This window comes from Clytia hemisphaerica, unplaced genomic scaffold (assembly GCF_902728285.1).
Source record: "Clytia hemisphaerica strain Z4C2 unplaced genomic scaffold, Clytia hemisphaerica genome assembly, whole genome shotgun sequence".
Taxonomy (NCBI): Eukaryota; Metazoa; Cnidaria; class Hydrozoa; order Leptothecata; family Clytiidae; genus Clytia; species Clytia hemisphaerica.
Genome location: NW_027103721.1, coordinates 33,784 through 176,340, shown reverse-complemented (window position 1 = coordinate 176,340; position 142,557 = coordinate 33,784). Strand labels below are relative to the sequence as shown.

Sequence of the window (142,557 nt, the reverse complement as noted above, 5' to 3'; positions counted from 1 at the left end):
GGGGGTATCATCCCTGTGCCAAAGAAAGGTGATCTCACCCTTGCTTCAAACTATAGGGGTATCACATTAATGCCAATCGCTTCAAAAATCTATAACAAACTGATCCTGAATCGTATAGTCCCATATCTTGATCCTTTGTTGCGAAAAAATCAAAATGGTTTTTCAGGAAAGGTAGAGGTACTCTTTCGCAAATACTTTCAATTCGGCGTATCCTTGAGGAAATGCGTAAATTAGACAAAGAAGTTATTCTCTGTTTCGTTGATTTTAAAAAGGCTTTTGATTCTATTAACAGAGAAAAAATGTTTGAAATCCTTAAACTCTATGACATTCCTGACAAAATTATCCTTGCCATCAGGGCGCTCTACACCTCTACCAAGGCAAAAGTTATCTCTCCTGACGGGGACACTGAAATGTTTGACATCCATGCTGGTGTTCTTCAAGGAGACACCCTTGCACCCTTTCTTTTTATTCTAGTTTTAGACTACGTTCTTCGTATTTCTGTTGATCCTTTAAACTACAAAGGCATCCAACTTACAGCCCAACAAAGTAGAAGAAATCCCGCCACTTTTCTCACCGATCTAGACTTTGCCGATGATCTCGCCCTTGTCTCTGAGACCATTCAGTTCGCAGAAAACCTTCTCCACTCTCTCGAGAATGCCGCTAGTCAGGTCGGCCTTTTTTGTAACGAGGGAAAAACTGAATTTCTGTGCACTTCTGACTCCGTCCGTACTCTGAAATCGCTGAACAGTGTCAATATCAAAAGAGTAAATGATTTTAAATACCTTGGCTCCCACATTAATGATTCTGAACAAGACTTTAATATTAGAAAATCTCTCGCGTGGAGGGCCTGCAACAAACTAAACAAAATTTGGAAGTCTAATCTAGATAATAAGATTAAGGTACAAACCTTCAAAACCTTAATCGAACCCATTCTCCTTTATGGGTCGGAGACCTGGACAATGACGAGAGCCATGGAAAAAAGTATAGACGGGTGTTACACAAACCTCCTTAAAAAGGTTCAAAATTTAAACTGGGCGAACCATCCGAACCTCAATCAAATATACAATAATCTACCACGCATCTCGCGTATACTCACCAATAGAAGACTTCAGTTCGCAGGCCACTGTTTTCGAGCAAAAGAAGAATTAATATCCAGACTTCTTTTCTGGTCACCAACGGGTCTAGTAAGACTAAGGAAGTTAACCTTCCTGGATACTCTGAAGAGGGAAACAGGTCTCGAGATTGAGGAAATAAAGACAGTCATGCAAGATCGGGTATTGTGGAAGGAAGGCTATGCAAATTTTCCGACGTAAGTCGAAAGATGATGATGATGAAACAAAGAGCTCTATTAATCAAATATTTAACGAGATCTCTTTCTCTGTTCTTATTCATCGTTCTTCGGGATCTGTACCAGAGTGTATCTCACATTTATCGCTTCGTATTACATACACTCGTGCGCATTGTCTGTTTGATTAAAAATTCCCGTACGGAGACCTCTGCGATGAAGTATGATCTATAAATAGCAAAATTTCTCTTATCGTCTCCCCTCTCCATTGCAGCGGTCGGTTTGTCAAATCTCAAATGAGAAAAGACGATGACAACAGACCCTCTACGGCAATAAATTTTGAAATTAGCCGTAAATACTCGGTTTGTGTACAGATGTAAGATCTGCCTGGAAGTGTGGTAAAACTCCAGTAGGGGTAAAAAAAAACGGGAATTTGCTGGGAATTATTTGAATTTCACTGTTTCAAAGTCAAGAAAATTCTGTGGGGATGGAAAAATGATATACAGTATTTTACAGTGAGGATTTCTTTATTTTATTATTTTTATAGGGGACGAAAATTTGAGTATAATTTTCCACCGGGGATGGTATTTTGGCAAATTTTTCCAGTGCGAAGGGCGCTCCATCGGGTCCGCTCTTTCTTCGAACATGTCGGAGTATAAAGTTTTAATTTTGAGACACAATGGGTATTTTAAATTTGAAAGGGGAAAACAGACAAAATGACTGACATTATGTGCGTGAAACTAAGGTGTGTTTTTGAGGTGAATAAAATTATTTTCAGGTCTATGAAAAGAAAATTTCCTTATAAGGGTGGATAAAAAAAACTTGAAAATGCGCTAAAGGTAGATATTGTAGTAAATCCAGAAAAAGAGAAATTGCTCATGCATCCTAAGAATAATAATTTGATTGATTTTTGCTCAATAAAGTATTTTAACTGCAGTGACCCCTTTTTTACTTTAAATTATTTCGAGAACGAAGTCTTATTCTCCAATAATCATCTTAACCCTATTCAACCTAGGCTTTTAGGGGCGGTTCAGAACTAAGGGGGCTTTTCGTGTACCACCCTTTAACTTTTGATCTAGTAGGTCTTTTTGGATGAAATTCGGCACACAAGATCCTTGTCACATAAGGTAACTTTTGACAAATTTTTTTTTTGTGTCAAATTTTTTAAAATAAAAGTTAGGAATTTACAGAAAATTTCATGGCAAAAGCTCTATTATTTCAGGAGCTATTACCAATAATTTGACCTCCGAACAGAAACAGCCCCCCCCCTCCTCGGCCGAATAGGGTTAAAATTAGTGAAATTCACAAAAAGGTCACTTCTCAATACACCTTTTCGACTGTAGCCACCAATTACCGCGCGGGCATTTTCTTGTCCGCTTTATCCCACTAAAACCGTCCCAGTCCTTTTTTCACACCAATAGACAATAGAAAAATGCGTCAAAAAAGGATTGGGGTGGTTTTAGTGGGATAAAGCGAACAAAGAAATGCCCGCGCGACTACGGCCGAAAAAGTGTATCGAAAACAATTTTGTTGGATTCCGCGACTGTTTTTGTAACCTTATACTGAATATGTTTATACTTGTCGAAGTTACAACCTTTTCGCACGTACAGACCTGATAGGATTTTTCAGCTTGCGGATACAAAATTAATAAATGGAAACTCGATTGGGATCGATATTTCAATCTTTTTGATTTATTCGATTATTTTCAGCTTGAACAAAATTATAAGCATCCGGAAAAACCAATAAGTTTTGAAATAACTTTGGCGAAATAATTCACAAGCATGGTTTGCACCGATTGTAGCAAATGAGCCTCTGTTTCACCTTAAAGTGTCCCAGGTGACTACACGCTTTTTTTTATAAGAAGTGTGTTTTTTTTTCATTTCATCATGGATTTTCTTAATTTTTTGGGAAAATAATCCTAAAATATTCTTAGGGTATTTTTTTAGGTTAGGGTCGATATTCAACCAAAATCTTACAAGAGATACACACCTGAAGCAAAAAATTGGCATGTGAATATTTTGAGCCTCATTGGGGGAATGGCAATTTACAGTTAAAATAGCATTCTTAGATTCTGTTTCCTAATCCATGATGGTTATATTCTTACGATATCAATAATTCTTTGGCTATTTTCATCATGAATATTCTTATAAAGTGTATTCTTATGAAAGAAGCGTTTAAGTCTGCCCTTTACAGAATTGTTTGGGTTGTCTATGCTTTGAGGAAAGAGAATTTAGACTTTCAAAATTCGATAGTAAAGAACGAATGGGTCAAATTAAAAAAAATAATTTTAAGAATGTCCACTTTCAAAATGTCAAAATATTTACAAGGGGTGGATGAACATTTCCAGGAGGTAATTCGAGCTGAATTTGCGGGGTTAAAGGAATGGCCCATTGGGTTGTTCCATAAAATTTCCATACAGGGGGTGGAAGAACCTTTTCAAGACAAAAAAATATTTTTAGAAATGTCTGAATACCCCCTGGAAAATGTCAAAATTTGCTAAAGAACCCTTGGAAATTTTTTTTTCATATCTTAAAAGTGAGGGTGGACGAACTAAAATCAGTCTTTTACCCCCTCGAAATTTTGAAATAACCTTTTACCCCTTGGAAAAAATGAAAAAATACCCCCTGGAAATTCTTCTCCGATTACCCTTGTTTGAATGTTAAATGGAAATGATCCATTTTTCGTGGTTGGGTCTCAATAGTTTGTTATGGTAACAACATTCTTCGTTTTATGACAAATCAAAAAAAATTTGAATGACCAAGTTTATTCAGTATTATTTCCAATTCGTGAGTTTTCTTCCTTTTTTAGTATTTAGTTTTTCTTCAATTTTTTTCAACTTTATGTTTTATCTTCGTTCATGTCTGAGAAACGGGAACGACAAGGAAGTAGTTCTGAAAAATAAGAAGAATTATTTAAAATTTGGTAAGTACAATATATTTTAAAAATGTCGTTTAGCTTTTAGATTCAACTTACCTTATAACATGAAAATAAATATGGAAGTATTTAACGGCCTTGAAATTAACACGCAAAAAATTAACACGAATTTTATTTGCTTTTTTAAGGACACCACGGCTGGTTTTAATTAAGGGGGTTTTTATTAACACGAAATTTTTCAATTCTTGTTAAATACTTCCATATTTATTTTCATGTAATAAGGTAGCAAGCAAAAGCTAATCGTTGGTTAATCGAAATTTTTATTAATAAAAAGATTCGTAGTCTATTTCCATTGGCAGTTGAGAAAGGGTAAAGAATCGACAGAGTACCATCTTCTGCGACATTAAATGAACCAGTGATCGACTTTTTAGAGGTGCCAAAGCCTTTGATTACAAGTTTCAGTTTTTCAACTTTAGCAAAAAAATTGTAAATTTCTGCCATTGCAAGACTTGAAAATACTTTATCTGTAGAAACTTTCTTTACTATTGAAGCGTCAGAATACTTCCAAGTTTGATGCTGCTTAAAAAATGTGTATTGGCAAAGCTAACACACTGCTGCTAGCTTTGAAAAAAATAACCCTCTCCCCCAAACAAATTCTTGATCCATTTTTAAGTTTGATATTAATTTATCTTTTACAGACCATGTCACCTAAATTGATCTTTGTTATCTTGATTTTGATCCAAGCATCATCCAACAATGGAAGGATTGTTCGTAACAAGATCATTGAATCACCTAATGGATCCAAAATCAAAATCCATTACATTATCATGACCGGGTTTAATAACAAGAAGCTCCAAGGGTCAACATCTATTCAAACAACGATGGTTAAAAGTGTTAGCCATTGCAAAGCAGAATGTATCCGGGTTAACAGATGTATCTCCTTCAATGTCTTTCCGGCTGGGTTACTTTTTGATTGTCAACTTTTTGACACAGATCATTATATTGACCAGCAACTGTTAACAGATCAAACGGGATATCAATACTTCGTTATAAAGGTATTATCCTACAGTATTAAAGTATGATTTCCTAAAGGGTACCGAAATTCTACACATAATCCCTCCCTTGTATATCCTTCCCCGATGCTTACGCTAGAAAAGCAGGTCCTTAAAGAAAAAGAAATTCAAAAAACTTCAGCAAAATTAATATTTTGTGTGGAAACTACAATTCATGATATGCACTACTGGAGAGTCTTCTGGGAATTTTTAAAATTTTCCACCCAATACGTCACTTAAACAATAGAAAAAGTGACGTATCAATTGTAAAAGGGGTTACGCACGATACGAAAATCTCGTGTTCGCAAGCGAAAGGTTTTTTACACCACATACTGTAGGATTGCTAAACTTCCTTATTCCCAGCGAAACGTTCCGATTGCTAGTGTACAACGGAAAAGGACCAAAACGCCACAAAAGTAGATTTAACACCGATTTTAGCCGGAGACGGCTAGAAGCAAAAAGATCCCGGAGACGGAGCAGGCATGTTTTCCCGGGAATGAGAAAGTTAGCCATTTTATGATACAATTTTAAAAAGTTGTACCCAGCCGATTGCGTGATGCGTGATCGGGAAATAATTCGAGGCATGATTTGGGCTATTTTCGCGATATTTGCATTTTGAACAAACCTTTTTTGGTAATTTTCATGATCGTCACGAGAGCAAGGAAAATTTCTATTAATGCATTTTAAACATGTACAAACTCTGGTGAACCAAAAGAAAGTTGATATTCTATTTTCAAAACAAACTGCTTTTTTGAAGTTTTTTTAACTCAAATATCTTAAAATTTCAACCTAAAATACTTTTTCTCTTTTCTCGTTTTCTTAAATCAGGGGGGTAATGTATATCTACAAAAATTGATCTTGTTCATCAAAAATTGAGAATATTTTACAATAAGAAAACCAAAGGAAAATTTATATTTTCAAAATAGATGAAATATTTTGCATATACTTTCATATATAAAATATTGGAAAAAAGGTTTAATATATAAAAATATTGGAGAAGGTAAAATAAAAAAAAATTTGAAAAAAAGGTAAAAAATTATAGCATCCAAAAGTTATATTTTTTGAAATGCATGTCAAAAAGTAAAAAACTTTCAAAACAGGGAAACAATTCATAATTTCAAACATACACTTTTTTAATATAAGAACAATTTTATAAGAACAACGAGGCTCAAAATCGCCAAAAAATAAAAACAATTTAAGAAAAATGCTGAGCCTGAAACTACTCAATTTCAATCAATTTAGGGGTCAAAGTAATAAAAATTGGGTATGATTCCTAAAGTACCTGACTTACATCCTATTAATAAGAACATGATAGAAGCTCAAAGTGCAAAAAAAAAAAAAAAGAACAGTCGAGGCTCAGAAAAATTTTACTGGTTCTTATATAAAAAAAGTGTAATGCAAAAGAAGAAAAAAAATCTCATATATACTGGGAAACATTTTCATAATCTGAAAGAACGCCGAAAGGAAAAAATTCCCCTAGCAGAAGGCATTTTGTAATTTTCAAAAGCATGCTGCAAATGCAAAAAATGTCACATAATTGGCAATCATAATTTCCAAAATTTCCAAAAAGAAAAAAAGTCTTCATGCCAGGATATTGCTTGAAAAAATTTTCAATTGAGGCAAAAATAAAAAAATGTAGCGTTTCTGGAAACCAACCGGGTGAAAAATAATAATTTTCTGATCTGGCCACAGACTATGGGTTTATCTATACAGTATAGTTAATTATAAAAAAAATCAAGTTGGAGCATTTAAGCTATAAAAGTAGTTTGGTTAGATATTCCCACTTGTAGATCAAGAATTGTTTGTTAGTTAGTAGTTGATACATTAGTATATTCAGGGCTTACTTCATACTGTTTGTACATAAAAGTTATTGTTAAAGTTCTATTTCAATGATCTTATATATTACTAAAGTCATCAAAAAAATCAAATAAAAAATTTTTTTCTGGCCGGCCGCATCAAAGCTTTTTTCCTTCACCCGCATTCCGGAAACACTACATTTTTTTTTATTTTTGCCTGACAGCAAAATTTTTCTACATTTTTTAAATGCATGTGGAAGAAAATGTCAAGTTAAAGACAAACATTTTCCATATTTTAAGCGCACGGGGAAAAAAATGTCCAAGTTCACAGCAAAAACTTCCACGTTTTAAAAGCACGTGAAAGAAAATGTCCAATTTCACAGCAAAAATTCCCACGTTTTAAACGCACGTGGAAGAAAATATCCAAATTCACAACCAAAAGTTTTCCACGTTTTAAGCGCACGTGGAGGAAAATGTCCAAATTCACAACCAAAGGTTTTCCACATTTAAAACTCACGTGGAAGAAAATGTCCAAATTCACAGCTAAAGTTTCCACGTTTTAAAAAACACACGTGCAAGAAAATGTCCAAACTCACAACCAAAAGTTTTCCACGTTTTAAATGCACGTGGAAGAAAATGTCCAAATTCATAACCAAAAGTTTTCCACGTTTAAAATGCACGTAGAAGAAAATGTCCAAATTCACAGCAAAAATTTCCACGTTTTTAACGCACGTGCAAGAAAATGTCCAAATTCACAACCAAAAGTTTTCCACGTTGCATTTTTAAAACATCAATCATCAATCAGTAAATTTTGCTCTGGGTTTAAATTTTTACATTAAAGCTAACCAGTTCATATCCAACCACAACCATTTCCTTGGGTGCCACATCTACCATCTGACCATCATAAAAAAGTGAGTTCAAACTTTTTTGATGTTGCAAGTATTTAATTTTTCAAATATAGCATGGTCAGATTTATCCACAAATATTCAGTCAACTGCCTTGTTAGAATTTGTGTAAATATACGGGCAAAATTTTGTTGTGAAAGTTGATAAAATATCGACCGGATAAAATATCCTGTTTTTCAAGAAGAGATTGCATCAATCTCTCAGCAATCTCTCATGCCAAACCAAACGAAACATCAAATTCAGGAAGGAATAATAAGAAAACTTCATCATCAACCATTTCTTGTAACAATCACACAAAAATCATGATCCAATTCAACTCATTAAAGCATAAAAAACAAAGAAAAATAGCGAAAGAGCGGTAGCAACCAGTTGTTTATTTATGCCGCCATCTTTGTTTTGACTGTTAAAAGGCAGTATGGTCCGATCAGCAATACGCTTCCGAACCGAGCGACGTTTCCCGATCGAGAAGGATACTTATATTTTCGCGCGACGTTTCTCGAAGAAATGACGTATTCCTCGTCGTATGAAAAACATCCTACTGTTTTTCACGCCGGAGCTCGATTTGGAAAAAATCCATTACGTAATGCTTCCAACAGTCAGTCGGGTACAGGCGATAATTCTCCATATTGGGACTTAAGACAGTTGCACACGACGACGAAAGTCTGAATGGAAACGAGGCTGAAAAAGGGTAAAAATCGATTTAATCACTCCGCATATCAGCTTTTTTTTCCCGCGCTTTTGCCAAAAGAATCGCACTCGCTCGCTGCGCTCGCTCGTGCGTAATTAGGTGGAACAAAAACAGAAAAGTTGCATAATTTCGTGAAGTCATTGCAGTGGTGCATATCATGAATAGGAAGCTTTTGTTAAACCATGTTTTCACGTGACGGTTTCGTTTCGCTCCGAAATGAAATGAAGCCTTTCTATTGGTTACATTCAAGTGTTACGTCACTTCTAACCAATAGAATGGCTTCATTCTGTGTGGAATCTAAAAGAAGGAGCTTTTTTTCAAGGATATGAAATTTTTCGAAGAGTGAATAAATTTTTCATTGAAAATTTCCTAAGAAGGAACAGAAGAACCAATTCCCCAAAAATAATCAAATCTCAACTTAAAGGTTTTCTTTTTACATAAGTGCTCCCGTTTCATATCAGGCACATATTTCATATCAGGACAGTGTCCCCCTATTGTTATACTGTGCTGATATAAACAAAAAATTGATTTTCTTTTCCTCTTTCTGACCAATCTTTCTTCACATCCGTGTCAATCCAATGTGAAAAAGCTTGTGAATTAAAATTGATGAGTAAGCAAACGATATCACTCTTATTTAAAAACAAAACCTTTCAGTCCGTTACCTAAAATTTTCCTAAAAAGAACAAGAAGAGTCGATTTCCCAGGATCTCAACTTAAGTCTGTTACCGTTCATATTTCCAAGACAATCTGCCAAACTCCTGCCATACAGAATCAGAAACCAGAGTTATTTTGTGATTTATTTCAGAGTAATTGCAGTGTTGGAGATCCAAACCTTAAATGTCCAAATGAATTCACATACTGTAAACCAAACTATGATACAGACACCTCCACGTGTGAATGTCGTTTTCCAGGTTGCTTAGATCCAGTGGTTTATACTTGCACACCAGGTCCAACCATAAACGATACAGATTGTAAGTACAATCGTGGTCGAAATCTATTGAGAATTAAGCTTATTTCCTCGTTTTTTCGAAATTTGGAGTTCGGGCGAGAAAGTCGAGTTTGGGCCATCTTTGAAATTTTAAATTTAATCTCATACTTCAATTTGGATCAGGTTTATAGACTTCCAGGCTATATTATGAGCCGTATTGGACCATTTTTGAGCTTTTGGATCCTCAGATCCTAAGGTCCTAAGTCTTAAGTCTCATGTTAAAACTTTAAAACTCAAAGTTATAATCTACCCTTCCAACCTACTTTATAGCACTTACAAATCGATTGTGGTATCTAAACTTCCCGGTGAATTTCCCTTTTTTCTCAGATATTACGACCATGCAGAGGAATGTAAAGAGATGGAAAAACAGCTTCTTGAAAACAATGGAAAAACGGCTCGTCATATACCAGGTCTCTTTCCCTTAAGGTTCTGTTGTTGTCGCTATAAAAAATCTGCATAATTAGCGTGTTGTGACAAAATTCTTTTGTTTCAAGCCTGATTATGCGCAAACTTTTAGGGCTTACATTTTGGGTACACCTCCCCTATACGAAAAGGTACCTATATCTTCTTGCTCAGAATTTCCCAGCGATTCTACTGATATAACTGCATCATGACTGCACTATGATATGGAAAGCTAGAGCTAGAGGAAATTATAACTTCATCTTGATTTTACTCGACTTCTGACAGTTTTACAAGAACCAATTTAATATCATTGCGTTAAGAATTTTTTTTGCTATACATTGGTAAAAATATTGCTCCTTATTCTTAAAAATTGAACTAGTAATCGGCAAAAAAGGAAAAACAAATTTTCATTTTTATCATCAAATCATGTAGAAACCGTCCGATTTGTATGGCGAGCCGTCTTTTCTGGACTTTTATTTAATGACCTAATCAATGTTTTTACAATAGAATTTTCAATAGAAGTGATCGTTGAACTTTGAGTAATCAGAAAAGCTGTTTTTCTATCTCTTTACATTCCTCTGGACCATGATTGTAAGTAATCTACACAATAGACAGCTCCAGGCTTTTAGGCCTTACTCTTGGTCCTTCGGGTCACCTCCGACTGCAGTCAAGTCACAGACTTACTTTAGACCGACCTTAATCCCTTATTTTTTTTCTAACTTTTCAGCATACAATCTGAATTTAGGGATAACGGAAATTGGCACAACATCATCTGGTTGTCCTCAATACACATTCAAATTCAAATTTATGATGGCCGCCATATATAGTTCTGCGTATAGCAAAGTTCTTTCTGTGGTTGATGCAGGTAGTAATAGCGAATGGATCGGTTTCCGTGTAAACCGTAATTATAAAAGACTTTTAACGGGTCTTCGTGGTGTGAGTGGTGGCGATAAGGTCATTGTTTCGTCTTACCGAGCTAATGTCGAATATGTTATCATAGTTACATCATATAAGGAACCCGATGGTACTTGGTATTATAGAGTTACGTCGAATGGTAATGAGAAGTTGGCCAGGACACATACCAAAAAGACTGGAACAGCAGCTGGCATGATAATCAAGGTTGGCCGATGTGCGGGTTGTGTAGTTAGTGATTTTGAATATACATTTTAAATCTTGATACAGTGGAATCTCTATAACTCGAACATTCACGGGGGAACGCAAATTTATTAGAAAATATTAGTCCCCTCAGGTAGTGAGGGGTATAAATTACTCTCTGTAATTTGAGCCCTTCTCTAATTCGAAGAAAACTTTTTATCCCTTGAATATCGAATTAAAGAGAGTCAACTGTACTTCATCCTGTTGGCGTTATCTGGGTATGCATGGTGGGTCAAAGGTCATCGTTAATTGGGCTGAGATGTAAAAAGGCCCAAAATTTTGGATTTTCCCAGCAAAAAGTGGCTTTAATGTTTGCCTGTTTTACTAAAATCGGATTAAATCGATCGAAAAATATCGCGAAATTTTCTGGATTATCCGCCAAAAATGCAATTTTAAAAATTTTGTGGTGGATTTAATTTCGCGGAAGGATGATTAAAATTTCACACAAACTTGGGATGAAAATTTGACCCAAACCTTGAATAACATTTCTCAGTTGATAACTTATGATATATGGTGGAGGTCCTATAAAATCGTTCGTTCGTTCGTTCGTCCGTCTAAATTTCAGCCAAACTTTTTGGACTTTGTGAAATATTTTATCGTTATTTTTTTCTGATTTTTTGCATGAAAGTAGGGTACCATCATAGGTAATAGATGGTCGACGAAGCAGATTTTAACAAAAAAAAATTTTCACCTCGAAAATTGAATCTTTATCCATAAGAATCACTATTTATAAGCATACATTAATGTTTTTAGTCAAATTACTCAATTTTTTTAATTAGAATGGTGTTTTTTTGCACGTGAAGGATTAATTTTGTAGAATGTGTGTGTTTACACATGAAATTTTGGCTGCTTGACGTGTTTTTGTAGAGAAATGGGCCGAGAATTCGATATTTTTTTATAAGTGCATTTCCAATTACTTAGTTATTTTGCACAAAGGTGCTTAACTTTAAACACTCGAATGCGTCGGAGCCCGATTTTGGGAAAAATTTTCGGGAGGCAAATTCCTGCCCAAAAACGGCTAAAAAACGGGCTTTTGAGACTTGAAAATTTGGATTATTAACTTTTTCAGATTTTTTGTATGAAAGTAGGGTTCATAGGTAAAAGATGGCTCAAGCAGATTTTTGCAAAAACATCTTCTTGTCTCGATAATTGAATCTTTATCCATAAAAATCATTATTTATAAGCATGCATCAATGTTCTTGGCCAAGTTACTAAATTTTATAGAGATAGATGTTTTTTTTCCTTTCAATCCCCCCCCCCTTTAAACCAGCCCAATGGGCACAGGGGGGGCAAGCAGTTAGTACAGAACACTATGTGTACTAACTGATTCTTGGCAAAATCTGTAACCCACCACCACCCCCTGTCACTTAGTACACCGTGTACTAACTGTTTTTGACCTTGCTCAATATATATACCACCCCCAAAAATAAGGATACGTCTCTCTACGGTGCATTCCAGGTGAATTTCACACTCCAGAGAGGTTTTATGAGGTGTGTTTTTACCACTAACTACTTTAAAACAAATGAAAATAATAACAAATTATGGAGGTCAATGATGAATGAGAGTGAGTGCGAATTTACAAGGACTAGCTGGGACCAGGACATTTTAGAGTATCTTTTTTATCCTTTTTCATGGTTCCGACTGGGGTTCTAGCCCCCCCCCCCCGCCAAATTTAGGTCCCCCCTGAAAGCAAAGTCCCCCCAGCACGATAAAAGTCCTAGGTCCCAGTATTGGGGGAAAGAATTTGATGAATAATTTTTTTTTCTAAGTGAATATTTACCAGTTTGTCAATGAAAACTGATGAAAACACTAGTAAATAAAAAGTTAGTAGTAATGTTAATGTATATATTCTTTAAAGTCGAAAAATGTGTACAAATCTGTACTAGCTTTAAGCTAATAGAGTTCGACTGCCTATTTTACAAAATGAATCATTCATCATCATCTGTTAATGCCCAATCGCTGACGATTTCTTCTGTAGAGCATTTTGGTTTACAATTTGAAGATATTTTTGTTCGGTTTTGTAATTTTTTAACGAAGCGTAGTTTTGTTCTTGGGCTTCCTCTTACGCACCAGTTGAATCCTTTATTGTTATTGTCTTTGTTAAGTTTCTTCGCTTGTTCGTGCATCTCCTTGATCTTTTTCCGTTCGTTGATTGTGAAATCTTCCGTTATACTTACCTGAAAGAAACAAGTTTCTTTTAGCATGTGTAAATTCTTCATGATAAGATCTTTGTCATGTTGACTTTGCAGGGTGACTTTCAGAGGACGGCCATTCTTTGTTTTTCTGTTTCCTAATCTGTGGTGAGTAACATTGATTTCTGGAACATTGATGTCATCTAGGAGTTCTCGGAATCGAAATATATATATTTTTTTCCATTTTCTTCTTCTTCCTTATCTGGGCCTGAATATTCGAGAAACCCGTGAACGATCATATTCAGTTTTCTAGATTCTATGTCTCTCTTTTCACTGTCTTCCTTCCGTTTTTGTTCTTCGGCAGATTTTAAGTCTTCTTTGTGCTTCTTGGTAATCTCAGCGTATGTTTTCTTTGATGTTTCAGTCATTATTTCTGCTGTGTGCTTTATTTCTTCCTTAATCATGCTTCTTGTCTTCTCCTCCATCTCTTGTAGTTTTCCTGCCAGAAAGGTTTTGAGGTCATTTTAATGGAATCACGGGTTTTTGTGTTGGTGTTGACCTCGTTGTTCAGTTTTTGTATGACGTCGTCTTTCTTTTTAAGTTCATTTTGCATCATATGTTGAGTGTTTTTTCCCACTTTACTTCTTAGGTTTTTCGTTATTCGTACGCAGTTTGAACATAAGTAATGATCGTTGTAGGATGTCACGAATATTTGTAGTTGATACAGGGGTAGCTGTGTGCACTCATAATGAACTGATCTTTTACATTTTTTGCATGTTAAGCGATCCAGGTCATCGTCTTCAGTACATCTTGACGGCGTGCAAGCTTGAGGTGGTGAGGCTGCTTCGAAAGGCTGATCTTTATCCATTTTGATGTTATTTTCATGAATTTTGATGTTTTTATTGGTTTTCAGCCATTTTTTCGAAGAGCGTTGCAAAAGCGTCTGATCTAGTTGACGTCAAATAAAAACTGTGGAGAAATAGTACTTAGCAAAATTATACGACTTATGGACCCTTGAGTTCTTAATTGCCCTCTGAAATAGTGCCAAGAGGCTTAACTTTTTCCAGGAAGCTTTTTCAAAGGACTATTTCAAATACATATTAAAAGGTATTCCTGTCTGTCCTAGAAATAAGATCCATAAAAAAGATAGAATCATAAAAAAGATAGAATCATAAACCTGTCATAAACTGATAACAGTAAAAATCTGAGAAATCTAGTTTAAAATTCTCAGTTATTACACCTTTTTACTTCCAAAATTCTGTATATACCACCCCTTATGGCATTTAGTACAAAAGTGTACTAACTGTATTTGCAAATATACACCACCCCTTTTGGCAGTTAGTACACAGGTGTACTAACTGTATTTCGCAAATTTGAAAAATGGACCCACCACGGTACTAAGTGTCATGTGGGTGTCGTGTACTAACTGCTTGCCCCCCCCCCCTGATGGGCATTGGGACAATCAATGATGAAAACAAATTTCCAGGGGGTGTTGTTTCATTTCTCCAAGTAGTTAAAAAGTTATTCTATAATTTCCAGGCGGTAAGACTTAAGTTCGTCCACCCTTACTTTAAGGTATGAAAAGAATTTTTCCAAGGGAAATTTTACAAATTTTGACATTTTCCAGGGGGTATCCACACATTTTCATTAATTATTTTTGAATTGAAAAGGTTCGTCCTCCCTGCTGTATGGTTATGAATCAATGTTGATTAGTAGAGATTAGTTTTAAAGGGATAACTAGTAGGATTTTAAGGTATCGTTCCACATAATTCACGTAACATACACGTTTTTTTACAAGAACATCCAGAATTTTTTTAAGCTTTCCGATGTTCTTAACTTTTTGGGTTTTGAGCATAAAAATGTTCTTAAAATGTTCTTATTTTAACCAATTTTTGACCATTATTACCCATTTTAAGAAATCGAGTGTTTTTAAGTCCACAAAGTCTTAAAATGTTCTTAACTTGTTCGTACCACTTTGGCCGCCAAAGCCTTATGTTCTTACATAGTTTGTTCTTATAAAACAACCTGTATCATTGTATGAGATAAGTTGTTTGGTAAGCTTCTCTTTTGAAAAATGTATTATCTTAAAGATCATCAGGTCTAATAGAATTTCCTTTGTATTTTGCTTTGGGCTTTAAAGCCAGAATTATAATTAACAAAGTTCAAATGAATCCAAAAATTGGACGTTCTTATTGAACGTGTATAAGCCGTCACAAAGACGTCCAATATATGATCGATTGGACGCTATTGTATATTATGACGATGTAGAGATGTTTTAAAGACGTCCATATTGTACATGCTTTAGATTGTAAAAGAAATTACAAGGCATGGCGTGCAGGTTTGCACGTAAAAGCTGTTTTATTTAGCAATAGCCCTCTAATGCCCCTTTAATGACGTCTTTTTATCTGAAAGCTTGATTATCTCCACATACCAGACAGAAGATAAGTACCTCTAAGCCTGTTTTTATTTCATCAAAATAATATTTTGGTCTCAGACAACAATGGATTACAAAGCGTCGGGTATTTTACCAAAAGTTACGATTTTCAATGATATGTGAGTTTTGAGCCCGGGAGGGGTACTCTAGGGTTGCGAGATCGTAGAAGATTCGCTTCAGCGTCGGGTATTTTACTAAACTGGGAAAATTCAGGGGGTTGATCAGTTAAATTTGTAGAGAATATAAGTCTGGACAAACTGTAATTTTTCATTTACGAGATTGTATCAGTGCAATCCCCTACTGGCACCCCTGTCTCACAGCCCCGGTGAAACGTGGGGATGAAAATTTCTATTGAAATCCCAAAGGGGTAGAAATTTTATTTTTGGGGGATGGTTTTGGAGTGCAATTTTTGAACATTTAATTTCGAGTCGGGATGAAAAATAAGTCAATTTCCAAGGGGCTAAAATTTCGGGGTATTTTCCTACCGGGGACGCATTTTTTTCCAGATTTTCCAATGGGGCTGGGGTCCAAGCGGGTCTGTGACACAGGGGTGTTTTAATGGGAGTGGAGTGGAGTGGAGTGTTTTCTTTTCAGCTAAAAAATCTAATTCTTCCGGCTAATTTCAATTTGAGGAGAGTCCCACCTTTCTGTTATATTCAGGAAGTATAACGGAGAAATCAGGCTCTATGCTTTAGGATGATAAAAGCGGATAAAGATGTTATTTCGTTTTTCAATTTTTGCTTTTTCCATATTTCAGCGTCAAGCAAGTAATGCTAACCACTACCGTACGCCTATAACTATCTAAAATTTCCTTTAACAAATGGAACGCTTTTTTAGCACTGATTGGTTCATTTAAGGCAATTACTCTTAGGTTCCAAATAAACGGGGGGTTGGTTCGAATAATAGGAGGGGTTGGAAGATTTTCGAGATTTTGATAAACGGAGGGGACCTAATTGCCGGGGGGTTGGAAATTGTACATCTGAAAAACCAAAATAAGGCAAAAATAGGCTAAAATCAGGCTATTTAGAGCAAAATAAGGGGCCTTCTGTTTGACAGCTGAAAATATTCTTAAAAATTGATAAACGGGGGGGGGGGGATTTTGAGTTTCAACCAATCAGATCAATTTGATTGTTAAGAGAACTTTTGGATTGTTGTAGATAAGTACGGTATGTATCTCGCTGCGATGCTATCAAAAACATTTTATTCTTGGTACAAATTCTCTGATCTAATTCTCTGATTTGCACTAATCGGAAATTTTTGTACACCCCATTCGCTAATTTTACTAATCGGAATTTTGGGGGGATTCAAAAAGTACGCTCGGCGCCAAGGGGGGGGATAGGGTGAGCAAAAAAAGCGAAAAAGAACAGGGGGATGGCGGGTCAAGTCAATCCGTTCGCTTTTCAGGGAGGGGGTACTTGTCGTGACTTCTTTAACTCAGTCTATGAAAATCTATTTCTATCTCACATAATCACCTTTTCTTTTGAATGGATAACCGAAAATAATTGTTAATCACCTAAATAATTAGACCAAATATTTTTCTTTTGTTAATTAATTTAGGAAAAAGTCACTTAAAAACAAATTATAAAATTTTTGTTGCATTTGTGACAGTTGATTAGGAGATCAAATATTCGGAGGGGGGGTAAACATTTTAGATAAAAACGAACGTACAAATTTAGGAGGGGGATACTTTAAAACTAACGCTGACGAACAAGAGGGGAGTGTGTCTGAAAATAGGAACTTTGGACGAACGTGTACTTTTTGAATGTTCCCATAGGTGCCTGCAAAAAATAGAACTTGGAAAAAATTTTGGAACTATGAAATTGGATTAAATAATCGGGTATTTTCCAAATTATATAATGATTTTATAATCAAATGTTTGAAATAATAATAGCATAATTTTCAGATAAAGATTGACAAAATGGGTAAATTAATTTTTTTCTTTATTAGAATCCAGTTAGGCTGAAATTCGAAAAATTAAGAACATCGTAAGAACATGCCCAGCCTCAGTTTGGAATAAAATGACAAGAAACACAATTTTTCCTCTTTTCAAGCAGTTTTAACCGAACTTAGGGATGGATTTTCTAAAATCGAGAGTCAAATATTGTCCAAATTTTACAATTTTAAGTCTCTTTATTGTCGATTTAGAGTAGTCTGAAAAATTAAGATTGCATTTAAGAACATTTCAGGCTGAAAATTGCTAAAAAAATAAGCACATCCAAGCACAACCAAATCTTAGGTGTTTTAATAAAAAAAAGGTGTAATCTATTGTTCCATGAAAAATACTAAAGAAAAAAAGACAAATAATCTGTTATTTTTTAACACATTGTATTAATGTTCTACTTGGTAACTTTCGAGACAATTTTTTTATTAAAGTCTGTTCTAAAAAAAGACATGCTCGGAACATTCTCAGTATTGTTCTTGAAAGAACAAATATTGATTGAAAGTAACATCTTGTTGGAAAGTTACTTTTAAGTAGATGAATAAAAGAGACTAAAATATTTTTAAAATTCACTAGTTTTAGATTCAACCAATAATTTTTAATAATTACTAAACATGGACAAAACTGATAATAATAGGACTTAACATGGATTAAACTAAATCGAAATTTTTAAAATTATTTAAAATTACTTGCACAAAAGCACAAAAAATGTTAAGCACATGATAATTTCATTTAGAAATACGTTTATTGTTTCTTTCCAGATGCTTTTTCAAGATAAGCCTTGTGACCACGCCCACGGATAGGAAGATTTCGTTTGTCAGGTGCATCCTTAGCTCCAACTGCAAACGAATTTGGCGTGAAGATGTGATCTTTATCGACATCTTTTTTGATTTCGACCAGATCGTTGTATTTTTGATCAGTATCGAAGTAACACTTGTGAAGAGAATCAAGACTTGTTCCTTCATCGGGGTCAGTGAGTCGAGCATACGATCCCCAAAGTAATCGGCGATCAAACTCAGAGAAGAAGCCTTTATTCCCATCTGTGGTTCCTGCAGTCTTGTCATTTTCAGCTTGCCATTCGAGACCAGTTATCAAGTGTTTATCCTTAGCAGGGTCATGAATGGCTTCTTTATCTGCTGATCGATAGAAGTAATCCAAAACCTGAACCAAGGATATGTCTTGACGCCAGCTGTGGCAACCATGGTCTCCATGCGTTGTTTGATCACTTGGGTCACCATTTTTGTTGAACATTGAATTGTCACCACCAAATGGTTGAATCTGAACAACAAGATTCATCTCTTCATTTCCATCTACCATGATTTCGTCAATCCTCTCTGTCGCCCATTCTGGCCATGTTTTCTTCAAGACGTCATCTTTTTTGCTGAGATTCTTTCGTTCGGTCACATAAACTCTCTTCTCGTATGGTTGAACAAACTCACGGATATTCTTGTAACACCAATACCGTGTCAGCTTTGACATTGCTGTGTGTTCTTTCTCATCCACAAACTGCCAATCTACATTCACTTTTGTTTGTTTGAACTCTGTAAAAAAATACTCCTTTTTTTTGTCTCCATCTGAAACTGGGGTAAGTAATGCAGCTCTGACTTTCGTGAACCAGTCCGCTTCATCATTATCACCGAACTTAGCATTTTTGTCAACGTTGGCCCATTGCAAGTAGACAAGAATAACAGGGAGCATTAAACCAGGATTTCCAGAAGTATCCAAGCCATCCACGCCATCGGCATACTCTTCTTTGTGTTTACTTCGCATGTATTCGTCAAGATAATCTGGGTCTAGTGGTTCTTCTTTCCCTTTCAGCGGTTTTTCTCCCTTTGACCTAGCTTTTAATGTTTCTAACATTTCAAGGAATCCACAATGATTAGCATCAGACATAACAGTACAGCAAATATCGAAGTCACGTGCTAAATCTTTTTTGTCGTTCATTTCTGCAATCACTGCCAGGACTTTTTCCAATCTTTCTTTGGTGTAGAAACAGAAATCCCTCAAACCACGAGAATCAGGATGATCATCATCTTTACGTGGGCGTACCCAGACATGTGTTAAGATTCCAAAGTTGCCAGGACTTCCACCCAGTACTGCCCAGTACAAATCGTCATTACGTTTCTTGGCATCAGCGGATAATGATTCAACTGCTTTCCTTTTTGGTGACCATACTTGTAAGTCAGTTGCATTAGCTAGAACAATGTTGAAGCCTTCAATATGATCACTTAGCAAGCCAAATGATCGACCCAATTGCCCATAGCCACCTGCCAAATGAAAACAAATAAAGGTTAATTCAATCACGTTGCTTAAGTTACTTACAGTTGAAAAAACACCCCTATCTCCAATCTTCCGCTAGATAAACCCGGTCGAAAAAGCCATTAGACTAAAACTAACGAGGTTTTTTTGAGAATTACGCAAAATTTCTTAATAGGAAAACATCTTCCTAGATTGAATCTTATTCTACTTACAGATACCCTTCATTTGAGCCCTAAGTGAGCTTCTAGAAATGATTTGTAACGTTGCAAGCATTTTGACCCCGCCCAACCTCGTCCCCGTGTATCCCAGGCTTTATTTACGTTACTGATTGACGCCAGAGAATTATCTAGCACTATCAGTAAGCATCAAAAAGCTGATAATACGCAGGGAACGAGGTTGGACCCCGCCTTAATCCCCTGGAGTGAAAAAGTGCGATCGATCGAAGCGCGCACAAGTGGAAACCGGCCTTTAAACAAAAACAAAACTACGTAGTTTATTTATCGCTAAGAAATCAACTCACAGTTGATAATAGAACTTAAAGAATACTTGAGTTTTTAGAGAAAATAGAGCAGGTATTTCAGACTAGGTTGATAAAATTTTTTAAAAGAAGTAGTCCGTATCGGTGGATGGGTACATGCCGCTAGAGTAAAAAAACGACCCTGTCAGAGACCAATTTTTATCAAAATTTAACCCTGTCTGTCAGGCAAATGATCGACAAAAAATAGACCCTAACAAATAAAATTTGTACCCTTTCAAATGCAATCTTGAAATTCTGAGACGGGATTGGCCAAAGGTCGACCCTGTCAGAAACAAAAATTTTGCAAATTTGCAACCCTGTCAGATTATTTCAGATTAAAAAAAAATGACCCAAGGCGAAAATAAAGAAATGTGTTTCCGGAATGCGGGTGAAAGAAATAAGCTCTCATGCGGCCAGCTAGCCTATTAAACAAAAACCNTTTTTTTCAACGTACGAGGCCGTAACAAAGTACGCCATTTTTTAAAATACATCTGGCTCATTTTCTGAAAAGCTTGCTTTAACCACCCCTAACATTATCCAGTATTTGTGTCATGCTAAGATAATCTAAAAAGCTTTTTACTTTACGAGTAAGACAAAAGTGTTTAAGTTGAGACCTCGAGTCTTAGTCATCTGTCGCTTATAGTAGGGGGCCGAGCCTGAGATCTTTTTTACAACCTAAAAGCTTTAAGTCTATTCTTCCAAAGAACAGTATATTACAAGATATTTTTGAGAGGAAGGAGGCGGATTAGGCCCGGGAAAACGTTTTGTGACCAAAATAGTGACGCCATAGGCAAAACTGCAAGGGAAAATAAGGGGTAGAGCACAGAGGTATAAAAACATACCTTATACCTCCATGGGTAGAGAAATAGCTTATTTTCAATAGTCAAAATAAACGAAAATGATTGATACCATCTAATAGAGCATGAAATTCTGAGCAAAAAAATTGTGTAACAACAACTCTCTGACTAAAACACACACGCTTTAAGACCAACTAACTGTCAGCTCTACTGTGATTTGACGTCAAATCTTGTCTTGATCGTACTGACTGAATGTCTATGTAGTTCTCTTGAACCATTTTTCTTTTTTAAATTATATTTTAATCCGTATTTATTGCTTATGCTTTTTGGGGCTGGCATGACCCTCTAGGTTGTGCTATTTCGACAGGATTGCGATTCAGTTTTCACTATATTTGTTTGTGTCGTGATTTAATTTTTTATTTAACTTTGAATTCTATTTCCTAGCTCAACGTATTTAAGGCAATTTATATCAATATTATTGAAAATTATACATCTGAGGGAAAAAAAAGTTCTTGAATCATTGGAATGGTTGAAATGTTGCAGATTTGCATGCAATTTAGACGTTTTTTTTATAAGGAACCTTCACTTCAGTAAAATACCTTTATTGAACGTTGTTTCATCAATATTTATTAACTTTTTGTTTAGGTCTTTGTAAATGCGTGCAAGTTTAAGCTTAGTCTTACTGTTCCTCAACTTCTTTTCTTATTCTGCTTAAGCAGTTTCTTAACAATTCCTTATTTTCGAACTATTTTCAGCCTCAAGTTCCTTATAAACGTGTTCGTTATAGAAAAAACGTGTATAAGATATAATAAAAAGTTGAAATTTTTCATGAAATACTATTTTTGTTGAATTTAGAGGGTATTTTAAAGCTCACTCGCTTAAAGAAATGGCTGCAAGCACTAACTTTCAAGAAGCTGCTATGACCAGCTGACAACTTCAGATAAAACAAAAAGAAAAGAAGCCCTGAAAAAGTCATCCTGGTTCCTTGAAAATCAGAGAAAAATTCTTGATGGGAAACTTTTAAAGGAGCTAAAGAAAATAGACCTCAAAAGAAACTAATTTTGGTGAATTCAAACAAAATTTGGCAAAATTAGCGCACGACAACATTATAATTGTCGCCCAGCCAAAATAAATGCTGGTTAAAATTAACTTTTTGTAAATAAATTTGCAAACTTATCCCACTAATTTTTAAGTTTGAACGTTTATTTGGGCATAAAAGAACTGATATATCTGGACATTAACTAAAATGAGTTCCCGGCTAAATTCAAAGTTTCTCGCGATTATTGCTCTATTTTCTTGCCTAAATTAATAAGTTCTCATCAAAATTAACCTTGTGTGCCCCCTTAGCGGTTTGCGTGAAAGCATAAATGGGATTTTTCACTTGCGTGAATGCGTAAATTGGAAAACTTCCCGTGAATAGAAATTGCTTGAATTACGAAAAAAATAGCATGAATGCGTGAATTTGGAAAGAAAATTACGTGAATTGAAGGTCCGCTGAGGGTCTCTCTTATGGTACTCACAAAAATACATAGAGGATCAATTTATAAAATGTCCCAAAGCCTGAGATATCCGAGAACAGGACGTTACCTACTGGAATTTGATCATTCTTAGGTCTGCAGATGACCTTGAACTTTGACAAGGAAAGATACCTACGTGGAGAGAAAAAAAAAAAGTCTCAAAGAAGCCGAGATAAATAGGATCGTAATTAATATCAGACAATATATATATAATATCGTGCAGAAAATACCATAATTTGCACTTGGCATTCGGACTCGTCCAAATTACTATTTTCTCCTTTGTGACTTGCGATTGACCGTTAATTGCACTACAAAAACCATATGATTACTCGTAAAAATTACTTGGATTTCCTGTTATGCCCGAGAAGTCAAAAGCATTGATTAGTTTTCATCGTCATAATAATCTAACTTTAAAGCAAATGGAATTATCAAATTACCAAAGATTAATTACGTCTAGAACCACGGCTATATGAGTGATTATTTTGTCATTTATAGCATTCTTTCTGGTTTGTGATCGTAGGTCTAGACGTAATTACTCTTTGGTAAAGACCGTATGCTTTAAAGTGTTCAATAATTAGTTTTTTCCCCACTCTCTGGTAAAGATCAAAGTCCATATGCTTTAAAGTACTTAGTTTTTTTTCTCCAATTTTTCAACCAAATCTTTCAATTTCAACAAAATTTGGTTTAATTAAAAGAAAATTTCCATGAACTAAAAGTATTACACGATAAACAGCTTAAGGCTATACGGCTTTAGGCCTTAAGAGTAGAAATTTTACGCTCGAAACGAAGGAAGATATGACATAGCCTATAAATATTTTAGAAAACGAAATTTTTAAAAATAACAAAAAATAAAATTTGAATTTGATATCTTTTTGGTACTAGAAACTCCATCACCACAGAGGTACTTGCGAAAGAAAGAAATGAAATTGATTTTCATATCCTAATTGTAAACTGTTGTACTGTAAGCTGACTCTCCGGAGCGGATTCTGATACTCCGCGCATAGCACGCATTGGCACGCATTCACTCTAAAGCCACGACTCTGTAAGAAAATCTACCCAGGGCTGGCAAACCACTGTGATCTTTTTCATCCAGATTTGGAATGAATTTTAAGCGCGGTGATATACTAAAGCAAAACAATTGTACCAAAATTAATTATGCCATTGAAAACCAGTTGCTTTCTCTTTCTTTTCCAAGCAAAAAGCAACGTAGTTTTGATTGTTTCGGCTGAACAACCAGGTCAAAAGATTTTTAAGACTAAAAGTGCACTTCACAAAAAGAATAGAAAATGCTTTCGAATTATATACAGTTGACGCTCTCAAATTCGATCTTCAAGGGGAATTGGATTTTTATCGAATAAGGGAGCGTCGTTTATGAGAGTTTCTTGTTGACGGTGACTTTGAATTTCATCGAATAAGGGAGCTATCGAAAAGTAGAACGTCGAATTAGAGAGCGTCAACTGTAAATGCCTTTTAAAAGCGATTTTTAAGATTTTAATTTCTCAGGAGTTGGAATTTTAGCTATTTATTCACTAGCTTGGCGAAATTTTGACACAACTAAATCTAATCTAGTTATGTATGTTGTTTGACTTTTGAGTAAAGTTTGGAGAAGTGTTTACGCAATTTGAAGAACATCAACTCACATCTAATGGACTTTACAAAAAATCGTGACTTTTTGTAAAATGCGGTGCATAATCTACTTTATTGATGTCTTAGACCGCCGTAAATTGAATTACTATTTTGATAATGCAAAAACAGATTTAGAGGTACTAATGTCTGGTATGTGATAATATTTAATTAAGCTTTCATAAAGACGTCATTAGAGGGACATTATTAAAGAGCTATGTATTACTAAAGCGAACCAGCTCTTACTTTGTGCAAATCTGCATGCATTGCTTCCAAAGATTCACACTAAACTCAAACGTCTTATTAAGAAGTCATGCTACGAATTTACGTCCAAAACTGCTTGTCTGAGACTGCAAGTCCATGTCTAAGACTACCCTAATTCGAATTATTATTTTGATAAAATGAAAACAGATTTAGGGGTGCTTACCTCCTGTCTGGTATGTGGAGATAATCAAGCTTTCAGATAAAAAGACGTTCATTAAAGGGACATTAGAGGGCTATTGCTAAATAAAACAGCTCTTTGTGCAAGTCTGCATGCATTGCTTCCAATGATTATTAAGACGTCATGCTATGAATTCACGTTCCAATGACGGAGATGAGATGTCTATGTGAAAGTTTTTGGACATTTGTTTGAGCTAAATCTAAAACAAAACACAAAGGAAATTCTATAAGACCAATCAACCTCATTAAAACTTAACGTCTTTTTTTTTAAAGAGAAGCTTTATAACGCTCTTTATGTGGCACGATATTTTATCCTAGGTAGCTTTTCCGAACAGCTATTATCCGATTTCTTTACGCCAGCACTAATTTAATAACGACCGCCTGTTTTTTGGTACCTGATATGGAAATTTGATCCGACGACCTTTGCTCTGAAGAGTGACTATCATCCCTTTCCGACGCCCGCTCCTTTAGAGTCTTAGCGTGGGCGGCCGCCAATCCACCATCGGAATATTAGATAATCCGGCCTCCTCTGTCGGACATCTGTCAGTTTTCAATCCTGCACTCTAAATTTATAACACTTAAGGGCTCTGACCATAGTGAATTTTTCATAATTGCCATTTAAAAAATTTAGATTTCTGCCTGATGTAGCTAACAAAACTATGGTATGTTATACATTTTATGTTAGACAAACTATTTTTGAATCTAAAAATTCAAAAACTGCATTGAAAAAATTTGATGAAGAAGAAAATGAAGACATTTGCGAAGACAAGTATTTCAACTTTGAAGAGCTTATTTTCGGCGAAGAAAAAAGATTTTGAAAAAAGTTTTGCACTAGATGGTGTACCTTTAACCAAACTCAAAGTCTTCACGCTAGTGGCCTTTTTTTTCATTTACCTTAACTTTGAAAAAATTTTCACCTTATAATTTGGTATCATGGAAAGATATTAGTGAGTGGAACAATTTGAAAAAAAAACTTAAAAAGTTATAACAAGAAGATGAAAATGAAGAAGATAAAAAAGGAGATCTTGTAAAAGTATATAACTATCATTTTCACTGAAGACTCTAATATCGAACTTCATCACGTGAAAAAAAATCTCAAAATAATCCTCAATCAAAGTACAACAAAGTTATAAGTGATCACGTCTAAAAAGTGTTTTCTGCAGTTTTTGCGTTTTTGGGGTCAATCACTATAACTTTGTATCAAACTTTATATTGACTAATATTTTAATGAAATTTCTTCAATTGATATCTCTAAGATCACAAAATCTTTCCAGTGAAAATGAAAGTTTAGCCTCTACAAGATCTCTTTTTTTCTCTTATCTTCATCTTCATTTAGAATTTTAAAGATTTGTTTATTCAATTGTTTCACTCACTAATATCTTTCCAATGATACCAAATTTATAAAGATTAAAGAATTCCTTCAAAAGTTATAGGTAAAAGAAAAAAGAGTGCACACTTATCGTGAATAGACTTTAACAATGGGTTTTCGGAAATTTTTTGTAAAAGCTTCTTTGTTTCAAAATCTTGACCAATTTTTCATCCCAATTTTTTGCACAAAAAGAGTCATAACTTTTGAAACATCAATTTAGAAAATTTTTCCGAAAAATTTTAGATAGTTCAATTTTTGTATGCATGTATGACCCCTCATGTTTTTACCAAAAAAAGCTACTTGTACTTTTAAAAGATTTCCATTATTTTTACATGAAATATTTTTCAAATTGATTTGAAATTGGTCCTAAAATAGCACTTTGAACCCTTCAAAATTCAAAAAATTTCTCCGTTGCCCAACCATGGTCAATTTACTCAAATATACATCAGCTTACGTCATTTTTTTATCGGAAACATCCCAAAAAACCCCTGTGTATTACTAAAAATAGAAAAACAGTGGTCAAATTCCTTCCAGATTTTTCGGGTATTTCTGATAGTAAAAATGATATAATTATGACTTACGCGCATGAGAATTCCGAAAAGCTGATTGACGACCAAACACACACCTATTTGTGGGCAAAAATTAAGTTTATATAACGGCGTTTTATTCATACCACTGGGTCTAAACATGGTCCAAAACTGAATTTATCCAGAGAATATGAGCGTGAAAATTAAATTTTCTTGGCGTGATGGCGTGAAATCGAAAACAAATTGGCGTGATGGCGTGAATTTTAGGTCTGCTTAGGGGGAGCCCCATTTATAAAGACAATTTTTTGTTACAAGTGTCAAGGAACTCAAAACAAAAGTTTTTATCTCCAAATCTGCGTATTCGATCTTTTGATTATGGTCAGAGCCCTTAAGTTAAATAAGCCTGATGAATAGAAAAAACTTAGGATGTCGGCATTCACTAACAGATTCCTTATACTTCTACAATATACACCTGCAAGGGTTTGTAGAGGCCTGCGACTCAGACTAGGGTGGCTCTAATGTTATTCGAACTCGATTCGAGCTTTTGAATCATCCGATGTTGCAATACGAGTGGTAGCACCTTTATCTATTTTCATAAAATTTTGATTTAAAAAGACGAGCTTCATCTAATTCTAAAAGAACAAAACGGGAAGACCAGAACTTTTCGGGGGGGGGGGCTGTTTTTTATGATTCGTCACTCCCACACAGGCAGCGTTTTTCTGCAACACAGCTTCAACCTCCCGCGCTCTAATATAACAATAGCGTTCAGTTTGAAGTCGCTGTTGTTATTTTCTGCCCGCGCAGTTTGATTATTAGCCCGAGAGTGTCATTTGGGCCCGACGCGAAGCGGAGGGCGCAAATGGCACTAGAGTACCAATAATACCCATTTGTACCTATTTGTGGTTTCTACTTGAACAGCTCATCCAACTCTGCAACTCGTTAACGTTAAGTCCGATGCTTTGACATTTCTTTGAGGCTGTTGGAGTCAGTTTGTGCCCGTTATTAATTCTTTCACGCGCTCTAGACGACGATCCACTTTGGGAAGCCTGAAAAACACACCCTTTTTAGGTCGTTTATGAGTGCCCTGTCCGGCCCACGATTTATAGCCACATAGCCACACTGCTTTTATTTGAAAGTCGAACCTTCAAAGGATGTTGTGTTATTAGGGAATTTCCCGCATGATTTTGGGGTTTTCCCCTTATCCTTTGGATTATCGGATGCCGTATAAATTAAGATAAACAAAATTTTCAAGATGGCGGAAAATTTTTTGGTGGCAAGTCAAGTCAAGTGGAGATAATGAAAGTAGGGTATATCATTCCAATATCATGATTTTCTATCCGTCTATTTTAACAAGGAGCCATCATTTTTTGCTGGGGAAACTTTTTTCTAAAAATCTCGGCAATGACACCTTTCTAGCTATTATTTTTATTATTTGTGCACACATACAGTCAGGGCCAGAGGGGATGTCAATCGAAAATTTCGATTGTCGAACCAATCAAATATAATCGAAACCAATTGAAGTGATTGACCGAATCAATCGAAGCCAATCGAAGTGATTGATCGAAACAATCGAAGTCAATCGAAGATTTACATCATTTTAAGATTGATTTGGTTCGATTGTACTCGATTGGCTTCGATTGATTCGGTCAATCACTTCGATTGGTTTCGATTATATTCGAAATTTTCGATTGACATCCTTGTTTGTTAGTGGACTAAATGAATAGCCCAAACAATAACACCATGTGTGATCAAATCAATCGAAGTAAATCGAAGTGATTGTTCATATCAATCGAACTCAATCGAAGTGATTGATCGAACAATCGAAACCAATCGAAGTGATTGATCGAATAGATCGGATCCAATCGAAGAAGATCGAAGATTTACATCTTTTTCCCATTTTGATTGAATTTGATTGTTCGATCAATCACTTCGATTGAGTTCGATTGATTGGAACAATCACTTCGATTTACTTCGATTGAATTCGATCGATTCGATTGAGTTCGATTGACATCCCCTGGTCAGGGCTCAGGCACATCCTGGCAAATGAACGGGGTGAGCATTTGCATGGGGTATTCGTCACCCAGTGTAAATGAGATAGGACGTCTCAGGCTAAAAGCGTGAAAATGAATAAAAATGAACTTCAAACTGAAAAAGGGAAAAAAGGAAGAAAACTGGGAACTTTATTTTTTCATTAAAAGTTTCTTCAATCTTCGAAGATAAAATTGACCCATGGAATAAAAATTTCATCTATGCAGTTCTTTGAAATGAAGCAAAATATTTCCAACCCGGTTCAATTAAACTGGGTATTCGGCGCTATTACGTCACTTTCGTTTTTGACCCCGTTCATTTGCCAATGGTCACAAGTGAAAAATACCCCGTTCATTTGCCAGGATGTGCCTGACTGACATATATTTTGATATTGATACGACCCTGCTGATTCCCCAGACAATCCGGGGTAAATGTCTGGGGATCGAAAAAAAACTATATTTCCCCGGACATGTAACTTGTGCACCACCACGCGCGTCCGTAGAGGCATGCCGCGCGACCATCTAAATGTTATCTGGCACCCGATGTAGAAATTTTCTTCCGATACGCTAAAGCTCTGAAGGTCGGGAAAATTTTCAACATCTGGAAGAAATACATTACGGAATTTTGCCTGACCGCGTAATTTTTTAGAAAAATGGGCCCGAGTGCAATTTGGACAGGGAAGGTGTCATGGCCGACAAAATTTGGGTCAGAAAAAACTTCAAAAGGTTTCACAAAATAAATTCAAATACAAAACTTTTTGGAGAAGGAATCATGCAAAATATTATCATTCTTTTCACAAGGAGGGCATGTAGAAATACTCAAATAAGTATTTTTCCTTCTTTAAACTGATCACAGAAGCAAAAACAAAATAGAAATAACATTGTACACAAAAAAGCCTGAAAGAAGAGAAAAGTCATAATCAGCATCTATAATAACACTAAAAGAAAAACTAAAGCTAAAGAAAATGAATACTAACCCTCAATGAACACTTTTGTGAAGTTTAATAAAGATTTTATCCAAAAAACTTCAGTTCTGGAACACTGAAGTCGGTTTGTCGGTTGTCGGCCTGTGGACAACTAGTGGACAACCAGTTATATTTGGAGGACGGTCTAAGATAGATAACAACATGAAAGTTACTGATAAAAGCCTAAGCCCATAGGAACATACCTGCTTTATAGTTTCTTTGGTCTTTGAATGGTATAAAATTTGACAAAGTGCAGAAAAAATCAGCCATCAAAACAAACAAAAACAAAAGTTATGATTATCAACTTTTCTGAGGTAGAAACACAATTTTTTGGGTTGGTGCACATATAGAAATTACACTGGATACTAAAACTAATATTCAGGGAGTGATAAGTACAGTTAAACTACAAAAAATCCATCAAAAGAAACCAAAAACAACCATAACAGCACACATTTTTTGAAAATTACATCAGCCATGTTGTTTGTAATTTTTGCCGACATACTCATGACGTGGTAACTAACGACAGTGATTTGATGGTCTTTTTGAGGCGCCAGATCTCAAAAAAATTTTTGAGCGTTCAGCACGGCCCCGAAAATGAGGGCTAAACTTATGTCGGCACATCAATGGATGACTACTATTTCTCTCCGATGGTATATTGGCGTGGGTGGCCGCCAATACACCATCGGAATATCAGATAAATCTAAATGTACCACACGATCAGGTATACACTCCGCGCGGCTGTTAGAGTACATCGCGCGGCCAGTACGGCATGTCACAGCCAGTACGGCACATCACAGTGCCAGTAAGGCATAATTCACTATCTCTACGTGCGTAGCGCGAACAATGCACCAAGTCCGGTGTGTCCAGGGCACTAAGTTTCAAAATAAATGTTAAAATCCCCGGACATTTACAAGAAATCCCCGGATTGTCCGTGGAATCGGCAGGGTCGTATATTGATATGTCATCTTTTTATGTCAATCTATATAGGAATGGCACGATTCAAATACGTTACTTAGAATTTGTGGGAATTTGGTCAAAATTTTCCCATAGGCAATACCGTAACTTGGTCTAATGTCGACATCCCTTATCTAATAATTCTAATTCCAACACCCTTTTTATCAGCTGAAATTGATAGAAAGGCTGAAATTGTTTTTCTTTGCATAGTGGTGAGAGAGGAATAATCTTTTTTCAATCAGTGGGTGTCGGAATTAACAAAAATCAGTACAGTGGCACTTTTGTTAATGGAAGTGCCTCAATCTCTTCAGGTAACTTGCATCAGATCAGTGCACAGTTGAGAAAAACTTATGCATACCATTAACCGCTTTAACTTGGGGGAATATTGGACAAAACATGGGACAGACATTCGGCCACCATTTCACCGAACCTCCAAACTCATTTGATTTGAGTTTAATGAACCGCATATTAAAAATACACAATTTCTCTTTCACACTGAGTAGGCTTTTAAATCGAAATTATGAAAAAAATTCGTAGTGGAATACGCGCAAGTGTCTGGAACGAAGAAGACCAAATTAGTGGCAAAACGATGGAGCATTTGACGTCACTCGAGCGGCAAGTTACACACTCGCTATTTGTTAATCCCATTCGGCGGTAGGCGGTTAGGCGGCAGGCGTTCTCTAATTCTCCATTGGGCGTCCGGTCATTTTGAATGAAAACAAAAGTTAAAAACAGTGAGACTGGAACTTCGATTTTTGAGGATTACGATTTTACCAGCTTTTTAGCGATTTTTGCCTCGCTAACCCAAATCTTGCAACCTCTTTACCTTAAAGGAAGATCGAAATTAGAGTTTTTCAGCGTTCCGAAAAAAACGCAAAGCAAAAGATTTTTAATCTTCACAGGATCAATTCTCAACAACAAAATACATCTTTTGGTCTTTGGGTTTGTTTCTGACGTTTTTCCTTCAAAGAATATCGATCACTTTCCTTTTCCCTCAAGCGCGCGAGAAAAAAATGATTAGCTCGCATTCTCGCGCGGGCGATTAAAGATGAGACGGCAATCTTGCACTGAGGGTGCTACTTAGTTTCCGCCCTTTTTTGTGCCCACAATAGAATGATCCAAATACGGGGTTATTCCAAATGATAAACGATGTCGTTTTGTAAGTGTTTATTTTCTAAGAGATACAAATAGTATATTGAATATTATTAACATATTTATTTAAAGTATTTTTGAGCCCAAATTTAATTATCTGGTTGAATAAAAAACAAATGATAGCAGTTACGTTTTTCCTCAAACCCCCGGGAAAAGTTTTTTTGCAGACTTAGCTATTTTACAAATTTCGGAAAAGAACTCCCATAGGAATTCCGATACATAACCCGATTGGTTCATTTCGGAACAGCTTCAAGAAAGTCATAATGGCAGATGATTTTAAAAGTTTCTCAGGAAATGTGTGGAATTTATCGATGCTGATGGCTTGTTGATTCTTTAAAGAAAAAAGATAACAGGTATAGCTTTTTCTAATCCTGGAATATCGAGGTTCCAGCTACACTGAAAAAGGGCGTGCTATCAGTGAAAGTTATCGTGACATATTGTTATGACAGAAAGTATGATTGATAAACTTGGTTGAAGTATCAAAAGTATGTTGTCAAAGAGATTTAACAGTAAGTGAAAATACAGACCAGATATCAACAAGTCCCATGCTGCGACCACTCGTCCCAAGTTGGAGCAGTTGACGGTATATATATAACATGACTGCGAAAAATACAGTGAAGTTGGGTAACTTGCATCAGTGGAGGCTATTATAATATATTTGAAAAAATCTGTTAGTTCTGGAGATATATTGAAAAGTTTAGACATTGGTAGTTTGCGTTTGCGTTTCGCGTTTCGCGTTCTCAAACCAAATGCACGTGAATTGTAACAGTAGTTTAACTCAATAACAAAAAAAATGATATAATTATACCAGGTGTGCCACAAAGAAGTTACCCTCTTTGATATGATATTGCAGGCAGTAGCAGAAAGATTTTTCAAAGATTGTTTTGAAATCATCCAGAGGAAAGCCTAACTTAAAATTTGGTGTATTACTTTTAAATTTTACTCGGTTAGTGTAAAACACAGGTCACGGGTCACGGGTCACAGGTCACAGGTCAGTGTTGACAGGTCAGCTTCAATTACTGTAAATCACAAAAAAAATGTTGAAAAAAAGTTGTTAATGTCAAAAATATAATTCCAAAGGTATTTTATTGATTTAGAACTATTTTAAAGCTAAAAATCTACCCACGTCATTTCGCGTTTTATGCCGTGTATAACACGGACCTGTAATACTTGTATTATATTTTACATCTATATCACACATGTAAAAAAATCTCTTCTCTACTGCTTACAATATCAAATCAAAGAGGGTAACTTATTTGTGGCACACCCGGTAACAAGTAGAGATTTTAAAAAATGATAAAACTTTCCCTATCTTTTGTTTTACTCTTCACAAACCTTTGTAACTTTATACACAGGTAGAAACAGGTATAAGGACCTCAAGAGAAAACCTTGTAGAACACCAGAGTGATCAATTTGTAACACTATTCAAAGCTTAAAGTTGGATTTTTTATCCTTTCACTGTTTTGAAGGGGATTGAAATTGTGAACAAGTAACCTTGTTTTTAGTTTTGATAGTTTTAAATAAATCTAATAGTAGAGTTTTCACTTTATTAAATCAACATACAAATGATAAAGATGTAACCAAAGTCATTATATTCAAAATGCTCCATTTCAAGGCAAAATTGGCAGGATCGTAGTCAGGTTGCTACTTTGGGATGTTAAATCTTCATATCACTGAAAATGAAAATGAGATTAATAATCAGCTCTCAGAGAGCATTCAACCCAAGGTTGAAGAACAAAGGAAAAATGAACCCAACAATGGCTTTAAAAAGCAATGTTATGTAACGATAACTTTGTAACAAAAAATGTGAAAATTGGGGTAATTCTTCAAGATTGTTGCATTTGTTATCATTTTTTGCTGTCAAACAGCATTCAAAGAACAATTCTTACATTCTAAAATTGCAAGGCAGTATACATCCAGTAACAAAAAAGAAAAAGGAACAAAATATTGATAGAAATGTAACAATTTTAGCATTATTGAGGGAAGGTTAAAATTTTATCATTATTTTGAATTCTACGGTATTACAGAGTGTAATGAAGAGACCCAGGCAAAATACTTCAATAGTTTTAACTAATTTGTGGGTCAGTTTTTCTAAAAGTAACTGCAGATTACAGTTATATGATAAAAAAGTAACAGTGTTGCTTTTTTATCGTTTCACTGAAATGAACCTCTTTTGACATCATTGCTAAGGGTAATTTCTGAAAATTTGAACACTCCAATTTCAAAAATTATGATTTTATATAAAAAAACAATGTTATTAAATTTTGCAATGTCCCAAGTTCTGCCACATATTTTTGAACATGTTCAGATAGCAAATAATGTGAATATGCAACTCTCACCAGGTAGGCTTTCACGCCGCAAAAGGAACAAATCTTTGCGACAAGAAACATGTAAATATGATATAAAAGTGTCCAAACAGAGGATATAAAAAAGTCTGTTCTTCCGCAGAAAATTGTAAGATCTGTTATCAACACTTTGACATGTCAATCAATCGCGCACACTGGAAAAAAGTCTCTAGAGAAAAGTAACACAAAAAAATGGCATCAAGATGTCCAAGATGTGAGCAGCCTGAGTGTGATTAAAATTACTTTTTCAAATTATGTACTTTTGAAAATACATTTGGTTGTGATTATGGGATGGTGAAAGTTTGATTGATAAACTTGGTTGAAGTACTGTCAACTGCTCTAACTTCAGACTATCTGACAAAAGATGGGATGGCAATTCGGCCACTATTTCACCGAACCTCCAAAGTCATTTGATTTGATTTCATGAACGGCGTATTAAAAAATACAAAATTTCTCTTTCGCACCAAGTAGGCTTTTAAATCGGTATATGAAAAAAATTCTGTAGTGAAACAGGGGCAAGTGTACAAGTGCTCACGCTTGCTCTGCAACACAGATATCTACACAAATCCATAAAATCTAGCGTTGTTTTTTCAGATCTGTTAACTTTACGCGGGGGTGACATGCGTGCATTTACGCTCATAGCTCTTTTCTCTACTTACATCAACTAAATCATAGAAACCAGGCTCTTGCTGACATTTATTCATCTCATTGCACGGGCTGTTAGATAAAAGCCCCTTGAGAAAGCAAGACATTAAAAGATGACGTGAATAGTTAATTACTTTTGTCAGATGTAGCTTTTCTAGACATATCTATTTTTGTGATATATGAATGACAGAAGAAGTGTGGTTGATAAACTTGGTGAAAGTATCAAAACAAATTTTTCATCAAAGTCATATAGCAGTAAGTAAAAATACAGTCCAGATATCAACTGTGAGTGGAGGACGAATATTTTTTGAATAATTTGACTGGTCGAAATATCTCAGCTTTACTGTAATGGACAAAAAGGAACCTAACTTAAGGAAACCAAACAAAAAACGGGCAGCAAAAAATGTAAAAGGAAACACCAATTCTTGAACTTAAACAAACCTAAAATGCTACAAAACCACAAAGAACTGAAATAAGACGACAAGGTATATTAAATTAAACTTGAGTAAAACACACTTCTCACACACAAGACACTCACTCACGTCTCTCAGTGTTGAAACTGATTTCTATTTACAAAATTACAGTTAATAAACATACCCTAATTTCCCTAGAGGAATTACAAATGACATATAAAACGCAATTTGGGAATACAACAGACACTCAAAACAAAGGGGACACCAAAAGACACATGTAACCTAAAAGACTCTACAGGGAATACCAATTAAAACAAAGAAACATAAACAGCACGGGCAATTAAATGTTCATTATGATGGAGCAATTTTCTCCATCAACATCAACAATCCCATGTTTCGACCAACTGTCCCAAGTTCTAGAGCAGTTTATGGTATCAAAACAAACTTATTGTCAAAGAGAGAGATTTAAACAGTATATAAGTGAAAAAACAGTCCAGAAATCAACCATCCCAAGATTTGACCAATCGTCCTAAGTTAGAGCAGTTGACGGTAATCATCAAATGCCTGACCATGCATTCAAAGCAGCAAAATCTCAAAACAAATGAACTACGCAGTTCTGCTCGCTACTCCTACTCCCTGCTCTGCTCTACCATTTTAGAATATTTGCCATGCGAGTATTTTTGTTGAGTTACTCATAGACAGAATTGGAGTGAATTAAAGAGCATGGTTGGATCTAATGAAAATTCATGCGAGATCATAAATTTCAAGATGGCGGGAATTTAGACGTTTCTCAATGGCTGCTGGACATAACCTCAAATTTAATATCTAACATAATTAGTCATGACTTTACTTATGATTTGGAGATATTTTACATTTACCCACAATTTTTTTGTAAATCAGGTTTGTTTTGATTTAACTTTGTATTTTAAACTGATGCAAGTAACCCAACTTCACGGTATGTAATATCATGATATACAGATGATAACATCGTCTAAGTCTCAGGTGTTCGACCTTCTCGAGCCTTATTAGTATTGGTACTGTTATTCAGTGAGGCTGGAACTTCGATTTTTGAGGATTACGATTTTACCAGTTTTTTAGCAATTTTTGCCTCGCTAACCCAAATCTCGCAACCTCTTTACCTTAAGGAAAATCGAAATTAGAGTTTTTCAGCGTTCCGAAAAAAAGGCATAGTAGAAATTTTTTCATCTTCACAGGATCGATTCTCAACAACAAAATACATCTTTTGGTCTTTGGGTTTGTTTCTGACGTTTTTCCTTCAAAGAATATCGATCACTTTCCTTTTCCCCTTGAGTGCACGAAAAAAAATGATTAGCTCGCGTTTTCACGCGAGCGAATAAAGATGAGGCGACAATCTTGCACTGAGGGTGCTACTTAGTTTCCGCCCTATTTTGCACCCACGATAGAATGGTCCAAAAAAGGGGGTATTCAAAATGATAAACTATGTCGTTCTGTAAGTGTTTCTTTTCTGAGAGATACAAATAGTATATTGAATATTATTAACTTATTTATTTAAGTATTTTTGAGCGCAAATTTAAATATATGTTTAAATAAACAACAAATGATAACAGTTCTGTATATTTCTCAAACCCCCGGGAAAAATTATTTTGCCGACTTAGCTATTTTACAAATCTCGGAAAAGAACTCCCATAGGAATTCCGATACATAACCCGATTGGTTAATTTCGGAACAGCTTCAAGAAAGTCATAATGGCAGATAATTTTAAAAGTACATTCTGATAAATAACGAGATTGCTCACGAGAATTTTTAACCCGCGTGAGCAAACCCGCACCTGCCAATCATTCTTTAGACCTGTCAATCATTTTTCAGCTGCTTTTCTTTTCACTTGTGGTTCTGAATATAATAAATAATAAAAAAAGACGAAAGTCGATTTTATGCATTTTTTTAGTTGAAAGTTTTGGGATACTGGATTTTCTCGGGATTTTCAAGAGAAGGGGAAGTCACGACTCTTGACTCTTGACTCTCCACCCGCTAAACCAACCTGATCTATTTTGAAATACTGTACTTGAGTCAACCTGCACTGAGGTGACACCACTTATAAAATTTTTGTTCCTTAAAAAAATAACGGGGATTTTCAAATATTTCAATAAAAGCTCATTAAACCAGAAAAAGTTTGGTCAATGCTGACAAAATAACACAAACTCCAACGCACCGTATAGGATTCGAACTCTCGAAAATGACTATGACAAGTTTATCAGCTCAGCCGCCTTATCCACTCGGCCACTCAGGATGCAATAAAGGCGAACAATGATAAAAAATAAAACATCTTTATTTGCCATGACCTGTATAATTTTTATTTACCCTGTCAAGGTATTAACTTCTTAAACAAATGATTTTAGATCATTTCCAACATGCGGGAGCCGATCGCCGATCACCGATCCTCAGGGGATTTACAAGACTCCAGAGGACTCTTTAGTGGGACTGCTGCTTTCCATCTGGGGGGTTAGGACACTCTCCAATCTCCTTAAAGTCTCAAAAGACTAAGGAGAGGAGCTTTTTCTTGCATACAGTACCCACCATATACAGCCAGACAGCAGACAGAATTCACAGAGCGTACACGCGCGGGCGATTAATCACGATCGCGCGGAATGCGGGTCAAAAAATTCCCGTGAGCAATCTCGTTATTTATTTAAAAGTTTAAAAGTTTCTGAGGAAATGTGTGTAGTTTATCGATGTTGATGGCTTGTTGATTTTTTAAAGAAATAAGATAACAGGTATAGCTTTTTCTAATCCTGGATTTTCGAGGTTCCAGCTACACTGTTATTAGAGTAGCTTTTGTGTAAATTGAACTTTATCTAACTACAGTACTTTACAGAAGATCATACAGAATTTCAGTGCAACATTGATTTTCTAGATTCCCCCCAAATTCTATGATACGAACCTCCACCCAATTTCGTCTTATTAATTATTATTTCCTTTGTAATAATGTCAAAAACATTAGAATCAATTTGATTTGACTTAGAATTTTGCAACAAGCATCAGCCAAGTTGCTTCCTCGTTACATATTGGGGTCTGCTATTTTTTTCCCTGCGACCCTAATTTGCCCTAAAATTCAGTGAAAATTGTGTCCAAGACTTTGATATTGCAATCTAAGACATTTACCATGGTCTGGAACCACTAGGAAACAGTTTGGAAAATTTTGATAAAGCTGGATGCCTGATTGCTAGGGAAAAACAATGCGTTGCTAAGTCTTGATGACTTGAATGATTAGATTTTCGAAGATAAATTGTGCAAAAATGGTATTAGAGCACATGGGTTTGATTTTAGGATTGGGTAATATGGCCAAAACACTAACTAAAAATGGTTTGTTTCAGTGGTGGAAAAGCTATGTTTAATCGCTATTTTAGGGCGAGGCCTTACCTTAAGTGTCACATGGAAATTTTAATTGAAAGTTAGAGATGACCATAAAGGCTACTGAAATATACAAAAATATCAATGTGACACTTGTGGCCAAGCCAGCTAATTGCTCTCAAAATCTATTCAAAATTAGAAATGTTGTGATTTCAGGCAATGATTTTCTAGCCATGGGGTCAGAAAAATTTTCTCAAAATGCCATTTTTTTCAAAGTACCCATGGATTTCTTCCAGGAAAATATGTTTTGAAATGAATCTTAAGCTTGATCATGTCTAAAATTGCTCTTGAAGTCAAAGATTTATGGAAAGTGCACTTTTTTGGGTAAATTGGCCCAAATTTTAAAGGCCCATATCTTGGGAACAAAAAAAGATTTTTCAACAAAATTTTCACAGGATGTTATTTTCATGTATTTGAGCAAAATATCCAAAAATTGGCAAAATCTGAGGATATCACTTCCTCGACCTGCCTGATTCTGCCTGATTTTTACAGAAAATGGCCCTTAAGCACTTTTTGAAAGTAACCTTTTTTATTCAATGGAGTATAGCTTTTGATCCAATCAACCAAATTTAACCAAATTTAATAAATGACCCCTCAAAAGTTAAGTTTATATTTTTTCTTTCAATGGAAAGAGATTCGTTCTTTTAAAAATCTTTTGATCTCAAGAAAATTCACTTGAAAGAGAGGAATTTTTTTGTGGTGCACCCAGTATATAATTATATCTCTAGTTCTGGACAAGCTTTCAAATAAATCTCTCTCCCTCATAATAGTAAATAAACTCACTTTTTGTTATAGACAAAAATAATTTTAATTCAATGTCTTTGTTTTTTTGGCTGTGGTTAACTGCAACCATTTGTTATGCTGAAACGTTTTCTCAAAATGGAACCAAACCAGTTCAAAATGCAATACTTGATAAGGTCTATGATGGTCATGTTAAAGATGGAGTAGAAGATATTTATTTTTTCAATTTGACGGAAACAAGATTGAAACAAAATGGGGTATGAAGCATTGGCTTTTTTCTTCTATTTTCCCCCTAATATTTCCATGGAATTAACATGGTATTTTAAAACCTCCAAGAAGAGATGTTTGAATATCACTAAAGCACTGGTTTAGACAGCCATCTTTTTGCCTGAGTTATTCTAATTGTAAAATATGTAGTTCTTAGAAAGTTGGCTGTTTGATATAAATGGACATCAATCAATAGTAATTTGGGACTTAACACAACGATCTTTTGAATAACTATCAGCAGAATTTTTTTTGGATAGCTTCATCTTATCGTTTTGTCGTTTATAAAACAGCAGTTACTTAGGGGAAAAATAATTTATTCAGTTTGTACTGGCTGAGAGAAAGTAATGTATGTGGAGTAATTTGTTATGCAATAGACCGTTGCGTTCTCCTAAACAACCATGAAATACAATGAATTCTTTCAAGCAAAGATCAGCATAGATTTCAAATGCCAACTTTCTGATCACTTTTTCCTACTCTAAAAATCAGAATAGGCAGTGCAGTCAGCTGTCTAAAACTAATCAACACAGTATTGACAGCCTTACAAAAATCTTTCATTCACTATAGTTTCAATGTTTGTATTCCACATTAGACGGTTAGAATTCGAGTATGCAGCCCAGATGCTTCACCTGATACGCCCATCTTCTTTGTGGCACGATTGTTGAGAGGTGTTATCTCTTGGAGTCTTCCTTATAATGCTGGGTAAGCAAAGTTTTTTTGTCTTACTGGCAAAAAAATGTTGCCTTAGTATTTTTCCACTTTATTAAAAAGGCTGTTTTCACCAAAAATTTGGCAGTAGAAATAAAGGCAGTGTCTGGTAAATGACACTAATATTTATAAAGGCATGTAAAATCATAAAAACTATTTTTGGTAGTAGGTAGAAATGAATAAATTGAATTACTTATAAATTTACAAATTTCTTTTTTCAGTGAGAAGTCTTACAATTATTTCACCCAAACAATTTGTCGATCTATTGATGGGAATGATTTACATCAAGTTGAAAGCTTTTACCTTGATGTCTCTACTTTGAATCCTATTGGTTTCTCCTACAGAATGATTGCCAAGAGTGATCTGGACTATCAGCTAAGGTAGAATCATTTTCATTCAGTTTGTTTTATTCAACTTAATGGGGGAGTGATGGACACAAATTGTCAAGGCGTCAGTGCCTCAAACCAGGGGTTCAGGGTTTGTACCCTGGCTCAATCTAATGTTTCGTTCAGACCAGCTGGCTTGCCATGGATCATGTGAAAAAAATCAAAAGACTGTCACAAAGTCCTAGATTACTGGGTTATAAATCTAAAATATCAACTTATTTAGGCAAGCATAGGTTGCTGTGGTCATTAGAGTGCTTGAAACACTGTGCTTTGCATAATTTAATATTTGTTAAAATATTAGTATGATCCTGGTTTCTTAAAAGTGCTGTATTGAACTTAAATTATTCAACTAATTTTAAGCACTGGAAAAGTTCACACTGCTTCAACTACTCCTGCAGAGCTATTGGTAAGATTTTTTGTATTATTTAGAATTATGTGAGTATTACTCTTTCCCGATTCCCAAATACTTTATAAAGTGTATTACTTTTCACTTACGGAAAGTTGCACTAAATACTTAATCTTCAGTGAGTAAAAAAGTTTCACCAATTTCTGACACCACGCCAATGTCCTTAAAAAAGATTTAGCTGACAAAGCTCTCATTCATATTTATATCTAGCATTTATATATAATATCTCATACTATAGTGATTGATCTTGATTCTCAAATTATATAAATACCTAGAAAAGTTTAGTAAGGATTATTCTTTTTTTTAATTTCTAGTTTTTCACCTACTCATTTTTACCTGATGATGAGAGAGTTCTCGTAACTGCTACATCAGCATCTAAAACTTGTGCAGTCCTTATTGTGCAAAATGTCAAAGTAAGTTTTTTCATCTAGAAATTTCCATATTTCCATCTGTACCCACTCTTAATTATTTTACAAAGCCTGATGTATGGAATCAAACAAATATTTTTTGATTTTATACACCTTTTAAATCAATTTTAATATGTGAATAAGGGAACACCATCACAGATCTAGCACAGCCTCATGTGAACTAACCTTTTACAACTTAAAACCAAACGAATTCGTAACGTAATTCGACCACACAAACTCTGGTCTTCTCACGTGACCAAATCTGCTGCTAAAGCCATCACAAACATAAAAATCTGAAAGATTGGATTTAAAAACAGTTTTGATTGTCAGGTTTCCATGCTAAATTGAGACAACTTCTGCCATAGGGGACTGTTATATATACTCTGTACGTAGTTCTCAATTTCCCTTTCCTTTTGAACTGATCTAAAATAATCTTTCTTTGTATCTACGTCAATAGCAATGTGCAAGCTTAACACAATCTACTGCTGCCAACACAGGAATGCATGCAACAATGACCAAACAAGCTGGTATTGTTGTGGAGGTAATGAGGTCACAAAGATTTTTTCTTACTCAATTTTTAATTGGAAGCCCAACGAATACTTTGGGAGAGAAGAACTATCCATATTAGGTCTCACATCTTTGCTTTCATTAAATATATAAACAACAAAGGGGGCACAATAGTTTTTAACTTCAACACTTAAATTTCACCTCAACATGATGAAGTGAAATTTGAAATTTATTAGTCTAGAGTTTGAAAACAAATAAAGGTATAATTTATTAAATTTGAAAAAATTATTTCACCGTAACTTTTAGAACAAAAAACATATGCATAAAGTTATTATGGGATAATACTCTAGTACCCTTGACAGCTTATAAATACACTACAACTTTTCTATCACCATAGAGAGGGCATTTAGAGAAGATTTTCATTGTGTTCATGGTCAAAGCTACTGACACAGATTGCACGACCAGAAAGAACAGCATCAACCCATTCTCACAGGCTAATGATGGCGATCACCTCAACCCGCTGAAATTTATACCTAAAAGAACAAAAGCAGATTGTAGCTTATATGGTGATGGTATGGAATTAAAATGAGATTGAGTTTAGTCTGTGCTTACTGTTCTATTCATAGGCCTTGGAGAGCTTGAAGTGAGAAGACCAAAATTTTGGGAAAAAAATTTCACCTGCCATGGCTGGGAGACAATAAAATTTCCATTTCTCTTTTTAACTTTTTTCATTTCCATCACCATTTATAGTTAGAATACTTTTTTACTTTCTTGTCAATTTTCTTTTCCAGGGTCTCGAAATAAAACAATAGAAATTGAAGTGATCAGTTTGCCAAAAGGTAAGCCGTGTTTTAATATGATCAGTAACAATACAACGTCAAATTATTTAACTTTACCACCAACGGATATCGCTGTAACAAATCAGCTATTGTTAAAGTGACGTAATGTCCTAGGTGATGTCAATAGACATTACAGTGGTGCTACTTGAATTTCATATTGTTTTATGGCTGTCACGTTAAAATGGTAGACCAGCTGCGACTTGAACATGAAATGATTGTATCTGACATATACGTTCAATTTTATGCAATATTTTCCCAATTTCGTAGTCAAAGATTATGTTGAGCCAGTGTTGATGCCATTAGCAGTTTATGGATCGTTTTACATTGTTGCACTGTTTGTTATGGCTGCCTATTGGTGCACGTAAGTATACTCTGTCTGTTAAAGCTAATAAGTTAATACCCTATACCACATTAGAAATGATCCTCGGTGCAATGGTAGAGCTTTTAGCTATGGCGCACAAAGTTGTATGTTCAATCCTGGGCCGAGTCATATAAAAAACTTCATACTTAGTATAGAATTGTAATTTGATTTATTAGATACGGCACAACCTATGATGCACATTAGAGAATCATAACCTCAAAAAAGTGTTTCTGTGGAATCCTTAAACATGAGTATATCATTATAATATGTTTGGATTTTGATCCGAATTCAGAAAAGTTCTGTATCCTTACTTTGTGTCCTTACAGTGAAAGTTAAAATCCAAATTAAAGACAGTAATAGTAAAGGTGGTATAATTTTTATAAATTTTGCTCTTATTTTTCTAGGTCAGAGACTGGCGGCAAATCATTTTACACATATCTATTTCCAAAGAAAGTGAAAAGTATACTTAGTATTTATCGCTTTGATACATTACTTAATTATCTCTTGAATTGTCATACTTCAGATGAGAATGTTTGAATCAATTATGTATATTCAAACGGTCCTTCTTCATATAAATTTACTTAATTATCTATATTATTTACTCCTTGTGGTTTTGCTTTGAAGGATTATTATTTGGCAGCCCCATGATGTATGAGGTGATGGTTTAAGTTACATTATCGTCTCAGGAAAAGGTTTTAGAATCAAAATACCATTGATCCTACATAGTTTGCTTATTTGGACATTATTTATATCAATCAGCGCCAGCGAAACACTTTTTGACTGCTTCTTAAGGGCTACTTAGACTACACAATATATTAATATCGTTTTTAGACCGTAATGTACGAAGTAAATAAAAGGTATTCTTTTATGAAAAGGAATTTTCTTTCTGTAAACAATCCCCCTATATTGTTGGAAAATAAATTGCAAATCAAGCTGACAATATATTACGGAAAATATGTCATCAATATATTGCCTGACAATATATTGTGCAGTGTATGAAACCTTTTAAATCTATTAAAATGACTAATTACCTATTTCCAAATCTCTCTTTTTCTTCAGAGGAAGGCGAAGAGGACGAGGAAGATGGAGCGGGTGGCGGGCGTTCCGATGAAGAGCTTCTTGAATCAGATCGCTTGTTACCGCCTGGTGGAAGCAACTCTGTCAATTCCTATAATGCAGTACCACAAAGCCCTAATGCTGTAAATGGTAAATTCGTTTATTGATATATTCTTAAGATTGTCTCTAAAACAAAATATTTTGTTTTGAATTAAAGCTCAGAATCCCTTGAAAATGATTAGATAGCCATCAATTTAATCTTCTTTGAAGTTTCTAATGGCAATCATGAGTAATAAATAAATTACTAATAAATAAATTACTAATAAATTGCTCATAAATGAAAACTAATAATAAAAGTTACAAGCTGAAATTGATTAAAATGAAATATTTTCCTACAGGTCCTACACTAAAATCAAAATTTCAGTGACTTTTAAGAAGACTTTAGAATATATTGAGAATTGATAATCGAGAATTGAGAATTGAGAATGACATTTCTTGATAAAGGCCTCTCTTGAGTTAATGGATAAGTCCATGACTGTAATCGCAGCAAATTTTTTTTCCGTACACGGGCGGAAATATCTTTAATGGTCGGAAATATCATAGCGTAATGGCCGGAAATATCATAGCGTAATGGCCGGAAATATCATTTGATGGTCGGAAATATCTTTTGATGGTCGGAAATATCTTTTGATGGTCGGAAATATCCAAAACTCTGAAAATTTGAAAATTTAATGGTCGGAAATATCTTTTGATGGTCGGAATTATCATTTGATGGTCGGAAATATCCAAAGCTCTAAAAATTTGAAAATTTAATGGTCGGAAATACTCTTTTTCAAATATTTTTTCTGTAGACGGGCGGAAATATCTTTAATGGTCGGAAATATCATAGCGTAATGGCCGGAAATATCATTTGATGGTCGGAAATATCTTTTGATGGTTGGAAATATCCAAAACTCTGAAAATTTGAAAATTTAATGGTCGGAAATATTTTTTGATGGTCGGAGCAGATGGTCGGAAATATCCAAAGCTCTAAAAATTTGAAAATTTAATGGTCGGAAATATTCCGCGCTTTTAAAAATGCTTCTTCAGCAAAAAAATATAAACAAAGATGGTAGCAAAGGTGGTGTTGTGTGGCCAACTTGTTGTGTGTGCCAGAGTAGTTTTTTATTTTAAGTTTTTGAGACACTATCTGAGAACTGTTCTGTTTCGTAGTTCTTATACAGTATTTTACACAAGACATAGACAGCTTTTTAGGGAGAGAAAGTGGTATTTACCTTTCTATTCAAACACGACTCTTCTTTCTTTCTTGTCTTTTTTATATCCTTTCCTCCTCTAGCCCCCACTGCTCTCAAATCACCCTAAAGCTAGTCCCAACCCTACCTATGGACACCCTCCCATTCTAGACCTTACCTGGGGGGGGGGGCACTCGATCTGAAAATGACCATACGTTCGGCAGAAAATTTGGCTTCCAAAATCGAACACGTCTGTACGTGTTACGCATCCAGCTGGCAGTGCATGCAGTGAAAATTTGGCCAATAAATGACCCTTACAGTGGGGCTAGAGGAGGAAAGGATATAAAAAAGACAAGAAAGAACGAAGAGTCGTGTTTGAATAAAAAGTTCAATACCACTTTCTCTCCCTAAAAAGCTTGTCTGGCACACACAACAAGTTGGCCACACAACACCACCTTTGCTACTATCTTCGTTTACATTTTTACGCACGAGCGAGCGCAGCGAGCGAGTGCGTCCCTTTTTTCAACGGCGGGCGGGCGTGCGAAAAAAAACCGAAATTAACCCGAAAATCAATACTATGCGTGTTGCATTTTTCAAATCTTCCACTTTTTTGCAACTTTTCGAACGATTCGAACATTCTACGGACAAACTCACTAAATTAACTTTACATTTACGAATCTGTTTTTAACTATGGTAAGTCCAACCAAGTATAGGAAATCGGGAAATAGGCGGGAAAGTCACTAATCGGCAAATCGGGTTTCCCCCCGACAACAAGAAAGTAAACAAAACATTTTTGTCAACAAAACCAAAGACCTGGAAACTTTTGGCTGTTGACGACATTGATTGGTTTGTTGGGTTTGACTTGCTTTGACTAGAAGATTTGCTTTAAAATTATCAACAACATTAAAAGTACTCCTGTTTTCTATCCTGGTGTTTTTTCTATCTAACAAGCTGGCAAATGTCAAGGCAGAATATTCAAAATGGCTAGCTCCAGCATCACTTTTTTGTTGATTAGAGAATTGGCTGGTTGTGACTTGCCTGCTTGCATTACAGCTGTCAAAAACAGTTAAACAGAACAGATATATCTAGGAACTATGATGGTTCAGTTTTGTACCTCATTCTTCCAATTTTGAAACTGTAGCTACCTGTTCACTGATTGTTTTGTTTGAGAGAGCGAAGATTTGATTTTCCTAAATTCACGATTCTTCTGGAAATGGCATGGGAACAGTCACAGCTGGTAAAGACTAGAAATATCAGCTTACTCAAGTGGATGGAAGAAACAAGGGAACAACGGCTTGATGATCAAGTACGATATATTAATCACGTATAATACGTGTGTGAGTGCTGTATATGCATAGCGTACATTCATCACATGCTTGATAAGTTTATATGTTATGATATCTGGATATGATTATTATTGATGTTTGACAGACGGTAACTGACAGCTGGACGAACGACAACTGACAGTCTGATGGACCATGAAAGTGCATCAAATGGGATTTGTTTGCTTCAATATAAACGTGTTAAATGGATAATTCTTGGATCTTTTTCTTCACTAAAATCTGTATATTACCGTCTAACTTGGGACGATTAGTCAAAACATGGGACTGTTGACAATCTGGCCTGCACTCCACCAAGTTTATCAATCTTACTTTCTGTCATAACATGTCACGATAACTTTCACTGATAACGCGCCCTTTTTAACTTTTTTGTTTTCATTCGAAATGACTGGACCCTGATTGGAGAATTAGAGAACGCTCGTCGCCTAACCACTTATCGCCTGATGGGATTAACCAATAACAAGCGTGTAACTTGCCGCCCGTTCAAGTGACGTCAAACGCTGTCGTTTTGCCACTAATTTGTTCTTCTTCGTTCCAGACACAGGCATTTATTCCACTACGGATTTTCTTCATATTTTGATTTAAAAGCCTACTTGGTGCGAAAAAGAATTTATCGTGTATTTTTTGATACACCGTTCATTAACTCAAATCAAATTATTTTGGAGGTTCGGTGAAATGGTGGCCGAATTGCCGTCCCATGTTTTGTCAGATAGTCCTAAGTTAGAGCAGTTGACGGTATAAATGATTGTGCTGTGCCAGAAAAAACTCTTCATTGGGCTTGGGTGATTTTTCCAGGGACCAGGAGTATTAAGTGATGGGTATGTTCAAGCCAAAAATTGAAAATTGACCCTGTGAGAAACAGAATTTTGCACATACCTGACACACCCAATTTACCTTTAAAGTAACAACCATCCCAGTTCTTGAAAAAATTGCAAAAAACAGTCATACCCAGGCCCAGGGCTCGATTTGTCAAGAGGTAAAATTATGGATTATTTCAACAAAAGGAATAGATTTATATATTTTATAATCTTTGACTTTTCTGGGTTTTTGAACTTATGAATTTTTTTAGGATATATGGAATTTATGGAAATTTCTAGGACATGCTAGATTTTAGAATCGTTATGATGTTCTTATTTTAGATCGAAATTTTTAAGATACTTGAGGCTATCTTTTGTCCCATTAATTGTATTTATTGAATTTTTATAATAAAAAAGCATACAATTTTTGCTTATTTCACCTCAATTGTTATTTTTTTGTAAGAACTGTGTTTAAAGTTGTTTTTATACCCTGGCCATTTGAGCCTCGATTCTCATTAATCGTTCTTATAAAGAAATATGTCATTCTATCTTGTATTCCATCAGGATTTACCAAGTCCTTCATTAATTAGGTCTTAGAGTAAACATTCTGACATTTGGTGTAGTTAACACGTTTCCTTTCCATTAAAATTCACCAACATTAACATTTGATGATTTTATAACCAATCAGCTGGTGGAGCTGGGGGAGGGTCAGTGTATCATATAGCAGTATGCAATTTGAGGTTGGTCGGTGCTTTCAGGAAAATGTCCAGTTCAAAAAGCAGTTTATTTTAAAAATAGAATATCAACTTTCTAAAAAATTTTTGATCTTCAAAAACTTTCTTTTAAGCATTTTCAAAAATACGTTAACTTCGTGAAAGAGGCTCAATGTCCCAAAATCAAGTTTTTGTCACCAGAGCAAGGATACTTTAAAAGCTAAAGAAAAACTTCAGCCTCCAAAGTATCCTTGACCAGAGTTTTTATATGCTTAAAATGCATCTGTAGAAATCTATCTTGCTCTCGTGACAATCATGCAAATCACCAAAAGTGGTTGATACATCATGCAAATATAACGAAAATAGCCCAAATCACGCACCATGCCTCGAATTATTTCCCGCGATCACGCATCACGCAAACGGCTGGGTTCCCTTAGTTTTAATTTTACCGTACGTACCCCTAGTAATCGAGAGCGCCAAAATCGCAAAATTGCGGTATAGCCACTTTTTTGGGATTTCAGCGCTTTTGATAAGGAAGCGTTTGGATTGTTATGTGTAAGTACGGTAGATAACACCCAACTAACCCTTTATTAAACAAGTTAACAAAAATTGGGCTAGTTTCGGTCCTTTTCTGTTGTAAATGGGAAAATTTCGCCGGGAATGAGAAATAAGCTTCCTACGGTACTGTTTAAAAAAACCTTTCGCTTGCGAACACGAGACTTTCGTTTCGTGCGTAACCCCTTTTACAATTGATTTTGCTGGTGAAGCATTTTTAAAAGCGCGGGATATTTCCGACCATTAAATTTCCACATTTTTAGAGCTTTGGATATTTCCGACCATCAAATGATATTTCCGACCATCAAAAGATATTTCCGACCATCAAATAATATTTCCGACCATTACGCTATGATATTTCCGACCATTACGCTGTGATATTTCCGACCATTAAAGATATTTCCGCCCGTCTACGGGAAAAAAAATTTGCGCAGTCGCAGGCGACCCAAAGGCTCCTCTTATGATAGATATCTACCCAAAGGTAGGGGAGATTACCACTCTTTCTCCCTGAATAACCAAATTCACCCTTGAGTATCAAGTAGCGAGGCATTTAGTACCATTTTGTATTTTGTACAATATCTTTGGTATGACTCGGTCATGTATTGACCTTGCACAACGTAACCAGATGCCCTATCATTGCACTACGGTCGCTGATGTTAATAGATAGATGTTTGAGTTGTAGAGATTCTACTGTGTGGATTTTAATCTTCTTTTTTCTCTCTATATAAGATAATCTCTTTTTCGCTATGTTTTTGACAATCATTTTCAAGTTATTTGATATATTTTTAGACAATGAAGACTTTGACGAGGAGGATTTACGAAGTCCTCTGGCTGATAAAAATGAGTACGATTTTCTTGATGACAGGCACCACGATAAGGATGTATACAGGTTGAATGTGAGTCGAATTGTTTTTTTCTTTGCTTGGATAAATTATTCTAAAGAATTAATCAATTTCTAATACTCTCATCTTGAAATGTATAAAATAATTGTGAACCTCGTTCTCAAAGACTTGATGCTACGATACTTCAACGTTGTCAGACATGATTCATGTTGCATGGGTTTGTGGTTTTGTATCAAAATTAAAAACAGTCTTTTTGGAAAACTTCTTACATGTGTAAATGTCATTTGAAATTGAGTATTTTCAGGGCTGAATTTAAAACGGTTCTTCAATTTACTCATAGAATTAATAAAAAATTGATTTGAAACAATATTTATTAGAGTAATTGATGGATGGAATCAAAAAGCTTAATTAATGCAAGTGCACACTACACGTTTTTTATAAGAACAAGTAATTTTTCTCAAGCTGATCTTAAGTTTTTAATTCTTTGAAATTTTAAGGCTTAAATATTCTAACTTACGATGTTCTTGAAAACAGGTTTAAAATCTGTAGAAATATTAAAATCAGTACTTTCTTAGTACTTTTTTCTTAATTTGTTTTTATGTTTTGGCCAACTTTCCACATTGTGTTCTTTTGAAATTGGTTCTTAAAATGAAAAAATGCGTGTAGCAGGTATTATTGATTTTGACTTTTTTATTTTGTAGTTGAAGTTAACGGTCGTTGACACTTCTCGAAAGTCGTACAAAAAATTGGAAAAGAAATTCAACATTTATTATTGGTATGATATTATTAATACATTGGAATCTCTTTAACTCGAACCTCTTTAACTCGAATATTTCATTAACTCAAACAAGTTTTATGATTCCTTCAGTTAGCAATGCCTTTATATAAACCTCACTCTGTAACTTGAAATTTCTTTAACTTAAGCAATTTTGTGTTCCCCGTACGTGTTCGAGTTAGGGAGAATCTACTGTATGATATTATTTTAGTTTGTGGAAAGCTTAAAAAGTCATGAGATTATTGTCAGAAAAAATGACAATCTTTTCTGTTAAAAACACTGAGCTTACGCCCTATTAGGTATCTGGGAGCAGCATCTGTGGAGGTTTTAGCCTTTAATTTGTAAAAACAATACAAAAAAATAAGAAGATTGTAGTTGATGGATGGTGTGCGATTGTGACTTTTTGATAAAATCTTTGAATTTCCTTAAAATCAAATATATCTGTTAATTAAAGATGAAATCATTTCATTTGAAGGAGTCTTTTGAAATTCCTACCGGGTGCTCCAAGAAGAGTATATTATGAGCTTACAGTTAAATATTTTTTGTTGATTCCTTCCTTATTTTATAGAAGAAAGCTTGACTTAAATTTTGGTATATAAAACTTTAAAATCGGTTCAGTCAACCAAAAGTTATGTAAAAAAAATTGAAAAATTTCACCTACTCAAAAAACTTTTTTATACTTTTTTTCTGGCGCACCCGGTAAACACCAGTTTCGTTTCGTTAACTTCCTTATTTGCTTTCATACATTTATAAAGCCCGAATGGCTAAATGTCGTGCTTTAAGTCATCGCAGGCAAAAAGAAATTGAATATCCGAAAAATATTGTTGCTATTGCTTTCGAAAACCCGCGAAGCTTCTGATTGGTCAAGCGCTGAAATTCTATTGTAATGTCACGTGACCTAGGTAGGATTTCCTACCTAACCACGGCACACTTTTCAGCAAAAGTACGACATCTAGCCCTTCAGGCTTTATAAATCTATGGTTGTTTTCCCTTCTAGGAACCTGATGACAGTTGGTATCTTTTACGCATTGCCAGTCGTCCAGTTAGTGTTGACGTATCAACGTGTAACGAACGAAAGTGGTGACCAAGATATCTGCTATTACAATTTCTTCTGCGCAAGGCCCTACCACATCTTAAGGTATAGGCCATTTCACAGTCGAAATGGATCATGGGTAATCAGGACTGATTGCGTCTCTATAACGGCTTTCCGTTGGCTAGACGCAAATTCTTCAAAATATTACAAAACTTTGGACTAATAGTATGTCGTTATTAGCGCGCAGTGGTTTTGATTACCCGTTACGCTTTACGACTGTGAAATGGCCTATTGAAACTCTTTCTGACAAATTCAGAACTATTTAGCAATTATAATTTTGTGTACATAGTCTTAGTAACTCAAACAGTTTATTCCATTATTGATTTATGATCATTTTCTACACGTTTTTTTATAAGAGCAAACTATATGAAAACAGAAGGCTTCGATGGCCAAAATCCTAAGAACTAGTTAAGAACATTTTAAGGCTTTGTGGACTCAAAAATACCCTTTTTCTTAGGAAAATGGGCAAAAATACTCACAAAATGGTCAAAATAAGAACATGTTAAGAACATTCTTAGGCTTAAAACTCAAAATCTTAAGAAAATCTGAAGGCTTCAAAAATTTTGGATGTTCTTATAAAAAAAGTGTATGTTCCAGGCAAATGTTGGATGGTCAAATGGTCAAAAACAAACTTTGTAACTAAAGCACTTGTTTATGTGACCTAGCTACCTGACTATAAAACCTTTGATAATTATCTCTTCTTTATTTCAGTGCCTTCAACAACGTGTACAGTAACATAGGATACATGCTTCTTGGTTTGCTCTTCGTGTTCTTCGTCATGAGAAGGTATTAGTGAGTTTATGTATTCGAGATAAATCGAGGGAGACGATATAAAGCAAAGTTGACTTGTCACCAAAACCACCGTCCACTTTGCTCGACGACGGTAAAAACACCAAAATACCGTCGTCTCTTTATAGATGAGGAAAGGCAATATAGAGCCGTACATTAACTAACAACTTTGTTTTTGCATCGATTTCACTTACCGTCGCCCTTGATGTCCTCCGTTACATAAACTCGGTATTATAATTATCCAGACGGTCTTAATCGACAAAATCGATCGATCAGTTATCGATTAAATTCTATAATCGATAGCTAATCGAGGTAAATTTTGAATGTCGATTGGCGATCAACACCCTTTTCAATGATAGGAAAAATGGGAAGGTCGAAATCACTGATTGAAAAGGATTTTTTCCCCTCTGACCACTACGCAAAGAATTAAAGTTTCTATCATGGATTCCGACCATCCTATTGATATCAACTTACGGAAGTATAAATTCCCTACATTTTGTGCATACAACATTCTTAAATCCTAGCAAAAAAAAACTATTCTAAAGATTTTTAGAACATATCTTTTATTCTCTATTGTATTTGAAGCGAAATATTTATAAGTATATTTATATCGAATAATAGAGCGTTTCGAATAGTAGACATCGAATTATAGAGTGCCAACTGACCTATTCACTTTTCTAACCAGGGATCGTATCGCTTACATGCATCATGTGAAAAATCCAGACAAATATCAGAAGTATGGTCTACCAAAGCATTATGGGATATTCTATGCTATGGGTATTTATTATTACATTTCATATTAGTTTTCATCTCACCCTCCTGTCGGTAAAGGCCAGGGCGAACTATACGGATATTGACACCTTGACACTGGGCCCTATGGCTTCTTAATAATAATAATGATGCTATACTAGTTCGCAAGCCACCGTGCGAGCACATGGGCCTCTATGAACCGCTCTTTGTTCGGTTTACAATTTTCTTAAGATAGAGTTTTTTCCTAGGGCTCCCCCTGACTTTGAATTTGAAGTTTGCGTCCTTTATTGAAATATTCATTCCATGGGCTTTCATACACCACTCTTTGATTGTCTTTCTTTCACTTTTTTGTTTTCTATAAAATCTAGATGATTTAAGAATTATTTGATTAAGAAAATTGATCATCAATCATCGCATTGTTTCTTCAGGATGGGCGCTTTTCATGGAAGGAGTCATGAGTGGTTGTTACCACGTGTGCCCCAATTATTCCAATTTCCAATTTGGTAAGTTTCAAACTAAAGTTATATATCACTGTATCTTGTGTGTTGTTTTAACTAGAAAAGTTTTAACTACTTAAAGGACAGAAACTTTCGCGAAAGTTTCTGCCAAGTAAGAAATCACATGGGAAATTCACGAAAGTTTTTTCCGCAAAAAGTACACTCTTTTTTGCTATTCTATTCTCAGTTTTCAGTTTTTGTGCATTTTTATCGCTTTTTTGTCTGCAAATTAAAATAACATTCTAAAATTCTTGTTAGTTACATCCGCTGAATTCGTTCCAAAAGTAAAATTCGTAACGTTTTCTTATTCATCACCACAGACACAGCGTTCATGTATATCCTTGGTATATTATGTAGTTTGAGATTATATCAAGCGCGCCATCATGATATCTTCATAAATGGTCATTTTGCATTCGCTGGATTTGCATTCGTTATATTCACCTCTGTTATAGGTGTGGTAAGTGTGTGGCTTTTATTGAACAAAATAATTTAGTTGACTCTCGCTAATTCGAACTCTAACAGGGAATCTTAAATTTTCGAATTACAGAGAGATTCGAATTATAGAAAATATATCAAGAGAGTTTCTCCTGGACGGGGACTGGGAATTAGCTCGAATCATACTGTTAACTCTCGCTAATTCGAACCTTATTTGCTTGAATGAGAGAAAGATTCGAATTATAGAGGGCATTTTAGAAAGGTTTCTCTTTGACGGAGACTGGAAACAAGTTCGGATAATAGAAAGATTCAACTATTAGAAGTTCGAATAAGCGAGAGTTAATGTATCATAAAAATTTAAAACATTGAATGAAGGGGGAGTAGGTTTGTCACACTCAAACTGTCAAATTGTCAATCTCAAAGCATTCCCCCGTGTTGCTTTAGAGTTGATAGGTTTATTCCAAAAATATCATATTCCTTTAGACACTTGATAGGCTTACTGTTCACTGATTCCCATTTGAAGTGTGACCAGTTTTGAAGTCGATTAGTCCGCCATGTGTGTTTTCTATTTTACCTTAGATTTTCGAACGTTCGAATTTCAAAACATTCGAATCGTGCTTTTGACGACTAGAATTGAAAACAGGATGGCTGGAAAAGAGCTCTAAACCCAGACATGCTTCCTTTTACATGGGAAGCCTTATCCAGTCAAGTAGTTAGATATCAGTGGTGTATTATGTTGTAAATGCACCGTCCGTAGAGAAATACAAACTAGAATTGACAAACAAATGGAATGATAAAATCTATAAATTGTAAAAATGTAAGTTTGTTTCATAGAGGTCAATAGACCTGAGAAATACGCTTTTGTAAATGGAATTTTTTTTCTTTACTGACAGGTTTATCGTTCAGAGGGCTTTTTCATCACTTTCTGCTTCTTTCATATTATGGCTTGTTTCTATTTGTCATTACAAATTTATTATATGGGAAGAGCTAAAACTGGTAAGTGATGACCATAGATTATAAAGCCGGAAGGGCTAGATGTCGTGCTCTTGCTGAAAAGTGTGCCGAGGTTATGTAGGAAATCTTACCTAGGTCACGTGACATTACAATCGAATTTCAGCGCTTGACCAATCAGAAGCTTCGCGGATTTTCGAAAACAATTGTAGTATATATTCACTTTTTTTTGCTTGGAAGAGCTTAAAGCACAACGTTTAGCCCTTTGGGCTTTACAGAAATATGTGGTGATAACCTGGTTGGTTAACCGATTTTCGTGGTGTGAGGGTATGAGATAGGCGTTTCAATGGAGATTTATCTTTCCGTAATCTTCCGATATTTTATTTCTTGGAACTATTTTTTTTTAATTTAGTTGACGCTCTCTGATTCGATTTTCAAGGGGAATTGGATTTTCATCGAATAAGGGGGGACAAGCTGGAGTTTTTACAAGCATTACTTTTTCTAAAGAACGCGTCATTTCCATTATTTCATGTGACCAATTAGTGTAGTATCTTATAAAAACTCCAGCTCATCCCAATAAGGGAGCGTATGGAATAGTAGAACGCATCGAATAGTAGAACATCGAATTAGGGAGAGCATCGAATAATAGTACATCGAATTAGAGAGCATGAACTTTGTATGGTACCTTGGTCAAAACATTAGTTAAATCGCTATTCCTGCAGTTTCGTACCCAGAGCCACCCCTTTTTGATGGGCATGGAACTTTCACGAGTGCTATCAAAATCATAAAAAAAGCGAACAAAGGGACCGGGTTCGAATTTGGCCAGTTTAATCACTACTTAATTGCCATACGTTTCAGCTCTTGTTCTGATGTGGCATTCACGTGGTTATAAGATTTGTTCCAGACCTCAATATCCGGTATGATTTACTTCTTGCTTATTTTCATAACTACAGTCATGGTGAAAATATATTGAGAATTTAGCTTATTTCCTCGTTTTTCGAAATTTGGAGTTCGGGCGAGAAAGTCACTTTTGGGCTAATTGATGAATTTATTCGAGTACTAGCATTTCAATTCGGGAGGGCTTTATAGACTTCCAGGCTATTCTGAGCCCTATTGGACCATTTTTGAACTTTGGATCCTGAAACTCAGAGTTAAAACTCTACCCTTCCAACCTAACTTAGAGCGCTTCCAAATCCTTTGTGGTTTATATGATTTTGTAGGAATTTCCCTTTTGTCTCAAATCTTACGACCATGATTGTACAGTCAACACTCTCCAATTCGATCTTTAAGAGGGACCAAAAATTTTATTCGAATTAGAGAAATATCCGAATAGCGGAAAACCTTTTAACACTTACCTTCCAGCTGAGGGAGCAATATTTTAGTTTGTATTAGAGAGAGATTATATTATAGAAATTCGAATTAGGCTGAGACAATTGTATTCTTTTCAATTTGTAATTAGGATACGTAAACCTTAGAAAGAATAATTTTCTTTATTCTTTAGGTCCGGTTCATGCTTCTGGTAGTTTTCATGGGTATCAACATTGCGTTGTAAGTATTCGTTGAGGCCTCTGGCCCTTCGTGGAAACAATTAATTTAATGCTCAGTAATTAAGAGAAGGATCAAGGGTAAGTGGAGCAATCCAGGTAGAAAGCAAGCTGGGTCACCTTGGTCTGCAGTCGGAGACTTAGCTCTAGTTTAGACGGCCAACTTTTCGCCCTGCCTATTCGAATTAAAGTGGACTGATAGTTGACTGTCTAAAGTCAATGCATAGCCCTCTTTTGACGTCAATACAATGTCTTCTTTCGAACTTTTCCAAGCAAAGTATTTAATAAGCTCTAGTTTAGACAGCTCTAGTTTAGACGGCCGACTTTCTGCCCTGCCTATTCTAATTGTTAGAGTAGGCAGAAAGCGGGCACAAAGTTGGCAGTTAAAATCTTTGCTTGGAAAAGATTGAAAGAAGTCATTGCATTGACGTCAAAAGAGGGCTATGCATTGGCTTTAGACAGCCCACTTTATGCCCACTTTAATTCACAATTAGAATAGGCAGGGCAGAAAGTCGGCCGTCTAAACTAGAGCTTACTCTTACTGTAAAGCACTGTAAATTTTATGTTTTCTTTACTTCAGGTCATTATACGGCGTTACAAACGAAGTCAAAGATTTTGCCACCTTTTTATTGGGTATTATCATTTGTAATGGATTGCTATATGTTGGTTTCTATTGTATTATGAAGGTTAGTTTCCCAACGTTCTATCAACGTTCATGTAACGTTAGATGAACGTTGAAACAACGTTGTGTGTTAGCTGGTTTTTCGTCCTTCTTTTTCTAAAGCTAGATTAGCCCGCTGCTAAGATCAGGTACATGGAGTAATACATCTCTTAACATATCTAACTTTTTTGGTAGAAACTTTTGAATTAGTATGTGTGGATTTTGCTTTAATCTTCACGAACTTAGATAGATAGATACTACACCTCCTAGTCCAGGGAAAGTGTGCATCAATTGTGCGTTTTTGACTAGAAAGCATGAAATTTGGTACAGTGGTACCTTAGGGGGCAAGAAAAAGAATTTTTATCTTCAAAGCATGTCATATGATATATCGTTGGAGAGGTTTTCTCACACTGATTCTAAAAAACATCACAACATATATCTGAAAATGGACTGGGTCCGAGTTATGAGCTACGGAAGTAATTTACAGACCAGTCTGCATGCCCGAAAAAATTTTTTATTTTTGTTCCAAAACATGTCATGTCATATACCACTGGAAAGGTTTTTTCACACTGATTCTAAAAATTATCATGATATGTATCTCAAAATGGACTGGGTTCGAGTTATAGGCCATGGGAGTATTTTACAGACCAGAATGGCTCCTGGCCCATAACTCGGTCCTAGTCCATTTTCAGATACATGTTGTGATGTTTTTTAGAATCAGTCTGAAAAAAACTTTCAAACGGTATATAACATGACATGTTTTGGAGATAAAAATATTTTTTGTATGCCTGGGAGCCGTTCTGGTCTGTAAATTACTCCTATGGCTTATTTCACGGACCCAGTCCATTTTGAGATGCATATCATGATGATTTTTAGAATCAGTATGAAAAAACCTTTCCAACGGTATATGATATGACATGTTTTGGAACAAAAATGAAAAAATTTTTCGGCCATGCAGACTGGTCTGTAAATTACTTCCGTAGCCCATAACTCGGACCCAGTCCATTTGCATATATGTGTTGTGATGTTTTTTAGAATCAGTGTGAGAAAACCTTTCCAACGATATATCATATGACATGTTTTGAAGACAAAAATTTGTTTTCTTGCCTGGGAGGCATTCTGGTCTGTAAAATACACAAACAGGTGTTTCGGAAGTGGGTCAGAGGCTTAAAATGTTTCTTACCCCCTAAGGTACCACTGTACCAAATTTCATGCTTTCTAGTCAAAAATGCACAATTGTATTCGTTTTTAGCACACTTTCCCTGGACTATCCTCCAGGTTACCAGAATGGGTTATACTCCTTTCGAAGCAGGAGTTCCTCCTAATTGAGTAGGTATCCATAGCGCTACTCCAGACGTTGCTGATCCTGTGTACACACATGTGATTACACACGAACAAAGCGGGAGGAGCACTCTCAAATTTGCACAGGAATGTAATCACACCACAATGTCTGGCATATCTTGTATCAAGAACTGTGGTACCCTATTTTCCTCACATGGTATAGGTTGACTTGCCAAGTGAGTCAAAGTACCACGGTGGGAATCGAACTCGAGTCACTTAGGTGAGAGTCGAAAGCGGTGGCCACCATGCCACTTCGCCTCGAGCTTACACGTATCATATATGCGCCTGTGATTATCCTATTTTTTTTCAGTTATATTGTGGTGAGAAGATCAAGTTGTTTCCAGTTATATTCGCTCTCGCATCCATGGTCACATGGGGTATAGCAATCAAGTTCTTTGTCGCTGGCCTTACTGACTGGCAGGTATGTCTCTTGTTTTTTTGCATTACTTTGTAATACTTCAGCAATATGTTCAGCAAAATCGTTTTGCTGGTTTAAAACCTTTCAATGGTCCTCCTCAGTAGCGTGATAGGCAGTGGGAGCAAGGGGCAGTGTCATTTTTCTTGGGGGGGGGGGAGGGTAAGAGTCAGGCTAAAATGCTTCTCTACTCGCATATTCTAGCACCCCTGTTCTTCGTATTCTTCACCCCATTAACAAATACCAGTTTCTTAGACAAAAAAAGGACAACAGATTGTTCAAACATTTTTTGGTGGCTTTGAATACATATTTCAATAAAACAAAATTTAATCATCTACATGTTCTTCTAGCAAAGAAAACGTTGGATTTATGTAGTTGTCATTGGTAAAATTAGAAATTCTTCGTCAGCAACGTCTTAGACAAAAATTGAACAATTCTAGAGATTTAATGAAAGCTCTATCTTTAATATCGAGCAGACTTGCTTGGTTAGTATCAAGCACTTTCTTTGTTAATTTGTTCACCAAACAAACATTGGATATTAGAATTCTAGATTACGTAAAAATAAAACCAAGCAGTCAGAATTAAGTAATCCACAATCCTTTCAAAATTGATTGGAATATGTCTTTCCAACCAAATCATCAAAAACTTTCAACCTGTTCGGTATTGCATTTTTTATCGTAAGACTTTGTTCGGAATCTGGATCACGCTTTACTTTCAACCACGGAACAAAGCTTTCAGCCACGTCTTCCCGGTCAGGGTTCTCTTTAGCGTATATTGATATAAACACATGGTCTAGCTCCTGAGCTTCCTTCCAGGCTGGATGCTTTTCGACGTATACTAAAGCTACGTGAGCCGATTCATGTAAAAATAAGGGGTACGCATTTCTAAGATGTGCTTCGTTTAATTTAACTGTCATGCTCATGCGTTGTGGATTTGCACCGGCCCTGGCGCCCGGCCCATCCCCGTTGACGGCGATTGTTTTGAGCCAGGAACGTGTGAATGTGGGGAGTTGGCCTAAGGCTCTAATGATTTCTGAAGCTTCTTTGCTTGCGTCGTGGAATGAGAAGAAGCCTTTCGTCGGGCAGGTGACTTCGAATGCATTTTGGTCGGAGAAAATCGCTTCGAAGGTGAAGCATTTGTCCTAAAAACGAAAGTAGAAATCAATCAATGACTTCGATTTTCTTCGATGTCTAAGTTCACTATGTTTTCTAGAAAGTAAAGCAAATAGAATGATCAAATTGTTGATTAGCCAGTTCTAATTTAGAAAAATTATGGAAGATTTTTTTTATAAGAACATCTAAAACTTTTTAAGTCTTCGGATCAACTTTTTGAGTTTTAAGCCTCAAAATGTTCTTAACATGTTCTTATATTCACCATTTTAGGAGCATTTTGTCCATTTTCCTAAGAAGGTCTTTTATGGTCCACAAAGCCTTAAAATGTTCTTAAATTGCTCTTAACATTTTGGTCATCGAATACTTATATTCTTATATAGCTTGTTCTTATAAAAAACGTATACAAAACTTGATAGGGAATGTCATTTTACCTTACACCAATTTTCCACACGGCCATCCCAATATTGTCCATGAATGGCTCCTCCTTCAATGATCCCTCTGTATTCTAATTCAATGTACGCTGATGAACTTGAAGGTGGCGCCAAATCGACCTCCCACACCGTCCCTTTAAAAGGGGGCCGGTTATCCGCAGGTTTTGGAGGGTTACTGTTATTATTATTTACTGCGTATTAGACTGCAATTATTAAGAAAAATTTATTCCAATACAGTATACAGCGCGTCTAAAAAAAACGATGCAAACAACTTTTGAACTGTGCCTGTAAATTTTAAAAGCCGTGTATCATACGATAGTCATACTCTTTAACTAAAATGTTTTCCAACTCACATTTTGAACACTTGTGCCATCCACCCGATATGCATATGTATGTTATCATATGTTATAATATATACTCTCGAAATATCATTTGATATTAGTGAAGCTTTTTAATAAGGATTCATATAAATGACGTCATCATAGAGAAAAGTGCACGCAATTGTAATTTTCCATCTCTCCATATTAGATTCGTAATGATTGGAATTTTCCAAAAATTTGTTCCGTGTTATTTTATAACTATACAGTTCATCTTTTCTCCTGTCGATCTTGAGCCTGAGAATAAAACTACCTTCTTAGACATTTACTTTTAGTTGATGTGTATGTTCTTTATATTGGTTATATTGTTTGCGTGTAAAATTGACTCACATTAAGTATAATATGCTGCAGTATGCCTTAACATTGCAGCCCTATTTGTCTGGTCTGTTCACTTTCACAAAATGGAATATACGTTTTTTTTATAAGAACATCTAATTTTTTTAAGCCGTCGGGTGTTCTTAACTTTTTGAGTTTTAAGCCTGAAAATGTTCTTAACATGTTCTTATTTGAACCATTTTGTGACCATTTTCACCCACTTTCCTAAAAAACCGGCTGTTTTAGAGTCGGCAAAGCCTTGAAATGTTCTTAATTTGTTCTTAACATTTTGGCCGTCGAAGTTTTACGTTCTTATATAGTTTGTTCTCATAAAATAAAACGTTTACTCTGCTGTACACATTCTTTTTGTAAGCAACCAGGTTGCTAAGATTCGAGCCCTGAAACTAGTCAATTTTTTCTCACCATGTCGTAAAATAGAAGTTTTTTGAATTATCTAAGCATGGTGAACGATAAACCATGGATAAACATATGTATGGTATAATATCGCAACGGTAATTCCCTAAAGTTTCAATTTTGACAAAAAAAGATTTTCTTTTTCAAAACTTGAAATGGAAAAGAAGGTCAGACGGCGCACGTGGAACTAGGCCGCTGTCTCCTAGCCGGCTCGAACCCAGTCCAGAACTAAGCTCTCTTCCAACGCCGAAGGTGATCATATTTAATTATAAATACGAAGTATCCACTATGCTAAGCTGACCCAATATAAAGAAAGTTTTTAATACAAGTTTCTCTCTCTTTCTCTGATGGTGCAATTGAACTCCATCCTGGTTTTCTCGTTTTGATGTCTGTTTCGAATAAGAACTTGAAGAATCTTGATGTTGTATTTTTACGTTTTTGAAATTCTGCGAAAGCTGCTTTTATTAGTTAAATCTTTATGTATTTTACATGACTGAATTGTATGAAAGAACTTTTTGAAAGGCGACTGCGACTTGTGGCTTGGGAACTAGCTTTGTATGAATTCTCGGCTAGGCTTATAGAGTCAGCTTCTTATAAAAAGATTAGAGTTTCATGTTATATTCATCCAAAAATTCTTTGTTCCCTTGGTGATATCTCATTAAAAAATAATGACTTTTTCCTTTTTACTTTAAGCATATATTTTTCGTAGGAATAAAACCTGCAATCGTCAAACTCTGTCTTTTAATGTCACTGGTCCTAACAAAGCGACGCAAAAACCATACCTTTCCGTTACGGCGAAGGCATTTATTCTAGGTCAGATTTAACTCTTTAAGATTTTTACAGTAAATGGTAAGAACGTTTTTACAGCTTCGTGGTGTTCTTTTAACAATGAATTCACTCACCATGCTGATCTATTCAGCAAAGTAAAAACTATTTGAAAACTGCTTTTGAATTGGGTGAGCTTAGCATAGTGGATACTTCGTATATGGTTTACAATTTGTCTGTCACACAAATCTTCCCGGTTCGATCCCGGGTTGAATCCGCTCGCGCCGTCTAACCCAGTTTTTTACACAGTTGTCCTGGAAATTAACCCCCTACATATTTTGAATCGCACACCTCACTGGTGTTGGCAAAAATACATCAAGATTTATTTTGAAACTTATACTTATAAAAAGATCGCTTGATCTTTCTCTCTTAAGGAATTGAAAGATGTTTATTTTGGTGTCAGGTTTCTCAATTCATAAACCGGGCAACCTAATTTCATACTTTTGGGCATCTTTCGGCTGCCGTAGTTTTGGTTGAGGACCTTATTCAATAGTCTAGCACGTTGAAAAAAGAAGAAATATTCCAACACGTTGATGTTGAATTAAATAAAGTCTCTCCAAAGGTTCGATTTTCAAACGTTGCCTAGGCCATACCCGTTATCTCGCAAACCTATTAAACTTGACATTAACGAAAATAAAAGTATGAACTTTCGATGCAAATGATCTAAATTATATTTCGATTTTTCATACTTTATCATTGGGGTCGTAAAATTTTTTATCGAACTGGTCTCGCGTTTATCGAAACTAAAATTTCTTGATGGGACTGGAAAATCTGTTCGATTTACATGATTTTTCGAATTACATGGGTTCGAATTATAGGAGTTTTCTTGTAAGGTTTTCAGGGACCATAGAATCTGTTCGAATAAAGCGAGTTTTCGAATTCTAGGAGTTCGAATTACACGAGTTCAACTGTACGTGTAGTTAAAACCCAAAAGGATTAAAACAAAGATACAAAAGCATTAACTAGATTCAATAAGCATTCCACTATATTCAGTGGAAAAGTTCTTTCTATGCTTATAACAAAATGAAGCGAATATAAATTATTTAATTATCAATGAGTTGCTATATTACCGATATGTCTCTTCTTGAATTCATTAAATACGTTTGAAAACTACTTTCTTGTTGGGTCAGCTTAGCATAGTGGATACTTCGTTCAATTTGTCTTGCATATACAAATGGGGTCCCGGGTTCGAGCCCGGGGCTTACATCCACTCGCGCCGTCTAACCCGCTCTTTTCTTAAAGATAATGTTTAACGGTCTGAATCGCTAAGCTAGATTAAAACGCAATTCTTTCTCATTCCTGACTAAACATTCCTGTCACATTTTTGGGATCTTTCCGCTGCTTTTCCCGGGTAAACAGGCATAAAAAACTTTTTTGTTCTGTACAAATGCGTGGACTATTGTCTACGGCCTTGAGCACTAGCGACCTAACAAGTTACTTTTTTACCTTTCCAGAATCTTAGAGTATCGCTCTTTTTCGGTTTTAAATTTGCAGTAGGAAAGATTAGCCGGGAATGAAGAAGATTTAGCCATCCTACGACATTCATCCTATCGTGCCGAGATTCGAGCAATTTTATTACGCAAAACTACGAAATACATTCTTACGAAACATTGGCGGGTAATCTTCAGTACAGTATCTCTTTAACTCGAACCTCTGTAATTCAAGTTTTCTAGTCCCCGTTAGTTAACAATGCCTTGTAAACCTTACGAACAATTTTGTATCCCCCTTACGTGTTCGAGTTATGGAGATTCCACTGCAGGTGAATTTAGCCGGAAAGGTTTATGATTGGGGACTTCCATGACAACCATCATGTACTATGTATAACTTTGTTGAAGTAAGCGTAAAAAAAATATAATTTTAGTAAATTTAGTACTGTGGATTCTTCAATATGGTTTCCGATTTGTTCAAAAATGACAGCAGCACAATCACAAGAGAAAATCTACCCTGGTTCAATTCCGGGATACGTCCACTTGCACGGTCAAACCGTGGAGCAAAACCTAAAATAAGATATATAGAAAGTGATAATAACAAGAATATGTGTTCAGTCTCATTTCATTATTCTTTTTCCACATCCCTCACAAACCCTGCTCCACTCTGAGGCTCGTCTTATTATCACTTTCTATATATCTTATTTTAGGTTTGTTGTTCGTTCCTTGTTTATCCTCATTGGTTAAAGCTCTTAAAGAACTTTGTAATAATAGAATAAGTTTTTTGCATCCTTATAAAATTTTACAGCTTTGCTCTAACAAGTTAGAGTTGGTTGACTCGGAATTAAGAGTGCACTTTTTTTTTTAAGAAACTAGTTTTACCAAGCAGCCTCAATGTTTCTTAAGAAATTGGCCTTTTGAGCCTTAAATGTTTCTTACATGTTTCTAAAATTTTTGACATAATCAGCCTATTTTTCCTGCAAAGATTGGAAGGTTCTTAAAAAAACGCGTTAAAAAATGTTATTTTCTCATTCTCAGCCTCAGCATGTTTCTTAGTTGTTTCTTAGTTTTTAGGCATTCTGAGCCTCATGTTTCTGAAAAGTTGGTTTCTTGAAAAAAAAAAAAAAACGTGTACAGTTAATAATATAAGTACAAATTGTTCATCAAAATGTCTTTACGCTTTACAGGCCTTAATTGGTTTCCATGGCCAATTATTTTGGGAGTAAATAAGATAAGTAATGATAATCTTAAATAAGATAATTATTAAGTCTTAGATTGCACCATCAGAAAGAGAGAGTGAAATATGTTTTGAAAACAGTCTTCACATCAGGTCAGCTTAGTCCATTGGATACTTCGTACTTTCTCGAGCGAAAATGGTTCTACGAAGGATTTGACACCACACAAGTCAAATAATTCCATTCTGGTTCGAATCCAGGGCATGAGATAAAACTCCAAAGACGCCATCTGACCTGTTTTCATTTTTAAAGTACCGGGTCCTTTCTTCTAAGTTTTTAGAAACTTTAATAGTTCAAACTTTAAATCGTTATATCTCCTAGACGAAAGTTGAAGCACTATCGTAGTCTTTGAATAGCTTAGAATCTGGTCTCTACTTCGCCATACCCAGCATAGGATGATCACATTCCCATCTCTTCCTTTTTTTCAGACGACAGCAGCACAATCGCGCGAAGGAAATCGTAAATGTATCATCGGCAATTTTTATGATGATCACGATTTATGGCATTTCTTGTCGGCCTGTGCTCTCTTCTTTTCGTTCATGGTAAGTTTGGAATGGGCTTTTCCACAAAAAATTATATGGGGGATGGAGGATATAACTGTTCTCAGTGATTTACCCTCCGGAAAAAATGACTTTTGACCCCGGACAAAAATTAGCTGGACATCCCGAATTACCACCGGACGGAGGAAATTTATCCCCGGACAAGGCAAAGTTTGACGTTATTTTTCTACCCGTTATAATAAATCCTCCACCCGGGGTGTACGAACATTTTCTGGAATAGTCCAATGTGTCATGAAAAACCTTGGAGGGCGGGCTTCTATTTCATTCCATTGTGATTATGTTTGATTGATCATGATCATTGTTTTTTATTTTTCATCTGCGGAAAACCAGTCGAATGCACGAACGTCCTTAACTTTTTTGGATTTGAAAAGCTGGCCTGGTGAAATATCTTTTCCCAAGTTATAATCATATAGATTTTAACTTCATTTGTCTACTGAGAGGGGACTTCTGTTCGTATTCGGGTTCTTAAAAAGATGTGCTTGGTTGGAAAACCAGAAAAGGGTCTCTGCTTATGTGCGAAATAAGGAATTCATTAAGAGTACCACCATGGCGTTCAATACGCAATAGGTTGGGTTATAAGTGACTTTTTACCAGATAAATTAAATTCGAGATTCCTAAAGGTTAAATGGTCTCCACTTTTTCTTTCATTGTGATCAGTAGGAGACGAAACTTTCTAGACTACAGTATGAAAGTCTTAGGAAAACCAATCACATGCACGAATGTCAAAAAGTCCTTTTTGTTTTAAAAGTCAGGCATGGCGATATTTTTCTCGTTTATAATCGGGTAGATTTATTGGTCCACTGAGACAGGTCTTCTATTCGTATTAGGGTTCTTGAAAAGATATGCTGGGTTACATGGGTTGGAAATGTTCAGAAAAGGGTCTCTGCTTATGGCGAAATAAAAAAGTTGTGTTCATCTTTGTTCTTTCTTTCTTTTAGTGTGTTCTGACGATCGATGACGATCTAGATAAAACAGAACGTTCCAAAATCAAAGTTTTTTGAATGTACCGTTTGGCTAATCAAGACGAATTTCAACGTATGAACTTGTTGGGTAAACGAGCCAGAACGGGAAAGTTGTCCTGAATTCGAACCACGATGAAAAACAACAAACGACGAGATGAGATGCAATGCTTACTGGCTGCGAAAAGAGAAAATTCGATTGTTATCATGTACTCGAAAAGGCTCAAGAAATGAGAAATATAGATTTTCTCCGAATAGAATTTATTCGTGTTATTAATAATTTTTGAGATTTATTCTTCATGTTCGCAAATATCTTGAATGAGTAGTTTTGTCATGTCGTATCATTTTCCTTTGAAAATACAGGACGGCTCAGATTTTCCTTCAAAAATACAAGGAATTCACAACTTGATCAACTGTTTTTTTCTAATCATGGAATTATCGGATTTTTTATAGTGACCAGAAGAAATTTTTAATACAATTGCTTCTTTCGTCTAGCTTTTTTAATAAATATTTTTGAAATTTTAAATTAAACTGAAATTTCTTTGTGTTTAAATGTTCAATGTATATAATTTATTGACCAAAACAAAACTGTTTAGTAGCAATCATTTTCATATATTTCCAATAGCATTTTAGTAACGAAATTTATTTAGAAAAAAATAAATAAAAAAGTTAATAAATTCAACAAGACGACTAAAATTTACTTTTATGCTATGCAATGGGCGTGTAAAAAACCAAGCCGGGTATGTTCCAGTCATAAGGGTCCTCTCTCAAAAACCATTAAAAAACAATTGAGTCTTTGTCAGAGTTCCAAAATCACGAATATAAAAAATCAACTCCCTCAAAGAGACATAAATTTTTGTAATTTGGACTAGAATTCGAAAATTTTGGCTGAAGTTTTGGGAATACTCTACAGCACCTGACCCCGAGAATGTAGGTGAAATTTGAATCAGACCTGAGAGATGTAGATTTGCATTAAAAAAAATATTGAATGTTTTAAACGAAATTTTGAACTCCCAAAATCCTTTCCCAGGGGTTAGTTTCATTACTTTTGATAGATGGGCTATTTTTTTTGGTCCTTGAAGTTGACTCACATTTTCGTTATAACCCCCAGAATATAGGTTTGGTTTTACGGCTTTAAATCTAGTAATAGTAAAATGTTTATTATTTTCGATTGAATTAATTATAACAGGAAATTTTAGAAATATTTTATGCCAAAAAAATATTCTAAAGAGCTTTTGTTATTCTGAAAATTGGATTTTTTCGCTTTTTAACCCCCAGAATGTAGGTGAAAAGATTCGGTTGCTGAGAGCGAAATTTCAGTATTCATCGGAAATTTTTGTTCTCTAAGTGAAAAGTTCTCTGACAAAAAATTAACAAAGATATTAATTTTATCGTGCTACAAATGATGAAAAGTAAAAGAAAGGACGAAAAGAAGAGACAAGAAAGTTGTTTTTATTTTGCAGGTTGAAGATTCTGTGTTAAAATATGTGAATAATGTAACAACACCCCTGCCTCACAGCCCCGGTGGAACTTTTTCCACATCGGGTCAAAAAATTTCTACTAAATTCCCAATGGGGATAGGAATTCTATTGTTCAAAACTTAGGCAAATTTTCTGATTGGGCTGGGGTCCCAGCGGGTCTGAGACACGTCGTAAAAGCTTAAAATGCCAACATAAATCATCTCTCAGGTAATACTTTCATGTTATGAAAGTACAACAAAAAAGTTTTATATAATTTGACAGACTTTTTATGTCGGGTTATGAAGGCTCCCAAATTGTAGGTCAACTAACCCCATAAGGTAGGTCAAACATTTTCGTTAAAATATCTAACTTAGAACAATAAATATTGAAATGGACTATTTTCCACATTTCCTTAGTTCATTAGGAATAAGAAAATAACCTATCATCATAACTTAATTCCAATAGATTTCGACTTAGAGAGGATTTATTTAAAAAATGTCTCAATTCTAGTAGTATCCAATCAACTTCGATTCAGATTTTCGCCTGAAAAAATCAATTCAAGTTAAAATTTTATGTCTAGAAATAATCAGTAATATGTAACAGTATGCTCTGAAACAACTTTTTATGAAGTTGAACTATCGTTAGGGCTACCATGCTAAAAAATGAGAAACCTACATTCTCGGGGTTTACTACATTCTCGGGGTCAGGTGCTGTATAGCAAAAACGGCAAAAATTGACAAAATTTTCGAAATTCAGTGTCTGTAAGGGTCGATTTTCAAATTTGGCCAAAATGGCTGGACAAAATACCATACAATTTCAGGCCACTGGGAAATTGATTTTGATTTCATCCCCGTTCGAAATTCAATGCAAAAATTAGCTGTCCAAAACCACTTTAAGCTTGGAAACAAAAGAATTTCTTCACCCATTGGGATTTCGATAGAAATTTTTATCAGCGCTGAGGAAAAAGGTTCTACCGCTACCGGGGCTGTGAGACAGGGGTGTGACATACCCGTCATCTCGCAAAACTAGTATCCGGGTTTCAATTAGGTTTCTTAGATACTGTCGCTGATGAACCTTTTCGAAAATTAATACTAGGAGTTCTATATTTCAATAACTCTTTGCCATGGAAACGCATTGCATCTATATGTTCGCCATCTTTCTCATCATAAATGGTCGAAATATAAACATCATTCTCAGCGACACGTTTCGGTTTTTTAACCGCCGTACTCCGATCTAACTTCTCACCGTAAAAGCCCAAGCCTACTTTATTCCTCGACTTTTGTCCCTGGATATCTAAAGGTTCTTTGATGCCCTGTTTTGAAGATCCTACTCCGTCACCTTGATTCCAACCATGTCGTTTTAGAATCCGACTACCAAAAGAGTTTGAATGTTTCTCAAATTCAGCGAAAGATTCAGTCATTTTTTTACGGTTTGTCTTTTCCTTACGTCGGATTTCGGAGTATTTCGTTGGGCCGTCTTGTCGTCCGTCACGACGTCGTTTTTCAACTCGCATGTGTAACTGATCACGTGAAGGTTTGTCTCCAGCACCTAGACAACGAAAAAAGAAAGCACATTATCAAAACAGAATATTTTTAATTTGGAAAATACAAAAAATCAGCACATCAAAATGAAATCCTTTGGCTTGAAAAATACTCTCGGGTATCTAAGTACAGAATTAGGACAAAAGAGGAAACTATCAAAAACATTTCCCCAAAAATTAATAAACGGGGGGGGGGGAGTGGAGTAAGAATGTCATGGTCGGAAAATTTTCGAAAAAGGCAGCTATTAGGTACCCGAGAGTACAAAGAATCCATATTATCAAAGGGGAATCTTTTTCCCTGGAAAATACAAAGAATCCAAATTATCAAAGGGGAATCTTTTTCCCTGGAAAATACAAAGAATTTAGATTATCAAAGGGGAATCTTTTTCCTTGGAAAATACAAAGAATCCAAATTATCAAAGGGGAATCTTTTTCCTTGGAAAATACAAAGAATCCATATTATCAAAGGGGAATCTTTTTCCCTGGAAAATACAAAGAATCCAAATTATCAAAGGGGAATCTTTTTCCCTGGAAAATACAAAGAATCCATATTATCAAAGGGGAATCTTTTTCCCTGGAAAATACAAAGAATCCAAATTATCAAAGGGGAATCTTTTTCCTTGGAAAATACAAAGAATCCAAATTATCAAAAGGGAATCTTTTTCCTTGGAAAATACATAGAATCCAAATTATCAAAGGGGAAGCTTTTTCCCTGGAAAATACAAAGAATTTAGATTATCAAAGGGCAATCTTTTTCCTTTGAAAATACAAAGAATTCAAATTATCAAAACGGAAGCTATTTCCTTGGAAAATACAAAGAATTTAGATTATCAAAACGAAATCTTTTTCCTTGGAAAATACAAAGAATTCAAATTATCAAAACGGAATCTTTTTCCTTGGAAAATACAAGGAATTAAGATTATCAAAACGGAATCTTTTTCCTTAGGAAATACAAAGAATTCAAATTATCAAAACGGAATCTTTCTCCTTAGAAAATACAATGAATCCAGCACATCAAAACGAAATCCTTTGCCTGGAAATCATCAAAAGATTCCGTTTCATCAATCATCCAAAATTTCACAGATGGGTGACAATATTTTCACGATTTTCTGACTATTACTGTCAAATCATGCATGTTGGTTGTTGAAATACGCATTATTAGCGTATGTCATTAAACATTCAAAAAGCATTCATTTAACATTTTTTGAGTTTTGTTTAGAAATATTTTGCGGAATAAGGCCAAATTTCCATTGGGACTTAATTTCGCAGGTGAGACCCAAATCTGCAAAATCCATGAAATTTAATCCCCACGAAAATTTATCCCATTAAAGTATCAGAACGAAATCTTTTTACCAAAAAACCATTTTTGATACTGTTCAAAAAACCGGAATTTCATACGAACGTCTTTAAATAATCCTCAAAATATCATAAAGAAATTGTCAATTTTTATAAACAAGAGATTTTTCCAAATACTATTTTCAACTAAGCCAAATCTATATATGGAATCTGGGGGAGGCTGAGTGTTGGACGTCCTTAAAACATGTTTAAAGCCGCTGTACCTGTCGCAAGTCGGGTACTCCAGATTGCATTGGTTGGGTTTTTGAGTGGTTTTTGGTGTTTGTGTTTTTCTGCTTGGCTTTTTAAACTTTATGTCTATTGGTTTGTTGGTTCTTTTTAGCATAAAATTCTCATTTCTTGACAGAATGTTTGATTGGTTTGATTTATATATTTCGAAAGATTCAAAAAAAAGAAAAAAAAAGAAAAAAAAGAAGAAAAAAAAAAAAAAAAACAACGTATAATTATAAAAATATTAGTGCCTTTTTATGTTTCATCTTTATTTTATTTAGTATTTTCAACACTTTCTCTCCTTGAGGTCAGATCTCTGATCTTCACCATATATATATATGAGAACGTCAAATTATCTTAAGTGTTATGCCCCTTGTTTTCAAAGCCCGAAGGGGCTAGATCTGAAACACTTAAAAACACACTGATTTCATTTTGAAAATCGAAGCATTTAGAATAATAGCGATGCTCTTGTTTTCTATGAAAAATATGAGTGTAATTATTTTTTCCTTTAGAAAAATATGGAGAATTTCAATTATTATACACGACCCATTAATGAAATTTTATCCTTATATATAAGACTTTATAGCCCATCTTTCAGCAAGTAAGTAAATAAAACAAACAAATAAAATTTCAGATCATTAAAAGTGAATCTTACCATCTTCATAATAAACACTGTAGTCGACATCCCAATCATCCACTGTATCTTCATCAAAATCTTTCCCTTTCATTTCGTTCCAAAAATAAGCATCAGTATAAAAGACAAGTCCACTTCCTCCTTTCTCCCATTTTACTTCTAAATCCTCCTCAAAAAGTCGTTCCTTTGGACGTGATTGATTATCAACATCATCATGCAAAGCGTTATATCGATCCCATTCTTCTGTATCTCCTCCGTCTTCAGCATCAGATTCTGGTTTTTCTGATTCCGGACAAGAATCATTTTCATCACTTTCTTTTTCTTTATTGTTTGCATTATTTTTATTAGTGTTTTTATTTTTGCTGGTTCCTTCACCATAGTCCATTTCAACCGAAGAATACTGCTTAGGGCCTTTCTCAAAAGACAACCCAAGACTTTTTATAACACTGCCTGGTAAAGCACACTTAGCAATCATTGCACGAAAGTGTTTAGTTGGTGTTCCGACATTTCCATGGGGCATGATATTCAAAGGTGGATCAAATTCAATAAGACTGGCAAAATCTTCTAAACGGATATCTTGATTCTCCAAATGTTTGTCATTTAGCATTTCTTTTTTACTTAGATACTTTTTAGGTTGAGTGGAATCAACATTAATCTCTAAGATAATGCATAGTGTTTTATCTGAATATAGTCTTTCTGCACCATACCATCGCCTCTTGTGATATTTTTGTTGGAATTTCTTCACAAAGGTATTCCTTATTTTTATAATACAGCAACAAGTGCTTTTTTCTTCTTTGTCTTTATGTCCTTCATTATTAATTTCAGAGGCTTGCTTGACTTTAGTTGATTCAGGTCTATGTCGATAATGAAAGCAATCAAATGCCCCTTTCTCAATAAATTCAGAGAAAAAGGTTCGAAGATCTGCTGATCGATAATGCTTTGGTATGTTTCCAATGAATAGAACTTTAGTTTTTTCAGTATTCTTACAATTTTCCTCTTCAACAGAAATCCTAGAATCAGTGTCTGTAGCTCCAGTTCTAGTTGCAGTCGGTGTTGGGTTTTCAGCAAGTTTTTCATTTGTAGAAACATTAACATCAAGTGCAAGATTCTTAACCAAAAACCCTTTACCATCTTCTACACCAAACTTGATTGATTTTAGAGACATTATAATTCTATAAAACAATAAAACAACATAACCTCAATAACCTTTGGAATGTAGGTATGAAATAAAAACTTTAAAGTGTGAAACCAAAAAAATGGGTTGGAATAGAAAACCAACTTCTCTGATTAAAGTGTTTTTATTGTTTGTATAGTCGCTTAGGAGAACGCAACGGTCTATTGCCAGGTCCAATTAATTCTTTGGTTTGTGTTCTAGAAGCTTTAAAATGAGTCGGTGGGTCAGTCGGTAGCTAAAATTGGAACCATTTTTTATTTTTCCCACTGGAATCCAACAGTCAGGGGCTTCACCTGTTCACGTTGTACAGTCAAGAACTATTGCAAATTAGGATAAATGCGAGTATTTAGCCCAAATAGAATAAATTATCCTAGCTATGATAAAAATCTATATCCTAATAATAATTAGGATAAAAGGAAGAAAAACTTGATTTATTGAATGAAATTTGAGATCCGTGTCAAGATTTGCATGAATTTGAGTAATTTAGAGCCAGCAAAGTATGCTTGTGAAGTCTTGTCTCCCAGTCAGCGTGCGTTCAGAAGTTATTCAATTTTTAAGAAGTTTTACAAACTCCAAATGTTAAGCATCGAACTTTCTTAGTGATAACTTTCTGAACTTTGCTTTGTTTTTTAAAGGAAATTTTCAAAAAGAGATATCGATAAACAAAATAAGATATAGCACAGTGTTATTTACATTGTAAATGAGAATGAGCACTTTCGACACTTGCATTCACTCAAACTTGTTTTAAAGTTCTTTATTTTTTTATGACGGGAAAAAAGCGCATATATAACACATAAAATGTTATGTACTATTCCGAGACTATTCCTCCTAATTAGGATGAAAGTTTTCTATTTACTTACTCCGTGCTTATAAGAAGTTCACATTTGGTTAAAGTTAATCTTCTTTGTGCATACGTAATTGATTAAGAGAGTAAAGAAGACACAGATCTGTATCATTCTTCCAATATTTCAGTTTGAATTTTTCACATAGATAATTTATCCTAACTAGGATAAATATTCTAGCCTATTTAGGATAAAAGCCTTTTAGGATAATTTATCCTAATTTGCAATAGTTCCTGACTGTCCAACCGTGAATATAAAGAAAAAGCCTGAAACCCGGGTACACAGCACACGCAGCAATCAAAAAATCACTTCTACACTTGCAGATTGAGGCATTCCCCACGTGTTCTTGTAAGGAATACAGCCGCGACTCCCTGTCTTTAGGTGCACAGGGACATTTTTGCCACTTGCTCACAATGGTGTAAGTTGTGCCTTATTTTATGTTTTGTTTCTGTGTGCAAAGTGGATGTTGTTTATAAAGACAGAACGGCAGAGCATAGATTTATAAAGCCTGAAGGGCTAGATGTTGCGCTTTGACTGAAAAGTGTGACGTGGTTAGGTAGGGAATCCTACCTAGGTCATATGACATTGCAATAGAATTTCAGCGCTTGACCAATAAGAAGCTTTGCAGGTTTTTGAAAACAATAGCAGCAATCTTTTTTGTGATATTCATTTTTTTTTGCCTGCAATGGCTTAAAGCATAACATCTAGCCTTTTGGGCTTTACAGAAAATATTTAGGGACACAAACCAAACTATCAATTAGGCCTGACCTATTGAATAAAAAATTACTCCAGCCAGTACAAATGGGATAAATTTTCTTGTACCTAGGTAACAGCTTTATTGTAAAAGACAAATCAATTATAAAAAAGATTTAGAACCAGTTATAACGTCCCTGTTTAGAAAACCAATTTTTCTTTTTTAGAATATACCTTACAATTTAGTTTTCATATTTATAGAAACTAGATTGCTGACGTGAGGAAAGGAATTTCGGCATGACTGATCCTTTTGTTTCGATAATAACATCAAAGCGGGAATTAATTTTCTTCTCGTTTCTTTCTTTCCTTTTTCTTTCTTATCAGTTCACCCTTTCTCTCATTACTTTCAAAGCGTGGTTCGCTCAAGCGGTTAGATCGTCTATCTCATATGCATGGGGCTCCGAGTTCGATTCCAATGGGTGTCCAATTCTTGATTTTGTTTTTGTGATTCTCTCATCACTTTAATTTTGTATCATATTTTCATTAGAGTGAAGAGATATCGACGCGTTATGTAATGTTGATTGCTATTAGTAATTACGCGTTCAATTCGAATCTATGATCTGTTTCCTCCTTGTGAGGAGTTTAATACCCTTATAACAACCGTATTTTATAAGCATTGAATACTGAAATTCAAATAAAGACCACGCAAGAAATATAAGCAAACAATTGGATCAAGTGTCAAACATTTTGACCCAGAAATCAATTATTATTCTGCCTTTAAAGTATAAAACGATAAGTTCAATGATTCTGAAAGAAGTTATTTAACGATTCTCTTACAAAGAATCGCTTGCTCACTCGCTGGCTGAAAGTGAAAGTGAAAGTAGTGAAAGTGAAACTGTCAGTCACCAAACGCAGGCACAAACGCCTATATCCGTTCTTCTATACCTCAGCCTTGAATAATCGCTTGTGGCAAAAAAAGATTGAAGAGAAAAAAACTTAAAAAAGTTCTTATTAAGTGATGCTATCATAGCTTATCTAAACCTTAGACAGAGAGCGGAGGTAATATATGCTAGCTACTTGTTTGATTGACCTTCATTATAAAAGAAGGAGAATTTAAAAAAGAAAATTAAAGGATTGAAAAATTGGACATCCATTGGAATCGAACTCAGAGCCCCATGCATGCGAGACAGACGATCTAACCACTTCTTGAACTAACCACGCTTTGGAAGTGGCGAGGGAAAGCGTGAACTGATAAGAAAGAAAAAGGAAAGAAAGAAAAAGGAAAGAAAGAAAGAAACGAGGAGAAAATTAATTCCCGCTTTGATGTTATTATCGAAACAAAAGGATCAGTCATGCCGAAATTCCTTTCCACACGTCAGCAATCTAGTTTCTATAAATATGAAAACTAGATTGTAAGGTATATTCTAAAAAAGAAAAGTTGGTTTTCTAAACAGGGACGTTTTATATAAAGTTTAGAGAGCAATCTGTCAGAAACAAAAAACATAAATCCATTTTTAAGATCACAGCATATAGAAACCAGTCAATTTTCAAAAGAAGAGTCATTTGATTTGAGTTTTTCATTTCATTTCTTTTTCGCACTGAGTAGGCTTTTAAAATCGAAATATGAAAAAATCCATAGTGGAACACATGTGAATGTCTGGAACGAGGAAGAACAAATTAGTGGCAAAACGATGAAGCGTTTGACGTCAGTCGCGGGGCCAAGTTGCACACTCGTTATTTGTTAATCCTATCGGGCGATAGGCGGTATAGACCTTTTTTCAAAGAGGCAACCCTGTTGAATAATTATGTAGTCCAGCCATACAAACAATGATACAGCAATGCATAATTACTGTTTCATGCATATTGTAATAATTATGCATGGATGTATCATTGTTTTTCTGCTACATAATTATTCAACAGGGTGGCCTCTTTGAAAAAAGGTATATTCTTCCCATCCCCACTGAATTTTCTGACTCTAAAAAAAAATCCCTTATCTAATTTAGACACCCTTCTTTTCAGAGAATACTTGAATAATATAAGAAGTTCAACGACACAAAAAAGTTTTTCCTCTCTGGGACCGCTGCATGCTAGCTAAGCAAAGAATTTAGTTTCAATCACAACAATCAGCGATTCCGACCTTTTTATATTCCTACATCCTACTCTCTAAAGAAGGATGTCGGGATTGAGGTAATGAAAAAAATTATGCAGATTGTGTCCATTCAATCTCTTTACACTCACACTCCTCTGGTGAAACGTATTGTCAATCGTCGTCGAAAGTTAAAGTAAAGTTTTTATTCCACATCTGCGCTACCATTTTTTGTTCTATTTACCAATACCGAATCGGAAGTCTGGATAGATTCGGGATTACTCTCCCGTTTCCTAGGTTACGTTTACAAACATGGTAGACGTAAACATTCGAAATTTTTTGCACGAAACGTGGGCAAAAAAGGAGATGAAAATGGTTCTGTGGCTGAAAAAAGATTAACTTTGAAACACTTTTTGTGTTGTCGTACTAAAACATACTCTAATATGAATTTAAATTCTTTTGAGATTTGATTACTAAACAAGCAAAGGTAAGATTATCCTAAAATAGACCTTTTTTTAAAGAGGCAACCCTGTTGAATAATTATGTAGTCCAGCATAAAACAATGATACAGCCATGCATAATTACTGTTTCATGCTTATCATAATAATTATGCATGGCTATACCATTGTTTTTTTGTTGGACTACATAATTACTCAACAGGGTGGCCTCATTAAAAAAAGGTCTATTGAACTGTTATGTTAGGCTCTTTTTTCAGTTTGGGATGGCTTCATCACAAAGGTTTTTCATCTTTGTTTGTTGCTGCTCTGCAGGATAAACTTTTCTAAGTTAAGGCTTTTTCAGAAATTCAGGCAATTGAACGCAATTGAACACTCTGTTGTTGTTGGTTGAACACGCTTGCTGTATTCCCCCTCTCGCACGGTACTCACTCATGCGCTCTCGCTCTCATCTGACTTTCCATTCCGATGCCGTATTGGCAGCCGTCCACGCTAAAGCTCTAAAGGAGTTGGTCAATTTAATTGCAATCAAACTTATCGAACATATTTGAATATAAATGAAGTGTAAAGTAATTGACAATTTGTTTGGGAGAACTTTTTGAATAATAACTAATTACTCCAGCAAATTTTCTCCAAAAAATTTATGTTGCAAATTTTTAGCTACTTTTTTTAGCACAATGCCATTTGTCAAATCACCCAAACAAAACCAACCATTATGGAAAGAATGGGATCGTAGAGCACAAAAAGAAGGTCAACTGAATACTTTCTATTCAGTGAATGGTGACCATTACACTGGTGAATGGCACAATAATACTAAACATGGTAAGACTTCGATAACATTATGTTCTTATCTTGAAAAATAATAGACTGAAATTTGGCATAGAGGTTCCTTATTAGTCGAAGAACCACCAAAAAACTTGCATTCTATAAAAGATTTGTTGTTCTAAAGATATGACCAATTATAAAGAATGTGTCAAGGAAAGTATACAAGAAAGGTGTATACACATAACTTTATGCCTAATTTTTCCTTCAGACTAACTTAATGACATTTTTAAAAATAACTCCAGTTAAAATTATTTTGACCTATGCAACTACATGTTTTTTCTTTTATAAGCATAACGTTTATAAGCATATGCAGGCTCAGTTTTAGGTACCTAAACAATGGCTCTATTGTTTGAGGACAATAGAATGCTAAGCATAATGCGAGCCTGATATAGGGGTAGACACTTGCTTATAAAAAAAAAACATGTAATAACTTGATTTTTGTTTTCGTTCTTGATTTGAGACGGTTAACATTTTATGATTGAAAGTTAACTCTATAAGTGATTCATCATAAGATTTGAGCTTAAATTTGTCACTGTATACACGTTTTTTTATAAGAATTTTCATCCAAAATTTTTGACGCCTTCGGATGTTCTTTTAAAACTTTTTGAGTTTTAAGCCTAAAAATGTTCTTAACATGTTCTTATTTTGACCATTATTCGAGTATTTTTTGTCTATTTTCCTATGAAATCTGGTGTTTTAGATTCCACAGGGGGTGTCATGCAGTTGGTACCAGACATCATGACGGTTAGTACCGTGGCGGGTCATGTTTGATTTTTAGAATTTGCAGTTAGTACCTTGTGGGTGCTAACTGCTGTAAAGGATGGTCTACTATAAATTTTAAGTCAAACAAATGGTACTTTTAGGGTACTAACTGCTATGAGAGGTGGTGTGATATAAATTTTAACTCAATCAAATGGTACTTTTACGGTACAAAATGCTTTGAAAGGTTGTGTACTGTAATATAAATTTTAAGTCAATCAAGTGGTACTTTTAGGGTACAAAATGCTTTGAAAGGTGGTGTACTGTAATATAAATTTTAACTCAATCAAATGGTACTTTTACCGTACAAAATGCTATGAGAGGTGGTGTGATATAAATTTTAACTCAATCAAATGGTACTTTTACCGTACAAAATGCTATGAGAGGTGGTGTGATATAAATTTCAACTCAATCGAATGGTACTTTTACGGTACAAAATGCTTTGAGAGGTGGTGTGATATAAATTTCAACTCAATCAAATGGTACTTTTACGGTACAAAATGCTTTGAGAGGTGGTGTGATATAAATTTCAACTCAATCAAATGGTACTTTTACGGTACAAAATGCTTTGATTTGAGAGGTGGTGTGATATAAATTTCAACTCAATCAAATGGTACTTTTACGGTACAAAATGCTATGAGAGGTGGTGTGATATAAATTTCAACTCAATCAAATGGTACTTTTACGGTACAAAATGCTATGAGAGGTGGTGTGATATAAATTTCAACTCAATCAAATGGTACTTTTACGGTACAAAATGCTATGAGAGGTGGTGTGATATAAATTTCAACTCAATCAAATGGTACTTTTACGGTACAAAATGCTTTGATAGGTGGTGTACTGTAATATAAATTTTAAGTCAATCAAGTGGTACTATTAGGGTACTAACTGCTGAAAATAGCTTTTATTTAGACTTTATTTGTTAGACTTTATTTGTTTTACTTTCTGGACTTACCAATCAAATCTTAAATCCCATGTCAAAGATTGCTTCTTTTGATATTGTGTAGAGCTATTTAAAGTATGTCATTATGATATACGTTATGTTATGTTCGTCAGCAGTTTTTTGTTTTTATTTAACTGCAAATGTCTTCTCTAGCGCAAAATTTTTCGCTACAAAAGTGACGTTTTTATTTCTGGGGCTTTAGACCTAATATTTTTGGGCTTTTTACTTCACATGTTGGGTTTTGTAGCTTTGTACCATTTGTTTTGGGCTTCATATTTATCATAAATCAAATAGAGAAAAATTATCAATCCCAGGGCTGCCTAGAGTACTAACTGGTTTCCAATAACCTTGACTACCTTGAGTGCCAGTCAATCTTGACCGCTAAACAGGGCAGAAAAGGGGGTGGTGTCAACCTGTCAATAGTCGAATGCACTTGGTACTTTTTGGATAATAAGTGCGAATAGAGGTGGTGTCAACCTGTCAATAGTCAAAATCACTTAGTACTATGGGGTACTAACTGCTGAGGGGTCGTGGGTGTACTTCCAAATTTTTAAATTTGCATTTAGTCATCATGATATCTGGTGCCAACTGCATGATCTCCCTTTGGTCTGCAAAGCCTTGAAATGTTCTTAACTTGTTCTGAACATTTTGGCCATCGAAGCCTTGTGTTATTTATAGTTTGTTCTTATAACAAAAACGTGTATACAAGATACTGCAAGATACTGAAACTATCCTATTTAACTTTTAAAGGGAAAGGAGCTCAATTTTGGAAGAAGACAGGAGCATTATATGATGGTGATTGGAAGAATAATAAAAGATGTGGATTCGGAACTTTGAGTATCCCCAATGGAAATGAAGAGGGTGAATATAAGAAAGTGTATGCTGGAGGTTGGAAGAATGATAAACGACATGTAAGTGGTGGAAATAAAGGGGGGACTGATCTCTAACTACTTGAATGGATCGAGCTACCCGTATAATGGAAGCGTGTCCAGTTTTAGAGATGACTAGTCCACCATCTTGTTTTCAATTCTAGTTGTTAACAGCACGATTTGAATGTTTTGAATTCGAACTTTCGAAAATCTAAGGTAAAATTGGAAAACGAACTAGTTGACAGCGGACTAGTTGACTTCAAAATCTGTGAGCAGTTAGCCTATCTAGAGTGTAAAATAATTTCAAATTTAATGAGGGAAAATATATCTTCATCTGTATTCTTTATGTAAATGGGTACACCTTATTAGAATCATTTAATCTCGACATTTTTCAAAAATGCTTTAAATGTAGAGTTCAATCTCAAAGCGAGAGTGAGCAGGACTAGGAACTTCTTTTTAAATCAATGAAATGAATACCTTCTCATTTTCATTTGTAATATATTTTTGTTGGTAAGGTCAAAAAGTGGCATCCTGATAAAAGAGAGCCAAGTTCTTGCAAGACAAAACTAAGATACATTTTAAAGTAATTTTGAGTGAGATATCGCCATGTTGTTTAATTAGACAAAGCATAGTCACTATAAAACACTCCGGTCTGGCAGTGTATTGTTTTAGCCTTTTGTCCAATTTTCTTTTCTTACAAACAAAAGGGAAGTTGCGATTTTCATACTTTTTGATCACGTTACTAAAATCTCTTCTTGGGATTGGTCTATTTTCTAATCACATGATCAAAAAGTTTGCAAAATAAATAGATTTTGGTACGTAAGCTCCATCTTTTAACAATAAAAAGAGACAAAAGCCTTCCAGACCAGTGTTTTTATAATGACTATGGACAAAGTAAAAATTGTATTTCACAAGATGAAAAGCTTTTTGGTTTACGCCATCATCAAAGCAAAGTAAAGTAATCTTGTCGATTCATTTCAGGGTCACGGTACGAATTATTACACATTGACAGAATATTATGAAGGAGAATGGTATCTCAATAAACGAAGTGGATGGGGAAGAATGTATTATGCTGATGGAAGTATTTATGAAGGCGAATGGCTGGAAGATAAACGTAATGGTCACGGCATGCTTCGGCTAAGTAAGTCTCTTTCATTTTTCTGTTGCACAGCCGCCTTTCCCGCGTTCGGCTATTTAGCGGGCTGGTAATTAATTCGAGGAAATGACGTCAAAAACCCTTTTGTTTGAGAATATGACTGCAACGACTTCAGGCATTTTGACGTCATTCCTCCCTGGTGAAATTGAACCCAGTCTCCTCATGCTTTAAAGGTTGATAGGTGTATATGAAGTGGTTCCCCTTATCTCAGAATTCTAACAAACGAGCAGAAAATAATAAATATGTTTGACCGAGTGTAAAATTATTGAATTTTTGTCAAAAGCTCGTCTACTATGGAGTAAAGTAGAGAAACGTGATTTGAGCAAATGTGCTTGTCAAACATTTAGGTTATTAAACAATCCATGATATGAAATGTATAGCTCGAAAATCATAAGAACCCAAAAAGTAGCAATGTCTTTTGCTCGATACATAACTACTATTAACCCTACCACATATATGCTGTGGGACCTCCTCCATGTGGGAGTTTTTCAGAGATATGTTCACTGATATATTTTTTTCACGATTCATAATTTAATTTTCACTTGACAGCTGATGAGAATCGTTACGAGGGACAGTGGAAAGATGGTATGAAACACGGTGAAGGCAAATTCTATCATTATAACAAAGGTCAAGTCTTTTTGGGTACTTGGCTCAATGATGTCGCTAAATGTGGCACCATGGAAGACTTCAATCGTGAAACTGCAATTGATGCTACTAAATACCCACTCCCTGAGGTACCTCACTATCCTCACTATCCTTTTTGTTTTGCATAGAAAGTACAATTCTTGATATGCACCATTGCAATGTCTTCTAACATTGCATCACGAACCCAAAAGATGGGGGGAGCGTACGGTATTTCGAAATTTCGGAAATCGGACAAAATTCCTTCGGTATTTCGGAATGCTGATATTGTCTCGGTATCGGAAATCTATGAATTTTTGCTTCGGAATTTCGGTACTATAAATTTTTTATCCCCCTTTTTCGGAATTCATACATGAAAAATCAAATTTGATGAAAAATTAGTCAAAACGAGGAAAAATAATTTTTCTTGGTGCATTGGGTCTTGGCTGGCATGAACAGTGCCATTGTTTCAGATTATTAGTTAGAGCCTCTAAAAAGTTTAACATTTTTCATCACTTTTTTCATGAAAAAGTCATTTTTTTATTAAACAATATTCATCCGTGGGAAAAACTTGGACCTCTCCAACTATATTTAAACCTAAAAATCATCCTTTTTAAGTTATAAATGCTTATTTTCTCTACATAAGTCAATCTTCACTGCTTGATTGTTTAACTCGTTTTTCTTATATTTTTTTTTTTTAGCTCGAGCTTGAAGATCCAAAAGATGTATTAGGAAATGCCAATGAAAGTCTTCAAGATTTTCTATGAATTTTGAATCATTTCTTTTTCCCTAAATTATCAATTTTTATCCAAACGCAATTTTTAAATTCTCTTTGCCCCCTGATTTTTGTAAATATTTTTGTGTGAATTTCTTTTGAATCATGCCATAGACACCTCCAAAATTTTGTACAATAATTTTTTTTGAATTTTTATCACCGTTTTTATTGAACCGAAAAATATATCGAAAAAAAAATCAAAAAAATCAAAGACATCAATCTCTCTGTTATTTATTCCATCTTATACCGCCCAGTATTATGTCTTCCAAGTATGTCAGCAATCAATGACCTTATCTAAATTCACTTCCATAATGGTTTTTAAAAAGATTTGGTAGCACTTATTTTGATCTTCTACTTTCCCGAAAAACTATGGAAAGAAAAAATTAACTTTTCTTTTTGGCAACTTTGAAAAGGTTTTTGTCCAATCATGTCTGAACGTTTTCACGACGGACAATTTTCCTAAGTTTTCCCAGATTTCAATCTTTGTCCTACTTTTTGCTTTTTCTGGACAACACTAAAATATTATTTTTACATGAGTGTTCTCTATTGTTATATTGTGCTGAATGTAACAAAAAATAGGTTTTCCTTTCCTCTTTCTGCGACTAATCTTGCTCCACACCCGTGTCAATCCAATGTGAAAAAGCTTGTGAATTAAAATTGATGATTAAGCAAACGATTTAAAAAAAATCTCATAACAGATCATCCATTCTGCACACACCACGGTTTGCTCTAAAGGGATATGGAAAATGTGACGGAACCACTGTGAGTGAACGTGTGCCATGCGCAGAGAATCATAATCTGAGCGGAGATTACGTCACCACTGACATCATAAATTAATATAACCCGGCACTTATGACAATGTAATACCGCGTCTTTTTTTTGCTCTAAAGGTGGAGGCCTGGTAATGGTAATTTCTCTGATATCGTGATATCGTCGTTCACATGACTAAAAGCTCAATCTATCTAAATAGTAGTGCCTTACAAAATCAATAGTTGCCTTTAGTGTCATACTTTTGATACGAATGTAGATTATAATTTAAATAACATTTTAATGGTCATTCTGTATATATTTTTCGTGTAAACAATATTTCGACCTGCTTGGTGCAGGTCTTCGTCAGGTCTAAACAATACAAACGGTTGAAGGCGCTACCTTGACTTTTTTGACGTCAAAAAAGTCAATGTAGTGTCTTCTCGCTAATGTGCGAGAGCATTGGCTTCCAAAACTTAGATGTCACATACTGACCATCGTCTAAATTAATTATGTGGCGCCGTCTGACGGAATTGGATTTCCAATCAATAGTTATACTCCAATTTTATCTTTTAAGTGAATATGCAAACGCTCAGACCATGTTCAGACATTACGGTTCCGTATCGTTCCGAAACGAAACGGTTCCGAAACAAGCGAGAAAGTCATAATTAAAGAACACTCTTGATTCGTAACGGAAACCATACCGGAGCATCATCCTCGACCGGAGCGGCATGAAACCGTAACGTCTGAACGTGGTCTCAGTATTAGCCTGTTGCTTGCACTCTGTTTTGAAAAGGGTTCTACATTAAAGGTAATTTAGTAAAATAGTACCCTTTAGCTTTCATATTATGACATATTTTCAGATCATCGTGAAATTGAATCTGATGACATACAATATAATTGGAGTAAAAACATTTACTTTTTTTCGCGCAAAAGATTTTTCGTAAAAAATTTTTAAGAATATATTTTCTATGATATATACAACATCAAAATCTTAAAAAACCTAGAAAATAAAAAAAACTTAAAAAATGTAATGAATAAAAGTATTGACATTCTATAAAATAGTACAATAGAAACGCAAGTGTAGTCGAGGCAAAAGTGTTTGAGAGAGAGCTTTCCTTATAAACCAGTGTGAATCTTAAAGGCCGAAAAAGGTAATTAATAAGAAATTCTTTGTGGAAAATCCAGACTATTTCCGTCCATTGTCATCTAGGATAGATACAGTCAGCCCCCCCCTGCGGATACCTTAAAATAGAAAATAGTACCTTGAATCTCGTTTATTTTTTGATTTGACGTGTTTACACATTTTTTCAAATAAGCAACTCCAATTTTCGGGTCAGAGCTGGGATTGCTTAGCATTCTAGCTCATTTTATAAAAAATTGCTTTGACTTTCCCCTGATATTATCCAAGCATTTTACGACATTTCTATCCCAGCGTCTTTTCTCTATCTTGACCTGGCTTGAACTATCTAAGTATAGCAATGCACTAAATTGAACCAATAAAAAAAGAAATGACGTCACAATTTAATCATCATCAACCAATCACTGTCTTCAAACAACTCTCAATGGTTCTTCACCTAAAATCAATCCCATTAATTTCACAGCATCATCCTCATCTTGCCGGAAAGATTTCGGAAATTTACAAAAAACCCGGTTACGGAAAATATCGGGAACCTCGTCTTCTTTGACTCCATCGAGAACAATAACTACGTGTGGTGTCTGTTGTCTTTCTTCATAGAAAAGACTCTGAACGAAATGGAATTCCGTATTGACTTTACAAACATCGGAGTCGGATACATTGCTCGGTGTCTTGGATGTGTTCAATGCCTGGCAAACATGAAAATAAATTGGTGAAGTCATTATACAGCTGACTAGCTCTCTAATTCGATTACCAAGAGGCCTCGAATTACATGTTTTTTTTATAAGCATTGCACTTATAAGCATATCTAGGCTCAGATATGGGGAAAAATTAAGCATATGGTAAAGCATTGCTTGAGCCTACAAAAAATATTTTTTTCCTGATTTTGACTTTTTTTGGCTGGAATTTCACGGATTTTCAGTATTTCCCTAAATTTATGCTTTAGATTTAAGCATCCCCTCAAGCATTTTTCAGCCTTATCAAGCTTTCGAACTAAGCATCTCTGAGCCTGTTTTCGGATTTTTGTATGCTTATATAAAAAAAAACATGTAGAGAACGATTCGAATTATAGAAAAGATTTTGTGATTTTCCAGCTGAAGGGACTGATGTTTCTGTTCGAGTTATAGTCGAGGTTCGAATTGAAGTGAGTCAACTGTGAAGAAGAATGTGTGGCCTTATAACTCTTTAAATGCCACGGTCCTGACTGAATGATCAATTCGCTAGAAGACAGAATAAAGTAAAGCAGGGCCAAATTTGGACGTTCTTGGATCACTCGTTGACAAAAAATGGTCAAAAAACGGTCAAAATTAAAAAAAAAAATGTCTCACTTATGGAGCCTTTGATACATGGACATGAGATTAGAGTGGATTGAGTGAATAGAATTTTCATACCTTCAGATAATTGGGAGTTAGGATCAACCAATATTTTGTTTAGCGAATTGTCTTAATCTATAGGCATAGTATACGTCTTAAAGTAATGGAGCCCTTGATACACGGACATGAATTTCCATACCTTCAGATAATTGGGAGTTAGGATCAACCAATATTTTGTTTAGCGAATTGTCTTAATCTATAGGCATAGTATACGTCTTAAAGTAATGGAGCCCTTGATACACGGACATGAATTTCCATACCTTCAGATAATTGGGAGTTAGGATCACCAATATTTTATCAGTATTATTAATGCTGTAAGACAACCAGTTAGCAAGGCCACCACGAGAATTGATGTCCACCTGACAGAGAAGATCAATGATGCATTGTACACCAAATGAAGTGATATGTTGTGCCATCTCAAGGATCTTCGTTTCTCGGTTCGTCTCCGAAAGATAAGAGATGTAGAGCGATAGTCCGGTAGCTTAAAATAATTAGGGGATAATATTCAAATTATAATCAATTACCATTGAGCTTATTGTATAAACCCCGAAAGTTACTCAATCCCGGCCAACCAAAATCTTTAATCGGAGTTTTTTTGAAAGTGGTACCTAAATGGTAAGCACTTCTTAATAGCGATGTAAATGCACCGAGAGCGCTAGATCTACGTTTTTTTAAACACTTGTGATGTGGCACTGTTTGTGGATACCACTTTGAAAAAATTAGGTCTAAGATAATAGCTTAGTCCAGGGGTTTGTAAAAGCCAGTGATTGGAAAATCAATATTGACAAAATTAACAATAGTTAAAGATATTAGATTTCTAAAGTCTAGATCTATGATACTAACCTTGGCTTGACCCTTGGAGATTTTAGGCAAATAGAGACATAAGCAAACATTACCAAACCTTATCTCAGCTGACTGAATTAGTTTTAAGATTTACGATAGGCAAATCAACTTACAAATAGACACCGATCTATAAGGATGTTTTCGCGAGCTCTTCGATCGTTTGTTTAGGATAAATGCCAATATAACAATACTGAGAATTGAACCACCACATATCAAAATGATAACCCAAATTTGCTTCATCGTGATTGGTTCATTTAATTGGTCTTCGCCGAAGAAGTTTTCGTTCTTATTAATGCTTTTAACTCGACTTCTTGATCGGAGAGGCGTTTTCCCTGTCAGTAGATCATTGAACTCTTTTTGAAACTTTTCTCGATCGTATTCTGTGAAATTCAAGGTAAACATTCTTTATAAGAACAAACTTTATAAGAACATAAAACTTCGATGGCCAAAATATCAAGAACAAGTTAAGAACGTTTTATGGCTTTAGGGACTTTAAAACAACTGATTTTTTTTAGAAAAATAGACGAAGTTATCCTAATAATGAGGAAAATAAGAACACGTTAATGTTAAGAACATATCTAGGCTTAAAACTAAAAAAGTTACGGTCTAAAAAATTTCGGATGTTCTTATAAAAAAAACGTGCACGAATACACGTATTATAAGAACCATAAAAATTTTGTCATATATTTTGTTATGATATTTTTTTAGTAGTTTTTGTATTTAAAGGAGATAATCAGTGCACGCTTTTTTATCTATAAGAACAATTTCATAAGAACACTAGGTAGTCTCAGATTTAGGCCCTCAGAACAATGGCTCAATTGTTTGGATCAATAAAAATTTAAGAGCAATCTTAGACCCAGCCGAAATTTACTGGTTCTTACAAAACACAAATGTGTAAACTCTTAGCATAGTTTTAAAAATCCAAGACCCATACTTTTTTATCAATTTGTTCTTAGGTTCAAGCCTTGGCATTTATAAAGAAAGCGTGAGACTTTTTAAGCGATTGTTGTACTCCCGAGGTAAAGTCCATAAGACTCCAGAAATAGGCTAGACAAAAGAGAAACTCGAGAAAGGCTGAGCAGAGTTGAATCAAGCCCTTCGCGCTTAAAACTTAAAAAATACCTCTACACTGATATAAGCAGACTTCTTTCTCAACGCGCGACGAGGTGGGCGGGCACATGTTATAATGTAAGGTATTCCTTTGTGTATCATTGGTCACACACTTTCTCTCGATATATCTTTCACCAATATCAATACATTCTGTACCACGATTGTAGCAGTTTGACCACGAACTCCATTCGGTCCACGTACCGTGCTCTATTGAGAAGAAAGGTCACAGGTATCTTAAAAAAACACTAGATGAAGCTACTCTGTGTTTCCCAAGCAACAACATTTGAAGCAAAATATCCACGATCTTTCCTGACAGTAGACAGTAAACCTAATTATACTTTTCCAAGCTTATAAGTAAGAAATTTCATACCTCCATTATATTGTAGTAACAGAATTATAAGTAAGTTAGTTCTCCATAGTGTGCAAGGGGGTTCCAGGTCCCACCTGAAAATTCAGGTCCCACCTTATCTTAAAATTCCCACCTTCAGCCCAGACTCCCAGATCCCAGCTAAAAACAAAAAAAATATACTAATTCGAGGAACAAAACAAAATTTCTTTACCGTAATATGAAGATGCAATATATTACATATGTTTAACTTTCCATTTGCCTATGACCTACATTAGGGGTAGAAACCAATCAAGTAGTCAGACGGCTTAGAAGTAAGTTTGAGTCGTTAGATATAAGTTTGGCATGAAATTATGGCTAATCCTCGAATAAGAAGTTTTGGGGAAAATTTGTCCCGATAACTACAGTATTAGTATAAATAAGTGAGGATCGCCTACAACCATAACTGCTGGGAGGGAGGGAGGTAAAATATTTCATCCTGTCAGCTTTCAGTTAGAGCGTCGACTTGAACAGGGAGATGTGATGGCCATTTTGAACATGACGTCACATGGCTATTAGCAAAGTAGACTCAGTTGGCGGAGGGCGGCCATCCAGCCATTTGAATAATGTATATAGCGCTTATCAAATAAAAGTTAAACCGCAATTTAACCTGTGTTAAATCCAAAATATATTAATATGTCTATTATATACATTTATGAAATATATAAAAAAAATCATAAAATCTGAAAATAAGAAATTTTACCTTAACTTTTTCCAAAACACCCAAAGTCCCACCTAAAGAAATTAACTCCCACCTTAACTTGTTTCTCCCACCTAAAACCTGGAAAACCCCAAATCCCACCTGAAAATTTTCGACCCAAATCAGCAAAACCCCCCCCACTATTCTGGGGGGGGGGGGTGCACACTATGTTCTCAGTCCCCCAAAATATTTCCTACAACGGCATTCAAAGAAAAAAATTGTGTACTCACTAGGACAACCACCAAATTCCTCAAAATAGAAGTCAAGTGTTTCGTTGATCGCTGGATGAGCCAACACCTTGAATGAAAAAGAAAAGGGCGATTAACCCTCGATTAACCCTAAGACGTCATCATTTTCAAATACTTTTTTCTAATTTTTCAAATTCACATTGTCAACACGTGTCAAAATTCGAAAATGATTAAATAAATGGATTTTAGCTGGTTTTTATGCCATGTTTCACAATAAAGTCATAAAACCTGATCTGGACGACCTATGACCCTAAAGATTTGCAGCTACTCTTAATAAGATTTTATTAAAAGTCAGAAAGTATCAAGTCATTTTAAAAATTTTTCTCAGAGATATACACAAAAGAACTCCAGTGTGGTAGATTCTACCATGGGTTAGCAAAATATTTTAGAACTTACTTGAACTAACTAATCTTGATTTCGGACGGCCAATAAATCGCAAATTAATAATCCACTTATGGGACCGCAGAGTGTAATTGGCAATTGATATATATTTAGGGTGTGCTTTACAAGTGCTCTTCAGATCAACATAATCAATTGACTTAGGACCACAAACACTCGGATTTCTCAATGTTTAACAAAATGGAAGGATATTTTTAAGTGGCGCACAATCCAAATAAAAGAGAAATTATAATGAAAACAAATAAACAAACAGTCTATCATAAACACTTAACATCAAGGTTCCTCCCTCCCTCCTAACTTTAAAAATAAACATATCTTAGAAGCACGTATCTGACATGATATTATTTTACGTGTTTTCCAAAAAGATCACTATTTCTTAGAAAGCAAGGAATCTTAAAAAAAGTCGAAAGTTTTCGTGGGTTCCCTTGAGCCTCAAAATTATATTCTAACCCCGTATAACCTGAACACCACCATTCGATGACATGATTTATGAAGGTGTTTGATGACCCCTGGGAATGTAGGTGTCCCCTAGTTGAAAAATATTTTAGTTGTGAAGACACGCGTTATAATGGAATACAAAACGGGAAAATGTAGATAGACCTTTTGTACTGCACTTGGAAAACTTTTACAGAAAACATTTCCTTGTAATTTTGTGTTGAAGGCATTGGCAAAACTTTTTTACAAGATATCTCGTTTACCCCTCTGAGAACAGGCTAAAATTAGATAGCGGCATCCATTTAAACTATTAGCTCATCCCCGATTAAAGGGAGGGTTGTTCCAGCCAAAGAAAGCGAATAACTCTACTTCGTCTTAGGGGACAAGTAAATTACAGAAAGCAGCAATCGTGGTACGTCTTATTGTACAGTATTGGGTATTCCTTGCCCGAGTTTTGCCGTTGTTTAATCAATTTCGATTAAAAAGCTCTTACGATTCCGTAATAATCGTTGTCTTCCTTGAAACCGTCCGATATATGGTATGTGAACTCGTTCTGTCCGAAAAAAAAAGATAGATTGATGCAGTACTGGTCGATTAGGCAGTAAATATAGTTGTGCTGTATACAAGGCACAAACGATTGTAATCATCGGGTCGATGAAGAGCACTGATCATAAGGGAGCTCAAACCAGATTTGAATGAGCACATATCTTCACCCCCCCCCCCGAGAAGCCTTAAAATCTTCTTAACTTGTTCTTATAAAAACGGGTACAAGAAGTAACTTATTTGTAGACCAAAAACGTGGACAAACACAATAAGAAATACCTTGGTAGTATTTATCTGAACTCCAAATTCGTCGACAGGTTTCACGTGGATGAAGTAGTAACTGTTCCCTGTGAAGAAAGAAGATAATGCCATTTGTAGTACACATTTTTTATAAGCAACCAGGTTGCTAAGGCTCAAGCCCTGAAATTTGCCAATTTTTTTTACTTTCTCGTAAAGTGAAAGTTTTTTAGCTTGGCAAACCTAAAAACATGATAATGTCATGGGTGTTCGAATCAAATTTTTCACAAAACGGAAGTGGAGTTGCTTATAAAAGCAACCAAAACGCTATAGCGCCATAAGCCATGTGCCTTAGACTTGTAGATACGCGCTTAGTTAATTAGGCTACATTATATGGAAAGGCGAAAAAATTAAGAAAATTCCCAGATTTTAACTTTTTATTTCGCAATCGGGGAAAAGATTTTGGTAAATAGACGTCACCGAAGCTTTATGTTTTTATATAGTTTGTTCTTATAGAAAAAATGTGTAATACCTTTAATAGGTTCCCATGTGATCTTCATATAATATGATCCATTGGGATATCGTGGACAGTGGATGTTCAATCTCAAATCTTCCAGTGAGCCATCGTAAAACAAGTAATCTTCCTCCACACTCGCTTTCAATTCGTCCGCTAAAGAAGAAAGTAAATAGTCGCGGGAGAGAGAAAGGAAGAGAACACTTGGCTTGAGTACACGCCTTCTCACAGACCCGGTATGATTTTTTTATCCAGTGGGGGCAAAAATTATGGACTGAAACTCGATGGTGATTGATATTTCCCTGTTTTTATAGCTTGGGATTTTGATTCCATTGTTTCAGGTCACAAAATCCAGTAGGGATGGAAAAAAAAAGTACAATATATTGCAGATTTGTTTATTTGACTATTTTCACCGGGGACGAAAACTGGAGCATATAACTTTCCACTGAGGACGATATTTTTGACAATGGGAAGTGGGAAGGGTTCCTAGTGGAGTAGGTCTGTGAGAAGGGGGAGTTTAAAGGGGGAGTAAAAAGAGTTAAAAAATTATTAAAAATACAAAAAATAGCCGAGGTTCAACAAAAATTCATTCCTTCTTACAAAAGAAATCTAGAAAGATTTTCCAACAATTTTTAATGTTACAAAACAACGTGAAAGATAAAGACGACTCACAAGTATCAGCCCAAACTTCACTGATGGTAAAGAGCTAAAAAAAAATATAGAAAGAAGCAAATGTACTAAAGTCTTCCTATATTACTTGGGCAACATTTTTTATGTTTATGGGTCAAGCAAGGTTAGGAGGAAATCAACAGTCTGAATTAGTACGAATAAGAAGATTAGTGAACATTATCTAATATCAAGAAACTTTGTTTTATTTAAGTTCCTTGTAATTGTAATCAAAAAATTTTCACAAAAATTTTTAAAAGGAAATTGTTTCTTTTGTTTTATTGTTTCATGTTTGAGGCACGTGCCCATCCGAAAATGTTTCATTCGAAAGTTGAAGGGTGACGTCAACGGGTAATTAGTACGTATCCACAGCTGTCGAAGCTTGATAGGTTAAAAATAATTTCGTAATTACGGTGAAGTACAGTTGACGTTCTCTATTCGATACGCTCCATTATTCGATAATATTGAAAGTCGCCGTCAACAAGAAACTCTCATAAACGACGCTCCCTTATTCGATGAAAATCCAATTCCCCTTGAAGATCGAATTAGAGAGCGTCAACTGTAAAGGACATCTATATTCAGAAAATCTGCCGTATAGTATCTTCACTTTCTGATTTGAATGTGATGGCGCTGCAATAGGACTACACGTTTTTTTATAAGAACACCCAGAATTTTAAAGTCTTTGGATATTCTTAACTTTTTGAGTTTAAACCCTAAAAAGTCATTAACATGTTCTTATTCTCGCCATTTTGTGAGAATTTTTGTCCTTTCTCCTAAGAAATTGGGTGTTCACAAACCTTAAAATGTTCTTAACTTGTTCTCAACATATTGGTCATAGAAGCCTTATGTTCTTACATAGTTTATTCGTACATAAAAATCATGTACTCCTCCCCTGTTTCGCTCCATCAGAATCATTAAAAGCAAAAGGTAGTCGAGTTCCCGCTTCTAGAAGGACATCTAAAATGAACCCCAACGTGTAAACTGTATCTAAACAGAGTTACTTGATCTTAAATCCCTTTTAGTGGCAATGACTCCCAGGGGAGGCACTTATACACTTCGGTGACGTGCCTCTGGTCAGGGTTCCTGATAGCTCTAAATTAATCTGACAGGGTCCGCCAAATTTTATACCAATTACAAGTTCTGTTTCTGGCAAGGTTGATTTTTGGTTATTTTGGACAATTTTCAGGGTGGAAATGAGAGAATATTTTTATTTTTGTTCTGACAGGGTCCCAAATTTACCAAACATTCATATCTTACACGGTCCGCTTTATAAAGTCCAGCGGCACATCCAGGTCGGCCGTCAAGGTCACTTCCCCCACCGGGATATGGAACCCACTCATTTAGCGAGGGTGACACTACGGATAATTCCAGTCCAAAAGGGAAAATTTACTGTCAGAGATAAAGAATCACTTATGAAGTGTCATGCCCCGTAGAGGCAAGAACATTTCATTTTTTCTCATTTCCACCCTGAAAATTGTCAAAAATTACCAAAAGTCGACAATGTCACATTTTGAAAATTCGTAAATTTGGGACCCAAATCAACCAAAAATATTTTACCTTAATCAGGATGACGATGCAAATCGAGATAAATTGATTCATCGTCAATCCAAAAGCTGCAATATTGATTCTCCAGGATCACCGAAATAATCAAAATGTTCTCTCTGGCCTGGTTCTTATCTCGTGTAGCTTTTTTGAAATTCGTTCAAAAATGAGTAAATATTTCCTCAAAACAACTCTCCGCTCTCCAAAAGTCTCCAAATGGCAATATGTGTAAGTTGAATGAGTCTCCGGAATCTTCGAAATAATAAAAATGACCTATCTCGTTCTTGTCACGTATGTCTGTTTTGAAATTCGTTCAAAAATGAGTAAATATTTCCTCAAAACAACTCTCCGCTCTCCAAAAGTCTCCAAATGGCAATATGTGTAAGTTGAAGGAGTCTCCGGAATCTTCGAAATAATAAAAATGACCTATCTCGTTCTTGTCACGTATGTCTGTTTTGAAATTCGTTCAAAAATGAGTAAATATTTCCTCAAAACAACTCTCCGCTCTCCAAAAGTCTCCAAATGGCAATATGTGTAAGTTGAATGAGTCTCCGGAATCTTCGAAATAATAAAAATGACCTATCTCGTTCTTGTCACGTATGTCTGTTTTGAAATTCGTTCAAAAATGAGTGAATATCTTCCTCAAAGCAACTCTCCGCTCTCCAAAAGTCTCCAAATGGAAATGTGTAAGTTGAATGAATATTCTTCGGTGAATTTAATAGATTGTTTCTTTCAACAAATTATACGCAGCGGTAACAAGCGGGTGTGAAATATTTTTTGTTTTTCTCGTTTATTATTTGACTTTGTCAGCAAATTTTCAATTTTTCACGCCTTTTGCTCGTGGGGAAAAGTCCCTCTGGGGAAACGAGGGAAAGCCTTTTTACCAAATCAAAAACCAAGCCATCCTCAATCAACCAACAACCAAAAATACAATCCAGGAAATATTCAATCAAGTAAAAAAGTTATATAAAAATATTCAATTTTTAGGGCAAACTTCCGTCGAAATCAAGTATCTAACCAACAAAATCCTTTGTAAAACACAAGTATCTTTCGCTCTATACACCAGATATGCAAATAAACCAAGTTTCCGTCGAAACAGCAAAAAATATATAGAAAAATAGAAAACAAAATCGATTTTGAAAATAATATACTACTAGAGAGCGTGAGCTAATAAACTTTGGAAACTTCTCAATGTTTAGAGTGCAAAGGCGTAAAAGAAATCTTATTTTTAATGAATGAATGAATGAATACTTTCAAACAAAAGGCGTTGTAAATATTATAGTTGAAAGTAGGCTACGTCATATCTTCCTTCGTTTCGAGCGTAAAACTCCTACTCTTCGGGCTATGAGCACTGCTCTTGTTTTGAATATTGAAATTCTCCAGATAAATCGCATGCGCACTGAGGTTTTAATGAAACAATAGAGAGTTTCGAAACCTAAGCCGCCAATCAGCTGTGTTTTAAACATTCTTTTATTTAAAATATCTATTGATAAACATATTTTGTGAATGTTGTCTATTATGTTTAAACCTATTAATAAGCAATTCCCAGTGGGGGTCACTAGTGGCCGCCTATAGCAGTGCCTATAGACCAAGAGTAAGGCCTAATAGCCTGGATCTGTCTATTGTGTAGACTAAGTTGAAAGGGTTGTTTACAAGTAAAGCTTTTATGTGAGCGTACAATGAAATAATTGTTTCAGCGGTGGCTCTTTGAAGGAAAGGGGCAGTCATTTGGCAGGGGCGCTAGTTTCTTATAAGAACATACACGCTTTTTTATAAGAATATACTTTATAAGAATGTCATGATGAAAACGGAAAAAAAACTATAAAGAATATGCTAAGAATACCACCATCATGGAATTTAGCAACTGAACCTAAGAATGCCATTTTTAACGCATTTTAACCTGTAGATTGCCAATTTCGATCTTAACCTAAGAATACCGTAAGAATATTTTTGGATGATTTTCGCCAAAAAGTTAAGAATATCCATGATGAAATGAAAAAACACCATTCTTATAAAAAAAAATATCGTATCGGAGCTTCATATCAAATAAAGGCAGCGCTTAAAGGAATAATATTTTGAAAGACGGGCACACACAGACTCAATATGTAAGGCACGTAGCTCCAGGCTCCAGCGGAACCACCGTAAAAGTGGGGAGGCTGAAGGCTCAAAATGAGATGAAATTTGCTAAGAAGTTGATAAAAACATCTCATTTACTTAAAAGTGGAGAGGCTAAAGTCTCCTTAGTCTACCCGCTTCCAGTTTGTTTATAGATATTTTAGTACGCCATGAGAGAAGGCTTTTCTAAGTACAGTAATAATTTTTAGAAGAGACAAATTGGGCCATTCCAGAAAAAAAAACATCACCCCCTAATGGATGACACCAATTTTTGAAATAAATTTTGGCACGGAATTCCAGGCAAACTTTAAAGAGAAAGTATCGGAATTCCATGAATTTTACTTAATTTTGCATTAAAGTATTGGAATTCCATGGAAATTCCAGACTATCTTGAAAGCAATTTGCTACGGAAATTCCATGTCGTCCATTGGGGGGGGGGGGGGGGGGGGGGGGTAACGAATAAAAACTGGAATGACCCATTCATTCCCTCCTTGATCCATGCGGTTATATAGGTCACGAAGTTGTTCTTATAAAAAATGTACTTCAAAAGAGATGGCAGTCTTCGTGAGAAAAGTTTCGATATTTCTTTCCTCAGCTGGTTCATTTGTTCGCGATTTAAAATAATTCAAAATCACAAGAAAATAATAAAAATATCAAATCAAAATCAAATCATTATTTTATATACTAGAATCCTGATAAATAGCTGGAAAGATAAAATATCTATGTAATCAAATAAAATGCAAAATAAATAAACTAACACCTACTATATCAAACCCGTCGTCTAACATCGAAGCCTTATGTTCTTATAAACAAGCGATACTTTTTTGGACATACCTGTTTATAAAATGAATGATAAAAGTTTAATGAAAGCAATGTAGAAACAAAAACTGAATAATTTGAAATTTGGCAAGTTGGTGCCAAAATGTTTTTTTCGAAAAATGAACTTTTTCATATTGAGCACAATTTAATTTTACGTCTTTGTATAAAAAAATCAGGAAATACTAATGAACAGATTTTTCAAAGAGTTCAAAAAACCCTATAAGAGGCCCCCCCAGCGGACCCAAATTTCACGCATTCACGCAAAAATTTTTCGCAATTCACGCATTCACGCAAGTTTTTCTCGAAATTCACGCAAACCCAATTTTTTGGGAAATCGGGGAAATTTTCGGAAAAAATCGGGGAAAATGTCAAAAATAGAGGTCTTTCACATTTCGCTAAGTTACGTAATTTACGAAATTTCCGCCATTATGGAGTAAAACGTTCGATTTGTATAAAAAAGTATGACAAGGCTGTACTCGAGATATTATTCGACCGGATCTGGTCATGCAATTGAGAAAAACTTAACTCATTAGTGATTTTTTCCTGTAGACCTGACTATAAAACACCGTGTTTGGTAGCGTCATAAGAAGCCCCCAAATAGAAAGTGTTACGTAATTTTTCAACTTTAATCACATGCCATCACGCAAAATATTTGATTCTTCTAACTTGTCACAATCGATTGGAAAAGGTGAAGCTTCTGCAGTTAACGTATCGCGATAGTAAGTGAAAAGATATGCGCCGCAGGCGAATTTTTGTACAAAAAATAGCTTAACCATTATCAAAAATAGGTCAAACAAACTCGAGTATGACACCATGATGCTTAGCTCAGGGGTAAGGAGGTGCAACTATGGTTTACGCAGAGAGGAAATTTTTGCATTTCTGTCACTCGCGTTTGGCTAAAAGTGATCTCTTTAACACCATTGAAAAAGAATGTAGTCTAAATTCGTTAGAGGCAAGGCACGATCGCTTGATAGCTTGTAAAATGAGGTAAAAGAATGAACATTTGTTGCGAGCGAAGCGATCAAAAAATCTAAAAAGAAAGGTTTTAATCAGGGCTCGCGAATTAATTTCCTGGAGGGGAGGGGCCGAAAAAATAGTGACAAGGAGGCGCAACCATGTTTTGCGCCGACAGGAGAAAATTTCTATTTTAACCCCCAGAGGGTGCTTAAATACGACTCCATTTCGGACTAATTTTGCCAAGAAATCAGGTTATCGAAAGTCTACATCATGGGTAAAAATTTCTTTGAAATAAGTTTCTTTTTATTTGCAAAAACGTGGTGAAGTCATGGCCGCCTCCTGCCCCCAGTGGCTCTGGCCCTGGCTGGCCCTGGCCCTGGATCACTCATCATGCGTAACCATGGTTTTATCTTAAACAAACACTTTCAAGGGGGCAAATTAGAGTTATTTAAGATTCGAGGGCCAATACATTGTTGACCCGAGCAAAAAAATCTGGAAGTTTAAGGTGTCTAGATTGCTAGAAAGCGCATCTAAATCATGAATCGTTTTATAAAATAGAGAATTTGAAAGTTGCTGATTTTTTTGTGCTTGAATTTCGGATAGGTGCGCACCTTGGGGTTTTCTACAAACTGTGAAAAGGAAAAATTCACGCGTTCACGCAGAAAACAGGGCAGATTCACGCATTCACGCAATAGAAATATGGATTTTCACGTTCACGCAAGTTTTTTCAATTCACGCATTCACGCAATTTTTTTTCGATTTTCACGCATTCACGCAACCAAAAAAGCCCATTCACGCATTCACGCAAACCACTGGGGGGGGGGGCCCTATAACAACCCGAAAAATGAGCTTTTTCATATTTTTTCGAAAATCGGGCTCCGTCACATTTTGGTAGTCACCATTCTGCCCCTTTGTACCAAAAATCATAAAATTCCTATGATTTAATCCCGAGAAAGGTTGGTAACAGACGAACGAACGGACAAACACAGGTTAATTTATAGGACCTCTAGGTAGGTCAAAAAAACGTGTACCAACCTAGGCACCAAAATCTAGTTGAATAAAGGGTTAAAATTGGGTTAGGACCCCGCGTCATCTGGTTACCATCACTGATCTTTATAAACCCAGACCACTTTCAAAAAAAAAGAACGTCCGATAAAGACTTTGTTTATCCAGGATCGAGGAATTCTGCCAAAGGTTTATATGAATCTCAGTGGTTTACTCAACCTTCGTTGATATTTTTAATGAAAGAAAAATGATGATGGCACTCTAGAACTCCCAGAAAAAATTGACGTCACTTGGAAAACAAATTGACGTCGAAGACATTGCAATGCAATATCACTTTCACTTTCATATTTAACGTTTTCCGCAACTGGCCAAGTCACAACACACAAAACAAAAACGAAAATGACTTGCCATAAAGAAAGAAAGTACTCTTCATTACAAGCTTCTATTCAAAGCTACGCAGCAGAATACCAGTTATCTATTGATGGCATCAAAAAACAAATCTCGGATGTGAAGAAGGACAATATCTCCTACCAACAAAAGATCACCACTCTTGAGAAAGAATTGGAGATACAGAGAGGAGAGAAAGATGTTTTGATTCAAGAGAAAGATAAATTGAGAAAAGAAAAGGAAGAAATTGCTGATGAATTAGCAGACTGCGAAGACAGCTTGCAAAAGGTATTCTACATTTTCCTCCAAACTAGCATTAGTTTAATACTGAACTTGCGAATTTACGATTATCAAGCGTGGACTGAGATTATTCAATAGAAATTCACAATTTGTCTCACCGGTCAAATTTACACACCATTTCATGCAAAAGTGGAGCTTCGCAAAAGTAAAAGTTAAACTTCGTTAAGTTCGAGTTACAGATGACACCCCCTTCTCACAGACCCGGTAGGATTTTTTCAACCAGTGGGGGTAAAAGTAACGACCGAAACTCGGGGGTTGATATTCCCATATTTTTATGGCCTGCGAATTAAATTCTGTTGTTTTCAGGTCAGAAATTCGATGGATATTTAGAAAAGAAGAGATTGGGAAAGTTAGCAGAATATTTTGCAGCGAGGATTGGTTTACTTGATTATTTTCAGTGGGACAAAAATTGGAGGATAATTTTCCACCGGGGATATCTTGGCTAGTTTTCCAGTGGGAGGGTTCCCAGTTGGTCTGTGAGAAGGGGGGTGTCAAATGAGACGCTTTGGTAATATTCCTTTTATCTATTTACAGTCCAAACAAGAAAACATAATCTCTTGCGAGTGTAGTTGTCGTCTACAAGCTGAACTTGAGATCTCACAACAACGATGTTTCGATCTTCAACAAAGATGCGAATCGATAGATTACGAACTGAAACACATGGAACGAAATTTTCATGGCAGTATACAAGAACAGAAAAACATGGAGAATCGTCGTTTGTTGGTTGAAGAGAGACTACAGGAGAAGGTTGAAGAAATGCAGAAGATGAGAAATGATTTCTTCGAAGAAGCAGAATCAAGAAAGGTAGAATAATTTCTTAGTTTCCAGATTTAGATGGATCTATTTTTGAGGCTGGTCTCCGCTTGCGCGCGCTGCGATTATATCTTCTGGCTTCAATCCTTTTTGTTTGGAAAAAAAGATTACGTCATAAAAATGTACAGTAGCGCGCGCTCGAAAAAAAAGTTGAATACATTTCAACTTTCTTTAACCGTTATACGTCAGATCGTGCAAAAGGAGTTGCTTCATTTTTCTTTTGACCATTAACGTGGTAGCTTTTCCAGATAAAGTGCGATCGCAGCGCGCGCAATTGGAGACCGGCCTTAAGTTATTCGTTTAACGGAAACACCCGAAAGCAGCCAGAATTTGACCATTGTCTGTTACTAAAATTAGAAAGACAGTGGTCAAAATCCAGTTTTTTTTTCGAGTACTTCTGTTAGAAAATATGACGTCATTTTGACTTACACCTACCAATAATAGTCAAGTTGTAAATGCGCTTGACTCCTGATCAGAAAGCACCAAGTATAACGATCACTGTAGCAAATCTTAAAGGTTAAGAGTGACATCGTTTGCTTAATACTCATCAATTTTAATTCACAAGCTTTTTCACATTGGATTGACACGGATGTGGAGCAAGATTGGTCAGGAAAAGGAAAAGAAAAACATTTTTTGCTTATATCAGCATAATATAACAGTGCCGTAGCAACTGGGGGGGGGGGGCAAGGGGGGCTATGCCCCCCCCCCCCCCAATAATTTTTTCAAAAATGGTTATTTTGCAAAATGCAAAGTTTTTCTTTTTTAATTTATCATAATTGTCTTTATGTGCATGTTTTGAGTGTATTTTTAAGCAATCTAGAATTCAAATTTTCAAAATTTCCCCCCTCGGCCCAAACCATGGTTGGTCTTCGCGGTGTCACCAAACTTCAGCCCCCCCCCCCAATATGAAAATGCTTCCTACGGCACTGTATAACAATAGGGAGACACTGTCCTGATATGAAATATGTGTTTGATATGAAACGGGAGAACTTATGTAAAAATACAACCTTTAATTATCGTTTCATTTCTTCTTTGACAGTTGGAAATGGTATGTTTGGAAAGTAAGATTAAAGCTTTGGAAGATGAAAGGAAAGAAATGGAATCAAACTCAAGGTTGGTTATCGTTTCATTTTTTTTAAATGGCTGATACCCACCGAAGGGTTAGAGAGGAATTTGCGCCGCTTTTAGAATCGCGGATTGAATTAATGCTATCTTTGTTTCACGCGGCGTATTTTTCAATATGGCGTTTGCGTGAAAACCACGCGGTTCATGCGTTTCAGATAGACATAAGTGGCTTTATTTCCCATCCAAGAGTGCATACCCCTTCTTTGTCTCTAGCGTCTGACAGCTGGGAAACAAACATTCAACCATCCTTATTCCATTTCAAAAAAGTTATTTAATATTCATTTTTGCAGTTCTTTAGAAGATAAAGTAAAGACACTGGAAGGGAATCTGAGCGAATTAACTACAAAGGTATGTACAAAGTGTTTGCCACTCGAGAGATCTTATTCCTGTTCGGGCTAGGGTTTGAACACACCACTCTTTTCTTAACAATATAGCTTTTACACCAGTGGTTCTGCCTTTGATAGTGCTACCCTATGTTCACTACATAACATAAAACTCAAGGGACTCAATAACGATAAACAAATAAAGCACTCGAAACGCTAGAAGTCTAGCTGATAACGTAGCTTGATAACAAGAGATTAATTATACAAAAAAACTTTGGAGTAAAAGAAAGAACATGATCATCCTAACATTGATCACCGACAGTCGTCGTAATGATGATCCGGCTAAGGCTTCAGGTACAAGTAAGTAGATTTGGTGCCCCTAAAAATCTGTTTGAAATATTGAAAGTTATACATTTTCATTGAAACTTAGACATATTTTTCTCTTAAGAACGGTGAGCTTCGGATGACCAAAAAGAAATTCAAAGCCTTGGCGAAACGGTTGACAGAGGCCAACACCAGCAGTATTGAGGTAAGTCCATAAAACTACAATTCCCCAAACAAATATAATGGGACAGAAGAATTCTAACTATTTTTGCAAGAAAAAAATCTGTCCCCCGGACCCCACTATCAATGTCGAGTCGCGAGGACTTAACACTGACAGTGGGGATGGGGGCCATGTGAAGTTTCTCAGATATAAATTTGGCGATCGTAGCACAAAATTTCTAACGTTTTTAAAACGTTGTATCTGCTCTTTACGTCTTTACGTAACCGGACGGTCAAAAGACGGTCAAAAGACGGTCAAAAAAATTCGTTCAACTTGAAAAAATTTCTTGCTTGGCCAGATAAATTTGATCAAAAAAGTGAAAATGCAAATTTAATCAATAAAATTAAATTTCTAGTTTTCACTTTCTTTATCGAATTCGTTCAAGTTTGAAATTTTATGAATATTAACAGATAATGAAGTCAATTGCAGGAGTATGTTTACTGTGGGGCACGGGAAGATCTGGAATAATTAATCCGTGTCAAGCCTACTGACTCATATTACAACCCCTATACTTTGCTATATCCATCATCTTTGATCGGACATTTGAGAAATTTAGTTTCTAAAAAAGTTCGATCAAACTGTCTCCAGGGGCTTATAAAGAGAACGACCGTAGTGGAGTGATAGCATCCGGTGCGCAAAGTTGCGGGTTCAATCACCGGCCCGGTCATACCAAAGAAACTTAGGACAAAAATGGAATTCAAAGCCTCTCAGCCAGATGCTCAGCATTTAAGAGAAGGATCAAGGGTAAGGGGAGAAATCAAGAGAACAAGAATGACGCCCCCTACCTTCGGGTAGATAGCTATGGAAAGAGGAGCCTCTGAATGAGGTCGCAGACTTACTTACTTACTTGCGGTTAAGAGAAAGTTTTTTTTCTTTTACCTTACAGAAGATCAATTCACTGGAGGAAAAGATTGGAACAATGAGTGGCGTTCAGGAAAAGAATACGCTTCTAGAAGACCACGTGACCCGTTTGAAAGATGAATTGAAAGAACGAGTTTTTCGTGATGAAGCCAAGGTCTGTTTCCATTATACACTCTTTTTCTTTTATAAGAAAAATTTTATTAGAATAATGAGACTCAAAATCGCCAAAAAGAAAACAAATTAAGAACAATACTGAGCCTGGAATTACTCAATTTCAATAAGCAGTAAGTAGTAAAAATGAACAGGATAAGAGCAATTTGAGGCTCAAAGTGCAACCGAGGCCTCATCAAAAAATCTACTGGTTCTTATAAAAGGAAAAAGATGCTGATATATATATAATCAAGATAGATAGCTATCCCTATCCATCTCGAAACTTTCAAACAAACTGAATAAATTACAGTGAAAGTCAAACACAAAAACCTACATTTTGGGCATGCTTCTATATTTTGTTGTGCTGACATTGTAAGCTCTACCAAAGTAGTGGTACCTCGAGCCTTTAAATACGATTCTTTTCATTGCAACCAACAGGATGGTCAAATCAAACAATTACAAACACAAACTATGGATCTTGAGAAAGAAGTCAACGACAAAAATGAAGAAAAGGTAAACTTAGGTCTGGCTTGTTTTTAGTAGGGGGTCAACCCTTGAGGATCTCTAGCATCTTTTGTGGGACTCATAACCGCATGTTGGTTAGGTAAGATTTTGAAACCTTATTGAGAGGTGGCCCGTGAATTAAGCCTGACAGAAGGTTATGATACTGTATGATATGATATTTTCTCATATTTAAAAATTTTTAAATGTCAGCTATCGATATAAAACCAAATATGTTGAACGGTGAAAAAGACATAGTGTCCTTCAGGGTCTCTTCCCCCCCATACCTAGAATGAAAATTTTCCATTCCCCCTCCTCATTTTTCCCCACCCTGCCTCCAAAAATTTCTCTGTCCCCCCCCCCCTCAAGCATAAAAAGCTGTAATTTGATGAATTTAACGCTTATTGTTTTCCCTAAGGTAGTTCTAATTCAAGAATAAATGGAAAGGATGGTTGTTTTCAAACCGTAATATTGCTGGTTGAAATAAATGAAAGAAAAACTAAGCATATGCTATACACCCAATTGAGCGATAGTAAAACCATGTTTTTCAATTTTGAATTGATTTTGGTGAGTCCCCTCCATGCCTAGAATGAAAATTTTCCATTCCCCCCCCTCGTTTTCCCCCACCCTGGCTTCAAAAAAAATTCTTTCCCCCCTATACGTCCTTTTGACCTCAAAACCCATTCCCACCCCTGAATCCAGGGGGGGAGGACACTATGCAGAATGCAGCTATTATATAAAGCGCGATGACATTGCAAAAACGATATCCAGATTTTTATTTTCAGAACAATTTAAAAGAAGAAATGACAAAACTAGAAGAAGAATCATCTAACCATCAAAAGTTCATCAAAAAACTGGAGAGTGAAGTCAAAAGTCTTACGTGAGTAACCAACTCGAAAGTTCGTAGAGTAGCCTAAGCAAAAACCGAGTTTACCGTCAGGTTCTAGACAAATCAGAAGCTAACCGTCTCCGTCACTAAAAAACAAAGACATATACATATACTCGCTTTTATAAGGTACAAGCAATGAAACAGTTTTTGAAATATGGTGGTCATTAAAAACCATGCTCACAATGTTTATCATTTCATCGTATGCACATCAAATGATTATTTTGATTTTATGAAAATAAAATGAAGTTGCTTCTGTGTTTGAAATTTTTATTGAACTCAGTCAGGAGGATCAACCAATTTGATTAATTTGGTGTTCCTTTTCTCCTAGAAAACAGAAGGAGAAATCATCATTGAAATTTGAAACTTATTTGAAAAAGATGGAGCAAGACCTGGAAATGACTAGGTAAGTGATGGTGGAAGACTGAGTACAAGCTCTTTCTACAGAAAGAGGGACAACACTTTTGGGTTCAATGTTAAAATTCTTCCTTTTCATTCGAAAAAAAATTATTACGGTATTACTTCGAAACGCCCGGGGCGTGTACAAGTTCTTCCTACAGAGAGATGACTGAGGATAGAATGTACAGTAAACCCTCACTTATTCAAACTTCTATCATTCGAATCTCTCTATAAATCGAACTTGTTTTCAGTTCCCTTCAAGCAGAAACACCCTCTCAAAATACTTTCTGTTCTAATATTTCTCTGTAATTCGAACAAATAAGATAACCTGTTCGAGTTCGAATTAGCGAGAGTCAACTGTAATACAATGAGAATAGGTAAGATGTTGAAATTTACGTTGACGTTTGTTAACTTTTAATTATAGAGCTGAATTGAAAGAACGTCGTAAAGAAAATGCATCGTTACAAGAGGAAAGTCTGAGGAAAGAATTCGATTTAAAGGAATTGAAACAGAATGAGAAACAATTACAATCTATTGTCAACATCAAAGAAAAAGATGAAGTTGAGAACCGTGAGAGGTAAGAGTGAAATTCGAATTGCTAAACAATTTTACTTTGCAGAAATTCATGACATGCACTATTGCATACTTTAGGCATACAAACTTTCACGAGCAGAAACTTTCACGAGCAGAAACTTTCGCAAGAATTTACGAATCTTTTGGCCCTTCCTAGAATTTTTAAAGACATTTACATTCGCGAAAAGGGCCAAAATTCGCTAAAATCGCGAAAGTTTCTGCTCGCGAAAGTTTGTACGCCTAAAGTAGTCTTACATTACATCACGGACCCAGCAGCTGATTGGTTGTACGTGACGTAAAATCAGTCAATACGTCACTTTCAACCAATCAGGTGTTGGGTCCGTTGAAGACATTGCAACGGTGCATATCATGAATAGCTTAACAATCTTACCGGATCCAGTACAGTTTAGACGAAATTTAACACCAAGAGTGCTCCAAACGGTCATGATTTTGAGCTTCAAATGGTTGTATTTCCTTGTATGTTCAAGCAAAGGTTATGTGGATGGAAGTACACCTTTTTAGCTCAGAATTTCATACTTTTCCCATGGTATCAACCATGTTTGTTGAATTCAATTTTTGAAAATACTTTTGTTTATTCGAAAGCGTCTTTTATTCAAATCTTTCTATAATTCAACTTTATTCCCAGTCCCCGTCAAGGAGAAACCCTCTTAAAATCTTTCTATAATTCGAATCTCTCTGTAATTCGAACGAATAAGATTCCCCGTTTGAGTTCAAATTAGCGAGAGTCGACTGTAGTTGATTTTTACGGTTTTTTCTATTATGGTAGGCTTCAAGATTTGAGGACAGAGATAGCAGTTCTTCAAGAGAAACAGAAAACACTGCAACGACAAGAAGAAGATAAGAAAAGACAAGAGATTGATGAAAGGTAGGGTTGAAATTTTTTCATAGTTCACGGAGTGGCCTTTTAATGATGGTTCTTCGAAATAGCTAAAACCTTCTAACTGCAATCGAAATGCTCAATTCAGACATCTTAATGGTTAAAGTTCGCATTCCTAGATGGCATTCGTAAGAAATACTATAAATATTTGGCAGAAGATCGTATCCGAAGCCGTGGTTTTATACTTCTCTATTTCTTCATAGTAACAAGATGCTGAAGATGGTTCAAGAATTGAAATTGAAGAGAGAAGAACAATCAAAACTAGGTTCTCAAGTGGAAGATCAAAACGATACGGTAACTTTCCATCTTTTATTGTCTAAAAATTTCTGGTTTCTCTTCATCACTGAATTTTTAAGGAGATCTTTACGTCTCGAAATCTTAATCGAACTCAGAGAAAAAACCAGTGGCGAAAGTTAATCTTTAGGCCAAAATCAAATAGTAATAGCCGCATTCGTTTTCACAGTTCAACAAATCTTCAGGGCCCGGTTGTTCAAAAGTGGATTAGATTTAATCCCGATTACCGCTAATTTAATCAAACATTAAGCTAATCGCTCGCCAATCCTCTTTTGAACAACCGGGCCCAGGCCATTAAACCGCTCTTTCTTTATATTGAGAAACTCATTCCCATACAATAACCTAATAGTATTCACAGGTCTAAATACATTCTTTACATCAGACCGAGGTACTGGGAGAATAGATTTTGAAATAGATTGAGAATTTGTTGACACTAATAAAGTTATCAACTGTAAGTTGTAAAGCAAGTAACATGGGGATATAATCACGTGAACTATATCGAATACATGTTTTTTTTTTATACGCATTGCACTTATAAGCATATCTAGGCTCAGATATGGGGAAAATTAAGCATATGGCAAGCATTACTTGAGCCTACGAAAAATGTTTTTTTCCTGATTTTGGCTTTTTTTGACTGGAATTTTACGGATTTTCAGTATTTCCCTAAATTTATGCTTTAGATTTAAGCATCCCCTCAAGCATTTTTCAGCCTTATTAAGCTTTCGACCTAAGCATCTATGAGCCTGTTTTCGGATTTTTGTATGCTTATAAAAAAAAACATGTAATCACATGTTTTGACTGCATTTATAAACTTTTGCAACCCGTGTATTGTTGCTTTCGGCTTTTAGTGACCGAACACTGACGATTAAATTCTCTTTATAGAACTATAGAAAATAATATTGTTTAGAAGCCAGATTTTCAAAACAATTTTTATTCTCCTCTAGATTCGTGATTTAGAAATTCGCATGAAAGACACCGAATCTACATTACGAGCAGAACAAATCGAAAAACAATATTTACAAGAAGAGCTAGAACGTATGCGCGAAAGGAGTGGCATGAACACTGCCAGAACTTCTACTAGGAATTCTCCTAGACAAATCACCGGTGCACCGTAATTTGATATGATTTGATTCTAGCCGTATTGATAGGAATATTTATTACGGAAAAAAATCTTTAGACTTGTGAGTGACGTACACTGTGAGATTTTCTTTTGTCATTTTTAGATCTTTTTTTGTGTGATTAATAATTGTAGAAATATATTTTTTTTAGAAAAATAATACCACTTTCTTCCCTTGTAAATAAAAGAAAACAAGTTCTAGGTACCTGGAGCAATGTTTTGTGTATTCAAGCCACCAACGAGCTGAGCCATTAAAAGTTTATCTCCATCATATCAACCAATCAAACCGCAGCATTTTCAGTATTGTTCTTTTTCCCCCAATCAGCGGCCGGATTTTCACGAAATTCCCACACATGACGAGAGGGTTTATCGGTGAAATTTTCTTCTTTGTCTTTGATCTGTTGTTCAGCTTTCAATAAATATTGCTGAAAGTTCAAGGGAAGAGAATTCACGTCTTGATTTTTACGACTGTAGAAAATTTGGTCAACAAGCAATCATATTGATCATAAAAGGTTAAAAGGTTATAAGTTAAGAGGTTAAGAGGTTGAAAGGTTAAGGTCTGGGGGCCACTTGAAAAAATCAAAATAAAACATTTGAAAACTGTAACACGAAAAGTGTTACAATTTGATGAGAAAGTTACTGTGGTTGCCCAACCTAAAATGACGGAAAGTTTATCAATCAAAATGCAACTTTTTTATGTTTTATTTTGATGAAATTTGTTTCAAGTGGCCCCAGACCTATACAGGCAAAATTTGCTAATGCATCATTCACAACCCACCTTATCTTCATCGTGGTCCTTGAACTTGTGCGAAAAACATCTTTTGATACACTCCTTCTCAAATTCACATAATGGAAATTCACCGTAAATGTAATAGTGGCGAAAATGATTGCCAGCAGCTGTAAAGGAATCGTCAAACAAAATATTAGACCTCAAATCGATCTCAGGGGCGGACTACTGTACTATTACTCTGTACCAGAGTGTATCTCACGATTATCATAGCGTAGTACCTCTACGACAATGAATTTTGAAATTAGCCGTAGATATCGGGTCTGTATAGACTACTGTACTAACTACAATAAACATTGAAATGAAAAACACTGTCGCGGAATTTTATTACTAAAATGCGATATCGTAGGCCTGTACTTAAGATTTCACTTGCATGGTTTGCTTGGCAAGTTATGTACAGGCCTATGGTATCGCACTTTACGGTCAAAATAAACCCGTGCATAACCTAGCTATTAAGCCGGTTGGCGGATAATTTCACTTTCTCAAAAACTATAAAAACTTAGATGTGCTTCTTTTATTTTCCTCTGGGTTTAAAGTCGTGCGTCCGCCAACTAACCCCGTCCACCAACCAGCCTATCTACTCTACTAGTCTACTAAGCCCAAGGTTAAAGCAGTTAGCAATCTTTATTCAAATAATACAACAGTCTTGATTGGGAAGCTTCCATGGCGTTTTAAATATTTAGAAATTGATTAAAACGTCATGAAAGTCTCTCACATGTTTATGTCCATTCCCCCGTCGATAATTCCTCACTTGAAAAAAGGGCTTTACAAAATAATTGCTTACATGTGCATTTTCTCCATCTCCAAATAAAATCGATGCATCTCATTGGCTGAAAAAAAAGAGAAAAAAAGTAAAGACTTTTTACAAAAATCTGACGGTCATTTTAAAGCTTAATCATTATTCTTGTCTAAACCTTAGCTTTAGAGAGGTCAAGTATCGTTCATAACTCGTGATAAGAAGGTGGTAAAAGATTGTATTTTTATGCGAGGCCTTGTCAACGTTTAGTCTGTAGAAATGTTTGCCGTGGCACGAACAGAGGGCTACAAGGAGCCCATTCCGTGGTCAGATGCCAGAATGTCATTTACCATTTCGACCACGTTCGCACGTGACGGTTCCATTTCGCTCCGAAACGAAATGAACCAGTTCTTGGTTAAATTGAATTTTTCTGTCACTTTCTAACCAATAGCATGGTTTCATTTCGTTTCAGAGCGAAACAGAGCTGTTGCGCTCGAACATGGTCTTAAGGTCAGGTTTAAATTGAACGCACGGGGTTTAGATATCATAACATAGATTGCTTTAGTCAAGAATCACGTAAAATTCCAGAAAACCACAATCAAAATAGAGGCTGTTCTTACAATGCAAAGAATAAATTAACTCAGGGTGGGGTACTTAGGCAAGTGAAGGGTACGGGTATGTACCGCCCTTTAGGGTGCCTTTTCGGAACCTGGAAGTCCAAATAAAGGTTTGAAAAATAGGAGAATCTTTTGACTCCAAAAACATCGAAATTTGGTCCAATAAGGGTCGTAAAATTCACGAAATCGGGTCAAAAGTGTAGTAGCCCCGGCAATATACCTTTGGTTCTGTGCTGTCACTCGAAACATCTTCATTCAAAATACTTTCATTTGTGGACGGTGGTGTTTCGCTCATTGCCTAATATCTCATTTATTTTTATTGATTTTTTAAAGTACTGAAATATTGAAAAAATAGGTTATCAGAAATGAATAAATTGTTAGAAAATTAGTCTTTTTCTATAAAGAGAACATTCCCAGTTCTCTAAGACATTTACACTCTTTTTCTTTTTATAAGAACAATTTTATAAGAACGACGAGGCTCAAAATCGCCGAAAAATAAGAACAATGTTTGGAATTACTCAATGTTAAGCAATTTATGGGTCAGTGTAGTAAAAATTGGGTATGAAGCTCAATTTCACCCTATAAATAAGAACAGGATAAGAACAATTTGAGGCTCAAAGTGCAAAAAAAAAATAAGAACAGCCTAGTCTCATTTCGACAAAAATTAGGCGTCACTTTGAAATAAGATTCGAAACAGCTCTTGCCAAAATTAGTTCTCCTTCTCCTTTTTATCAGTTCTCGAAGCAGTTTAGACCCCAGAGAAGGACGAATATAAACAAAGATACAAGATTGCATCAAGACTAAAAAAGCTCCGTAAAATTACTGAAAATTTTTTAAAGAAGGTGCGAGATTTACGATGTGTGATATGATTGATACCCTCTGAGAAAGTTGTACCTTGAAATGTCTATTATCATGTATCAAATCTTGGAAGCCCTAAAAAAAATTATCATATCCAAACTATTTCTGTACAATTAAAAAAATATATAGCATGATATAAATAACGTATGGAAATAAAAAGTATTCATTTTTAACACTCGAAAAAGGAACATGGGAAATTATGATCACAAAAACACATTCCCAAGTAAGTGCATGCACACTTTTATATAAAACCCGAAGGGCTAGATAGCGTACTTTGACTGAAAAGTGTGCCTTGGTTCGGTAGGAAATCCTACCTACAATGTTGGACAAAATATTTGGCAAAAACTTTTGAGATAAAATTTTTTTCTAAATTGCCCTAAATTGTCCCCTTCCACCCCCAAAAACAATGTTAATAGGTGGGAAAAGCCTTGCTATTGTTTACCAAGTTTTATCCAACATTCCATTGTAGGTCACGTGACATTACATTAGAATTTCAGCGTTTGACCAATCAGAACCTTCGCGGATTTTCGAAAATAATAGCAACAATATTTTTTGCGATATTCACTCTTTTTTGCTTGGAAAAGCTTAAGCACTCCATCTAGCCCTTCGGGATTTACAGAAATCTGTGGTGTATAGCTGCAGACAGGCTCTTTAGTTTGAGAAAATGTTTTCCATTGAATGTAGTAATATATATCTAATCTCAGGTCTAAAGCAGTACAATAGACTCTCACTTATCCGAACTTCTATTATTCGAATCTTTCTATAATTTGAAAAAAAATAATCAAGGCGAGAAAAATGGCTGATGTGATAGTAACCTAAAAAGGGAAAATAGATTACAGTACTTTACAAACCGGGTAAACCTTCACGAATCAGAATTTATAAAAAAATCGCGAGGATTTTATTTCGTGAATGAGCGTGATTATAGTCAGAAATTACCCTGAATATGCCTAAGATAGCAAATTTACAGTGTATATTATGCTAAAAATATTAATTTCCCATAGACTTACTTTTGCGAGACTCATTTACGTGAAAATGATTCAAGAATTTGCGAAAACGTTAAATTAAATCTCGCAAAAATGAATCCAATTAAAGTACAAAATCTAGTCTAGTATATATGAAAATAACTAAGACCTATCTTTAGTCAACATTTTCAAAGTCGCTTTAGTAAGAAAGCCCATCGAATAAGTTGGAACAAGGCGCGAAAACAATACATATATCTCGTAAGAAGCCGTTTTCAAGGCGTAACATTTATGCGTAGTGTAACATTGATACGTCTCTTTCGTTTCGCTTACGTTCGCTGCGCTCGAATCATCCGTTTCATCATCATTGTTTATTTTCAAAAAATTATTAGCGGACAGGTAGAAATCCAGTAACGCGTTTTTCCGGACATCCTTAGAACTCATTTCGTCCATGTCAATGGCCGTATTATTACCGTGAGTGTGAAACGATATCAAACTTTTTCCTTCTACCGTGTTTAGTAAAATCACGCTTATCACGTTATGATCAGGTTTTATTTCCGGTGGAAAAGAACGCGGTAACGACCGCAAGCATTCCCGTAAATACGGTACAAGCGGCAACCAATAATGGACGATTAGTTTGTTTTGAATTTCATGTAAAGAAGGTTCAGGGCCACAAACAATCGCAATTTGTACGTGATCAATTAACGTGACCGTAATTAAACGATGCGGGACGACGGGACTTCCGTTCGGTAGATATACCGGCGTATCTGACGCCGTCGCATTACGTAAATTATATACAACGTAAGACAGGAGTGATGTTTCTATAGTTTGTAATTGCCAGAATTTCTCCGTAGCAACCACTACACGTCCGTCAACGGTAATACAGCCGAATTCACTATCTAAATCCTCCGTAAAAGATGTTAAATAATTGATCAAAACGCTCGAATTACTGATGTGTAGGGTTTCAGTCGTTTGTGTTAAAGTGGCGGTAATTTTTGAAGGGGCTAACATGGCATCCAAAAGGGGCGAACACAATTTCATCTTCTTTTTAAGGCGTTCCACGTTATTGCTTTTTGTTAATTCAGTTTCACCGATGCTCATAATCAAACTCTTGTAAAGATTCTCTAAAAGCGTTTCCAAGAACCGCTCATTGCATTTATTCTCAAAAACCAATAAAATAAATTTGACAGTTTCATATTCTTTCCAAAACACGACCCCCGTCTCTGTTCGTGTTAGACCGCTCTCCACACCCTTGCTTTTAGCGAACATCTGCACTCCATTTAGTGACCCGATTACAGGGAAAGGTACAGTGGAGGAGTGCCCGATATTTTTTGAGAACAATGGAATACCATTGACTGTAAGACAATGGAGGGAGAATTTAATTAGCGAATCAGTGGATTTGATTCCTCCTTCTCGTGGTTCATTCGACTTCATTGTGAAAAATGTAAACCAATTTTCGATTCCCGTCTGTTTTATTTTAAAAATTTAATAATTCCATCTAACCTTAAAAACCGAACAAATTATACTTTAAAATTCATCCTTAACTAAGTTTGAAATTTCTCAGTGCTCAACCTGCACCAACCTCATTTTTCTTTGCCGCATTCAAAGTAATTGAATTTTTACTCTTTCTTTTATACCACACGTAAAATCTTGAGAGCTGGCAGTATTTCTCGCGCTTTTTTAATTGTATTGTCTGATTTTTTTTATTTTTTATTTTTTGCTGAAAAATAAAACAAACATGAATTAGTATAGCCAACAGAAAATGGAAAAACTGTTTTTGGAAAAAACTTTTAGTGTAATACATGAGTTGAGGATAGTATAGTCCGTCTAGATTCAACTGGATAAAGATTATTTACAAGATCTTCATTTACACCGCAGAAATTACAAAGGTGCGCAAAGAAGGTTTTAAAAGGTTCAAGTTTCTTGTTAGGATTGGGCTATTCCAGAAATAGTCTGTACCCCCTATGTTGGTGTGTGACGTCCAGGGTGGTCTGGTTAATTGAATGAATAAATCCAGGGTGGTCAGAAAAACGAGGTCGAAAATCCAGGGTGGTCTAAAAAAAAATTGGAGAAAAAAATCCGAGGGGATCCTGAAAAATAAAGAAAAAATCCAGGGGGTCACCTTTTAAAAAATAGACCTCATCAACATAGGGGGAACAATTTTTTCTGGAATAACCCATTATGGCAGTCAACTGAAGTGCCTTCATTTTAGCTAGGTCACTACTTTTGAAAAAAAAAACATTGAGCGTTGGAACAAACAATCCACACTAGACACTTTATAACGTTTCCCATACCATTTCTAAATCATAAAAAGTTTTAAAATCAAAAGTAAAAAAAAAAAAATCACTATCTCTTAAAAAAAACCTATTGGGAAAATTGTATAAAAATTACAATGAATTAAAAAAAGTTTGATCTTTAGGACATTTATCGAACATGACGTCACAATAATGTGGTTTCGACCGATGACCTTTATTCAGTTCAACGTTGGAGGAAATACCCACCGTCGGGGTTGTAACGGTATGGTCTTTGTCGGTCTCGACCTCTGTAAAAAACGAAGAAAAGATTAGCTTTTAGACTAAAACATATACGAACTATAAAACCCAACAGTCGAGTTTTAAAAAACAGACCAGCTAAAAATAGAAACAGAAATGTGATAAAAATACCGTAAGGTAACTTAATAGCGGTGCTATGTGCATCGAGAGCGCTAGATCTACTTTTCCTTTAATACTTGTGATGTAGCGCGCAGTGGACGTTAAACAAAATTATTATATACCTGTAGGCAAAAACAGCCGTTGAATAATTCCTGATATACCACGGCTATTATACAACGGTAGAACTTATTTTTCAAATTTTGCTGTCGTAGTTTGATTTTTTGTGTCACTCTTGTTGTTTTTCAAAGAAATTTGTCAAAATAAATCTATTGTCAATTTCATGAACAAATTTTATGACTCACAGTAATTTAAGAAAATTATTAAATTAAAAAAAACATTCGAACGTTCGACTATTCACATAACTTATGTTTGGTTTTTGGCTCTAGGTATAATAATAAAACATATATTCAATAGGTTTTCGTTGGTTATTGGATTTATCAACCCTTGGTGATGAATATTCAACTCGTCTTCGTCTCGTCAAATATTACATCACTGAGGGTTAATAAATCTCAAATAACCAAATTTTACCTATTCAATATCTGCTTATTATAACATTGTGATGACTTCTTTGCGGGTACCATTTTCACAAAAAGATGGCGGATATAACATAGTCCATGGATTATAAAGGTCAGTAATCTAAACAATCCTCTCACCCCGAAGGGCTAGACTCGAAATGAAACCACTTATTTCCCATCCAGAACGCCCGCGCGCAGATTTTACACATACGTCGGATTGAAGCTAAAATCTATCGACAGATTTAAAAAAATGCAGTCCTTACTCGATGGTCTCGCGAGCAGAAACTTTTTACATTTACTTTTGGTTTAGAAGTTTTACAGAATTCATTTTTGCCGAGAATTTTTCCCGAGCATAAACTTTCGAAAATGATGCCTTCAAAAATTATCAAAGACATTTACTGTCGCTTAAAGGGCTAAAATTCGCAAAAATCGCAAAGATTTCTGTTCGCGAAACTTTGTACGCATAAAGTAAATGAAAAGGTAAAATGAATTCCTTTGAGATGAAAAACATAGAAACATACCTCCGTTTTCTGGAATACAATCTTTCTTTGGTATCACTGCTCGGTCCAGTCTCACAGAAAATATCGAAACAGTACTAAAGAAATAGAAACCATGCAAATTGAAGTTGCTGTTAACGGTGTCGATGAAGTATGGTCGAACTTTCGTGAGTTACTATGTATGCGTGTGTGAGAATTTTTTGTTGAGAACATGACTTATTTTGCTCTAAAAATACGAATTTTAGAAGTGATTTTTAAATTGTAAGAATATTCGTGTTTCGCAGAATTTAATTTCGCAGATTTGTCACAAAACCGCGAGATTAAATTCCGCGAAAATTATGTCCGCGAATATTTCTTCCCGCGAGAATTTCTTAAGGTATACGGGTAGCCCGATCCAGTAGTTAGAGATCGGTGATAATAGCACAGACCTGTAAACGCAGCAACATGTTTGATAATATATCATTAGAATGTCCGTGTTCAAGCAACTCTTCTGCATAGCTGTTCACTTCGCTTTCAAGACACTAAGAGAATAAAAATCGGTTTTCGTTTAACATTTTTCTGCTACCTCTGTTGGACACTTGGTGGATTGAATACACAAGAACGAGGGGTCACTCATAGTCAAGAAGACGTTACAAAGCAAACCAGATCGACATTCTGTTTTCATAGGACCGGAACTGCTCCTTTTTCTTGATCCAATTAACGTTCTAAAGCCAGTATATAGACCCTTCCTATCTGTAACATAACTATACCGAAGGTCTAGAAAGAGGAGTATATTGCCTGGAGTATGACGATTCAAGAATTGAGGAGTATATTATAACTTCCTGGTGTTAGCACAAACCTTGAGGTCGGCATTATGGTTAACCCGATTTCGTTGATCTTTGTATGACAACAACAATAAAGGCGATTGTTTTGGGTAGTTTGTGTGAACCACTACCAACACTTTGATCACTTCTGTAAAAAAAGAAGAAGAAGAGAGAAAGTTAATTAATCGTTTAATATGAAAAATAATTATATATCTGAAATCAAGAGGCTTCAACTTGAAACAAAGTACTTCTACGTAACAAATACTAAAGTTTCTAGCACTAAAGGATAAAAAGTTTTTTCTTCTTCATTTCCTAAAATTGGGCTTTTCCAGAAATTTTCCGTACCCAAAATGTTGAGGATACCCATGTTTCGAGTCCCAAAGCCCCCTGGATATCTTGCTTAAAACTAAAGACCCCTATGGATATCATAGGTGTCCAAGTGGAAAGAAGGGTTGAGGATATCCATACATTTTGCCCTGCACCCCTGGTATATCATCTCCCTCTTATAAGGTTCTACCCCCTGGATATCCGATATGTACTCAACAGGGGGTACAATTTTCTCAAAAATTATAGTACTCTGTATAATCTTTTCAACGGTAAAGAATATGTTAGATTGGTTGGCGTTGGTTTATAAATGGCAGGCAAAACAAAATTAGGGTACACTTGAAGCGAATACACCTTTTCGACCGTAGTGCCCCCTAAACTCGACCAATACTTTTTTGACACATTTTTCTATTGTCTATAGATGCGAAAAAAGGACTGGGACGGTACTTTAGTCCGGCAGAAACAAGTTTCTATATAGACAAACCAGAAACCTAAAGCTGTGTTTCAAATAAAAAAGTTTATATTTAGCTTGGAACAAACAAGCTACCGACTCTTCTTTGATTTATTGTAAACTATAAACGCTAAAGATTTCAGTTCATGAAAGTGCATAATGGCTACTTTAATACCGTCTCGTGTAAATGCAGCTTTATACAGTATGCAATCTTCGTTGACAACGTTTAAATCTTCCAACATCTTGTGCTCTTCAAAATTCTATTGGTGGAAGAAAAGGGTATTGATAAATCTAAATCTCCACTTCTGATCCTTTTTTATATAATTTTTGAGTTTGCCTGTCGGTTGCCACATGGTAGCGTTATGTTCCTGATTTGCACTTGATTGCCAAAAAACAAAACAATTTTGACCACTTATGTTAAAAGGACATAAAAGTACTTGCGAAATTTGTAAACAAACTGCATGCAGCGGATACAAAATCAAAACAAATGTCACATGTCAAAATAAAAAATCAAACCAAATATGGCTAATTTTGATCGTTTCAATTGTTTTACAAGTTTGTTTTGGACACGTGAGTTTAATTGTTCTCTTTAATGACGCGTGGTTCGCGCAATATTTACATTTTACTACTTTTATGTCCCTTTAAAGTCACACTCAAGGTAAGGTAAGCAAATAACAAACAAGTCGACCCCCAAAATCAAAATAAAAAAATTAAGGTTTCGCCAAAAACATTAAAGATATTATTCGAACGTATCTTCTATTATTTGCTTACAAAGCTTTTTGAAACAAAAGAAACAGCAATTTTCTCTCGTGCGCGCATGGGGCGCGAAAACATTCATTGTTTTTTGTATTGTTTTTTTTATTGCTGACGTAAGCATGTAGGCGCGTCAAGAAATGAAAGCTTTTTATTACCGAATATTATCTTTAATAGAAAATGAAGATTCGGCAAAAACTTCAAAATAATTTTACCTGGAGATCTTCGTAAGAAGCATCAGTCCAAGACGACAACATGGATAAGAGTCTCTTCTTTGGTAAGATATTCTTCATGGACTCACTTTGAGGTTCTCTGATAGATAAACGTTCTAACGAAAAGAAAACTTTACCATATGAACATATGTAAAACACGTCTCGAATTTTCATAGCTCCGCTAACGTTTTGAGGCACATAAAACCGTTACCGTAAGTTGGTCTAATGTCGACATCCCACTTCTAATTTCAACATCCATTTTTTGAGATCGGAATAATAGGAAGGTCGGGATCACTGATAGACAAAGTGTACTTTCCTCCCTGATTGTTTAGCAAAAAAAAGTAATTTCCATCAGCGATTGCGACCTTCATATTATTCCTATCTTTAAAGAAGAGTGTCGAAATTAGAAGAGGGATGTCGACACTAGATCAGCTTACGGTGCGTGTGATTATTATGACGCCCGTTCCATTCCCCAGACTAAAAATCTCACTTTTCAATAACGAATACAAACACCTTTGATGACGACTACTTACTATACTGGGATTGAAATCTTTTGAAATTTTTTCTTACCAGACAGATATGAATTCACATGAATGAGAAAAAATGTAACCATATTACCTAGCGATGATACTTGTTCGTGAAGCGATAGCCGAGAGCGCACTCGCGACTTAATCGCACGCACAACCTTTTGGAAATGTTTAACACTGACAGCTGCATCCGGCAAAGAGCAAGTGATCTCTTCGTTAGGTAAGTAATTCAACCCGCATATCCATTGAACCCAGAAATAAGGTAGACCAAGCTTCGAGATGTGATTTTCAAAGGCTGATAACTTGAGACGTTCCATCTGGTAGGTGTTAGCCGAATTGGGAGATGTTTTGCCGGTATCCAAGCAACATAAATCTTGAAGGATATTTTGTGATGATAGCAACGGACTAAAGATGGTGGAGAGAGTAGCGGAGAGGTTGATTTAATGTAGACGAAACTCTGTGCTGGCAATTCTGCGGTACGAGCAGCCATTGGTGCCAATTCAACAATAATCGGAACAATGAAGAATAATAAATAACACTTTTGACAGCCAACGACGTGCCAATCCTACCAAAATACGTTACCCCTTCTGTGAATCAATGGTTGTACATTTTGATGGATATGCGCCATTTTTAATCAACAACAAACTAATCAAACCTTTTTTTTTTGGGAGGACACTGACCTTTTGGCGAACGATTCATACTTGGAAAGTAAGGTGACTTGGACGTTGATGGCATTGATTTTGAGTGCTGGATAATGGTGGAATGTCAACTGAACTTTGAATGCATCTAAAAATATGAATAAAGCAAAAGATTAGAAACTGTTACCCTTGACGCAAATGCTATAATAATTCAGCAATACTCATTTAACAATTTACTTTAAGTTAGTAACGAGAATCGATGCATTTCCGTTATTTCCTAAACTCCAAAACTTTAGGATACGGTTTTTTTAAGAATTAATATTGGGTTTTGAGGCCGTTATTAAGAGGAAGCAAAATTGTTTTTAGTAGTTTTCAAGGCGATTCACCAGTTCCTATCTATACAGCCTACTACGTATGGTGGGAAGACTTAAGGGTTTTTAAGGATGGAACCTTTTTCTTGTATTGTGAGTGAGATTTTCAATGGATGAGATTGTAACAATTTGTTTTGTTGTTCCTTCAAGCGTTCTTTATCTTTTTTCGCGTGTTTCTATGAAAGATAAAAAGTTAAGTCATGCAACAGATAAAAACTATAATGGTTTTCAACAAAAATGTCAGCAGTAACAAATGAAATTTTTTGAGGACAATTTTGTCATCTTATTTTGCACAGTTCGTTGCTTAAACATTATTTAGCACAATGTCTCAACATTGTGTGATTTGTTGTCCCAACAAGTATAGAAAGTCAACTTTTGTGGAAGAGGGCATAGTGATTTTCTAGTTTGTTATTTTGGATTTTCTTGATCTGTTTGACTAATCTGTTATTTTTCTACCTTTTAGACTAGATAATGCTCAAAGAAATGAGCGAAAGATCTCGTAAATGTATGGTGTTTTTCCCTGTCTGAAAAAGTACAATCAACTGGTAAAAAAATCGACTCACCCGACTGGACCCTCCTCGGTTTTCATCGATCTCAGCTTCCGTCTCTGTATCTGATATGTCACTTAATGCTGAAGATGAGAAAATTTTTTTTTACACAGTGAAGTCTCTTTAATACGAATTACAACATGACTCAAATGTCTCCTTAACTCAAACAAGTTTTATGGTCCCTTCAGTTAGCAATGCCTTAAAAACCTTACTCGGTAGCTCGAACAAATTTGTGTTCCCTGTGTGTGTTCGAGTTATGGAGACTACCCTGTATTACCCTGAGCCAAGCTTCGAAATCATGATATCGATATATATATGTGAAGAAATAAGAATTTCTGTCCAACTATATTCACGCAGGAGATCTGGGTGGCAGAGCAGAATATGCATTTCGTCCTTATTGGGATTCATCAACACTGCATATTGCACCCTGCTGGCTAGGCAGATCGAATTGCCTAGCATCTCACACCATAAAACTAATTGTGGCATAGACTGAAAGAAGAAGTGGACCGAAGGGGAATTCACTGGGGAATTCTGTGAATGACTCCTCTGGAGTCGAGCTTTGAAGAACCAAGAGGGAGAAAAGCCTCAACACTGCATGGTCTCAAAAAAGAATATATATGTGAATAAATTCATAGAATTTCTGTCCAACTATATAGTTTAGAAGTATCAAACCATGAACTATTCAAATGGAAACACAGCGAACAAAACCCACACACGATATATCAATCAGTTAGAAGGTTTTGACATTACTTACCATCATTGTCTTCAGTGACGTCATCAGAGAAGAACAGTGATTTGGCTTCCATGAGGTCACCTTCGATATCCATCTCAAGATTCTCATCTGGAAAAAAAACGAGATGAGATGGAGTTTTTATAAGATACTTCACTAATTGGTCATTTGAAGTAAAAGAGATGACGCGTTCTTTAGAAAAAGTAACAAAATTGTTTTATTACTGGCTAACGACCAACCAAATCACATAAGAGCTTGTAAAAACTCCCGCTTGTCCCAAAAAACAACATGTTTTTTTTTATACTTTATCTTCAATTTTAATCAATTCAGATCATCCATTATAATTACTTCGCCAAAATTGTGTCATCACCTTATTCATATGGACTGGAAAAAACATCATCATCACACGCTCATCACCTTATTCATATGGACTGGAAAAAACATCATCATCACACGCTCATCACCTTATTCATATGGACTGGAAAAAACATCATCATCACACGCTCATCACCTTATTCATATGGACTGGAAAAAACCAGTCGCGGGAAATTTTAGTCGCGATTTTTTCTTTCAGGCTGCTTTTCATGCCCACAAAGCATCCCTTTTGAAATCAATAAAATTTTAGTAAAAACAGCGGAAAACACTATAAAAAGTGCGCTTTTTTGCGACCAATGGACGCTGCTCTGCTTTTTTAAAATATAGCCTGTCTTTCCCTAAAGTAGAATTCGAAAGCAGATGAATGCTGAACTAATCAAAAAGAGAGGAAATGATACATAGCCATTCAATTCTTATACACCTGTCCTGTCAAGCAAGTGGAAAACTAAAACCCAATTCTTTCTGACTTTAAAAGTAAGAGCTCATTAGGAGTTAGTTCATCTAATGTTTTAAAATCACCAAAATAGAGACTTACACGCATGCGTAATTTGTCGTTCTTTTAAACTACACGCAGTTAATTCCCGTCATAAACAAAACTTTCGGTCGGGGTTGTGGACGGCGAAATATGTCGTTCTTTGATAGTTAGGGTTAGGGTTAGGGTTTGTCGTTCTTTTTGTCGCTTTTTAATAGTTATTTGTCGTTCTTTTAAGATGGTCTGGAAACGTTAGACGAACAGTCTCTTAGTATTCTAAACTATTTCTACTGGTTGAACACTTGTCAACTTTTAACTAAGAACTCAAATAAGGGAAAAAGTAGTAAAACACAGAATGGTTTTTAAAGGTGTTTTCTTTCAAAATGCTCAATTATTATGAGCATAAAAGAAATCTGCACCAGCGATGCCTTAGCTTTAAGCATCTTAGAAATATTTCAAAAAGTGGAAAAAATAGCTTGATTACGAAAATCTGGTAAAGTACGCTTATTTTTTGCATCCCAATAGTTCTTTTTTCCAGATTCAGGTTTCATAATATTTTGAACATTTTCATTTAAAATAGAATGTTTTATTGATAAACTTTCGGGTCTATGTTTTAACAACAAAACAAACTGGGAGAAACCGGACCAGATTTCTCTAAGTAACAAAAAATACTGCAAAAAATTAATACCTACCGGGTGACCCACGAAAAAGTTCAGACGTTTCCCGACGTCTTGAGGCCGTACAAATGTCCCAAAGTGCTTGGAGTTTTGATATACTTTGAGATACCCCTTTTTTACGTGGTTTTTACACTTTCCGAAAAGTGAATTTTGACTTTAAGAGCTCATAAGTAGAGAACAAGTTGGTCAAATTTAAAAAGTGATAGCTCAAATTTTAAGTTAGGATATCTTCTTTCCAAATATCAAAACTCCAAGCACTTTGGGACATTTGTTCGGCCTCAAGACGTCGGGAAACGTCTGAACTTTTTCGTGGGTCACCCGGTATTCATCGGCAAAAAATAACAAATGGTCTTGAAAGAAGCCTACAATGACTGGCAAAATTAATTGGCAAAATTAATGCTATCGAGGGAAGAACATTTAAAATTTACATAAGTAATATAAAAAATACCAAAATGGATGATACCTCTAAAAAAATCTAAATCGGATAAAAAAATCGCAAAATACAAATTTCAATTATTTTTAATTATTAATTAATAAATGTATGACTAAATGTATATTTTTTTGTATTTTATGCGAATAAGAAATTTGCCTTTATACCTACCTACCTAGCTTTTAAAGTTGTTTAATCAGAAATATAATTGACTCGTCGACCCATGACAAACTTATTTTTGACGTTTTGAGACTGGAAATTGTCATAAATTGCGTTGAATATTTCCTTTACCTCAAAGTAAGAATATCTACTCTTTAAATTTACATTGTAATTATTTTAAAACATTTCGAAAATAAAAACTAAAAAGATACTTTTACGGATCTACATGGTTAATCAAGAGAAAACATAAATTTCATTATGATTCAGTCAATCACGAGTGAAGCTAGCAAGCCAACTTAGCTATTAGTGTTGTGCTTAAATAAAAAACACCAAATCAAAACGTTGCAATATGTGTGTCATAAAATTAATTACTCTCGTCACTTTCATCCATAGACATGCTATCGTCGATTCTTGGGTTAAGATTTCAAAGCTTTGTTTCTCATTTTTACCTAATTATATATATAGTCAAAAAGGGTACATAAAATTCATTGCTCTAGTCACTTTCATCAACAGACATGCTATCGTCGTCTTTTTTCACCACGATGAGGTTTGTGGTACACCGTAACATATAATTACAATCACGGTAAGCTATACTATTATAGTCATCCTGCTCAGCAAGAATAACTGTGGTCCATTCGAACCCTAAAGATGCAAATTTATCAATAATCAAAACATTTCCATCCAGAAGAAATACGTACGGATTTTCTCCTTTATCAAAATCATTTCTATTATTATGATACGCTTTAACATTCTCGTTTGACTGATTTAAAAGTTCATAATAGTCTTGCACATCAATTTCATCTGAAACAATCACAAGGATTCCACCGTTCGTTCGCTTTCTGGCTTCTTTTACAGCATCTTCAAACAAATCCACAAAGATGGGTTCACAACCACCTGGGAAGTTACCAGGAGGCATTACGATACCTTCTTTGTATTCATAATCTTTCTCTTCAGCAAATGATTTGGTTGCTTCGACAATTTGACGAGAATTTCGAAAATTCTGTTCGAGATTGACCAGGGTAAAATTTGCCGTCCATTCTCGGTGACTTCTCCTGCCCAAGGATAATGTTGCCGGGACGATCCATAAATAATCAACGAGAGACGCCAACTCCTCTGTCCAGTTCTGCCCCTTTAAGTAAACGTTACATTCATCGAAAAAAAGCGCTTTAATATCACGTGATTTGATCTTTCCAAGGAGTAGAGGGTATCCGTCATCATCCTATCGACAAAAAGAAATATTGAATTAAAAAGATAATGCAAAATTCCTGGTCTATTTTCGTCTATTCGTGTTGTTTGAAAGTATTCTGCAAAATTCCTGGTCTATTTTCGTCTATTCGTCTTGTTTGAGAGTATTCTGCAAAATTCCTGGTCTATTTTCGTCTATTCGTCTTGTTTAAAGTATTCTTAAAACTATAAGTCAAAAGTTGTTGACACTTTTTAGCTGTTATTAAAACAACATCCAGCTATAAAAAACGATACAAAATTAGTAGCTCTACTACTCTAATAATACCAATAATTATTGACACTTCGCGCAAATTAAAAACAAAAAAATCACGAGTGCAATTTTCGAATCGTACGCGTTAACACGTGATTACGAGCTAATCGCTCGATGGGTTTTTTCCGGCTATGAAAGAAAACTACACTGAAAGTATTTTTTTTCTCTTCTCTCTATGTTTTTCTTTTATTGTTGTTAATAGTTTTCCTTTCTCACAAAATGAATTTCGAATGAAATTGAAAAGTTCGACAATAAAACGAAAGAAAACACATTTAGCTCTTTTTTGCAAACATTGCTACCTTATCGAAGAGTGTGATTAACGATTAACGGCTCTCTACAGAATGCAAATAACGATTAATTGCTCTCTTTGAAGGCGTGCCAAATGAGAAAAAATAACCCATCGTGCGATTAAAAAGTTAAATCACTTACCAGACCGTCAAAATGATCAACAAATATTCCATGATTCTCTTCTAGGTCCTTCTTTAATCGTTGAAGTAGCATGGGCCTGATCTCTTTATTGATATGTTTGTGTCCAACGACGTACATGACCTTCCCGTTCAAATCAGGTTGTTTATTCAGCATTATGGCTTTATGCGTGAGTAGAATACTTTTTCCTACACCAAAATGCCCACAGATTAGCACTCTCTTGTAGCGTGGGTCATCATTGTTCATTATTGCTATTTGTTGGTTGGAGTAGAATAAAATGTTGTGGCTGGTTGAAACATTTTCGATTGCGTTGCTGGTGTATTCGACCCATGTGGAACTTGTAATAGGTGCGAGTTGATCTTTTTTCGAAACATGAATAGCGAAGACCAAGATTTTGAGAAGACCTTTTACTTCATCTAAAGGATCCGGTGTGGATGTTATTGGAACTGTCAGCAATTTATTGAAAATACTTGTTAGCCAGGCCTTGAATTCAATTTCAGTGGTGATATAATGCTGGCTGTTGAGTGAAAGATCGTCTTTTTCGACGCATACCACAGGAAAATAAGTCCAGCCAGATATCAATTGGTCTCCTAGTCTCTCCTCAAAGATTTGATGATTCGATTTCAACTGCTTGAAAACTTTCTCATCGACAATTGATCTTTTCAGCTCCACTGAAATAATGAGTTTCTTTTTCCAAGATATGATTAAACAGTCAGTTTCTTTGTGCATTTTGTTTTTCAAATTTGTCAAAAATGTAAGCGATGAAAGAACAACTGTATCCTGAAGAATGTCATCTTTCAACAGCAAGAGCTGGTTATGAAACCAATGTTCCATTTTCTCACCGACTTCAGATAATTCCAATCCGAAAAGCCATTGAAGGTTGGAATCCTCACTGGGTGTTAGCTCAATCATTTGCTTGATCTTCCTTCTGAGGTGCTTCGTAAAAAGGTTTTGCAAGAGAAGTGCTTTCAAGGTAGATGATGGAGAGGGGAGCAATGCGATTATACTTTGAAGAAAAATCCCAAGGTCTGACGTGGTTGATGGTAGGATTAATTGGTCAGTTTTCAGTTCTAGAATAACCAGGTACAGAATTTGCAGGTTTAAGATCCATTGGTCATACGCCTTTTTATCGATACCATCGATAATATTTTGGGTATTAATAAATGTTTCTAGTTCCCTGGTTAGCCAATACGTTTGAGAGTTTTGTTTCAAATTTCCCAAAAGTCTTCCAATGTCTTTTCCAACGTCATAATCAAGGATAGCAGTAGAAGACTTTTTGTACTGATTCGAAACAAATGTGGGGGGTATGAAAACACTTGCATGTTCACCTTTAACGAAGAGAGAACTGTCTCCATACTCCCTTTCAAGAATGAAGTCGGCTGCATGCATAGGATTTGCTGTACAATGAGCATTCCCCAAGTTGAACTGTTTCGCTTGTCTCTCTGATGTAGCTTGACTATCATTGATAATTTGACGATATAAAGATTTTTGTGGAGTACATTTTGAAGGGTCGATTAGTATTGGTTGCAATCTCATAATATTTGCAGCAATACTAGCTAAATTCCCTTTATTTGTAGCACACGCGATTCTCTGCTTCTTTGCTCTGCTAGCCATTTTAATTTTCATCAAAAATCAAAGGAACATAACACACGTACATACAACAAGATATTCATGATATGCACTACTGGAGAGTCTTCTGAGAATTTTCATCCAATACGTCACTTAAACAATAGAAAAATTGGTGAAAATTCTTGGAAGACTCTCCATCGTTGTACATCGTGATTAGATAAAAACAAATTAGCTTACGGTTACTATCACTTTGTTGAAGTATTTTTTATAAGAACAATTAATGTTTGGCAAATAGGTTCAGAACACTTTACTGAGCCTGACATCGCTTTAAAAATTAAGGACAACTAGAGAACATGCCAAGAGCTTACTATAACCTTTTAAAAGGTAAAATCGTAGACTACTACAAAAGAACAACGGAAGGCTTCTTTAATATATAAAACTTTGCAATTGAATAATTTGCGGTTCCAAATAACCGTTCATGTCAAATTGTTGTAATTTGATTCTTTTGTTTTTGACATCAATACCAAAAAATTACTTTCACTTTGACAGATCTATTACGTCACATGATAAAATAAGTGCTTACCGCAAACCTCTTTGTAGGCTTTGGCTTGAATGTAAAGAACGTACAAAGGTCTGAAAAAGATTGTGAAATGAAAATTGATGAAATCGAAAAATCAATAAATTCTGAAAGAAAACGAGTGGACAAAATATTATTTTACTATTTGAAGGGAGAATTTTCTCCTTAAAGCTATACGTAGAGACGGCATACGATTTCGCCAAAATGGAAACACCATTTTTGAATACAAATTTCCAAAAATATTAGGCATTGAATTATAAAAGTTTTATACTAGGGAGGGAAACTAAAAACTATCAGACTGTCTTTGTGCAAAATTTCAAGTTGTATTTCAATGTGATGCTTGAGATGTGAAAGAATTTCTAATGCCATAGCTCATTAAAATCCCTTCCTATTTAAGAAAGTTCTTATAAAATTAACACTATATCACTTGAAATAAAAACAAAGCCAGCTGATAAAAAGTAAATAGCACACGTCTCACATATTTTCTCTTTTTTCAACCAATCAGAAAAGCTCTTTATTTAGTTTTGGTTGTTTCGAAGTATTGCTTTAAGGAGAACCATCTCCCTCTATAGTGTAATCATAATTAAGATCAGTGATCATTTTTTCAATAGTCAATCGGTAAAAGTGTAGGAAAATGGGGAATTTCCCCGAATTCTGTATATTGTATGTAAGCAACATAAGAGACTTTTGATCCAACTTTTGGCTAACCTACAGAATATTCTTCTTTGCTCACTAAAAAGATAACGCAAAGTTCGGTTTGTTACGGTTAGGCAACATTCCGTGTCCACACACTTTTTTCCACAAAACTCTGAATGTCTCTGTGGTGGAGCGTAGCTGTTTTTAGCATCCAATCTAGCTCAACTATAAAGTGTACACGTTACATTTAACGCACTTTAAAAAAGAGCACTCCTGCGCTTTCTCGGATTTTGTCTCAGATGAGACATAAAATCTTGCTAGCCGAAACAGGCCGACACACGGCAATTTTTTCAAAATATAAAAAAAAACGTCTGTGGGCGGAGTGGTACAGGCTAACTTTTGGCTGGCAAAGGCCAAATATTTTAACAGAATAAACTGAAAGTAGTATTACTGTAATAGTATCCGGTGCCCGAGAAGGGCAAAATATTTATTATTTTGTTTTTAAGGAAAAATTTTATAGGAACTTTTTTTTCAGGGAATATTTGTCTTTCTTTTTGTAGAAGAATGTTTCCTCAGCTATATTTCTTAGACTAATAAATGAAATGGCAGCTTTAGGAAAAAGTCCCCCAAATATGATAAGATTTCCTCTTTTAACAAAAATAAAAATGCAGAGAGAGAAAGGGTTACACTTTATACTTGAAGGAGGTGGTGGTCATCCTACTTGTGGGTGGGGTCTTTACTTTACTCCTCTAAAACCTTTGCCTGTTGATTAAGGCTATTGGGAAAAATCACAATGGCTACACTAACCTTGCCAGAAATTGTGCCTTTTCTTGAAGGATAGCTTCTGCTTCAAAAGGAATGTTCATATATTCTTGTACTGGCCTCGACGCCTACAAAAAGAACCATCGTTAGAGTTAAAATGATGCCTGTAAACTAAACCTAATTTGTTTCTTTCAAAGTAACTGTGACAAATTTCCCTTGGGTGCATATTAAAAATTAACCAAAATGACCAAATGTTTTTTTGAAAAATTTTTTGGAAAAAAATCCTTGAAATAGCTATGAACATATCCTAAGATGAGCATCCTAAACAATTTGACCAGAATTGAAAACATTACTTTGAGAATTTGTTCAAGCCTTGGCTTAAGATTACTCAAATAATCAGCTTTTTGATTGATTTCAACTTCAGTCTTCTTCTTTTGTTCAACAAATTCACTTTTGGAGACATTTAATCTGAAAAAATTGAAATTTGTGAAAATTGAAAATAGTGAAAGGTTGATTATTCTAACATTGCAATTGACAGTGAAGTATAAATAAATGTTTTTTTTTATAACGTAATATCCACAAGCTTCTATAAAATTGATGCAAGGCATGAAAACAACATTGACAATTAAAATAGGATAAAAAATAATATAACCAAAGCAGAACACAGGGCAAATTATGAAGCCTTACTCTTTCCTCTTTTTCATCTCAAAATCTAATCTTGCCAACATCTGTTGATGTGGGTTTTCTTTGGTGATTGCCTTGAGAAAAGGAGAATGGTGTTTAAAAGAGTGGAGTTCTCATTTTCTGAATAAAGTTTGGTCCTTTTTCAAAGAGTTTATCAACCTAAATGTTTAAATAATATATGAATTCGAGTAATAATACATGAATGAGGTTTTCATTTAATATCAAGAGTGAAAAATCTTGACCAACAATAGTGTTTGCACCAATAAAGTATAAATATAAAGGGCTAGAATATAATCTTCAATCTTTCCCCGAGAAAAAGAAATCATTCAATCTAGAATTTCTTGATTTCCACATGGTACTTTTTCGAAATCCGTCCTTTGAACAAATATTGGGTTAATATAAATGTTTTATTGAATTGTAAAACAAATTGTTTGTTATTACAGGTTGACTGACGCTTTCTGGAGCTTCTTCGTAAAACTTGTCCAAATCAACCAAATCAAGCTCTTCATCCTTAGACCTGAGAAAAGAAGAGTTTGAAGGTGAAAAAATAAAGAAAACAAAAGGTTTATTGAACAATACAAAAAGAGTCCCAATAGCACACACCGTTGGTGAATCTAAAAATAGACATTGATTTTTCTGTTCTGACCGAAATTCAACCCCATCACCCTTTGCGTTTATCACACTTGCCCACAAATTATACTCAATTACAAAGAAAAAGTAATAACTTTCACGACTTTCGAGTTAAGACGAAAAGGATCGTGGGATTGAGTTTCGGTCAAATGAGAGAAGTAATAATCATGACGTTTGCATAACGAAGCGCTATTGAAAAGGAGAAAAATTTTGGTGCTATTGCATTCTACGATCCTTGCAATTTCTCTCGATAGAATCAATCCTGTTTTTCTTCTTTGAGTAAAAAAGTTTCCTGTTTAAAAGCATGCGAAGAAGATCCCAGGCGGAGTCATAACAAAGACTTTTTAATTAGTACAAAATGGTAATAGATGCCCATTGAGTTTCAAGTCCGAAGAGCTAGAGGCGAGACTCTTGGATGGGAAATGAAACCACTTATTTCCCATCCAGAACGCTCACGTGTAGTTTTTACACAAGCGCCGGATTGAAACTAAAATCTAACGCTAGATTTCAAAAATTGTAGTCCTCCAAAACAAAGGAACCGCTCCGTTGTCATGATTACGGCGAGTTCTATGCGCATTTTGGATGGGAAACAAGTGGCTTCAATTTCTCTTGCCTGAGAAGGGTTAAAGTTTCGCCTCAAGCCCTTCGGGCTTGATACTCAGCGATTAAAGAGAAAAACCAAGGGTAAGCGGAACATTGAATTGAACCCATAGCCTTGCACACAATAGCTGAATGCTCCACCCAACAACACGATAGCTTAAGGTGAGGGTAATAATGAGGATATCATTTATCGAAATCAGCAAAAATCATACTCCTCATGGAAACAAATAACAAAACACATATTTTTCTTACGAGAAATTCATGCATTTTTGGATTTCTTTTTTCACATGCATCAATTCATACAACAAATTCTGTAGATCCAAATGAAGACCATCCACTTTTTTCTTCACCTAAAAAAGTGGTTTTGATAAGTTTACCATAGTTAAAACGTTGTTGCTAAATTGTAGCAGCACCTGAAAAGCGACCGTAGTGCAGTAATAGACAGACGAGGTGGAGTTTTTATAAGATACTATAATAATTGGTCATTTGAAGTAATAAAAATGACGCGTTGTTCAATACCGGGCCGAATTATAGCGAAGAATTCGTATTTAGTAAAAAAATAGCACTTGATGCCTCTCAGCTTGATGCTCAGCAATTAAGAAAATAATCAAAGTTAAAGAGTGGCACCCCCTACCTCGGGTAGATAGCTAAAGAAAGAGAACGTTTTGGGTCGCCTCTGACTGCAGTCGCAGACTTATGTACCTGTAAGGTTTTAGCTGGATCCCAACATAGGGGATAAATTATGATCAATTCCATCTGTTTCTTTAGGCCTTGGAGAGATTGATTTAAGGGGAATGGGAATTGTGATTCACATTCACAGACCATATTCCAAACCACAGTATGACTATCTAAATTTTCATTGTTAGAATAGGAACAGAAAACTTCAATTGAGATATGAAGATTTTAACTAAAATATTGAGGCCTTGTTGCAAATTCAAAACAACTCGCACCTCTTGTGTTTTCTCTTTAGCAATCTTTCCTCTAACTTGAGTGAGTCTGTTCAATTTCTTTAGATTGGTAGTGAGCAGTGTGGCTTCGATCCTTTCATTAACAATCAACTCCTTATTCTGAGAAAGAAAAAAAAATTATTTAAACAGTTCCAGGCCATATTTTAGACTAGCTAATAGCCAAGGCTATGATGCGCCCGTTGCAATGTTTTTCTGGGAAACTGACGTCGGTTAGTGATAACCAAGGAAACAAAAAGCAAATAATTCAGTTTCTGTAAACCATTTCAATGACATGTTAAATGAGTCTAGAAAGTTGCAATAAAATTTGCTTTTTTAAGTTTTATTTATAAGAACTGCAAGGAAAATGTGTAAAAACAAAACAATATATAGTTTTCTTAAAAATCACACAAGAAGTTTTCTTTGCCACTCCTTTATGGTACTTGTACAGGAAAAAATAAATTTAGCAGCTTCCAAGTGTAGAACACCTAAAATCAATATACAACAACAGAACAACAAAAATCAATATTTTTTTTAAAACATAATTCACTCAAAGTCATCTAGAAGAAATTTAGTTCAGTAAAACATAAATAAAATATAAAAAAAAGATAAAATCGATTATCGATTGCAATCAATGAGTAATCTATAAAATATTGATTGCATTGATACATAGTTTATTGAAACAATTGTGAGTATATATAATTATCTATCGATTGTGTTAATGTACCAATTAGTTATTAAGTCAGTAAAAATCAATAGGTAATCGACGTAATGTACTTAAATTGATACTGATCGACTGCAATCGATATTTAATCATAATGGATTATTTATCAATCATAATCAATAATCGCACCATCTGGATTTTTGTCCATAATTTGTTGAAAAATACTTTGGTCTTACTTAAATCAAATTCCAGTAACACTTTATCATAATAAATGATCTAAAAGTTCATCAAACCACCCATTGTCTTGAATAGCAAATCGCAGTGGTGAAAAACTCAAACCCATGCATCAATCGCAATCGCAATTAATAACCACAAGAACTGGATTTTGTCCATAATTTGTTGAAAAATACTTTGGTCTTACTTAATCAAATTCCAGTCACACTTTATCATAATAAATTATCCAAAAGTTCATCAAATCATCCATCGTCTTCAATATCAAATCGCAGTTTGGTGAAAAACTCCAAGGCGACAATCAAAAATATGTTCCGTTTGCGTCAGCCGACTGACCAACTTGGCAGACAAAAATTCCTAGTCAGACGAGTCAGAAAATTGTCGGAATTTTTCATCAAGCGAACGAATAAATATTAAAAACTATATATACTTTGAAACCATTTTCCAAAAAAACCGACCAAATTTACTACCGACCGACCGACCGACTCGATTTTAAGAAGATTTTTGACGCGAACGGATCATATTTGCGATTGCCGCCCAACCCATGCATCAATCAATCGCAATCACAATAATTAATAATCGCAACGTCTGGATTTTTGTCCATAATTTGTTGAAAAATACTTTGGTCTTACTTAATCAAATCCCAGTAACACTTTATGATAATAAATGATCTAAAAGTTCATCAAATCATCTATCGCATCATCGTCTTAAATATCAAATCGCAGCAGCGGTGAAAAAAAACTCCAATGCATCAATTGCAAATCGATAATCGCACCGTCTGGATTTTTGTCCATAATTTGTTGAAAGATACTTTCATCTTACTTAATGAAATTCCAGTATACGATCTAAAAGTTCATCAAATATTGTTCATCACATTATCGTCTTCAATCGAATTGCAGTGAAAGCCGCCATATTTGGTGAAAATTACTTCTCTCTTCTTCTTCATTACATTTACATAGGAAATGTATACATTAGGATACTTCATCCAATAATCCATCCATAACTTTCTCCAAGCCCAACAGGAAAATATGTTTTTTATTGCAATCAACCATCGCATCATCATGGAATGTCATGGAATCATGCATAACAACAAACCAAAACAAAGCAAAAAATAAGTCTCACTTTTGGTAAAAAATAGTTCATAAAAATCAACGAAAACTAGAGCAAATAAAGTCTTTACACGATGCAAAAAAGCATGTCCCTGATGCAAGAATTAATTTGCCAAGTTAGAGCTAATTCAAAAAGATGAAACTTGCAATGCCAGCATACAAATGATCAAAAACACTATCGCTTCGGTAGCCATCTTGAATAACCTTTTAATGAATCCGATCGGAAGAAAGATAGGAAATCGGGGAAATACTACGAAAAGTAGTTTAATCGAGCAAGGCCTTGTCTTTGTTAACATTAACATGCGTAAAAAAAACACAAAATAAAAAATGAATGATCGAGAACAAACATGAATAATCGAGCCGGAAAACTGAATCGTGAGATTTTCCCTAGGTACTCTTCATTAAGGCGCCCTTGACGGGCGCAAAAAACAGGGAAGCATCTGTTGATGGCTAAAAAGTGCACTTTTTCTAACGTTCTTCCACTAAAAAAGCTGTTTTTACCAAAATTTTAGTGATTTTTGGAGGGGAAGCGTCCCATAACGGGACATGAAAAGTGTCCTGAGTTCCATGTTTATTTTAAACAGTGCTGTCATTTTTTCTTCTTGTTGTTAGAAAAATGATGATGATCCAGAACACTAATGGAAGTAGTACAATGAAGTATAAGCCCGAAGGGCTAGAATCAAATCTTTAACCTTTTCTAGACAAGAAAAAGTAAAGCCTTAAAATATACACTGTATTTTTTATTACGGATTGAATTTTAGCGATTTCTTTGTTTTAGAGTGGTATATTTTTTGAAATCTAGCTATAATTTTATTTTCAATCGATCCGAAATTTGTATAAAAACTACACAGAATTTAAGTGGCTACAAAATCCTACCAATGTGATTCGATTCTAGCCCTTCGGGCTTATACTTCATTGGAGTAGGGTCAATGAAGATAAAAAATTACATCATGCAGCATTCTATTTCTAGTTTGTAACCCTTTATAAGCTCATCAAAATGTTGAGTTATTTTGGGAATAGAGACTGTATCATTTATAAAGAGTGTGATTGTATTTACAGGCCTTAACATGAAAAACTTATTAGACCAATCACATAGATGGCGTTCTAAGGTAACTTTGAACGTCATGATCACATACCATAAATTTAGATAATAGGAAATTGGGGATCTAAGGGTACCCCATTCCTTATCACACATTACTAAAAGATTGAGGAGTTCGATTTGCCACCTGGCGAGAATAAGCCCCTCAGAACTTTCTTAAAATGGAATGGAGACAAAATTTTCATAATGGGCTTTTCCAGAAATTGTCTGTACCCCCTGTTGAGGATATCAGATTTCCAGGGGGTTATCGATTTTTGTTCAAAAGTGGATATCCAGGGGTTAACAATTTTTGTTCATAGTGGATATCTAGGGGGTTAAGTATCTACAAGTGAGCGGATATCCAGGGGGTGTATTTTCAAGTAAATAAACGATATCCAGGGGTAAGCATCTTTATTTTATAAGAGAGGATATACAGGGGGGGGGAGCATATTTTTAAGAGTGGATATCCAGGGGGGTCTTTACTAATAAAGTAGGATATCCATGGGGTTTGATACTTCGAAAAATCAATATATTTCTGGAAAAGCCCAATTATTATTACCGTTTCATTATCTTCTTTCTTCAACTCATTGATCTTTGACAATCGTTCTTCAATACTGGTGCAAGTGTTTTGAAATTCTGTTACATCTCTTGCTGAGTCACGTGTTTCGGCCTCGGTTTCTTCTAGTGAAATGATTCTACGATCCAAACTTTCAACTTTTCTTTCAGCATTGTTTGGCTCAGGTTTTTTATCAGTTTCAGTCTATGAAGAAAATTTAATCAAAATCATTTAAAAAGTACTTCACTACTTCACTTGTGAGCTTGTATGCTACAAAATTGAGTCAATATTTGGTCATAATTTTGTACAGAATGTGAAAATGGACCAAAACCAATGCACTGGAGGGTTTACCCCCATGATTCACTGAAAAGGCTTGCAGTATGCAGAGCAAGTGTTTATATACCTTTTTCAGTTCAGTTTTCAAGTTTTCACTGATTTTCTTTAAGTCATCCACTTTTGCGGTTTTAGTTGGTACAGGATCATCGGAAATACTTCCTCTGGAGCTCCTCCTCCTTGTCTCTCCTTTTGTTTTTGTTGTGTTTTTCATTTTTCTATTATTTTATAATTATCTAAAGAAAGGAGTATAAAGTAAGTAAGTTTCCGATCACAGTTGAGGGCGACCCAAAGACTCCCTTTTCTCTAGCTGTCTACCCGAAGGTAGGGGAGGGCGCCACTCCATTCCTTGGATTTTACCATTTTAGAGGAGTATGGAGGATTAAAGATAACTGTAGAAACTTATTCAACTTTTATTACATTTTAAAAGGGTGGGGATTCACATCCAATGGTATAAGTGGTTCTCATGTTACTGTCATCAGAGGGTATAACTATGTAAGATATTATAACCTCAATTTCATAAACAGAATTGTGACCAAAGCCTTCCAATAAGGAGCCTGAGACCTTAATGACTGGGATTCCCTTACTAACATTGAAATGAAAAGAAAACATTGTTATTCATGATATGCACCAGTGGAGGGTCTTCTGAAACTTTTAAAATTTTCCACCCAATAATGTCACTTAAATAATAGAAAAAGTGACGTATTGGGGAGAACAAAAACAGAAAAGTTGCATAATTTTGTGAACTCATTGCACTGGTGCATATCATGATTTGTAATAATGTGCAGTGAACTTTAGATGATGTTTCTGTTTTAGTCATTTAGAGCAACATCCACAAGTTCACTTCATTGACGATATTCTGTTTCTCAGTGTTAGATAGGTGGAGTCAATATTCCAGGTGGATAGCCCAGTAATCTAGGACTTTAAGGCAGTCTTTCGATTGTTTTCACGGGCTATCTAAGAACTGAACGGAACATTGGAAGGAGGAGGGACTTGAACCACAAACCCTTAGTTTAAGACGCTGACATCTTTGACCACTTGGCCATCGCTCCTCAAGATTTTAGCTGAGAACAATATGAAATACTACGGTGGCCGAGAAGGGACATAAAGAACAGAATAAAAAGTACAAAGAAAAGAATAAAAAGTATAAAAAAAGTAAAATACATACAGTAATACAGAAAACATTATGAGGTTATTATTAATAATCAACAGAAAATCACAAGCACAAAACAACAATTATCACTTTTTAAGTAATTTGTGAGTGAGCTACAATTTAAAAAAGCCAGGTATGAAAATATTAACAATAAATAAACAAATTTAAAAACATTTCAAATTCTTAAAAAAATAAAATCAAAATCAAAAAATTTTAGGTAGACCCGCCACCGATGTGAAAAGATAACAAAGATTTCAGTTGTAAACCCCTAGGTTTCAGAATTCAAGGTTGTTTTTAACAAATCAATCAACTAATTTGGTTAAAAAGGTTGACCCTCAGGAAACAGGTTGAGTTTCTGTTTTAGTAAACTAGCTAGAAGATAGTTTGGGTTTGTAAAATGTGAAGGAAAATAATGCTGAAACGTTGTTACCATTGAAATCAGACCCAGAATAGTTGAAATGACCTAAAAACTCAATGAGAACAGTAAAAAAACAAAAGCGAAATTGCTTATTTAAAAGCCCAAACATATGATTGTGTGCCAATGATTTTGTTGATTGCAGATGAAAGGTTTGAATCCAAATCAATCCATTTGAAATTGCTCATTCCTGTAGAGTTTTCACGATCCAATTTACAAATAACATTCAAGCAGTACCCATCCCAACTATCTTCTCTTGGTGAATGCTCTACAGCTAAAATTCCCAAAACCTGGACTTGTATTCCACTTTTTTGGAAAAAATCTGTAACAACTTTTTGATAGTACATCCCCATCCTTATGAGCGGAACTTTTCCAGTTTCATGATGAATTGCTAATTGCACACTGAATAAAGAATAAGAACTCATTACAACATATCATAAATTATAATTTTAAGTAAGTAAGTAAGTAAGTATATTCATCAGGTGGCTGTCGTTGGAACCAGGAGTGAGGGAATCTATCCCCTTTTCTATTTGCGCTAGCCCTGAGAGATCGAATGCTGAGGTGGGGCGCCACACTCACAGCTCCACTAACTTACCGCTTAGATCAGATTACCCAATCTAAGCTAATCATCCGCTGAGTTGACAGTGACCAGGGATCAAACCCACAAACCTTAGATTGTAAGGCGAATGCTCTACCCGACCCGGGTTTTCCAAATTTTGGATTAAAACTGTATTCCACCGAACTGATTTTTTGCGGCAGACCACCAAAAACTTAAATAAATACTTTAATAGAAGCAGGTTTTCATTTGTATCAAAATTGATATTGATAAAAGGTTCAATTTCTTTCCTAAGTTGTTTGTAAATGTTCAGATTGAAAAAAATGATTTTTTTGGCTCAGAATGATTCTCGAGGAACAACAAAATGTAAAGTCAAGTTTCCCATGTTTGGAGAAATAGTTGTATAAAAGTATAAACTATTTTTAAAAACATTGTGGATACATGCAAAATACAATGACGAGCATAAAGAGAAAAGAAAAAATTCATACTTAGCCCCATTCAAATCAAAAGCTAATGGTCTCAAGCAGAAGCTGTTGAATGAATTTTCCAATATGATAGACTTTTCCCGTTGTAGTGCACCATTTTGTTGATTCCAAAGTATACCATCTTTTATCACCTCAAACATATCTTGGGCCCTTGAGAAAAAAAAATTAATAAATACAACACAAGCATTTATTTTCACATTTTTACATCAAATATGATGAATAGCTTATAGCATTTACAGGAAACACCTTGAACTAAGATAATCATTGCCCAAGAAAGTATCACATTTAGGTATCATATAAATAGTTAGATAGTTCCAGCTACAAAAATTGCATTGCTATCATTAATGTTTTAATCCAATTACATGACAAATCCAACTCCATCACATTTCAAGCAATGCTTATTGTTGGTGATAAAATCTCAAGAAAAGCCCAAAAATCTGTTTTTCTGGCATTTTGACATTTCATCTATATGGTTCATCATAAAGAAAATCAAGTTGAGCTTTCAAGCTATCAAATGTCGTTTGGTTAGATATTCCTGCTTGTAAATCAAGTTCTGTTCGTTAGTATTTGATACATTAGTTTTCAGGGCTTACTTCATACTGTTTGTACATTAAAGTTATCTTTAAAGTTCTATTTCAATGATCTTAAGTTATCAAAAGTAGCAAAAAAAAACATGTTATGCGATTTATTGATTAAAAATACTTAAAAAAATAGATCAAAAATACCAAATAAATAAATTTTTTTTTCCGGCCGGCTGCATGAGAGCCTTTTTCCTTCACCAGCATTCCGGAAACACTACATATTTTTATTTTTGCCTGGGCAAGTATTTTTTTATTTTTCAAATACTGGGGGGACTAAGGCTGATGGGGGAGACATTTATAATGGGGGGTAAATTTTTGTGTATAAGTACCGGGTGACCCACGAAAAAGTTCAGACGTTTCCCGACGTCTTGAGGCCGAACAAATGTCCCAAAGTGCTTGGAGTTTTGATATTTAGAAAGTAGATATCCTAACTTAAAATTTGAGCTATCACTTTTTAAATTTGACCAACTAAAAAAGGGGTATCAAATTTGGTATTTTTAGACGTTTTTGATATACAGTTTTCGAAAAAAATCTATGAAAGCGCCAATTTTTATAAAAACTAGTCTTGTTTAAACAAAAATTACTTTCAAAGGTGTTTTTATTAATTATTAATGTCCTAAAACTTGTTAAATAAGTCAATTTGTAAGTGATTTTCTAATTGATTGCATGAATTTAATACCTGTTTTTTACGTGTTTTTTACACTTTTCGAAAAGTGAATTTTGACTTTAAAAGCTCATAAGTAGAGAACAAGTTGGTCAAATTTAAAAAGTGATGGCTCAAATTTTAAGTTAGGATATCTACTTTCTAAATATCAAAACTCCAAGCACTTTGGGACATTTGGTATTTTCACCTGGTATTTTCTATTTTCAACCATTTTTAAACATTTTAACATATTGATAGTAGTGTAGTTTTTTCTTTTGATTCACACAATATTATACATATTATGTATAAAGCAAGATTCCTAAAATTATTATATGCTGTTTCTTACATTTTTATTTAGGATATAAGTGCAAAAAATGACAAAGACCTGTAATGGGCCCCCAAGTTATAATTTTTAGTCATGGAGGGGCTAAGGCTAATGGGAGGGATTTAACCTTTTGATGGGGGTTAAAAAGCGGGATGAAACAGAATGAAACCATGAATATGATTTCCTAAGACGTCATCGTTTTTATACCTGTAATTAAGATCTCCATTGAAGATTTCTGAACATGGAAACCATCTTGCCTCTAAAGTGTCTTTGTCAGCTTCAGCAGGTGTTTTTAAATGTCCTCCTGTTTGGTGACCAATGAAATTAAAGCGAAACCAACCACCAGGTCCGGCATTAATACTAAGAAGATGATCAGGCTCTCCTTTGTATGAGCTCTCTTCCAACAGTTCCCTTTTGAAGGCATTCTGAAAGTGTTAACAAGAATGATAAAATGAATAAAAAGATTAATAGAACTTCAAGAAAGAATCCCATTTTCTGTCCTATTTTATTTTTCAAATAGCAAGTGAGAGTTGAGAGGTCAAGAGAAAAACAAAACACTCCAAATGAACAGATTAAGCTATTTATTTTTGTTTCATAAGCTTCTTTATGGGCCTTTTGTCCTACTATTAAAAGGGTATTTCTTGCTCCTGCTACTTCCTCAATATTAAAACTTGAAACAGTCAAAATTCTGGATTCATTGACTAAGTGACAGGAGGCAGGAAAAAAAGATCAATGCATTTTGTATTTTCATTGTTGTGAGATGTTTGTGGCTTTTTTACAGTAGTAGTGAAATGCACATTCAGTCTCCAATTCATATTTTTTCTGATTGGAAAATGATAAACTGAACTTGGAACTTTGTGAGTTATTTTCTATGTTTTTGAACAGTTTGAATGATAAACCCTATCACGTCTTACTTTTTAAAATTTAAAAAGCAAAATGCGAGGTCTGAAATAGTGATTTTTGGGTAGTCTTGCCTTACAAATAACTCAAAATCTATTGGGTTGTTTTTGTTCAATTGTTCACCCTTTTTTCATGACATAATTTTAAACACAAAATTAAAAAGAAGCTGAAAAGATATTTCATTCGGCCAAGTGATTCATAATAATGGCAGATTTTTTCAAAAAAAAACAAAAAAAGTGAGTTTGAAATTTTATTTTAAAAGTTTTACACTCCAGAATTGCAAGGCACTGAAGGGCAACGTACTCACTGAAAAGAAGGGCTACTTGAAATTCAGCAATCTTATTGGTGGAAAATTTGATAAACAGTCTGCAAAGGAGGACCATGAGGCAATCAGTAGAAGAGACCACTTTCGTTTTTGTAGCAGATTTTGAAATAAACTTTTCACAGGGATTAGTTGTCAATGTGTTGTGTCAACTTTTTGCCTTTCCATCTGCCATACCGTGAGATTCGGGTAATTTTAATTTGTATCAGTGGAGGCTAACATGCATCAGCCCTCAAATAAATTACTTGTCTGGTCATGAAAATATAAAGTTAAATCAAAACAAACCTGATTTATACATAATTTTATGGCTTGGCGGATGGAAAGGCAAAAAGGTCTATTTTGTCTATTGTACTGTTGCAAAGAGAAAGATAAAAGACTACAGTCTGGGAAATCCTCTCAATTGCACCCTTATGTTCCGAGGGCGTAAGCGCGCAATTGCATGGTTATAATTTACGCCCGCTCCCGCCCAGTTGAAATTGCTTAGTGATTTCAAGGGGTTCAGAATTCTCTAATTCGGGCGAAGGCATGGTTTAACGGTCAATCCATTTTTACGGAATCTTCTTCTACGATAAATTTTGAGTAAAACTGCCCTAGGCTTTTGAAATTCAACAGAGCTTTCGGAAGGAATTGCGTGTCAGAATAATAAAGGGTGCAATTGCACGCTTACCGCTTACTGCCCGTTTCAGAACAATTTCTATAAGCGTATGATTACACGCTTAAAAATTCTGCCTTTTGATAACCGTGCAATTGCGCGCTTACGGCCTCGGAACATAAGCGTGCAATTGAGAGGATTTCCCGGACTGGACTAGCCTAATTTTTAAATCCTGATATACAACACAGGAGTTTGGCTGCTGATTTGATACATTTACTATAATATATTACTTTTAAACTCTCTTGATACTTGACTTTCCCAGCAGGAAGATACCATTTTCCATCATGTTTTGCTTCACTGACCAAAAGAACTTTATCTTCTTGAAAGAGAAGAGCTGACACAATATAAAAACTATTGTTGCGAAAAGTGACTTTTGGTCCCTCCTCTTCACCTTTGCTGAATGTGACATTATCAAAATGGTTTCCATTTTCTAGAGCTTGGATAGATGTTAATGTTTGAGACATGTTGCGTTATCAATCAAAAATCAAAACAAACATCAGTTGAATCCAATCCAAAAAGTAAAAATAATTCAGAAAGTACCTATGCAAACTGGTTCAACATCTAGGTATCATTTAGCTACTAAATTTAGAGAGGATTTTCATCTATATAATTAGCAGACAATGATATCTTTGTAGATTCCCTGAAGGATAAATTCTTGGAAACGAGTCGAAACTGCATTCCATTTCTCCCACATTTTTTCGCTTGTCTTGATCCGCTTCGCTGGCTGACCATGCAATCGATGCATACGTCCACGGGTTTGATTTCGGGGAAACCGGGAAAATGGGCGGGGAGGCGGCGCAAATTTTTTTTCCGTAGACCTGATTTAACGGCCGAAGACCTGATTTAGGAGGTGGCACCTTCTTTTGTGGGGGTCAAGCTGGAGTTTTTACAAGTTCTTTGATGACTCTGTTGGTCGTTAAATGTCGAGACGAACGATTTTATTACTTTTTCTAAAGAACGCGTCATCCCTATTGTTTAAAAATAACCAGTCAGTTAAGCATCTTGTAAAAACTCCAAGGCATCCCTTTTGTGGTGTGGGGGCATGATACTCGTATACCCAGAGTGCTATGGGGTAGCGTGCGTCATGGCCTTATTTTCACATCGGTACATCGGTATTTCAAGAGCATCTCGGTATCGGTAAAAAG

The 142,557-nt window shown here is 35.2% G+C and overlaps 12 protein-coding genes across 13 annotated transcripts; 4 read left to right on the top strand and 8 right to left on the bottom strand.

Moving 5' to 3' along the window:
- The first annotated feature begins 4,119 nt into the window (after positions 1–4,119).
- Positions 4,120–12,016, top strand: LOC136804314 (uncharacterized). The gene is made up of 4 exons (XM_067061020.1): positions 4,120–4,207; positions 4,858–5,214; positions 9,406–9,571; positions 10,718–12,016. Exons 2-4 carry the CDS (start codon positions 4,861–4,863, stop codon positions 11,158–11,160), a joined length of 963 nt encoding a protein of 320 aa, XP_066917121.1. The 5' UTR covers positions 4,120–4,207; positions 4,858–4,860; the 3' UTR covers positions 11,161–12,016.
- A 6,378-nt stretch (positions 12,017–18,394) lies between these two features.
- On the bottom strand, positions 18,395–20,182 carry LOC136804389 (uncharacterized). Its single transcript, XM_067061103.1, has 2 exons — positions 20,122–20,182; positions 18,395–19,917 (listed from the first exon to the last, which is right to left on the bottom strand). Exons 1-2 carry the CDS (start codon positions 20,180–20,182, stop codon positions 18,395–18,397), a joined length of 1,584 nt encoding a protein of 527 aa, XP_066917204.1.
- Positions 20,183–39,389: 19,207 nt separating this feature from the next.
- LOC136804315 (SID1 transmembrane family member 1-like) lies at positions 39,390–66,843 on the top strand. Its single transcript, XM_067061022.1, has 25 exons — positions 39,390–39,589; positions 40,189–40,298; positions 40,526–40,684; positions 41,051–41,096; positions 41,411–41,509; positions 41,961–42,044; positions 42,408–42,582; positions 42,802–42,849; positions 43,117–43,210; positions 43,615–43,670; positions 44,270–44,416; positions 49,693–49,799; positions 50,447–50,520; positions 51,518–51,658; positions 52,325–52,399; positions 53,088–53,179; positions 53,581–53,655; positions 53,970–54,106; positions 54,978–55,080; positions 55,894–55,952; positions 56,537–56,583; positions 57,160–57,265; positions 58,892–59,002; positions 65,561–65,674; positions 66,631–66,843. Exons 1-25 carry the CDS (start codon positions 39,407–39,409, stop codon positions 66,691–66,693), a joined length of 2,505 nt encoding a protein of 834 aa, XP_066917123.1. The 5' UTR covers positions 39,390–39,406; the 3' UTR covers positions 66,694–66,843.
- Positions 66,844–68,595: 1,752 nt separating this feature from the next.
- LOC136804313 (G patch domain-containing protein 3-like) lies at positions 68,596–73,019 on the bottom strand. The gene is made up of 2 exons (XM_067061019.1): positions 71,873–73,019; positions 68,596–69,659 (listed from the first exon to the last, which is right to left on the bottom strand). Exons 1-2 carry the CDS (start codon positions 73,014–73,016, stop codon positions 69,151–69,153), a joined length of 1,653 nt encoding a protein of 550 aa, XP_066917120.1. The 5' UTR covers positions 73,017–73,019; the 3' UTR covers positions 68,596–69,150.
- Positions 73,020–76,945: 3,926 nt separating this feature from the next.
- Positions 76,946–83,131, top strand: LOC136804311 (MORN repeat-containing protein 3-like). 2 transcript variants are annotated; one of them, XM_067061017.1, is made up of 6 exons: positions 76,946–77,133; positions 77,775–77,923; positions 80,379–80,539; positions 81,479–81,638; positions 82,203–82,387; positions 82,976–83,131. In XM_067061017.1, the coding sequence occupies exons 2-6, from the start codon at positions 77,779–77,781 to the stop codon at positions 83,039–83,041; spliced, it is 717 nt and encodes a 238-aa protein (XP_066917118.1). In that variant the 5' UTR covers positions 76,946–77,133; positions 77,775–77,778; the 3' UTR covers positions 83,042–83,131. The 2 variants fall into 2 exon arrangements, with proteins under 2 accessions (XP_066917118.1, XP_066917119.1); XM_067061018.1 differs by having other exon boundaries at positions 77,043–77,133; positions 77,762–77,923.
- A 1,936-nt stretch (positions 83,132–85,067) lies between these two features.
- On the bottom strand, positions 85,068–95,183 carry LOC136804310 (uncharacterized). The gene is made up of 10 exons (XM_067061016.1): positions 93,945–95,183; positions 92,394–92,427; positions 91,740–91,877; positions 91,250–91,317; positions 90,921–90,980; positions 89,576–89,642; positions 88,273–88,467; positions 87,264–87,530; positions 86,568–86,788; positions 85,068–85,623 (listed from the first exon to the last, which is right to left on the bottom strand). The coding sequence occupies exons 1-10, from the start codon at positions 93,984–93,986 to the stop codon at positions 85,348–85,350; spliced, it is 1,368 nt and encodes a 455-aa protein (XP_066917117.1). The 5' UTR covers positions 93,987–95,183; the 3' UTR covers positions 85,068–85,347.
- A 3,968-nt stretch (positions 95,184–99,151) lies between these two features.
- On the top strand, positions 99,152–107,997 carry LOC136804308 (golgin subfamily A member 6-like protein 22). Its single transcript, XM_067061014.1, has 13 exons — positions 99,152–99,500; positions 100,047–100,316; positions 101,365–101,438; positions 101,741–101,798; positions 102,222–102,302; positions 103,204–103,332; positions 103,767–103,841; positions 104,615–104,709; positions 105,047–105,121; positions 105,539–105,691; positions 106,475–106,573; positions 106,789–106,879; positions 107,824–107,997. The coding sequence occupies exons 1-13, from the start codon at positions 99,225–99,227 to the stop codon at positions 107,992–107,994; spliced, it is 1,647 nt and encodes a 548-aa protein (XP_066917115.1). The 5' UTR covers positions 99,152–99,224; the 3' UTR covers positions 107,995–107,997.
- A 68-nt stretch (positions 107,998–108,065) lies between these two features.
- LOC136804309 (synaptic plasticity regulator PANTS-like) lies at positions 108,066–110,467 on the bottom strand. The gene is made up of 4 exons (XM_067061015.1): positions 110,357–110,467; positions 109,568–109,613; positions 108,775–108,893; positions 108,066–108,421 (listed from the first exon to the last, which is right to left on the bottom strand). Exons 1-4 carry the CDS (start codon positions 110,429–110,431, stop codon positions 108,278–108,280), a joined length of 384 nt encoding a protein of 127 aa, XP_066917116.1. The 5' UTR covers positions 110,432–110,467; the 3' UTR covers positions 108,066–108,277.
- A 1,545-nt stretch (positions 110,468–112,012) lies between these two features.
- Positions 112,013–113,669, bottom strand: LOC136804307 (protein fuzzy homolog). Its single transcript, XM_067061013.1, has one exon. The coding sequence runs from the start codon at positions 113,385–113,387 to the stop codon at positions 112,119–112,121; it is 1,269 nt and encodes a 422-aa protein (XP_066917114.1). The 5' UTR covers positions 113,388–113,669; the 3' UTR covers positions 112,013–112,118.
- A 559-nt stretch (positions 113,670–114,228) lies between these two features.
- On the bottom strand, positions 114,229–135,615 carry LOC136804317 (THO complex subunit 5 homolog). The gene is made up of 20 exons (XM_067061024.1): positions 135,451–135,615; positions 135,051–135,251; positions 131,416–131,532; positions 130,718–130,815; positions 129,677–129,752; positions 129,239–129,309; positions 128,905–129,019; positions 128,597–128,679; positions 127,160–127,209; positions 120,998–121,084; positions 120,259–120,326; positions 119,775–119,871; positions 119,367–119,472; positions 118,778–119,091; positions 118,163–118,275; positions 117,370–117,454; positions 116,455–116,567; positions 116,045–116,137; positions 115,641–115,714; positions 114,229–114,495 (listed from the first exon to the last, which is right to left on the bottom strand). The coding sequence occupies exons 1-20, from the start codon at positions 135,592–135,594 to the stop codon at positions 114,432–114,434; spliced, it is 2,169 nt and encodes a 722-aa protein (XP_066917125.1). The 5' UTR covers positions 135,595–135,615; the 3' UTR covers positions 114,229–114,431.
- On the bottom strand, positions 123,370–126,621 carry LOC136804442 (uncharacterized). The gene is made up of 2 exons (XM_067061149.1): positions 125,011–126,621; positions 123,370–124,305 (listed from the first exon to the last, which is right to left on the bottom strand). The coding sequence occupies exons 1-2, from the start codon at positions 126,619–126,621 to the stop codon at positions 123,580–123,582; spliced, it is 2,337 nt and encodes a 778-aa protein (XP_066917250.1). The 3' UTR covers positions 123,370–123,579.
- Positions 135,616–136,407: 792 nt separating the features above from the next.
- Positions 136,408–142,126, bottom strand: LOC136804306 (8-oxo-dGDP phosphatase NUDT18-like). The gene is made up of 4 exons (XM_067061012.1): positions 141,643–142,126; positions 139,746–139,963; positions 137,993–138,139; positions 136,408–137,350 (listed from the first exon to the last, which is right to left on the bottom strand). The coding sequence occupies exons 1-4, from the start codon at positions 141,874–141,876 to the stop codon at positions 137,041–137,043; spliced, it is 909 nt and encodes a 302-aa protein (XP_066917113.1). The 5' UTR covers positions 141,877–142,126; the 3' UTR covers positions 136,408–137,040.
- Positions 142,127–142,557: the final 431 nt, after the last annotated feature.

Bases quoted from the DNA above. Each gene is read 5' to 3' on its own strand.
- LOC136804311 (XM_067061017.1), top strand. From the start codon at position 77,779: ATGCCATTTGTCAAATCACCCAAACAAAACCAACCATTATGGAAAGAA. The intron at 80,540-81,478 runs GTAAGTGGTGGA...GATTCATTTCAG, and splicing joins GGAAGAATGATAAACGACAT to GGTCACGGTACGAATTATTA. The intron at 81,639-82,202 runs GTAAGTCTCTTT...TTCACTTGACAG, and splicing joins TCACGGCATGCTTCGGCTAA to CTGATGAGAATCGTTACGAG.
- LOC136804310 (XM_067061016.1), bottom strand. From the start codon at position 93,986: ATGAATCAATTTATCTCGATTTGCATCGTCATCCTGATTAAG. The intron at 91,318-91,739 runs GTATTACACATT...CTTTCTTCACAG, and splicing joins CACATGGGAACCTATTAAAG to GGAACAGTTACTACTTCATC. The intron at 87,531-88,272 runs GTATTTTTTAAG...TGAATTTCACAG, and splicing joins CTGCTTATATCAGTGTAGAG to AATACGATCGAGAAAAGTTT.
- LOC136804306 (XM_067061012.1), bottom strand. From the start codon at position 141,876: ATGTCTCAAACATTAACATCTATCCAAGCTCTAGAAAATGGAAACCAT. The intron at 138,140-139,745 runs GTATAAAAACGA...TTTTTTCTCAAG, and splicing joins AATGGAGATCTTAATTACAG to GGCCCAAGATATGTTTGAGG. The intron at 137,351-137,992 runs GTATGAATTTTT...TTCTTTATTCAG, and splicing joins TTTGATTTGAATGGGGCTAA to TGTGCAATTAGCAATTCATC.
- LOC136804317 (XM_067061024.1), bottom strand. From the start codon at position 135,594: ATGAAAAACACAACAAAAACAAAAGGAGAGACAAGGAGGAGGAGCTCC. The intron at 119,872-120,258 runs GTGAGTCGATTT...TATCTTTCATAG, and splicing joins ACCGAGGAGGGTCCAGTCGG to AAACACGCGAAAAAAGATAA. The intron at 114,496-115,640 runs GTATGTTTCTAT...CGTTTTTTACAG, and splicing joins TTGTATTCCAGAAAACGGAG to AGGTCGAGACCGACAAAGAC.
- LOC136804313 (XM_067061019.1), bottom strand. From the start codon at position 73,016: ATGTCTCTAAAATCAATCAAGTTTGGTGTAGAAGATGGTAAAGGGTTT. The intron at 69,660-71,872 runs GTAAGATTCACT...TTCGTTGTCTAG, and splicing joins CAGTGTTTATTATGAAGATG to GTGCTGGAGACAAACCTTCA.
- LOC136804309 (XM_067061015.1), bottom strand. From the start codon at position 110,431: ATGAGCGAAACACCACCGTCCACAAATGAAAGTATTTTGAATGAAGAT. The intron at 109,614-110,356 runs GTATATTGCCGG...CTTTTTTTTCAG, and splicing joins GTGACAGCACAGAACCAAAG to CCAATGAGATGCATCGATTT. The intron at 108,894-109,567 runs GTAAGCAATTAT...ATTCCTTTACAG, and splicing joins GAGATGGAGAAAATGCACAT to CTGCTGGCAATCATTTTCGC.
- LOC136804389 (XM_067061103.1), bottom strand. From the start codon at position 20,182: ATGCTTGCAACGTTACAAATCATTTCTAGAAGCTCACTTAGGGCTCAA. The intron at 19,918-20,121 runs GTAAGTAGAATA...TTCATTTGGCAG, and splicing joins GGCTCAAATGAAGGGTATCT to GTGGCTATGGGCAATTGGGT.
- LOC136804308 (XM_067061014.1), top strand. From the start codon at position 99,225: ATGACTTGCCATAAAGAAAGAAAGTACTCTTCATTACAAGCTTCTATT. The intron at 103,333-103,766 runs GTCTGTTTCCAT...TGCAACCAACAG, and splicing joins TTTTTCGTGATGAAGCCAAG to GATGGTCAAATCAAACAATT. The intron at 106,880-107,823 runs GTAACTTTCCAT...ATTCTCCTCTAG, and splicing joins TGGAAGATCAAAACGATACG to ATTCGTGATTTAGAAATTCG.
- LOC136804442 (XM_067061149.1), bottom strand. From the start codon at position 126,621: ATGGCTAGCAGAGCAAAGAAGCAGAGAATCGCGTGTGCTACAAATAAA. The intron at 124,306-125,010 runs GTAAGTGATTTA...TTTTGTCGATAG, and splicing joins TTGATCATTTTGACGGTCTG to GATGATGACGGATACCCTCT.
- LOC136804307 (XM_067061013.1), bottom strand. From the start codon at position 113,387: ATGAAGTCGAATGAACCACGAGAAGGAGGAATCAAATCCACTGATTCG.
- LOC136804314 (XM_067061020.1), top strand. From the start codon at position 4,861: ATGTCACCTAAATTGATCTTTGTTATCTTGATTTTGATCCAAGCATCA. The intron at 5,215-9,405 runs GTATTATCCTAC...GATTTATTTCAG, and splicing joins ATCAATACTTCGTTATAAAG to AGTAATTGCAGTGTTGGAGA. The intron at 9,572-10,717 runs GTAAGTACAATC...CTAACTTTTCAG, and splicing joins AACCATAAACGATACAGATT to CATACAATCTGAATTTAGGG.
- LOC136804315 (XM_067061022.1), top strand. From the start codon at position 39,407: ATGTCTTTGTTTTTTTGGCTGTGGTTAACTGCAACCATTTGTTATGCT. The intron at 41,097-41,410 runs GTAAGATTTTTT...TTTAATTTCTAG, and splicing joins CTACTCCTGCAGAGCTATTG to TTTTTCACCTACTCATTTTT. The intron at 42,045-42,407 runs GTAATGAGGTCA...CTATCACCATAG, and splicing joins AAGCTGGTATTGTTGTGGAG to AGAGGGCATTTAGAGAAGAT.